The sequence below is a fragment of the Emys orbicularis genome, chromosome 3 (assembly GCF_028017835.1).
Source record: "Emys orbicularis isolate rEmyOrb1 chromosome 3, rEmyOrb1.hap1, whole genome shotgun sequence".
Taxonomy (NCBI): domain Eukaryota; kingdom Metazoa; phylum Chordata; order Testudines; family Emydidae; genus Emys; species Emys orbicularis.
In genome coordinates this window covers 92,525,853-92,657,018 of record NC_088685.1, presented here as the reverse complement: position 1 = coordinate 92,657,018, position 131,166 = coordinate 92,525,853, and the positions used below count along the sequence as shown (strand labels likewise).

At 42.7% G+C, this 131,166-nt stretch overlaps 2 protein-coding genes across 3 annotated transcripts; one reads left to right on the top strand and one right to left on the bottom strand.

Annotated features, from left to right (window-relative positions):
- Nucleotides 1–11,442: 11,442 nt before the first annotated feature.
- On the top strand, nucleotides 11,443–102,453 carry ROS1 (ROS proto-oncogene 1, receptor tyrosine kinase). Its single transcript, XM_065401421.1, has 44 exons — nucleotides 11,443–11,475; nucleotides 12,987–13,037; nucleotides 15,406–15,465; nucleotides 16,202–16,228; nucleotides 20,335–20,395; nucleotides 22,439–22,587; nucleotides 23,549–23,687; nucleotides 28,892–29,093; nucleotides 29,877–29,953; nucleotides 34,320–34,442; nucleotides 36,138–36,322; nucleotides 37,538–37,635; nucleotides 38,493–39,004; nucleotides 39,691–39,903; nucleotides 40,594–40,704; nucleotides 41,739–41,920; nucleotides 42,833–43,024; nucleotides 47,604–47,704; nucleotides 50,957–51,171; nucleotides 51,502–51,665; nucleotides 52,138–52,300; nucleotides 53,571–53,833; nucleotides 54,663–54,726; nucleotides 55,741–55,943; nucleotides 56,710–56,921; nucleotides 57,484–57,773; nucleotides 58,805–58,981; nucleotides 60,462–60,679; nucleotides 61,766–61,910; nucleotides 65,152–65,384; nucleotides 68,341–68,517; nucleotides 69,492–69,666; nucleotides 70,183–70,300; nucleotides 74,532–74,719; nucleotides 75,588–75,680; nucleotides 76,250–76,385; nucleotides 76,925–77,087; nucleotides 78,026–78,090; nucleotides 87,850–87,979; nucleotides 89,076–89,173; nucleotides 89,302–89,505; nucleotides 90,477–90,611; nucleotides 93,665–93,828; nucleotides 102,302–102,453. The coding sequence occupies exons 1-44, from the start codon at nucleotides 11,443–11,445 to the stop codon at nucleotides 102,451–102,453; spliced, it is 6,861 nt and encodes a 2,286-aa protein (XP_065257493.1).
- A 14,694-nt stretch (nucleotides 102,454–117,147) lies between these two features.
- VGLL2 (vestigial like family member 2) lies at nucleotides 117,148–126,284 on the bottom strand. Of its 2 annotated transcripts, XM_065402084.1 has the most exons (4): nucleotides 126,168–126,284; nucleotides 123,087–123,393; nucleotides 119,019–119,519; nucleotides 117,148–117,188 (listed from the first exon to the last, which is right to left on the bottom strand). In XM_065402084.1, exons 1-4 carry the CDS (start codon nucleotides 126,282–126,284, stop codon nucleotides 117,148–117,150), a joined length of 966 nt encoding a protein of 321 aa, XP_065258156.1. The 2 variants fall into 2 exon arrangements, with proteins under 2 accessions (XP_065258156.1, XP_065258158.1); XM_065402086.1 differs by lacking the exon at nucleotides 119,019–119,519 and having other exon boundaries at nucleotides 126,168–126,248.
- Nucleotides 126,285–131,166: the final 4,882 nt, after the last annotated feature.

Here is a 131,166-nt window from a genome sequence, read left to right as displayed (position 1 = left end):
ATAATTAAACAAGTGGTTAAAAAATATTACAGTTATTTTGAAAACCTCTCCTCTTTATAGAAACACACATAAAAAAATTGAATGGTGAATTGGTAGGATTTTTTAAATTTGTTTTCTCCCTTAAAAAGAAAACCTGATTTCACTGATCACAGTTTACCAACCTTTCCTCTGTCTCCAGTGGTACCTTGTAGGATAGCAACCCTAGATTTTTCAGATTTGAATTTTTCAGCTAGCTAATCTATACTTGCTACTCTGTCCTGCTCCTGCAACTAGTGATAATATACTGCTGATATATTTATGGACCTACATTAGCGCTTAACTGTTCCTTCAGTTTTCCATTCCAGATTAGCCTTCAGTTTTCATACCATTGTTAATCTTCCCAGCCTGAATTTCCCCAGTCTGTACATTGTTGTACATCATTTAATGAGAGATTTCTCCAGTCATCATTATTCCAGATCAGTGGAAGCAAATCCCTGTCTCCTGACTGCTTAACTAAGTATCTCACACATGACTGTCTTTCCAATCTGATCCAGTTTAACAGTCTGGTTTTCTCTTACTACCTCCCTAATCTGGGGAGATGGATATAAATCTTGAGCCAAAGTCCATGGGGTTTCTCTTGCATGCTCTTTTCCCTATTTGTGCAAAGTGTTCTTGAACCAGTCAGTTGTCATTGCCAAGCAAACAGCTTAGAGGTAGCACTGAAAAATAAAAGGCAGGCCCAGGGAAGCAAGTTTCAAGGCCCTCATGGTTCTTGTTCACTTTCTTCACTTGAGAAATTCACAAGGCTAATGAGAGATCGTTGCTGGAGGGTAAATGTGAATAACCTCTGATCTTTAGGAAACAGTGACAAGCTTTCAAGTCCAGTGATTCTTTGCATCGCTTTACATTTTCAAGGCTATCTGCACAAGAAAAAGGCCTAGGAACTTCTCGGTAAAAATGGAGATTCTCTTTTTCATTTCTAAGCCCTATAAATTGGGCTGGCTGGGCTGCGGCTGTTGGATTGGTAGCCCCCTGAAAGACAGGCTCTGAAGATTTTGTCCTTGCTTCAAGGAGTTGACAATCTAATCAGAAACAGACAATGCAGTTCAGGCACAGGGTTCAGGTTCAGTTTTACTGTGGTACAGCTTTTCAAGGAGATTCTCCCCCCCCCCCCCCCCCTAAAATTGGGATTTGAATGAAGTGAGGTTGTTGTGCTCCAGAGACAGGATGGATGGCTTGTAGTGAAAACATTTGACCAGAACAGAGTAGATGTGAGTTCTTCTACTGACTCTGCCACAGAGTTCATGTGAGACTTGGGTCAAATCTCTTAGGCCCTGTTCCAGCTAGGCATATGCTTAACTCTAAGCATGTGAGAATTCCCACTGATTTAAGTGAGATTAGGCATGTGCTTAAAGTTAAGCATATGCTTAAATACTTTGCTGGATCAGGTCTCAATCTCTCTGTGTCTCAAACCCCTCATCTGTAAAATGGGGACCATGCTTCCCTACCTCATAGGGGTGTTGTGAGGATAAATTGACATTTGTGAGTAAATACATGAAACAGGTAAAGTGTGAAAGTTGTGTGCAAACTGAGAATTTTAATAGACTCTGCTGTTCTCAGCCAGTTGAAGTGTTCTGTCCCCTCTGCATTGCATTATAAAGGTCAAGTTTTATTAATAGACTTCAACAGGGTTGGGATTCACAGTTCTGGGCTAATAGGTAGCCGTATCAAACAGATCAAAAACCGAATTATCTGTATATAGAATTTCACCATTTGTGAACTCTAGTCAAGAGACAGTTTCCTCTCTTGAATTCTAGTCTCTAAAACCCATAAATAATTTCCTATCTGCAGGCATTTCTTGGTATTTAGATGATAAATCCAAAGGCACCTGTGCTAAGGTGAATATTGTTATTTGTTTGGCACACGTATTACACTACATTAGCTCAAACAACAAGAAAGAAAGTATCTACATTTGTGTTTTCTCTCCAGCCTGATTTGTGGTGTGTCACAGTGCCACCTGGTGGAAAACAAAATATGACCTTTAGTAAGGATTTCTCTTTCCAGAGAAAAGTTGGCAGTGTAACAAAAGCCTTTATTATTATTATTATTATTATTTTATTATATTTGTATTGCAATAGTGTATAGAAGCCCCAGTCAGGGGTCAGGGCCTATTGTGCTAAGCATTGTGCATGCGTGTGTGAGCATACACACACACAATGTTTCTTTATTGATATTTACATAGATAATTACAGTACATTTTAAAAGAAACCTTCAAATATATGTCACTGCTTGAAATCATGTACAGAGTTTTATTTCTTCAAAACGCAACGGGCCAAATTGATCCCTTGAGTTACACCAGAGGTGAAATTTGCTCTATGTGTACAACTCAGTGTATACACCATGCATTGTTTTGTGTTTGTACAGCTCCTAACATAATGGGGCACATGTCTGTGACTGGGACTCCTAGGTGCTACCACAATACAAATAATAAATAATAATTCATTAGTATATAAGAATCACCCCAGATAAACAATAAATAACTATATTATGTTCTTAATTTTTTTCTCCTGAACTTAGGCACTGGTGGGTACCTATACACCAACTCCTGAGGGCAGGGGCATGTGCAGGAATTTAAATTTGGCTGCTTTTGGAGGGGCATGTTCTGTGCCCCTGCCACGGCCCTGGAGGAGCTTGCTCTCCCCGCTGCAGCCCTGGGGCCGGAGAAGTTCTGTGCTCCTGACAATGATTGGGGGTGGGGGGCGTGCCCCTGCTTGCCCGCCTTTGTGCACGGCCCTGACTGAGGGGCATACAAGCTCCTTACGCTGATGAAAGGGAGCTCAGCACTAGGGTCAGCTCTAGTTTTTTGCCACCCCAAGCTCCGAGAGCGCAACTGCTCAAGCAAAAAAACCCGGGGGGAAAAAGGGTGACCGGAATGCTGCCCAAGCAAAAAAAAAAAAAAAGGCCAGAATGTTGCCCCTGGAATTGTGCCACCCTAAGCCACATGCTTGCTTTGCTGGTGCCTAGAGCCGGTCCTGCTCAGTGCTGTGGTATATTGAAAACTGTATTAAAATTATAATCTATCACTTTAGATGTTCCATTTCCCGCCCCCCCCCCCCCCCCCCCCGGTCCTGCTTGCAGGCTAGGGAGCTCTGCAGGGAAGTGTGTGATGTGGGCCTAACAGCAGCAGTCAGTCTGCAAAGAGCAGCTTAGAGTAAGGTGGGTGGGGGAGCTTTCTTTCTTTTAGGAAGCAGCCAGCTTTGTGTGTGTCTATTTTTGTGTTCTTGTGTATTTGGCTTCTAAAGTCTAAGCAGTAAAGCAGGGTTGTGTTGCCAGCTTCCAGAAAGAGTATTTTATGCTTTGTATCTAATTTCTTGGTGTGTGTATACTGTGAAGATAACAGGCACTAACTTGACCAATGCTGAGGACTTTGAAGCTGGCATATTCCAGAACAGCTCCAGGGTCAGGCTCTGAGGAGCTGCTGAAGGGAATGAGTGAGCTTTGTTCCACAAAGGGCTTCACTTGGCATATTCATAATCTCTTTTGAAATTAAATAACATGGCCCTGATTTCTGTCTGGGCTTCATCAGCCTTCTCTGATATTGTGGAACACAAAGTTACAAGTGCAATTGTACCAATTTAGGTGCTCAACTAACAGATTGTACCTCATTATCTACGAGTTAATTAGATGTCTACACAGATGACATTGCAGGGATAATTAATTGCATCTGCAGTTTTACACCACACGGTTACTGGAGGCCATTTTAGAAAATTGAGCTTCCTACAATTTAATATCTATTGATCTCCTTAAAATTTTTTAAAATAAGCTATTTAGGAAAGGTACTGCGTCTTTGGGCTTGTCCACTTGCAGGCTTACATCAGGAACAAGGTCAGCTCCCAGACTACTGCACCAGGCAGCACAGTATGGGGAGGAGGTGACCAGCCCTCTGTGGAGAAAGGAGTGGTTCAGGACTATTTAGAAAAGCTAGATGAGCACAAGTCCATGGGGCCGGATGCTCTGCATCTAAGGGTACTAAAGGAGTTGGCGGATGTGATTGCAGAGCCATTGGCTATTATCTTTGAAAACTCATGGCGATCGGGGGAAGTCCCGGATGACTGGAAAAAGGCTAATGTAGTGCCCATCTTTAAAAAAGGGAAGAAGGAGGATCCGGGGAACTACAGGCCAGTCAGCCTCACCTCAGTCCCTGGAAAAATCATGGAGCAGGTCCTCAAGGAATCAATTCTGAAGCACTTAGAGGAGAGGAAAGTGATCAGGAACAGTCAGCATGGACTCACCAAGGGCAAGTCATTCCTGTTATCCTAATTGCCTTCTATGACGAGATAACTGGCTCTGTGGATGAGGGGAAAGCAGTGGATGTGTTATTCCTTGACTTTAGCAAAGCTTCAGATACGGTCTCCCACAGTATTCTTGCCAGCAAGTTAAAGAAGTATGGGCTGGATGAATGGACTATAAGGTGGATAGAAAGCTGGCTAGATCATCGGGCTCAATGGGTAGTGATCAATGGCTCCATGTCTAGTTGGCAGCCATTATCAAACGGAGTGCCCCAAGGGTCGGTCTTGGGGACGGTTTTGTTCAATATCTTCATTAATGATTTGGAGGATAGCTTAGATTGCACCCTCAGCAAGTTTGTAGATGACACTAAACTGGGAGAAGTGGTAGATACACTGGAGGGTAGGGATAGGATACAGAGGGACCTAGACAAATTAGAGGATTGGGCCAAAAGAAATCTGATGAGGTTCAACAAGGACAAGTGCAGAGTCCTGCACTTAGGACGGAAGAATCCCATGCACTGCTACAGACTAGGGACCGAGTGGCTAGGCAGCAGTTCTGCAGAAAAGGACCTAGGGGTTACAGTGGATGAGAAGATGGATATGAGTCAACAGTGTGCTCTTGTTGCCAAGAAGGCTAACGGCATTTTGGGCTGTATAAGTAGGGGCATTGTCAGCAAATTGAGGGACGTGTTCATTCCCCTCTATTTGGCATTGGTGAGGCCTCATCTGGAGTACTGTGTCCAGTTTTGGGCCGCACACTACAAGAAGGATGTGGAAAAATTGGAAAGAGTCCAGCACAGGGCAACAAAAATGATTAGGGGGCTGGAGCACATGACTTATGAGGAGAGGCTGAGGGAACTGGGATTCTTTAGTCTGCAGAAGAGAGGAATGAGGGGGGATTTGATAGCTGCTTTCAACTACCTGAAAGGGGGTTCCGAAGAGGATGGATCTAGACTGCTCTCAGTGGTACCAGATGACAGAACAAGGAGTAATGGTCTCAAGTTGCAGTGGGGGAGGTTTAGGTTGGATATTAGGAAAAACTTTTTCACTAGAAGGGTGGTGAAGCACTGGAATGGGTTACCTAGGGAGGTGGTGGAATCTCCTTCCTTAGAGGTTTTTAAGGTCAGGCTTGACAAAGCCCTGGCTGGGATGATTTAATTGGGGATTGGTCCTCCTTTGAGCAGGGGATTGGACTAGATGACCTCCTGAGGTCCGTTTCAACCCTGATATTCTATGATTTTATGAGTTTAATGAAACTGGTTTAGCTAAATCAGTGTAAACCCCTGTGTGGATACTCCTATATTTGTCTGATTGGCTTATTTCAGTTTAGTTTAAATATTTTCTTAATAAATTTAAGTTAGACCAAAATAAGGCACTCTTAAATGGAAATAAGTGTCCATTCAACATTTTACAGCAGTACAAAATCACAGCTTAAGTTAAACTGGTGCAACTCCACATGTAGGCAAGCCCTTTGTATGTGTTTGTAAAGTACCTAGCAAAATGTAGGTTAGGGCTTCCTGGTGCTACCAAATATAGATATTTTAAAAATAGTGGTAATTATAACATCAATAATTTTAAAAGTTAATGGGATCAATAGACAACCTATTGTCATTTCACACTCACTCCTGCCCCGTCCCTTTCCCAAGGCCACGCCCCTGCCCAGCCCCTTCTCTGAGGCCCCGCCCCCACTCACTCCATCCACCCTCCCTCCGTTGCTCACTCTACCCACCCTCACTCACTTTCACCGGGCTGGGGCAGGAGGTTGCGGTGCAGGAGGGGGGTGAGAGCTTCGACTGGGGGTGCGGGCTGGGGGTGAGGGGTTTGGGGTGAGGGAGAGGGCTCCGGGCTGGGGCAGGGAGTCGGAGTGTGGAGGAGTTTGGGCTCTGGGCTGGGCAGGGGATTGGGGTGCAGGGGTAGGGGTTGCGGACTCCATCTGGGGGTGCAGGCTCTGGGGTGGGGCCAGGGTTGAGGTGTTTGGGGTAAAGGAGGAGGGAGCTCCGGGCTGGGGTATGGGGTTGGAGTGCGGGGGGGTGGGTGAGGGCTGTGGCTGGGGGTATGGACTCTGGGGTGGGTCCGGGGATGAGGGGTTTGGGGTGCTGGGTCCCAGCGGTGCTTACTGTGGCTCCCAGGAAGTGGCCGCCAGGTCCCTGCAGCCTCTAAACACATGGGTGGCCAGGGAGACTCTGTGTGCTATCCTTGCAGTTCCCATTGGTCACGGTTCCCGGCCAGTGGGAGCTGCGGCGCCGGCCCCCAGGGTGGGGGCAGCACGTGGCGCCTCCCTGGTCACCCATGCTCTAGGGGCTGCAGGGATCTGGCACCCCTTCCAGGAGCTGTGCGGAGCCAGAGCAGGAAGGGAGCCTGCCTTAGGCCCAGGCCCCTGCTGCACCACTGACTGGACTTTCAACGGCCGGGTCGGCAGCCGCCGTGGTCCTTTTCAACCGGGCATTCAAGTTGAAAACCAGACGCCTGGCAACCCTTATGTGTAGGGCCCTACCAAATTCACAGTCCATTTTGGTCAATTTCACGGTCGTAGGATTTTAAAAATTGTACATTTCATGATTTCAGAAATTTAAATCTGAAATTTCATGGTATTGTAATTGTAGGAAGTCCCAAAAAGGAGTTGCGGAGGGTCGCAAGGTTATTGTGGGGGGTTGCAGTACTGCTACCCTTACTTCTCTGCTGCTGCTGGTGGTGGTGCTGCCTTCAGAGCTGGGCAGATGGAGACTTGATACCAGTCAGCTCTGTGTTTTTGGGGAACCAGGGCACAGTGTCTGGCCTGTCTGGCTCATGAGGGACACCCTGTCCCCCGGTCTCTGCTTGAACCAAGACTGATCAGAGAAAAGGCTTGCAGAGAGCAGTGAAGGGCATTGGGAGACACACCTAGACCCCTCCTGACAAGGGTGACAAGATTAAGACATCTCCATTTGCATACAGAATGGAGAGCAGAGACAACTTCCCTAGCCTCATCTGCATGAAAGATGGGACAGGGATTAGCATACAGAATGAAGAACAGAGAACCACGCTGAACTCTGGGACCAGAAAAAGCAGGGAAGCACTGCATCATGGGAATCTCTGCTCCAGATTTATTAATGAACATATGGCTGCCCACACCCAGCTCAGCAGTTATCAGACCAATTCTAGTAATGAATCCTTGATTGATATCCAAAATACTGAAGCAGCCTAGTTGCATTGTGAGCTCCCTGGAAGAAAACACCACCCATAGCCAAGAGTGATCAGCTCCTATTGTCTAGCCTAAAGAAAACCCTCGAGTCATCAGTTTACCCATAAACAAATCTAGTGTTCTCCCTTGAACCGTTGTTGTTTCTCTACAAAAACCCCTACCTATGTTCAAGTAAGTGTTCTGATGCATAGACCCAAGCTCTGCATCAGTTCCACTGGGACTCCATCTTCTCCTGACTGATCGTGCTGGGGGCTCTGCCTGTATCTTACCCTCAGGACCTTGAGCTACCACCATCACCTGGGAACCCCGACCAGTTCAAGCCTCATGGAGTGGGTGAGATCCCCCTCTTTCTCTCTCTCTCTTTTCTTTTCTACCTTAGGTATTAACCTTTAATAATGTATGTTATGTTGGTTTAGCCCTCCTTGTGTAGTTATCACTATTATTCAATAAATAACTTGTATGGTTGCTTCTCTCTCTCTTGCTGAACTTTACTCTTTTGTGTTTTTAGCTTCCCCCATTTACTCTACAGCAACGCTTCTTTTACCTAAGCTAAAGATCCCTGCAGCGCCCAAAATACTGTGGGGTTTGCTAATCAAGTAGGTTACTACCAGTACAACTGTGATGTGAGAGTGGGGTAGGGACATGCTGAATCTGGGACGCATAAGGGTGGCAGCTTGAAAGTGCTGCTCAATCCAGCCCATTGAGTCCAGGGGCATATAAGGGGTCAGCTTGAAAGTGCTAATCGACCCGGTCTGCTCAGACTTGGTGTGTGTGTGTGTGTGCGTTCATCCGGTTCTGGGGCTGGAGGAACCCAGCCCTAGAGAACCTAGGTCCTGCAGGATAGCTCCATTGGGAGGGGACTTGCATAAGGGAGGAGTAGAGCTCCATATGAAAACACATGTGACACAAGCAGTACATTGATAGAGTTACAGAACCCCCACCCCCAGAAGAGTAACCCAAATAAATGAGCATACCCCAAAGTAATGGGCAAAACTGTTAACAGAGCAGCGGCTGCTGGCTGGGAGCCCAGCTCTGAAGACAGCGCTGCAGCAGGAGCACAGAAGTAAGGATAGCATGGTATGGTATTGTCACCCTTACTTCTACGCTGCTGCTGGTGGGGCGCTGCCTTCAGAGCTGAGTGCCTGGCCAACAGCCCCGCTCTCCGGCCACCCAGCTCTGAAGGCAGTGCAGAAATAAGGGTGTCAATACTGTGACCCCCCCCTAAAATAACCTTCTGACCCTCCCACTACCCTCTTTTGGGTCAGGACCCCCAGTTTGAGAAACACTTGTCTTCCCCCATGAAATCTGTATAGTGTAGGGTAAAAGCTAGGGTGACCAGATCACCCAAGTCAAATATCGGGACGCGGGGGGGGGAGGGGCGTGGTGAGGGGGAGGCGTGGCGGGCGGGGGGCGGGGCAAAAAACAAAAAAACAAAACAAAAAACAAAACACCCTTCCTCCACAAGCTCTGGAGGGAGGCCCGGGAGACGCAGGGGAAGCGCGGGGCCAGGGTGGGTGAGAATCCGGCCTGGCCCCAAGCAGGTAGGACTCAGTCGGGCGGTAGGGAGAGTACGGGGGTGGCCTGCGGGGCCAGGCGGCGGCTGTTCTCCCCCCCTGGGCAGCGGGACTCAGGAGCAGCCGCTGCTGCAGCTCCCACTGCCGCGGGGGGAGGAAGCGGTCGATGGCCAAGCTCGGCGGCTGCGGCTCTGGCGCCCGGGCCCGAACCCACCGAGCCCGGGCCTGCTGCGGGGACCCAGCAGCGCGCACACTGTGCCCAGCCCCTGGCCAGTCGCGTCTGGGCTGCTGCCCAGCTGGTGCTATCCCGCGGCGGCCCCAGAGTGGGGGCAGCAGGCCCCAGCCCCCCCGTCCCGCTCGGGTCCTGCAGGGGAACCAACGGGCCTGGGCTGCTGGGTCCCCGCAGCAGGCCCGGGCTTGGGGGGTTCGGGCCCGGGCGCCAGAGCCGCAGCCACAGCCGCCGAGCTTGGCCATCGGCCGCTTCCTCCCCCCGCGGCAGTGGGAGCTGCAGCAGCGGCTGCTCCTGAGTCCTGCTGCCCAGGGGGGAGAACAGCTGCCGCCTGGCCCCGCGGGCTGCCCCCCTACTCTCCCTACCGCCCGACTGAGTCCTGCCTGCACTGGGGCCAGGCCGGACTCTCACTCACCCTGGCACCGCGCTCCCCCTGCGTCTCTGGGGCCTCCCTCCAGAGCTTGTGGAGGAAGGAGGAATGGTGAGCCTGGGGAAGAGGCGGGGATTCGGGGAGGGAGCCAATGGGGAGAGGAGGGGGCGGAGTCGGGGCGGGGGGGGGGGGGCGAGCACTTCCGGGCTCCGGAGCATTTCCTTGTTTGTCCAGTGTCCTGACCACACATCGGGACAGTCCCGATAAAATCGGGACGTCTGGTCACCCTAGTAAAAGCACACAAAAGACCAGATTTCAGGGGGAGAGACCAGATTTCACGATTTCTGATGCGTTTTTCATGGCCTTGAATTTGGTAGGGCCCTACTTATGTGGCCTTATGTACCATATTTGGAAACAGTTATTAAAAACAGTCTCAGCTAAAATGGTTGTGCAGGCCAGTGTGGACTATTTGTTAAAGATGTTTTAAGAAAGTTATTCTCCACCACACCAATCAGCACAGCTGTGTTACCTGAAGCCATTTTTAAAAACAGTGATTAAAAATTGTTTCACCATAAGAGAAAATACAAACAGGGCTCCTCTCTCTCTCTCTTACTCTCTTCCTCATTCACCATAATATTGGGATAAGATCACTCCACTTAGTTTTCTTTTCACTTCAATGATAAGGAACCATGTGACCTTTCATCGGTCGGCACCTTTGTCTGAGCGGTTTAATAAGAAACTATTAAATAGATGTTGCGCAATTTCAAGACAAGTGATCCAGGAAGCCCCAAAGTCATAGAATGGATGGATTATAAACAAGGATTTTACTAACACTTAGAAAACTTCCGCATTTCAATGTTCTATCTGGCATCTAGAATCCACGGAATCTATGAGGCTGAAACAAGAAAAGTAGCAGACTGCCAGATGAAATTGTTGTTCAAGCTATGAGGAACATTAACGTGTGGAAGCCTAAGCTAGTCAGTCTTCTTTCTGTTTACTGCATATGGATTTCTACAGTATATTGTACTTTCTTGATTAATTGTCAGAATTTATGTACAGGCGGCCTGGTAAGTTTTGGAAAACATTATACTTACCTCTTAGATATATGATTGTTGCTACCACAATTAGCATTTTCTAATGCAAACCACTTTATTTGAAATTGTATGTAAAGAACCTATGTGGGCAAAACTGGGGGCTGAAATGATGTTTTTAAAATTGAGTTTGCAGTGGAAAAATGGATATCATACTTTTTAAAGGGGAAACCCAGTTAATCATACTCCATCTGAATTTTATTTCCCCTCTGTTACAATGATTCATCAGATTATTGTAACTGAAAGAGACTACAGGAAAAAAACAAACAACAAAAACTATTTTTTTCAGTTTCTTTTTTTTATAGACTGTCTAATCTACAGCGTTTGCTGTAAAATAAGCTAGTCAATATACCCTTCTATTTGTATGGGACTTTCACACAGCAACATGGAAAAATAAAACATTTTAAAAATAGGAAAGTGTAACTATAAAATTACAACAATTGGCAGGGGACTTAAGTGCAGATGTGGTATATAAAACTGTCTAGCTTTCCGTTGCTGGTATCCCTTTAAGTAGAAGAGTGGGTTGTTATATCTTTAATCTTATGTTTTCGTAGTGTTCCTTTGGGTAGTGAAGTGGAATTTATTTGTTTTCCTTTTGCTGATGCATAAAGATGATAAGCCCAAACTCTAACTGAAACCTGATCAATAATTATGCTTCAAATTTCATTTTTATTCGGCTGAGTATGTCGACTGATCTTATCTAGAAGACCATGTACATGTGCTCTGTAGAAATGACTTTGTGCGTCTTCTGGCTAATTAGCTCTGTCAGCTCTGAAAAATATACTGATTATGGACATGAAATGTACAGGATGGATGTACCAGGTACACAATCTTATTAAAATGGCCAGTCTTTAAAACCTGTTTCTGATGCATAAAAGAGCCCTGGCAGCAGTGAAAGGGTTACTCATCTTTCCTGCTATGAGCTTAGGCGGTAATAATATTCCTAACAAGGATTCTTTGATTAATTTTTAAATAAATTCTGAATGAGAAATGCTCTGTCCCTCTTCATAGCACTCTTCTTTAAAAGCCAAACATGTGGCATCCATATTCCATATGCCACTTAAAAATATTGTGATGGGGACTGAAATGAGAAAAAGCTGGTCTCAAGGTCAGTACAGTTCAAAGCTTCCATTTCCCCATCCAAAGGGTACCTGTGTGATCACACCTGCTGTGGGACTGTTTTGCATCAGACAGGGGTTCTTAACCATTGCCACACTATATGCCTCTTATCCTGCAAATGCTCGTGCATGTTCAACTTCTCTCTATGAGAATAGTCCCATGCTTACAGTTCAGCACATGCCGTAAGCGTTTGTAGGATCAAGTCCTATGACCCCACATTCAGCTACTCAAAGCTGGATAAATGCATCCCAGAATCATTTGCACTTCTGAAGAGGTGCCTGGTCTTGCACAATTCAAACTAGGTGCTCTGGGAATAGGACCCGTAGTTCTGAGGCACTTTTGGTACCAGAAGAGAATCAGTTGTCATGTGGTTAGGTATAGCCATTTCGGAAGGAGGCCAGAGGAAAATTTAAAGAAACAAAATCTGTAACATGCATTTTGGAGGTCAGACCCAGTTGGACTTGTGCCATTTGCGTTCCAGGTTTGTTTATGAAGCATTTATTATTGTCTCAGTAAATCAGAATAAATTGGAGACGGCTCAGAGAAGAGTCACAAGAACGATTTAAAGGATTGGAAAACATGCCTTGTAGGAGCTCAATCAATGTAGCTTAGCAAAGAGAAGGTTAATCACAGTCTATAAATACCTACATAGGGAATAGGAATTTGATAATGGGATCTTCAGTTTAGCAGACAATGGTATAGCAAGACCCAATAGCTGGAAGTTGAAGCTAGACAAATTCAAACTGGAAATAAGGCATAAAATGTTAACAGTGAAAGTAGTTAACCAGTGGAACAATTTACAGAGTGTCATGGTGGATTCTCCATCACTAGCAATTTTTAAGTCAAGATTGGATGTTCTTTTAAAAGATAGTAGTTCAAAAGGAATTATTTTGGGGAAGCTCAGTGGCCTACAGGAAGTCAGACTGGGTGATCACAGTATTCCCTTCTGGCCTTAGAATCTATGAATCAGGAGACAAAGGGCCAAATTCCTCCTTGAGATAACTTAATTGACTCCAGCTGACTTCACCAACTTCCATATCCTAATGATACTCTTCGATTACTCTCAAGCAAGTAAGAAGCAATTGTCATTTCAGCAATAATTTTAAAAGTTTCATGTGAGGTGGAAAAAAATTGAAGGAAGGAAGGAAAATGCTAGTAGAGGAAGTACTGGATATCTAAACTCACTTATAAATATATATTTTTTTCGTTTACAGGAAGGAGAGCTTGGCATTAATGCTTGCAATGTTAGTGACATCAGTGTAGCTGTGAGTAATGGTTTGCATTGTTACTTATGTTATTGCTGTATAGGGTACAGTGGTCATATTATCTGGTTATAGCTTTGCCAGCATGGTGGATCATATTAAGACTTGACATAAGTAGGTGCAACTCCATTGATTGCAGAGGAGTTACATCTAATTACTGCAGGCCTGAATTTGGCCCATATTCTTAAAAAGACAGGTTTTTTTTTTTTTAAAGTGAATTTGCCATAGTGGAGCATAGGTCTCTATTCAGGCTCCTATTTCAATTCAGAGTCTACACAATTCAGAATGAAGAAATATTTGAGATAATTTGGGTCCCCATCAGAATCAGTGCTCCCATGAGTAGGGTGACCATATTTCCTAAAGTACAAAGGGGATGGCCCGGGGCTTGCCCGAGCTGCCCTCCCCCCCACACCAGCATGGCTAGACAGAGCTGCTGCCACTTGGGGCTCCAGCTGACCCCCCGCCCCCCCCCCAAGCTCCATGCCGCCCAGGGCTGGGGCTGAGTGCCTGAGCCCTGTGCTGAGGATGGCTGGGACTGACACCCCGCCCCCCCCGAGCTCCGTGCTGTCCGTGGCTGGGATTGGGGTTGAGTGCCCAAGCTCCATGCTTCCGGACACTGGGCCTGGGCCTGGGGCTGACCCTCTGAGCCCTGCTGCCTGGCACCTTGCGTTGCCAACCCCCCCCATGTTCCTCTGCGCCCCACTTCGGGTCGCACCCGACTTTTTTTGTAAACTGAGCATTTGTTCGTTTGCGCTTGCGAATTGATCAGTTCGCAGGAGCAAACAGGACAAATGCCCATTTTTGTCAAAGAAATCAAGACAGCTGGCACCGAACTTAAAAAGGGAACTGTCCCGGACAAAATGGGACATATGGTCACCCTACCCATGAGAGGCACATAATTTTTACTATTGCATTCTGGGTAGTCTAGTAAATTTAAAATAACACACCCATTTTATTTTCTCATAAATTTGACAGGGAGGAAACTGAAAATACTGTTTTTTAAGATGTTGTGTTAGACTTCTATAGAGCTATAAATGTTTGGGTTTATGCTAGAGATCTCTATAGGTTAACACAAACTTTTGATGGGGTGATTTTTGGAATGAGCAGCAGCCTTCAGGAGAGGTTCCCTTAGAAATCTTGGATCTCTAACACAGTTCATCCTGATAGCCACAGGCCCCTTGAAGGCTCGTTCCCACTTATTTGTTGAATGCATGGAGGATTCAATCATCAATGTTATCCACAATCTTTAGTCAATTACAGTCTCTCTGCAAATGGCCTCAGGTGTGTGTGGAGGGTGGCGGGGGTCATGTGAGCGTGAAAAGCTAGATTGTCACAATGTTTACTTGGCCATGCAGTGCTGCCCCCTTACTCACCTATGTGTCTTTGCTCAGATCGAGAGTTGCCAATTATCATGATTTTCTTATGCTTTGTGATATTTGGTGTTTTTCATAAAGCCCCAGCTCTTGGAGTCAGGTGATTGTGAGAGAATTTCAACTTTTTTTTTTTTTTTTTAAAGGAAGTTTGTAGACCTCCTGGAAGCAGAGAAAAGATTGAAATGTAATTAACACAATTTCAAAACCAGAAGATAAATAAAAAATCCAACATTTATTATTATTTTTTAAAATATCATGAATTTAAGCCAATTTCATGATTTTTGGAAGGTCCATTTTGAAAGTTTCAGCCTGTTTATGGCAAATTTGTTCCTTCTCTCAATCAGCGAGTCAGGAGTAGACTTGAAAGGACTGCTTGCTCCACCCTGGCCAGATCAAGGAAAGAGCTTTATGATGGGGGTGAATTAATTAATTTACTTCCTTCCTGGAGCAAGAGAGGAACTGGAGCTCCCTGGGCCAAAATTCATTCTTTGCTTTGTTCCTGGAGCTTTGCAGCAGGCACCATCCCTCTCTCAGGGCACAGTGTAAAGCTGCAGTCTAGACCAAAATAATGGAGTTGCACACCAGCCATTACAGTACCCTCAATCACGATGGCTGTGTCAAGGTCCTGTCTAGAAGTGGTTGTGTGGATCACTCACACAAACTTCTATGTTTATTCATTATATTAATTTTCAGGGGAAACTTTCAGGAGTTTTATCTGTCTATCTAGGCCCCATTACCATAGTGTATAAGTATCTCAAAATATTTAATGTATTTATCTTCATGAGGAAGAGAAGTGCTGTTACCCCATTTTACACATGGGGAACTGAGGCATAGAAAGTTTACATGTTTGCCCAAGATAATATCAGAAGTCTGTGGTAGAGCAAGAAATTGACCCTAGGTTTCCCAGATTAGCATCCTAACCACTGGACCATCCTTCCTCCTTGTTTGTCTGACTGCAACTCTTTTAAAGTACTAACTATTCACTGTCTTTCTTGCAGTGCACACAGGGATGTCGATTTTGGAATGCAACAGTACAAAAAAGTTGCCCACTGCAATGTGTAAGTACTGTATTAGTCAAAGTTCCACTTCCTATGCTTTGATTTTGTCTGATAAATTATCCAAAAGTATTCTACCAAACCAGTCTTTTTATAATAAAAAATGTAATAGCCATAATTCGTTTTCCAGTAAGTTGATATGTTTCTTATTGGAATATGTAACATCATATTATTAGTTCAGAAGTCTTCGAAATAGAGTACATTAACCTGGGAATCACTAGTTCTTGGCATGGGGGTACCTTCACAATACAAACCTGCATTATGTCTGTCACAGTGTGGTGGGAACAGAGAACACTAACATTCGATGAAAATTAAACTCCCCTTCTGGGTTTTCAGTCAGTTAAATTGTCAGTGTTCAACACCTTTCTGCACCAGGCCCTGTTAGACCCCCATCTTTAGAATACATGTTATCACCATGTTTCCTGTTGTTAACCAATAGTATCTGGACAAGAACTAGCACAGGTTCTGGGACAGTTGCCAGGGAAAAGTTTGAGAGGAACTAGGTTCCTTTTCTTGAGAAATCTGGAGCTCAGTCAGACTTGACGTAATTCAAATGCTGGCCTTCCAGTTTTGAATTTGGATTTCTTCTTTTCAGCCGTTTGTCACTGAAAAGCATTTGCTATGTACTCTGTGTGTGTAAGAAATGTCTGATGAGTTAATACTACCTTATTTGCAATATTGGACTATTGAAAGACTATATTCCTGCTAAGCATGTCTCTTTTTGTTTGCTTCTCTACAGAATCAGACCTACATCAGAGCATGTGAGGTAAGTTAAATGCCAATAAGACCAGTATAAACACCCTAAAATGATAACTTCAGTTCACACAGCAGAATGAAACACAACTTAGATACCCAAAATTTTAAATCCAGGTGTCTGGTTGTGTTGTGCAAACCCTGTGGCATTACATCACTGTATTCTTGTTAAAAACATAAGATACACAGTGTACATTGGCCTAGAAATGAAGCTTGAATGTAGATGTGTATAGATGAGGTTTTCAAACAGGGGCATAGATTTTCTTTATTTTTAAGCCTGTGAAGGAGAAAAGATGGTCTGGTGGCTAAAGACTGGACTGGGGCTGAGTTCTGTTCTTGGCTATGCCACAGACTTGCTGTGTGATTTTGGGTAACATGTTAATCTCTGTGGGCCTCAGTGTCCCTTCTGTAAAATGGGTAATAGCTCTTTTCCTCACGGGGCCATTATGAGGCCACTTCATTGATGTATGTGAGTTGCTCAGATACTGTCGTGATGAGTGCCATAGAAAATGCCTATAAACAAACAATGCAATTTTCTTACAGCTGTTGAATAGTACCTTTTCCCAAGAGTAGTCCCATTAAAGTTAGTGGGAACACCATTGGAATAAGGTGCTACTCAACATGAATAAGGGTGTCAGAATCTGGCACTTAAAGGGGGAACTTCCACCAACAAGGATTTCTTGGTTTCAAGGGGAATAGATGGCAAATTTGCCTTTAAAAATCTCCAGGGAAAAGTTTATTATTATTTTCCTCAGCAAGAACCAAAACAAAATCAGGTTTAGGGCTGTAGCAATTAATTGTCAGTAGGAAAAGGAAGAAGGAAAACATGAAATAAAGGAAAAAGACAGGAAATATGTCTGTTGAATGGAGCACTTTATAGTTTCTTCAAAGCAGTACAAACCAGTTGATGCGCATATGTTTAAAGAGAAGGTGAGCCCATAACCTAAACATTCTTGACTGTCAATGATTAAGACATTAAATAGACCTGCAGCTGACAGTTTGTAAAGCTGTTGTAACATATTGTGACCGTATTTGCTATGCTGAATACGGGACACCTGGTAAAATTACTCGTATTCAAGCAAGTTCAACGGCAATCAATCAGAATTATGTAGTACAAACATTCAAATTAACATCAGGTTGACTGAGCCCCTGTTAAAAAGAAATACTGCGTAGTTGGATTCTTTTTATTTACCTTCTTATCTTTAAGGCTTTAGGGTTCACACAGGAAGGGGTGACACCCTTCCCACTCCCATACACCTCCCTCAAATGGTTGGTGGTGGTGGTGACCGACCTATCCGACTCTCCCTGCCCCGGCGCTCTCCGCCCTCCATGCCTGGCTGGGCCCCTGGGATGGACCCACCTCTCCTGGTACCAGCTGCCACGTCTTCCCGAGGCAACATGTGCAGGGGGGACGCAGGGTCACATGCTCCCCTCCCCAGATTTCTGCCAGGTTTACACCAGAATGTGGCCAGCAGCAGCCTTTTGGCACTGTGCGGGAGGGAAGGGACGGGAGCTGCTTCCAGCTACAAGGGGGGAGGGGATGACCTGGCCCATGTCTTTGCAGAGCTCATCTCTTCTTGCCCCCGCCCCCACCTCCCATGTGGCTGGAAGCAGCTTGTCCCTTCCTGCCTGCACAGTGTCGAAAGGCAGCTAATACCTCCAGGCTGCTACTGGCCATCTACATAACTGAGCTGCCTCTGGCTACAGCGCAGGCTGGAAGGGGTTGAGGCCTAAGGATGCATAGTGCACTAGGGCCCAGGGAACCTGACTGCAGGGGCTTCATGGAAACCGTCCAGAGAGGTGACTCAGTAGGGGAGGGTACCTAGGGGATGGAGCAGCCATGTGCTTCCTGGGGGCAGGACCCAGGTTGGGGGTGGTGAAGAGGGTGCTAAGCCCCTTCCCCAGGGGCTGCTGTGGAGCCTGCAGGTTCAGTGTGGGAACAGGCTGGAAATTGCTTCCCCCCCCCACCACCACTCCAGAGCTTAGCTGAGTGGCAGAGAGGCTTCCCTGTACCAGTGCTGTGCAGGGCTTTGGCACATGCAGGGCTTGGCTCCTCCTGGCCAGCGCCCCGGGCCAGAGGATCTTGGGCTTTCCCAGGACGCCGGCCCAGCCAGAGGCAGTGGGGGAAGGAAGGAGCCTGCCAGCCAGGCTATTGGTGAGCTGAGCATTCTGACCAGGGGCTGGTTCTCTGCACAGCGCTGGGAGTGGGATGCGCCCTGCTGGGGGGAATATGGAGGAGCAGCAGGGCTGGGGGGGTGGTGAAGGGGCAAAGAAGGGAGAGGACAGCAAGAGAGGGAGCACGTAAAGGGCCGGTGGGTAGGCAGCAGAGGTGACTCGTAACTGGTTGCTGCCTGCCCACACTCACCAGCTACCGCAGCTCGCAGCGCACAGCCAGCACTGGCCGCAAATGGGATGGGTGGCGGAGCCCTGCTGGCCGAGAGCTGGCACGCAGCGGGGGCAGATTAGCAGGCGTAGTGGCCAGTACTGATGGTGGGCGGGTGGCTGGCGAGCCGGGATCCGGCCAGCAGCAGGACCCACCACTACTGATGGGGGGAGACAGAAAATATGGGACAATTTGCCCATTTTTAAGAAAAAGTCTGGACACCTACAGGAGGGCTTAAATATGGGACTGTCCCTTTAAAAATGGGACATCTGGCCACCCAATTCAACGCTGTCCTAGTGCCACACAGAAGCATGACTGCTGGTATTTGTACTATTTGCCTTTCCTTGACCAAGATATTTCTCTTGGAAACGTTGCATCTTGCTAATAATATTAAAACACAAAGAGCCACTTCTTTAATGCCGGAACTTGGAAAATAAATCTTTACTTTGTGCTAGGGCAATTTTCTCTTATCAGTTTCCGTGAGCTGCAGGAAATGTGTACAGTAGAATCATTGACAGTTACCAAGACAAAAAATGCCACCTAATATAACATGTCACCTTAATGACTCAAAAGTTAATTATTACTTGATAGTTGTTTGCTGTATGAACAGAGATTATAAAGCTGGGGTATTTTATCTTCTTCAGCTTTTGTAAGCCAGACAATCTTGCAATGTAAATGAGCCTAAATAAAATACAGCAGAGCAAATGCATTCTCAGGGTGGGGGAGCTTTGTCAGGACTGGCATAAAAAAAAGGATAGTAGCTCCTTTAAGGGTTCTCCTCCTTTGGGAATTGGGAGGGGGAGGGGAGAAGGCATCACCTGAATTGATGGGCAGGCCGGTGGGGCTCAGGTAAGCCAATGGGGGAGTGTATATAAATCCTGCACACCTGGGTAGTGTATATAAATCCTGCCCCTCCAGCCTGAGCCCCCTTTAATTCCTGACTAGAAGCCAGAAAAGCAAGCTGGAGTCATTGCTTATTTAGTTATTGACTTTCAGTGAGACTCAGGCTCCTATGTGCTTAAGTCACTTTTAAAAGTAGGCTTAGGATTGTCAGTCATTTGGAAAATTTTCCCTCTGCGTCTCAGTTCAGTGGAGCTGTAAAGTAGAGCTAGTGAGGCTTCCTTTGTCTATCTTCTCTATTTGGATGGTAAGCTCTTTGGGGCAGGGACTCTCTTCTTACTATGTATATGTTCAGTGTGGGCTGCATTGGGGCTCTGGGGGTGGTTAAGACCTATAGACACAACTATAACACAGATAAAAAATAATAACAAGAAGTTAGATGGTAGATGTGTTTTTTTAAAAAAAACGTCCAATACAGCTTATTGGCCAAGAGCAGGGAGCATTTGTGGGAAATAGGTGGAGCAAGAAGGGCTGGGCTCAATGCTCAGGGCTTCTCATCAATAGTAAGTTCAATGAGCCATATTCTGCTTCCCTTCCTCAGGTATCCTTATTGAAGTCTTAAATGTGTAAAGTGAGCAGGAATTGTCCCCAGATTTGTGAGTTGCAGCAAATGGGCTATATAGGGAATATAGAGCCTGACCCAATGCCCATTGAAGTCAATGGAAAGACTGCCATTGATGCCAGTAGATTTTTTGAATGAGCCTAAGGTGCCAATGTTTTTAGAATGAATATAACTACTTTTGTGGTATTCATGTGTACTAGAAATGTGTCTGGATGCTTCTAAGAAGACATCCCATTGAAACAAAACCAACTGGCAAGTTCTATGTCTTATACAGAGAGTTTCCTGTAAGTTTGGCTGCAGCTGTGCAGAGGAGGCTTATGGTGCTGAAGTACAAGGTAGGGACGGACATAGTGCTGTGCCATAACCCAGGGTTTGCTGAACTCATTTCTAGGAGTATCCTTTTGCATTTGTTATCTGATTTTCTTTGAACAGGGCCAGGAATGTCTTGTTCCTTTTCTGATTCTTATTGTAACTTAAAAGTAAAGAGATGGCTGCTGTATTACAAAAAGTAGGCTTTTTCTTCCAGGAACTTGGGAATTTTTGAATATAAATGCAGAAGTTTATGGTGGGATTTTCAAATGCACTCAGCTATGGCCCAACTCTGCTTCTGTTTAAGTCAATGGTAAAAACTCCTTTTGATTTCCATGGGAGCAGTTAGGCCAATGCTTAGTGCATTTGAACCCCACCCTGAGCGATCTACCAGGGGTGCTGGAACAATTTGTATAGTGGGGGTGCTGAGAGCCACTGAACCAAACTGAAAACCCCTGTATATGTTGGAAACCACTTCAAGCTGGGGGTGCGGCAGCAGCCTCAGCACCTTTAGTTCCAGCACCTATGGATCTACCCTATCTGACTGAAAAAATGTAGGGATTTCCATTCAGCAAAGCTTTATAATAAATGCTTTGCTGAGCTCCGTATCATAATAAAAAAATATATATTGAGGCATTAGCATGCTGCCCGTTGCTTTGGGAACTTGGTGCCTCACATTCAGTTTCAAAACAAGTGTGTATATATATATACACACTAAATATTGGTGATACCAGGGGAAGAAGATTTATATAAAGTTGCACAGCAAACCCATGCTTTGCCTGAATGGAAATATATTAAAAGGCATGACTGAACAGGTACACGTTACTTTGTGCCCTAATACGATCAAACCCTGTATCTGACAAGACGGCAGAGAGCAAGTTCCACAACTGGTTGCATTCTTCTGAAAAGTTTTGCTGTTAGCCCTAGAAAGGTAAATCAGAGGGACTAAAAGCGTGAATGCCCCACCTCAGATCTTCCCAGCTGTGATAGGCCATAGGGAGGGAGCCATATTGCGATGGTTCTAAGTTACAGTATAACTCAGGCATACCACAAATGTGCATTGTCAAAAGCAGCCTTGATTTTGTTATGGACTAGGGACTTCACTTAAACCAAACCAAACCAAACCAATTAAGAAAGTATTTCCAATTTTGTCACAGATAGTAATTTCATCATGGTTGCAAAATTCTAAGTAGAATGGAACCAACATTTTAAATGGAAGATGTCCTATTCTTTATTCCATGTCTAATTTCTGTAGTGTCTGTTATCTGCAAGTTCATCATTTGACAGGTCATCCAATCATGACCTTCCACATGATCGTTTAAATATTGGTCCCCAATCCAGCAAAGCACTAAACATATGTTTAACTTGCGTAGTTCAGTAGAACACTTCACTGGGACTATGCATGTGCTTAAAATTAAACACATGCTTTAGTGCTTTGCTGGTTTGGGGACCAGTATTTTAAAGCATGTGTTTAACTTTGAGCACCCGAGTAATCCCATTGAAGCATGTACGTGACTGCACATGTGCTTAACCTTAAGCTCATGCGTTAGTGTTTTGATGGAAGGAGTTTCCCTTCAAAGTTTTACCAATCACTGAGTGGAGAAGGACGTGAGGACAGTAAAGAAATGGACAGATCTCCCAAAGCTTCCATTTAAGGGATATAGTTTAACATAATAGGCCAGATTCACCACTAACACAGATGGGTTTATCTCCATTGACTTCAGCTGCACCCACTTACACCAGTGATGAGTTTGGCCAATTAATATTAATGTATCAATTGTCTTATAATATTACTATGGTTCATTCTGTAACTGTTTTCCTGATATGCATGTTTTCCATGTTTTTATCAGCTTCACAACTGCTGAATGTGCCAGGCCCCTGGGGCAAGATGCACCTTACTTTTACCCAATGTACTAGGTGTGTCACCACCAAAGTGTATTCCAGCGTAACATCAATCCTTTAGAGAATGCTGCTGCATTCTCCTACTGCCCAGAAACTGCCACAGAATACCCCAGGGAGAGGATTAATGATTTAAGCCTTGTTTGTGTTTTATTGGTTTCCACACTCAGATTATTTGAACACACCTACAGCACCATTTGCATCTAACATTGGAAGCCACAATGTGACATTGAGATGGAAGTTGGCTAATATCTCTGGGGTGACATATATTATTCAGTGGAAGTACAATCAGCTCCCTGGAGACTGGAGGTATGCTGAGGTAAGGGAGGACAAAATAGTTCCCACTTACTTTTTAAATTCATCTTTTAATAAAACAACCTAGTCTAATTTACAATCCAGTCTTGATTCAATTGGAAAGGTGTTCTTCACTTCCTCTCCTCACCTATCCTCTATTATTCTTGTACTCTATAAAACAGTTGCCACATTTCACATTAGAAGTGGCTACAGTTGAGTGGTGAATGACGTGATTCTTGTGTATAATTTGTTAAGATTGTAAAGCATTTGGGGATTCTTTGTGTATTTTTGTTATGTTGGTGGTGGATTGTTGGGGATGTTTTTTGTTTATTTTTGTTCTTGGATTTATTTGGGTAAAATGACTAGTTAAGTTTAAGTATATTTTGTTAGGTACCCAGAAGCCTGTGGGTGAGTGATAACAATTTAAAATTTACTGATGTTAATATATTTAATATTATACTGTTTTAGCTATTTATTTGCTTAAAATTAGAATATTCTTTAAATTAATTAATTAATTCAGGCTGGAAATTAGAAGGTTTCTAACTATCAGAGAAGTGAGGTTCTGGAGCAATAGGCATAGTGGGGGCAAACAACCTAACTAGTTTTAAGATGGAGCTAGATAAATTTAGGAGCAGGATTATATGTTGGGTTGCTTGCGGCAGCAGGGGATTTGATCTGACCCAGGAGATCTCTTCCAGGCCTATGTCTTATCTTCCTAATATTCTGTTCCATCCATCCAATATTTGATGAGATTTGGCAGTGGGTTTTAAAGCAAGTATTAAAGGAGGAATCAGTACATAATGTTTAAGGAAAATGAATTATCTAGAACTTGTTCTGCTTTATACGGGATTCTTGGAATTAGGTCTGTAACATCCTAATACATACATATTGTTTTATGTTGTCATATCAGGCTAGACTGAGATCCTACATGGTAACTCCAGATAGAGGAACAGTGATAATGATTATATGTATGTGTTTTGATCTAGGTAGTGTCTGAGTATTCGTACACAGTGAGTAACCTTCAAGCCTTCACAGAATATGTGTTTCGAGTAGTTTGGATCATCACATCTCAGATGCAGCTCTATTCTCCGTCTAGTCCCAGTTACCGGACTCATGCATTTGGAGGTAATTACACTGTTGGTCACAGCTTCAAGGGCAGTGCTAAAAAGTTGACTTTCATAAGAACAGCCATACTGTATCCAGTTTCTGACAATGGCCAGTGCCAGATGCTTCAGAGGGAATGAACAGAACAAGGTAATTTTGAGTGATCCATCTCCTGTTATCCAATCCCAGCTTCTGGCAGTGGGAGGTTTAGGGACACTCAAAGTATGGGGCTGTGTCCCTGACCATCTTGGCTATTGGCTGTTGATGGACCTATCCTTCATGAACTTATCTAACTCTTATCCAAGTCATACTTTTGGCCCCACAACATCCCATGTGGATGAGTTGTGTGAAGAAGTACTTCCTTTTGTTTGTTTTAAATCTGCTGCCTATTAATTTTCAATAGCAGAAGAAAACGTAGAAATGGCTGACATGTTAAATGCCTTTTTTGTTTCAGTTTTCACTAGAAAGGTTAGCAGTGATTGGACGATAAACATCAATGTAAATAGTGTGGGATCTGAGGCTAAAATAGGGGAAGAACAAGTTAAGACTTACTTAGACAAATTAGATGTCTTTAAGTTGGCAAAATACATCCTAAAACACTTAAGGAACTGGGTGAGAACCCATGGAGGATGGAAGAGATCCCAGAGGCCTGGAAAAGGGCAAATATACTACCTATCTATAAAAAGGGGAATAAGGACAACCCAGGGATTTATAGATCAGTCATCTTAACTTGGGTACCCAGAAAGAAAATGGAGCAAATAACCAATCAATTTGTAAGTACCTAGAAGATAATAAGGTGATAAATAACAGTCAACATGTATTTGTCAAGAACAAATCATACCAAACCAACCTGATATCCTTCTTTGATAGGGTAACAAGTCTTGTGGGTGGGGGAAGCAGTAGATGTGATAAATTTTGATTTTAGAAAGGCTTTTGATACTGTCTCACATGACCTTCTCATAAGCAAACTAGGGAAATACAGCCTAGACGAACCTACTGTGAGGTGGTAAACCACTGGTTGGAAAACTATACTCAGAGAATAGTTATCAAAGGTTCGCGGTCAAGCTGGAAGGGCATATCAAGTGGGGTCCCACAGAGATCTGTCCCATAGGTTCTTGAAATAAGGGTGCTGCTGCACCCTCTGGCTTGAAGTGATTTCCATCATATGGAGGGTTTACAGTTTGGTTCAATGGCTCTCAGTACCCCCACTATACAAAATGTTCCAGTACCCCTGATCTGTCCCGGGTCCAGTTATATTCAATATCTTCATAAATGATTTGGATAATGTCACAGAGAGTACGCTTATAAAATTTGCCGATGATACCATGCTGGGAGGGGTTGCAGGCGCTTTGGAGGACAGTATAGAATTAAAAATGATCTGGACAAACTGCAGAAATGGTCTGAAATAAAGAGGATGAAATTCAATAAGGGCAAATGCAAAGTATTCCACTTAGGAAGGGATAATCAACTGCACAAATACAAAATGGGAAAAGACTTCCTAGGAAGGAGTACTGCAGAAAAGGATCTGGGGGTCATAGTGGATCACAAACAAAATATGAGTCACCAATATAATACTCTTGCCAAAAAAAAAAAAAAAAGCAAACATAAATCTGGGATATATTAACAAGAGTGTTGTAAGCAAGTCATGTAAATTAATTCTTCCGGTTGACTCAGAACTGTTAAGCCTCAACTGGAGTACTGTGTCCAGTTCTGGGCACCACATTTCAGGAAAGATGTGGACAAATTGGAGAAAGCTCAAAGGAGAGCAACAAAAATGATTAATGGTCTAGAAAACATGATCTATGAGGAAAAATTGAAAGGATTGGGTTTCTTTAGTTTGGAGAAGAGAAGACTGAGGGGGGACATGGTAACAGTCTTCAAGTATGTAAAATATTGTTATAAAGAAGAGAGCAATAAATTGTTCTCCTTATCCACTGAGGACAGGACAAGAAGCAATGGGCTTTAAATTGCAGCAAGAGAGATTTAGGGTAGACATTAGGAAAAACTTCCTAACTATAGGGTGTTTAAGCACTGGAACAAATTACTTAGGGAGGTCGTGGAATCTCCATCATAGGAGTTTTTAAGAAGAAGTTAGGCAAATACTTGTCTGGGATTGTCTAGATTATATTTAGTTCTACCTCAGTGCAGGGGACTGGACTACATGACCTATCGAGGTCCCTTCCAGTTCTATGTTTCATGGGTGACCCCCAGTTCTTGTATTATGTGAAGGGATAAATTACATTTCCATATTCACTTTCTCCACACCATTCATAATTTTGCAGACCCCTTAATCATCTCTGGTTTAAGATAAAGAGTCTCAGTCTTTTTAATCTTTCCTCATATGGATGCTGTTCCATATCCCTAATCAGTTTCTTTGCCCTTCTCTGAACCTCTGCACCAATATTAACATATCTTTTTTGAGACAGAGTGACCAGACCTGCATGCAATATTCAAGGGGTGGGCGTACCATGGATTGATATAGTGGCATTATGATGTTTTCTGTCTTATCTATCCCTTTCAGAAGCATATGTTCATTATATGTTGTAAAATTGCAGACTGCTAGGTAATATTACTACAGACTCTTTAGCTTAATCTGAAAGAGTTTGGGCTGAATTTTCAGTTATGATTCCTACTTAGTCTCCACAAAAAGGCATATGGAAGTGTTTGCTTCTTCAAAATTATGAGGGCAGATTGGATCGTTGGGTGCTCAGTTACCTGATCTGTGTTCATGCAGCTTTTTGAATGCAAATGCTTTGATGATTATTTTTGTAGACACAACTGATGGCTGAAACTTTTGGCCTTGATGGGCTAGTTTGCATTTCTAAAGTTTGTTCAAGTTAAAATGTATTTAACTGCAGCAATAGAATGGAAAAAGCACGATAATTTATATTTCTCTGCAGTAGTGAGACAAAGATGACTCATAATCCATTTGTTTGACTCAAAGTGTCACTAATGACCCTCTGAATGGGTTTCCATTTTAAACATTTATTTTCAGGTGTTTACAAAGTTTTAAAATTACAACAATAAGGTTGAAAGAAAAAGAGGAAAAGCTACGTGAGTAGGAATGGGCTAAACCTATCTGAAAAAATGCAAATCTCTCCATCACACATGTAGCTTTAATCACGTATGCTTACAACATTCCTTTTTAAATGAAAGGGCTGTGGGCAGAAGAGGGAGTAGATATTGTATGTATATTTTCTAACCTTTAAGAAGGTTAACCTTTTTTAACCTTTGATCCATTTGTATGCCAGTGTAGAGAGTCACATGCTGCTAGTGTGTCTCACCATTTTTGCTGTGCTGTCTCTAGTTTATTTTCCCCTTTATGGTCTGTTAGGTGTAGATGTTAACAACTGCCTCATGGGGTGAATGCATTGCGCATTCAGAACTATCATATCTCTTACATAATTATATTTCCACTTGTTTGCATGGTGAGCTTCTGTGGCTTGTGACCATTGCAGTGTGAAAGTCATGTCTTTGTTCTCAAATGTAATTTTTCAGCCCATCTCTAAATGACTTTTTTGGGCTTTTGCATTGACAGTGATAGCATTTTTAGCACATCTTCTTGCCCTTGTAGGGATACATAGGGAAAATGCCAAGTCTCTTTTACCTCTGAATATTATCATGTATATCCAAGGTATATATAGCAAGAAAAAAATCAGTACAAAATATATTGTACCCACCACCAAACAAAATCCACAGTGACTTTTAGGTGAGGTTCAGCGCACCAGGGCAGGAAGAAACTATCAACTTAGTAACATTCTTGCTATGCAAAGAAGCAATTTTAGTTTAAGCAAATTTCACAATATTTGCCTGCAATTTGGCTTTAAGTAACCATTTGACTCAATGGCTACTTTATCAGTTTGTTATAAAACGGAGATAAGAAATGACGCACTAACTGGAGCATTCAGATAGAACCAGCTTCAGGATATGAGCTCTCCTTCAATTGGTGATGTAGAACCTGCTTCACATAGATAGGAAATATGCTTATATATATGAATAAGACATAGTGAAGGTACACCTTGTTACTTTTTCAACTCACATCTAATTGCATGTTAAATCTCATCCTGTGGTAACACTGGAAGTCACCGGAGGTTTAAAGTTCCCTGTATTTGCAGAAGTCTTCTTCCTAGCATATGCACAACATGTTTCACGTGGCACATGACCAGGATTCATCACAAAAATTTGGTCCACTGGTTGGATTATTAGCTTCCCTGGCTTGGGCTGGGTACCAACAGGGAGTGTGACATGAATGCTGATCTATGCTCCCCTTTGCAGAAACTGATATTGGTGTTCAGTAGGGGAAAGGAGAAATAGTACTTGTTTTAGGCTTTAGGCTTCAAAGCTCATTGAAATCAATGTGAGTCTTTCCATTCTATTCTCTGGGTTTTGGATAAGGGCAGACCCTTAAGCAACTATAACTAAAGTGTTAGTGCAAACTCTTTGTTTGAGGCATAAAAAGAATCTTTGTTCAAGTTCCTTTTTGTTGCATTCACTTGTATTGCGCTGGTTGTGAACCTGTTATGTAAATCACTAGGTTATATTTAAATTAGACGTGGCTGACCCTCAAAAGATTCAGATGTTTAAGTGGCTAAGTTTCTAAAAGTTTAGATATTAATAGTAATAATGAATTTAGATGTATATAGCGCCTCTCATGCTGAAGGAAATGGGTAAATGCTTTCAGAACTAAAGGCAGCACTTTAGAAAATTAGCCTAAGGTGTAGGCTACATTTTGGAGGTAGGACGACAACCAAATGGGTGCACAGCACTTTGTACAATGGAGTGGGAGGGGAATTTTGTCTAAGGACATACATGTTCTTACAAAAAGTATCACAGGATCTATAGTAACTAGTCACAGCAGATAGCCCCTTAGTTTTTAAGGTCCCCTCTGAAGCCCCCACACATAAAATTATGTGGTTCTAATTTGTCTACCTCATAACGATGGAAGGATGGGCTGACTTTTGGGATTTTGACCCATGGCTTCAGGTGATGTGGTGACAAAACAATAAAGTCTCACGCAAAATTTTCCTTCTTTGGCTTATGATAAACACTGTGACCCAGGAGTGCATGGTATGGCCAAGAGGAATGTGGGATTGATAAACCTATTCATATGTTTTTCCAATTAAACAGAGATGATTTTTCACCCCCCCCTCATCTTCTCCCAGCCATCCCCCAAAAATCACATCTGAAAAACCAAGTCTACAGCCAGTGATTTCTGTCTTTTGCAGTTCCTGTTACAGCTCCTATCATTAAAGATATTCAAAGTTCGGGGTCCGACACCGTGGAAATTAGTTGGTCTCCACCACTTTTCCCCAGTGGATTGATTGTTGGATATAATTTACTGTTAACCAGTGAAAAGCAGGAACTGCGCACAGCATCCAGAGGTCAAAGTTTCCAGTTCTACTCCACCTTTCCAAACACCACTTACAGGTACAAAAGAAAAGGTGATCAGCTGGACAGAGTGTGCCCTTAGTGTCATAAAGCAGGCAGTAGAGTTCCTACAATCCAGAAATCTGTGTGTGTATGTGCGGTGAAGGTGGTTCTGACTGGCAGAACAGAGTGCACATTAACACTGCTTTTGCAGAATCAGTGGGCAAAATTCTCTTCTCAGTTGTGCTGTTGTGAAAATTGGCGTATCTCAATTTAAATCGATGGAGTTGTTTTAGATTTCCTCATGTATAATTGAGATCAGAATTTAGGCAAAAGCAAATCACTTTGGGGAGTGGGGTGACAATCTGATGCAGTGCCAGAATGTGGAATTTTGAATTCAGTAACCTTTATATTTTTATTTTTTCCCCTCGTGGTGCACATTTCTGTTGTGTTCAGAGAATTATAGGGGAGCCCTCTTCTAACTGATTTAGTTAAACTGAAGGGAAATTTACAAACGCTAAACTCCAAATGGCCACGTTCTGCTCTCAAAGGTGACTATAGATCTTCCCTTGAGATGAAACTGAGTTGCCCACATAACTCTGAGGGCAGCATGTAGCTATGTAATTTATTAGATTGTGTTACCTTATCTTGCAAAGCTAGTGAGTTCAACTCCTCATCTGATTATATTTTTATTAGAATTTGTCCCTGAATGACTTTGTTTAAACAGTTTTTTCCACTGAAGGAGAAACATGATAAGCACGTGAGACTCAATTGTTCTACTTCAGAAGGCATTTTTTCAAGCATTTATAACGTTCCGTAAAATCTCTCTTTGATTTACTATAGGTTTACCATCGTAGCAGTAAATGAGGTTGGTGGCGGGCCACCCGCAGAAGCTAATATCACTACTCCAGAACCCACAGGTACACACGCAACATATTCCTTATAGTTTCCTGGTAACTGGTAACTCATTCTGATTCACCTCGATTATGGGATGTACAGCAGACTAGAATGATAGTTAGACTGTATGCTTTTTGGGGAAGCGACTGTCTTCTACTCTGAGTTTGTACAGCACCTATACAATGGAGCTCTGTTTTTTTTGGTCTCTAGGCACTACCGTAATAAACGTAGTAACAACAACAGGTTGGTTGTTGGTCACAAAAACTCAGGCTGGTACAAGTGACAAAAAGGTGAACCAGTATCAAATGGGTGTGAATGAGACACCCAAGTCAAATATGACGACAATTACTGAAAATCTTATTCGTCATATAAAAAAGTTCTACCAATCCCAAAGGATCGGACACATTACCTCCCAGGTTAATGAATATTCCAGATCTTACCAAAATACATGTTTACAGCTAATTCTTATTAACTAAACTAACATTTATTAAAAAAGAGAGAGAGAGTACAATTCTTGAGGTTCAGATTCATAGCAGAGATGGTGAGCTTTGTAGTTGCAAAGAGTTCTTTCAGAATTAGTTCATAGGTTATAGTGCAATATTTATATTCAGAGTGGTCCAGTCAGAATTGGGATCTCAGCCCTATAGCTTGAGCTTCCCCTGCATGAAGCATCAAGCAGATTGAGATGACAAAATCAGGCCCCAAGCGTCTTATATACAGTTTCAGGCCTCTTGTGACAGTACTTAGGTGAACAATAGGCACTCATGGGGACTTTGAAGTGGACCCATTTCCTAAGCATCACCAGTAATTATCTACACGGATTAACATATGGCAATTGCCAGTTTCCCATCATTCTCAGGTGATTTGCTATACATTTCAAAGAGAGATGAATACTGTACAGCGATATCCTATGTTTACAGTTCATTTAAATGTTAAGGTCTCCTTTTGATCTCTGAATTAACAGAATACAACATAAACAGGGACTGTTTGATTACATTGTTAATCTCTATCATTATATATGTTAACCTCTATCATTATATATGTAAAAACACAAAACTACAAATATTATCTACCAATATGTCTTTAAGGGTTGAATTTATCCTGCAGGATACTTAACCGTTTCTGGCCAAGTGTCACAAACAAATTTCATATTAGACTTTCAAGTCAAAAATTCCAGAATGATCTCATGCAAAACAACATCAGATCATATCCTTTTTTTTGCTATTTCTCTTCTTTTGTTCTTTTTTTCCACTAATGGCATTTCATTAAACAAAAAACAATACATTATAGCCACCTATCTATATGAGTCTCTTAAGATATTTTACAAATATTAATTTATTCCCAGGGAGAAATATATTAAGATAGAGTTATGGATGGGAATAAAAGCAATGTTACCAAACTGAAAAAACTAAATGCTAGAAACTCAGGAAATTCTCCATGAAGGTTACAACAGTAGCCTTAACTCTGTTCCTAAATCCTCACCCACCTTCCACCTTCTGTGGGTTGGAGACACTGAAGCTATGTCTACATTAGTGCTTTTTAAACTCATGTTAGTTGATTGCCAATTGACTCAAGTTGTCTAACACACTGGTACATGCTGGACTGGACACTCAACTAATATTTGTTCCAGGGTTAACTGAGCCCTGATCACAAATATATGTGTGTCCTGAAACCAGCATTTGTGGAGTCTCCAGATTTGGATGCACCAATGGTTTGGTTAACTTAAGTAAGTGACAACCAATTAATTTTAATTAAAAAAATCTCTAGTGTAAACAAACCCTCAGTAGCTGCCACATCGGACTTTAGTTTGCCCATTTGCATATCTGAATTCTAACAATATGTATATGATTTGTATGATGATATAACTTGGACCTCCTCGAGCCTATGTCCAATACAGAATGGTTTTTGTTACATAAAGGAAGATCTGAGTACTTAGGAATTGAGCCCCATACGTTAAAAAGATTGTGTCTGGCCATTGTGCAGGTATATGGGTATGGGGCAGAAGTATAGGGGTTTAGCTACCACAAAGATTGCCTTACCCTTCAACACTACCTGAGAGAACTGTGTTCCTTGGGGAGGATGTAGCTGACTAGGTCCAGGTTCCAAATATCAGGCCGTGGGAAGAGAGCATTCTTAGAGCTGGGATACTGGTTATGGAGCTCTTTGCCAGAAGGAATCAGACTGAGTCCAAGCCTGATTGCGTTCAGATCAAAATTCAAAACATGCCGTTTGATACAGCCCACAGAACTGATACTCTTTAAAAATATTATAACAATAATTCTGAAACATGCAAGCAAACCAAACTACAAACCCTGCAATCACAAAGCCATTCTCCTCTGCTCTGGAAGACTGGAGAGAGAAAAACCTTCCATTTTGGACTTTGGGCAATTTTGTGTAGTGCTTACATATAACAGTGATAGTTGTTATATAAACCTCACAGAGAAGGAAATTGCTTCCTCCCTGCTCCCTACACAGAAGTCAGGTGAAATTGCTGTCTCTACGCTTCCCCTTCTCTAATCACTAGGCAACATTTCCTGTACTGGAAGACAGAATTTGCCTGTACATGAAGGCATTGGGCCTGATTTCCCACTGTATTACCCTAGTTTTGAAATGAATGAAATTATACCTGTGTAAAACTAGGGTAACACAGTGGCAAATCAGACCCAAGATCTTTGTTCCTTATTTCACCCACTGCTTCTGATCTAGCTGAAGATCATAGTTCTCATCACAATATTTTCCCCAGCAAGAACCTCATTTCCCTTTCTCTCCCAACTTCCTGTCTCACTCTCGGGGGTTGCTAGGTAAGGTGAGCTCATTTAAATAACACGTGTTATATCACAGATAAATCCAAAGTTGTACATCTAGTAATAAAGAATGTAGGTCATTTTTATAAGATATGGGACTGTATCCTGGAAATCTGTTACTCTGAAAAGGACTTGGGGGCCATGGTAGATAACCAGTTGAACATAAGCTTCCACTGCAGGGTCCAGTCCCCCCTGCTCCATGACTCTTTAATTATTTATCCACAGTAACAGCTTCAACAGGAGAGACTGATGGAAACCCATATCAAAATATCTCATAGCCCAGTGGTTAGGGTTGGTTACAGATCCCTGTTCAAAGCCCTGTTCCTCCTCAGGCAGAGGGGGGACTTGAACAGGGGTCTCCCAGATCCCAGGTGAGTACCCTAACCACTGGGCTAAAAGTTATGAGGTGGGTTCTCCCCCTCCTGGCTGTTTTGTGTGAACTCTCCTGAAGGGCCCAATCCAGTAGGTGTGCTCAGAGGGCGTCTTCTGGATTGGGCCTTGCATACGATTTATGTGGCTGAACGCTTTTTGTCCCCTGGTTTGTGAATCACTCTGGAGCTTAGGTGGGAGATAAGTGCCCAGACTCCTAGAGGAAGGCACTCAGGGGCCAAGATGTAGGTACTGAGGGAACTTTTTACTGCAAAAACTTAAGTGCCAAGTGAGTTGAGGCACCTAGAGGGTTCAGCAGGACCTTTGTACATCGCAGTGGTCCTGAGACTGGGACTTGGGTTCCTAAAATAGGGACTGACAACTAACATCTTTTGTGCATCTAGGCTTACGTCCCTCAGGTGTCATTGGAAATCAGTAGACCCTCAGTGGTTTTTGCTAATGGCTAAGAAATCCATTGCAGATTACTGAATTTTGCAAGTTAGTGAGTATGCGAACAGACCAAACTATATGGATAATACATCACCACAAAATGTACTTTTTCCATTTATTTAACAGGTTTAGTTTTAAGAGAGGCAAGTTGGGGGAGGTAATGTCTGTTATTGGACCAGCTTCTGTTGGTGGAAAGGACAAGCTTTTGAGCTTTCCAAAGTTCTTTCTCAGGTCTGGAGAAGGTGACCAGAATGTACACACTGAATACAAGCTGAGATAGATAGTTAAGTATAAGGGGTTCACACATGGTGTACGAGACCACTTAAAATGAAGTGGGCAGTTAAGGGTTAGCAGGCAATTTTTCCAGACTCGAGGAAAAGCTTTGTGAAGCTCGAAAGCTTGTTCCTTCCACCAACAGAGGTTGATCCAATAAAAGATATTACCTCACTACCTAGTCTCTTTCATATCCTGGGACCCACACAGCTACAACAGCACGGGGTTAGTTTTAGTCAGTGATGATAAGCTGCGTAGCAAGAAAGTATATATTTTGCAAAAGTTGTCTAGCCTTAGTAGTTTTGCATATCATTACAGCACTCAGGAATTATGTTTTTGCTGGATGTGGTGGTGGACAGCCTTGTGTCTGTGGATGTGTGTGGGCATGCAAATAGTATATTGTGGATTAACAATATGCAAGTTAGGAAAATTGCCCTCTGATTTTCATTTCTGTTTTCCAGCTTAATTTTAAAATTGTCTTTTTAATTGTCAGTTAAGGAAAAAGTGAAATGGCTCTTTCTAGCCAGAAACCAATCTCTAAGAAAGAGATCCATGGAATCTTTCTTGGAAGTCGCACAATGTCTTCAGAATGATGTCATACACCACAGTATTACAGGTTAGTTCTTTCTCTTTCTCTCTCCACCATAGATACTGATACAGCTCCCACTACTGCATTATTCAAGTGCCTACCAAACACCAGTGTGAGGTAGGAAGGTTGTCTGAGACACAGTACAGAGTTATCAAAAGAGCCTCTCAAAAGTGACTTGGGCACTTAGGAGCATAAGTCTCACTGCAAGGCAGTAGAACTAAATCCAAACTCACTTGAGTGCTTTTGAAAATGTTATCTTTGGGAGATTAAGTGGTTTTCCCAAGGTCACCCAAGAGATCTTTGGTGGAACCTTGAACTGAAGTAAGATCTCTTGAATCCCAATCTCATGCCTTATAATTACAAGACCTTCACTCCTCCATGCAGCTGCACTCTCCTCATGTGGGTGATCTCAAACTCTTTTACCCAGCCATCTGAAATGATTTTAGATACCAGTCATATGGTATTGAAGGAGTTCAAGGGGCACCAGGAATCTGTCGAATGAAATTGTGGAAAGAGAGGCAAAAAAGAAATCTGGTGGGTGAGATTTAGGGCAATGTGGAGGGAGGTTTGCTATGGGTGGCAAGCTTGTTAGGCAGTTGAGGGGCTCAGTGAAGAAGGAGGAACCAGGAGAGAGAGAAATCTCACAATGGTCAGGTGTAGGTACGGCTCAACAGCTGAAGATGTTGTGCCTTTGCAAATGAAATCTCTGAAGTTTCTGATGTTCACTGGGCCATAACCAGAAAGGAAGACAGTAGAGGGGAGTGTGCTCTCAGGGATGTTGACATACTGGGCCAGTTTCACTCCTGGTTTATTCTGGTTTCTGGCAGAATAATATCCTTTAGGGGTGTGTATAGATAGAGGGAGAGAAAAATGGCCGCAATCAACCTTGACCTGGTGGAATACATGAGGGGGCCAGCACCCCCCAGAAATGGTCAGCGCTGCAGGGAAAAGGATGTGGCCGGAAGACCTGGAGAATGTGCTGATTCAGCCCCTCCTGCCTCAGCAGTATATGGCTATGTCGTCACTGCAGGTTAACCAAGAGTTAAGCAATCATGGGTTAGTCCGTGCATGGTAGCGTAACGGTTTAGAGCGCAGCCACATTGTCTATAGCTGCACGCAGCTGAAACACCCTGTGTGCACTGGTGCTTTTTCTGGGCATGAGACATTAGATAGGTATCTGGGCGCATATCCTAACAAGGGTGCCTACAGGGCTCCTTAGGATGCTATACCCAGCAGAAATGAAAGCTGCCTCAGGCTACAGTAATCTCCCATCACATGCTGGTGGTGCAGAGACTGGTAGTTCTCTGATGGGGGATGAGCCCCCACCTTGGAGCAGAGTGAATTGTGCTTTGTGTGGTGAGATGCAAATTGCGTCTCTGGGCACCAGGTAGGGTGAATTGGTGTCGATCGATCTGTCTACCTACTAATTTGTCTTTCTAGCTAATCTGTTCATTGGTTTTCTGCAGTGCCCACTGTAGTATCAGTTCTAAGGGCCGTTGTGTACAATCGTGCCACTTTCAAGGATTGTGGGAAATATTGTATAGTATGGGAATAAATACTAGAATTGGGGGAGAGAAATGTTAATATTTTTTCGGGTCATGTAAGGTTTCAGATTGAGAGCTGCCCACCGCATTCTATGACATAATTTTTTAAAAGTAATGAAAAATCAAAATGTGTTTTTCATATTAACCTTGTGTGTGTGTGTTGTCTTGCTGTTTCTAGGGATTTCTGTGAATATTTACCAGCAGGTTGTCTATTTCTCAGAGGGAAATTCTATCTGGGTGAAAGGAGCTGCCAGCATGTCTGATGTGTCTGACTTAAAGCTCTTTTATGCTGGCCCAGGGAAAATTACATCAATCTCAGCAGACTGGCTTTACCAGCGGATGTACTTTGTCATGAATGAGAAGGTTGGGCTCTGGAGCTTAATTATTTTCTTAATACTTATGAACTACTAATGTGTGCCCTATTTTACATATGGCAATAAAGAGCTCAGGGATTATGGTAGGGATGTATGGCGTACTGTTGACTATTATAATGTTTTTATTTTTAATGTAATAAATTTTTTTGTCAAAGAAATAGGACAAAATAGTAATACCTGCCTCACTGTGGTCTACAGGCGTCTCAGGTCACATTAAAAGTAAACTGACATCCTAGAATTCCAGCTTCTTAGCTAATTTTTATCGTGAAAGAAAGTCATGTCATTTCTGACACTGACTCCACCTGTGGCTTAGGCCTTCGGTGGCAAGTCATTTAATCTTTAGATCTCAGTTCCTCATCTGTACAGTGCTTTCTTACTGTACCTTGCAGGGGTGTTGTGAGAATTAGTACGTTAATGATTAGAATGCAGTTTGAAAGTGATAAGAGATATTTAAGTACTCAGTATTTTCTTGTGATAATGAAGGTGATGCAGGGTCACAGCTGTTTTTTCCTGAGAGAAAAAAATAGATGGCAACCCTGCGTTTAATTCTTCACTCTTGAAACTTTAATGACTTTAGAAGTGAGGTCCTGGTCTGGCTCCTTTGCTCCTCTCATGCATATGAGACAAAGGGGGAGAAAGCTGCTATAAACAGGGATTCCTTGTGCCAGTGCCTTGCCACTCCATTCGCCACTTATTGCCCAGGGTGCTTATCGGTACAGGATGAGATGTGGCCACAGATGTCTGCACTCGTGTAGCCTTAGGTGAAAACAATGGCTGTAGGAGTCCATTGCAGCTAATGTAAGTTAAAAAGGGTATGAGGCCAAACTGGTCCCAGGCTGCTCGCAGGATCAGCACAAAGGTAGTTGTAAACCACCACCTCCCCTGCCCTGTCAGATTCTGCTCAAAGCATAGCTTGACTGGATCCCAAAATCTGGCCCTTCGTTTTCCTCCAGCTTGAAGACCGTGAGGTAAGTGGATAGTGAATGGACAATTCCTTCATGGTAAGCATTAACGGAAGGCTTGGCACAGTGAGCAAGCCTTGTAATTGAATGACTGGAAATGTAGGTGCTTAGAAGTGCTTGGAAGTGCCTTAGGTTATTGTCTGTCTCTGTTCTCCCCTGTAGGATGCTCAGGTCATGTTGCTGCTCATCAGTAAACATGCTACTGATACATAAGAGCCTTTCTCTTTATTCTGATTCTCTAGGTATGTGTCTGTAATTTAGAGAACTGCACAGTAGCTGAAGATATCACTTCTCCTTCCATTACCTCCCCTAAGAAAATTGTAGCTGATCCATATAATGGGTAAGATTTTTCTCCTTTGATGACTTGGTGTCAGATGGGCTGTTGATCTTTTCGGCAATCGTCTTCACTTGGTTAGCTATCTAGTCGCTAACCTCTTCAGAAACTGCCCCCTACCCCCCGGTTGTACAGACTGCCAAGCTTGCTCCTCTGTTATTCTTCAGCTTGCTCACTCCTCAACACGTTTGATTTGTTTCAGTCAGGGTATGAAGTCTTTCCAATGTGTGAAGTGTTTGGAGGCATTGTATTTTTTTTTTAAAAAGACATTGAATTTGTTCATCAAAACAATTATTTGAATTTTAAATGTCTGTGTCTAACATTGGATCTATTATTTGAGTGCTCTTTTCATTATTTTTATCATTATTATTTGATAACTGTTATCACCTAGGAGCTCTAGTTGTGGATCAGGACCTCATTGTGCTAGGCACTGTACAAATACAACAAAAGACAGTCCTGCTCCAATGGGCTTATAATCTAAGTATAAGACAAGAGACAACAGATGGTTACCAACAGAGGAGGGTAAGAGCACAAGGAAACAAGAAGGCAATATTGATCAGCATGATAGGCTCAGCACACCAACTTGACTGTTGTCAAGTTTTGTTAAGTTTTTCTTATATAAATCATGGGCCAAACCCTCAGCAAGTGTAAATCAATGTAGTTTTATTTTACATTGGCTGAGAATTGGGCTCCCTGTATTTAATTTTCATAGGATATAAATAAATATGAACCAAAATAATTTCCCTATATTTTTTTAGAAGGACAGGTGTGTCTCTGAGCCAATAGACCACTAAAATATCAGTGACTCATCTACACTGTGTTGTATGGTGTAACTACTGTGGGCTGTTTTGTTCCATTGTTAGGTATGTCTTTTATCTGCTGGAGGATGGAATTTATAGGGCAAGCCTCCCAGTCTATCCTGGTCAGGTCCCTGAAGCTTTGCCAATTGTGAGAATCGACGCTCTGCAAGACTTTGTGATAAACTTCCTGTCCAAAAGACTAATTTACTTCAACAAAACTGATCAGTCCTTTGTGTCTGGTTTTCTGGATGGCTCAGAATTTAACATCCTGCGACCTCAAGTTTCATTTAGAGACATAGAGAGCTTTGTTTATGAGAACAATACTTTCGTTGTCACAGACGGCAGGGCAGTTTTCCGTGAGGAGTTGTCTCCAACTGGGATCAAAGCCTTTAATGAATTTTTGGTGGATTGCGATTTTACCCAGGCCGATTATTTTGGATACAACAACTTGCTTTCTTATGGTGCGGCAACACAGCCTTATCCTTTGCCAACTCATCCTCAGCTTGTCACAGTGCTGTTTGGATCAGACCAAGCTGTGGTCTGCTGGAGACCACCTCAACCTACTATTGGAACCAGTAAGTTCTATTGTTCCATCCTAAAGGTCCAGTCCATGTTCCAGTGTACTTAATGGAAAGATCTTCCTGATTTTCCTTTCCCTGACACTGGTGTAAATCAGAAGTGACTCTACTGTAATCTGTGGAGTTACATCAATATGAAACAGGTGTGAGAGAAAAACCGGGCCCAATAATTTACGATAAAGCTGCCAAAATTTTAAGCAAAGATTTACTGATAAAATAAAGAATACACCTGGACAAATTAATGGAGGCTTAATTGTGTAAGTCACTCAGTCTTTCTGTCTTGCAGAGTTTAAAAAAGGCTGCATCTTAAATCATGGGGTGTAATGACCGCAGTGTTGACTACTGCTATCACAGTACTGTCACACATCTACCGTAAGTCACACATGGTGGCTGCTGGCTGGCAAAGTCTACTATCAGCTCTACCACACACGCAAGTGTGTTTGAACCATGGTGCTAGAAGCACAGCTGGTGCTGTGGAGACTACCTGCCACTCCTGGTTAGGTTGTTGGGAAGGGCATGATGTACTACCATGGCGCCAGGGACTAAAGCAGTACTAGTTTTTAATTTTCTCCCTGGCTGATATCTCTGATATTGGTAGCTTTGAAATGGATCTCTAAAACTGCAGTTTTCCTGGCCTCTATTGAAGTTTCTTGTCCAATAATGTGATTGTCTGCACCGTTCAGGTCCTTCCGCCTGGCAGAACTGGACTTACATTGTGAAGGTATCAGCCCAACATGGTGCTGATGAAGATCGGATTGTCTCCGATATCAGTGACACTAGGTTTACAATGAAAGGGCTGACTTACTCCACAGAATATCAGGTGTCAGTGAGAGCTCTATCTCCTGCTGGGGAAGGACCCTGGACAGAGTCTTTTAGGGGCACCACTTTAAAAGAAGGTAAGAACTACTTCACTGAGCAGTAAGGAGAAACTTGTCCTGTGCATACTCTCCACCTGTCGAGGCCTAGACCTGAAGAACACCAGGGGTTCAATCCTCTGCTGTGCCTACTCTTCATATAGTGACACGAGCAGCTGGGACCTCTTTTAAAGTGCTTGGGGAACAGTGAAAAGGGTGGCATTTGAAGACCACCAGTGGCAGGTGGCTGAGCATGGGTGCACCATCGGAAACAGTTGAGTATGCCCGTCACCATGTAATGAATGGGAGTGGGTGGCTTACTGGGGAAATGCAAAAGGCCCTCTGCAAGCATGTGTACAATGGCTCTAACCTGTACACTGTTGAAATATTTATTTAAACGTAGCTTACGTAGAATAATACATGTGGAGAGGAAAGGAGGGGCTCATGGTTAAGTCACTGGAGTGAGGCTCGGGAGGTCTGGGATCAGTTCCTGGCTCCACCACAGATTTTGGGCTTTGGGCAAGGCACTTAATCTCTCTGTGCCTCCATTCCCCATCTAAAAATGGGTGTCACATACTTCTTTTTTCTGAGCCTTTGTCTCTCTTGCGTATTGAGATTTACTGTTCCTAGGGGCAGAGCCTAGTTCTTACTATGTTTTTGTACAGTGTGCCTCTGATACTGGTTGCTGGAACAGGAAAATTGCATAGTTACAACTTGATCATTGTTTCTCAGTTGAAGAAGAACCTTATATCTTGGCTGTGGGGGACGACGGACTTTGGAAGCAGCCGTTGGATAGTTTTGGGCCGGGAGTATTCTTCTCTCCTAATATAAGAAATGTCTCAGGTAAATACTGTCCAGGCTGAGTGTTCCTGTAGTGGACCTGTCTGCATTGATCAGAGCTCCCCACAGTGGATGAAAGGAACTGAAAGATGAGAACTTTCATCACATCTGACTAGACTTTGAATGTGCAGTGAAACAGTTTGAACTGAACTGAGTCTTGAGGCAGAAGCTCCTTGCACTCCCTGGGCTAGAATCATCACTGGTGAAATGCCGTGAACGTGAGTTACACTAGGGATGAATTAAGTTCCCTGGGTGTCTCTCTACAGCTATGTAACCCCCAGTGTTACAAAGTAATGCAGTGCTATTGTAATCAGTAGGGCTACACTCATGAAAATGAGGTCAGTGTAGTAAGGTGATTGCTGTACATAAGATAGATCATGATGACGATCTCCCTATCAATTGAGTTTTAGAGCTGAGCTGTATCAATCCTTGTACATTGTTCCTGCATTTGTAGCAGGTTTGACCTGTTTCAGTCTTAAGGTATACACAACGCCGTAAGTGTAGACAGAGTACAGACACTGCACGACCCCTAGCATGGGTATAAATAGCAGTGTAGACAGTGAGGCACTGCTTGAGTGAGTAAAGACACACCTGAACCCCACGGTATATACCTTACACAGCTCTCTACATGCCCAAGCACTGCTTTCCCCATCTACACTGCTATTTTCAACAGTGTACTGTCCTGCTACCTACCCGCTGCCAAAGATTTTCCACACCATAATGGAAGGCTCTGGCAGCAGAGAAAGGCTCTGGCAGGGGGAGACAGTGGGGAAAAGGCTCTGGTAGCTCTCTGCCACCAGACTTTTCCTCACTGCCTCCCCCTGCCAGAGCCTTTCACTGCCACATCTAGCTACACCACCACACTGTGGATGCATCCTGCCTTTTATGGTGGCATATAGCTACATGTATCTTGCATGCTGCCGCTAATGTAGACAAGGTCTTGGTTGGTTGGATATTTTTAATTGTTCTTGAAAAAATTGTAGTTTTATTGATATATTTGACAAATAGCTGCTAGTATCCTTCTTTCTTGCTTCAAGACATGGACTGGTATAATGACACTCTCTACTGGAGCAACTCAACGGGGGAAGTTCATATGTGGTCACTGACTAGAAGAGCTGGTGCCATTGAGAAGTTTCATATATCTGACATCAGAAAAGCAAGGATAGTGGCCTTTGATTGGTTGGGTCAGTATTTGTACTGGGCTGGCAAAGCAAATACGGTATGTAAGAGTGTTACACTGAGGATGAACTAAAGTAATGAATAACAAAGGTGTTTATTACCTCCTATAACTTGAGCTGCTGTTGACCCTTTACTTTTATAGTAGATCGACTTGTAGCAATTACACCTTTCTTTCCATTGAGATATTTCCTTTTCCAGTTATGAAAGAGCTTGAGGTGAAATGTAATTATTAATTAAAGCCAGGATACTGAACTGCAGGTGCAAAATATACAAATAAAATATACCAACAATAGTTTCATAGCCGTAGTGCTCAGCTAAAGATTGCCAACTGAATCTCAGTTCATGAAGAGATGTACATTTGTATTTATCCTTGTATTATAACCTTGTGTAGCAATTGTAGGTGTTTTGTTAAATATAGGGGTGGATTTTCAGAAGTCATCTCTGATGTAGTACTTTGATATTGTGTGCCCAAATAGCTGCAAATGCGCTCTATACACCCACAAATCAGTTGCTTAGCCATTTCAGTTGTATAAAATGGGTCTGCATTAAAAATGTAGTGCTAAGTTATGCAGTGCTATAAAATTGCACCTGTAATTACTTGAGTGCAAAGTTAGAGGCCCTTCTGAAAATGAGAACCATAGGGCTAGATTCTCCACTACCTTGCATCCTAATTTACAGCTGTGCATAGTGAGTGCAAACTGGATGTGAACTCTTATCCACTCAGAAGGCTGGTGAAACAAGGACGATAAGTGGGATTAGAAGTTTTAGTTTTTGCTTTTGTCACTTAATAGCAGATCCTAAATACTAATTTTGCATAATTCTTTATGTGATACTTTAAACACATGAGACTGAAATCAATAGCTGTGAAATAGTCATATACATGTATTCAGATGCCTGTGGCTGATAACTAATGTGTGAGGAGTTACACTGTTTTCTCCCCGCCCGCCCCCAGATCTACAGAAAATCTCTGCTGGTAGGACACACAGATGTTGTGGTGCATGTTGCATTCCTGGTGAAGGATCTTGTGGTCGATGCAATCAATGGCTATCTGTACTGGGCCACAACTTATTCAGTGGAAAGCACCAGACTGAATGGAGAGCACTACCTTATGTTACAAGAGCAGCCACGGTTTTCTGGTAAACAGGTGACTGATATTTTAAAAGGAGTGTTTTAGTGTCTAGCTGCATAGGATACAGTCAGTATTAGTGCTTGTCACATCAAATATAACAATACGGCTTTCATTTATTATTGGGTGTAACTTGTACTTACACCGTAATGGTTAATTCATACAATTATTACTTTATTGAGTAATCATCATGGAGGTACAAGTTTGAATAACTGTATTTAACAATATTTGTTTTAATTGAGTTTTAAATTTCAGTGACTGCCATTAGAAAATGACCATTTACCTACTGCTATCACATAGAATGTGTGCTATTTTGCATTTTGACAGAGCGGTGGTATCTCAAAATAGCCTTGTACAGCAGCAACTGTTGGCAACTATTGACATTTTAATAATGACCACTGTAGATCCTGAAGATCCTCAGCTAGTGTAAATCACCTTGGCTCCATTGAAATCCTGGCCTTGAGTGTTTAAAATGAGATTTAGAGCAAAATATTGTATTACCAGTTTCCTGCTAGTCATTTTGCCATCTCTACCCACATTGTATCCACTGTTTGGCTTTTGTGTCACAGCCAGTAACTAGACTATCACTCACATGAATTTTACCTGTTTGTAAGCAAGAAGATGGACAATGTGTTCTTCAGAGTTTCCCTTTTGTTCCCAAAATAGAATTACTCTAGTGGTCGGTTTTGACTCTTGCAAACAAATTAGTCTTCCCATAGCAAGTTGTTACCTAAAAAGTAGATGAAGATCCCGATTCTCCATTGCTTCAAGGCAGCGTTTTACCATTTCCCCAGCTGATGTATCTGGCCATTTGAGGATTCCTTTTGCTTGAAGGGATTGTCAGTTGATACAGAACCACAGTAGCCATTTCTGTGCCATCTGAGCGCTGAGGAAAGGCATTGTGACCTTATGCCCTCGGAAAACCCTGTCTGCAGAAATGGATCCTGGGGGACACTGGCAGTCAGTGCAGCCAGAGGACTGGCCCATGCTCATTAGCCCCAAGATTAGGGGAGTGCAAATTTGGCTCAAAGCTACCTTTCCAACCCCCGTTCTCAGCTGCATTGGGCACTTTTCAGGAGCAGCCCAGGATGTGGGGCAAATCTTTAAATGCACTGTTTTTCCCTATGAAAGGGCTTTGTGAACTAACAGTCACATTTAGGTCCAGCACCATGAATATTTATCAGCACTTGGCTGAAAGCTGCCTTCTTTCATGACATGTGCTGAGTCACTCTCTTGGGAAAAAGTCCCTGTTCTCAGAGCTTGGATTAGTCATAGCTAAATTATCATTGAAGAGCTCAAGAATACCAAAAAAGGCAACCTGCTGTAGCATACATCTTAAATGTTTTCTTTAAAATGTATCCCTTCCCGATACAGCTTTTTCCTTAGGATTATACAAGATATGCTCCCATCTTACACAGATGCTGCTCATTATCAAAGATCCTTTTTGAACTCCAGATGTTTCCAAATCCACTGACTTCTTCCTGCTGCCTTCATCACAGTTCCTGGAATCCTTAAACTTTTAAAAGTATTTTTCCTCTCCCTAGAGGGTAACCACTAACCAGCTGGGTTTCTAGGATGTAAAACTTAAATACTGGGCAGAACGGGTTTGTCCTTTTAAAGGTGACTAGCAATTCAAAAGTTCAGTTAATCTTATGGGTCTTTTTTGTTACATCCACTCTGTGTGAAAGGTCTCAGCTAGAACATCGAATGGCAAATTCTAATAGTACAATAACCATATTATAATCCTAAATACTGAAGAATTAAGAAGTTTTTGCCACACAGAAAAATATTTCCATGGTGCAACGGATCAATGGTCCATCCAGTCACCTGCCTTACACCCCACCTTGGATGCTGGCCAGTGCTGACTTCTTTGCTGGAAGATGTCAACTTCCCATGCCCTGTAGTGCACCTAACTGTATCAGATTTCTCCCTGGTGATCAGCTTCTGCTCTAACGCATAAGGATTGATAATTTCTACCTTAAAAATAATCTTTTCCGTTTGTTCTGCCCTTATCATCCATTTCTTTGAATTGTTGCAATAGCTCCCCACATCCACTTCAAGCTTCTCATCCTCAATGTCAAGGCCCTTGCCACAACTCTGCAGCTGCCTGCTTAGTTGTTGTTGTCATGTCACTCTGGTCGCCATTTCTGTGCCTTGGGTGTTACCACAATGCAAACAATATAACAGCTAATAATAATTATTATTGTCCCCTAGCTATTGTAACTGCAGATGGTAAATTTAGTTCTATGAATAACTAATTATTTGCTGAAATTTACTAAGCTTTTTTAAAAACAAAATTAATAGACTATTAAATAGGTCATTGCAAGATCTTCAACAATCCATAACTATTCACCTTTTGAGCTTTAAACTTGAGTCTTGGAGTACATCTCTGATTTGGTATTTCACTGTGCAGGGGTGAGATGGCTAACTATTTTATCCAAAACTTAGAGTTAGGTAGCACTTTATAACCCAGACCCACAGGTGGTGTATATTGGCATAGCTCCGTTGACTTCTGACTTACACCGGCTGTGAGGATCTGGCCCAGTATGTTCAAAACGCCATATAAACATTGATTAGTTAATCTTTACAATATGCTTGTGAGGTCAGTAAATTATAAAGGAGCAGCAAAGCATGCTGCATGCAGTATGTGCCAGAACCCTGCTGAGTATTGCCTCATGACATATGGTAAATCAAGGGTTATTTCAAGAGGCTAAATTTATGTTGCATCTTATGATATAGGGTTACATTGCAGGATAACAACTATACATCATGTTCAGAGATTAATGTCTGTCACACCATGGAAAAAATCTGTCTATTTTTGTAGCACATGAAAGGGGAGGTGTTAAATTACTGCATGACCCCTGAATATGAATAATATACATTTTTCTTTGCTTTAATGTAAGTATTAATGAGGGAGATGGACAAGCCTGAATTGGTGGAAGAAGGTAGTTGTGGTAAAGAGAAGGGGAGGGGAAAAGAGGAGCCCAAAATGGCTAAGGAACATAGATGTGGGACTGGGGCGCTCATGGAAGAGCATTCATGTCCCGCCATACAATTTCCATACCCAGATGTGGCCCTCAGGCCCTCAGGCCAAAAAGTTTGCCCACCCCTATCCTATAGGTTGGCTGAAGGGGTTCTTCCAGTAGCTCACTTGTAGGAGACAGGAAGACAAAATTTGATGTAGAACATGTCAGTGAGAGCAGGTAAGAGGAATAATGTATATACTCCTAATCTGACTACACACTCTCTCACACCAAAAATAGTTTTTACAAAGGAAATCTACAAGAGCAATAATTCAAATTTTGATTTTCTGACATGCAATATCAACAGGAATGTGATGGGAATTGCATAAGAGTATGCAATATGACATTTCTTTTTCTTTTCCTAATGCCAACATCTTTTGTATTTGATTAGTGAAGAGTAAAAGAATGGATGCTCCATTCACATCCATAATTAAATCTTAACTTTAAAAAATGACATAGACCTATTGCTTGACAAGAGAGTAGAGGCTGGGAAATGTCGAGGCAAAATTTCAGAGTGGTGTCAACCTTATCTCTAATTTTGCACTTGCAATTTTGTGTATGCAACAACTTGCAGGCACAATTAGCTGAAGGTTCACATGATAGAATTCAGCTACCTAATTTGTGGATGCAAATCTTATTTTCACTCACAAACCAGGTTAATACATTCTTATTTCTATCGTTTGTGCACACAGTATTGTACATGCTGTTGACTGCAGGTATGAAATTATGTGATTTGTTTGGAACATTTGGTCTAATTTAAAAAAAAACCAACAACTTATGTTTGTGCAGTGTAGGTGAGAGTAGGGATAAGGGGCAAGAAGAGTCCTCTAATGTTTTCTTCAGATTACTACTAAATACAAATGATGGCATGCTGCTCTAACTGAAATTTAGCTATTTTGAATGTAAAACTTAATTAATTTTTTTCAACTAATTAGCATATCATTTTCCATAAATAGTAAGCTCAGACTCTGTACAAGATGCCCTTCTTTTGATTGCCCAGAAGTGATATAGCTTATGTAAAATCAAATTGTAAAAACACAATTGGAGACTGTGAAATATTACTCTAAAGAGTGACACTGCTTTTCAGATTGGAAACCAACAAAGTGTTTTGGACAGAGGACATTAAAATGCCAGAGGTGTTTATGCAATTTTAGGTATGGAAGGTTCACTAATTAACTGATATACTGCTACAGTAATATCTGAGCTACTCAGGTGCTACAGGGATGAGCAACATAGCAGATGCTTATAAATATAATTAAACACTTTATATAAAATCCTCAGCTGCTGTGAATTGGTGTCACTCTGCTGACATCAATAGAATTATACTGATTTACACCAGCTGAGGATCTGATCATTTGTTTATTGTTCTCCCTTTTTATATTCTGTCTAATTTAGACTGAAAAATCATTGTGATAGAGACTTGTCTTTTTTTTTTTCTGGTAAAGAGCCATTCTCTCCATGGTGCTGTATAATATAAACAACAATGATGCAACGTATCTTTCAGAATTGAAGGGATTTTTTCCATGATGTATTCATTTTGTTCACTTTACTGATTGGATTTTTCTGTCTTGTAGGTAGTTGCTCTAACCTTGGATCTCAGTGACGGCTTCCTGTACTGGCTTGTGCAAGACAGCCTGTGCCTAAATCTGTACAGAGTATCACTTTGTGGAGAGAGGTAAGGGTATCTGTGTGTCTCTCTCCTCCCCCCCCCTAAAATACATTGAACAATCAGAATTCCAGTGCATCCTTCCTTCATGTTGGACTTGTAACATTAGAAAATAAGTGGTTACAGTTTTCCATATTATCTTGAATCTGGATCATTTTTAAAACCTGACATTTCTCAAATATCAAGGGCAGCAACTAATACTCCTTGCCCTGGAATCTGCAACCCTTACTCACATGAGCAATCAGTAGTCATATGGTAGTCCCTTTGACCCCCATGAATATGAGATGGCTGCATTATTCACAAATGGCAAAGCCACAAGTGAGTTCCATAGGTCACGTCAGATGAGTGTTGGTCAGCCCTTTATATCACTTTACCATGCATTCTGCATGTGCCATGTATGCACAGGAAAACTACGTACAAAGGTTTTAAATGACGTTTTTGCATCCCTTTGTATGTAAAGCTTCTCTTGGGTACTGCAAGTCCAACTGTACAGGATTCAGAGTGAACCGCTAAAAATTACTTAAGTCCATTTCATGTGGAGTCTTCTGCTACCTCTAATCTACAAGCTAGGGGTGCGATCCCCTGGCTCGTCTACACCTACTCGTGCTAGCTTTCATTGAGGCATGGCTGAGCCGTGCCCAGTACAAACCCACCTGAAACCAGCGGACAAGTACTTGGCACGGCTCAGCTGTGCTTCTGCTGCCCCTACCAATGCTACTGCTGCCACACTGCTATTTAGACTTGTGCTAGCTCAATGACAGCTAGCACAAGTATGGGCACACGAGCAGGAGAATCACAACCCTAGCTTGTACTGTGGACATAGCCCTATATGTGATCAACTGAATTTTAAGATCGATCCCAGACTCACTGGTGGCCAGTGCACTGTGAACACCTCACAATCAAAATACATTAATTAGATTTAGTGTGAGGGGCTATACTTGCAACTCAGTTGTGAACCAGCTGCAAGGCATAAATCATCTTCTTTGGTATTTCAGAGCAAAGAGAGTAGGAGTAATCAATCTTAATGGACCAAACAGCACATATGAGCCTTTCAAATCTCTTTTGGATAGCATGTGTCAAAGCTGAAAGAGATTTCTAAGGTGGTAAAATGATGTGTTGGTAATGTATCTAATCTGTTGCCCAGAAGATAATTTGGGAGCAGAGAATACCTATAAGATTTGACATAGAAGTAGCATGATAGATCAAATCACCATACAGCTGGAAAGAAAGGTTAATAGATTTTAATAAAGAAGGGCAGATTACCCTGAAAACAATCAGCCAAATTCTACCTTGGGGTCTGATCCTGTTGCCATTGAAGCCAATGGCGTGTTTTCCATTCATTTCAGTGGGCTCCTAATGGGAGCTGGAAATCCATTGTTTCACTGGAACTGTGAGGGAAGGGAGACCAATTTTCAAAATGTTCAGTTCTGCATTTAGGCTCTAAAATGAGCATAGATAGGTACTGACTGGTGCACCATCTGGTGGAACGGAGCTTCTGAGTTGGGCTCCCAAATTTGGAGACTGGGCATAGAGTTGTATTTGTCATATGGAAATAATGTGGCAGTGCATTGAAGATTTGCCAAGAAAATTATTTGTGTGGCTGCTGATTGGCTGGTTGTGGATTGCCTGTGAGTTATTTAGACATTTTAGGACTAGGTTAACTGTATTACATCAGCAAGAAAATGAAGTAGAAATTAGTGTCTAGGCTAATAAGCGCCTTTCCCAGAGGGCTGAACAAGGTCGACGAGGGACATTTACATCAAGTCTCCATTACCATTGGCCCTAACCCATGCAATGGATATGAAACTGCCTCTGTGACAGAGGAGGTTTGTACTGAGCCACTCTGCCAGGTGCACAGACAGATCTTTGCAGAAAGCTGTGGCTTGTTTGTCCTGAATGGATCACTGTATTTTTAATATTTGTTTTCTTTTGTGCCATGCCTGATATTAGAGTGGACTTCTTTCAGCTAGTGGAGACATCATCCCTTGGCTGGGCTCACTGAGTGGGCATCCGGACTGGTGCTTCTGTGTGCTCTGTTGGCAGCAGTTGTACCAAGTGAGCTACTGGAAGAACCCCTTCAGCCAGCCTATAGGATAGGGGTGGGCAAACTTTTTGGCCTGAGGGCCACATCTGGGTATGGAAATTGTATGGCGGGACATGAATGCTCATGAAATTGAGGTTTGGGGTGTGGGAGGGGGTGAGGACTCTGGGGTGGGGCCAGAAATTAGGAGTTCAGGGTGTGAGAAGCGGCTCCGGACTGGAGCAGGGGGTTGGGGTGTGTGTGTGGGGTGGGATCCAGCTGGGGGTGCGGGCTCTGGGGTGGGGCTGGAGATGAGGGGTTGGGGATGCAGGAGGGTGCTCTGGCTGGGACCGAGGGGCTCAGAGGGCAGGAGGGGGATCAGGCAGGAGGTGGCCAGGCGGTTCTGCGCGCTGCCCCATCCGCAGGCGCCACCCCTACAGCTCCCATTGGCTGCGGTTCCTGGCCAATGGGAGCTGTGGGGGCAGCACTTGGGGCAGGGGCAGTGTGTGGAGCCCCCTGGCTGCCCCTACGCATAGGAGCCAGAGCGGGGACATGCTGCTGCTTCCAGGAGCTGTGCGGAGCCACAGAGCAGGGCAAGCCCCGGACCCTGCTCCCCAGCTGGAGCTAAAGGGCCGGATTAAAATGTCTGAAGGGCTGGACGTGGCCCCCGGGCTGTAGTTTTCCCAGCCCTGCTATAGGAGCTGATCTAACCCTCTTTAAATTGGAAGTCACTGTCTGTATATCTTACAAGGCCATTGGGGAATTCCAGTGGAGTGCAGAGGCTGTGGTGCAGAAAATTAAAGGGAGAGAGCAGGACAAAAAAGGTCACCTGTGGACAATGGCACACTAATCTAGGGGCCACTGTCAATCAAAGTGGGAGAATCATTTTCAGTTATACAAAAAAACAGGGATATCTTTAATAAATTATAACATACTGCCTTCTTTTGAATAAATTATAATATTTAGCATAAATATTTACTTCATTTTAAAGGTGTCATCTTATAAGAGCTGAAGGAACAAAGTATTGTGTTTGGTGCTCCAGTGGTGCATCAGACTAAGGAATGTTCAGTGGAAGGGTGGGGCAGGAATTGAAAGAAAACCTTTTTATTTGTTCTTATTACTTGTGTAGGGGGAAGGAGAACTTGAAGGATAAAGTTTAAGGTATCAAAGTTTATTGCATAGATCCTTTTTTCCTTACAAAGCAAGTTGTAGCTTAGGTAATTCCATATTTATTTTCACAGTTGTGGTGATGCTGTAGTCACTGAATTTGCAGAATGGAGTTCTTCAGAAGTATCCCATAGTGCACTGCTGTATTACAGTGGACGGCTGTTCTGGATTAATGGCTACCAGTTCATTACGACTCAAGAAGTCAATCAGAGTGTTAGCATCCCCTTTTCGCAACCAGCAGAGTTTGCAGCTTTTACCCTTGCTCAGAGGTCACTTAAACCTCTGCCAGGTATTTGATTTTCTGATCGACAGAACTTTAAAAATGTATTCACTGTCAGATTGTAATTCTTGGTTATTAACATCTGAGTGGGAAAAGATGTGAATACAAATATCTTGTTAATACATTTATCAGAATAGAGATGGATAACTTGTAACTATATAAACCAGTAGAAGCAGAATCAAATGATACTGATGTTGCCTAAACAAACAAAATCATTTTATTATTAATAATATACTAATGGAAGTTAATGGAACTTGTGCTCATAAATCACGTAGGCAGATTTGTAAATTCCACCCATTGCTCATAATTCTTATTTTTTTCTCATTTTCTGGACCACAGGAAACTTTTCCTTTCCACCCAAAGTGATTCCAGATTCAATTCTGGAGTCTTCCTTTAGGATTGAAGGGAATTCTTCACATTTTCACATCCTTTGGAATACTTCCACAACTGTGGAATGGGGCACTGTCTTCTACTGTGTGGAGTCCAAGGTTCTACAGACCAGGGTATTCATGAGATTCCTTCCCATTATCTGGAATTATTGCTTCTAGACACTGACAGTTATAAAAATTAGACATATAGTCTGTGTTCTTTTATGCCATATTGTGCCTTTGTGTATTTCTTTTATAGATATATGGACAGATCTTCTAACTCTTCAGAAGTTTGCTTGAATGACTTTGATTTAACAACTAATCAGTGTAGACCACAATACATCTGTGACCACCTGAACCATAGTTATAAACTTCATTTGCACTTGATTTTAGCACATTTGATAAACTATTGTTACACTTGAATCAAAGGGGCAGATCCTCAAGTGGTGTAAATGGTCACAGCTCCATAAAAGTCAGTGGATCTATGACAATTCAAAACAAGTTTATTCTCATTTTGGTATGGGTGTTTTGGAAAATCAAAGTTAAAGATCAGGAATGTTTACAAAGTTTTTTCTGAGAGGAGAAAAATGTTTTGTGCTTATTTTAGTTTGTGGATAGTGAACGGTGCCTGCCTCCTCAAAATCTGACTGTCCCATCCTACAAAGTCGAAGGGTTGGAGCCCTATATGCAGTTTGATTTTACTGTGACTCCTTATACGTACTGGGGGGAGGGACCTACGACATCCATATCCCTTCGAGCCCCTGAAGAAGGTACCGGACTTTCAAATCTCACTCCTAATCTTTAATGGGTACAGTAAGGCCATTTCAGGATGTTGGGCCTTTCTTAAGAGGTGTTAAGTTACTTCCAGGGTTGAGTTGAGACGAATCACAGAGACTGCAGATACACATTCTTGAATGTCTTTGACAATCCACTGTTACATGTGCATGCACGTAGACATTTGAGCAGACAATACACGGTGATATCCACTCCCTTGCCTGTGATTTTAAAGATTGATTAACTGAAGTTTATTATGAAATGACCAGTAAAATCCTGCATATAATACTTTAGACAGTTGTTTGAGTTTTTAGAAATGGTACTCATTTTTTACTTCGTAGGTGTCTTATTTTACTCAGGTCAGGTCAAAGATGAATCAGTTAAAGGGACACTTGGCAATATAATTACTGTAGAATTAACGCATCTGAACAAAGCACAGGGAAAAACTGTTTGGTGCAATATGCCAATTTCACAGAGTTTGAAAGACTGTGGGTCAAATGCTCTGCTCTGTGTAAGGGTACGTCCAGACTACCCGCCGTATCGGCGGGTAGCGATCAATTTATCGGGGATTGATATATCGCGTCTCGTTAAGACGCGATATATCGATCCCCGAACGCACTCCCCGTCGACTCCGGAACTCCACCGGAGCGAGCGGCGGTAGCGGAGTCGAAGGGGGAGCCGCGGCCGTCGATCCCACGCCATGTGGACCCCAGGTAAATCGATCTAAAATACTTCGACTTCAGCTACGCTATTCACGTAGCTGAAGTTGCGTATCTTAGCTCGATCCCCCCCCCAGTGTAGACCAGCCCTAAGTGATGTAAATAAGGACAGCTCCACTGACATTAGCGGAGTTCTGTTGTATAGAATAGTGCCAATTGTGTGGGTTTTTGTTGATCAAGCTAAAATCAAATACACATGTGACAATGACACATAGCAGTCACAGTCATAGCTAGGGAGTTTTGGAAGTAGCTAGTGGAACTGTCTTACCATTAGAACACACACTCATGCCTTCAAATACCTATTTATTTAATGAAATATTCACATTTCTACCTTAAAATCAAATAGTTTTTAAAGGACAATTTTAGGCTGAAGAATGAATTGCACAAGTTGCTGTATTCAAGTCTGAATGTTTTTTTCCCTCTTTTTAGCAGCCTAGGTGCCTTAAACTAATCTGTAGAGCCCAGGCTCAGGGGTAAAAGCAGGGGTTATCAAACATCATATTTTAACACAAGTTCTCTGCTTTGTTTCTATGTATTTTTAATACAGTTCCTTCAGCCCCTGCAAATCCCAGAATATATGTGTCACATGATGGTACATATGGCGGCAAAGAGAGAGCTGTAGTGGAATTTAGGTGGAATAAACCTAGGAGAGACAATGGAGCATTAACAAAGTTCAGAATTTACTATCAAATAGTAAATCAAAGTGGCACCAATGAGACTTTTACAGAATGGAATATAAGCAACATTGCACCCTCTCTGATGTCCTTTTCGCTCAAGGATGTGCTTCCCAGGCTGACAGTGAGGTTTCAGGTATGGAAAATTAATCAGGTGATGATCTGGTTATTTGGTGTTATAACCATGACAAGATGGTTGTGCCTGTCAGTGTAATGTGGAGAGCAATAATGCTTTACCTCTCATAACTATTACGCAGGCTTGGAGTGGCCAAAGGAAAATTTCCCATTTTCCAAACCCCTGGTAGCAGCAGCAGGTTAAGTACAGATCCTACTGAGTTGCAGCTCTGAATCCTGGGCTGGCTGAGGGTCAAAGACCCAACAGAACTTAGTTCCACAGATCAAGGACAGCCCCCACCACTGAAGAAGCGTGAGGATTCAGATGATGTCTGGTACCAGCTGGCCTCTGATGACTCATGTTTAAATGTAGCATGGCATTGTGGTTTTCATTATGAGTTGAGAACTGAGACGCCCATAATGCATGATTTGGTAATGCATTAAATTCAAAACACAAAGGGCCAGGCGAGCTGTGCTGCATCCTAGTCCAAGGATGAAGCAGCTGGGCCTGCTGGAGAATTACAACATGAAGCAGCAGGAGAAGTGCTTCCAGACCTCTTATCTGAAATGAGAAAAGCCTGTCTCCTTTGCTTGGGGACCTAGAAGTGGTTGGTAGACACAAGATGAACTATCATTGCCCAGACCACCTTTGGAAGCCCCCCTTCAGTCCAGTCCCTGATCCAGCAAAGCACTTAAACGCATGTTTAAATTTAAACATGTGAGTTTAAACATGTGAGCAGTCAGTGGAACTACTCATGTTTTTATTGTTAAGCACGTGCTTAAGTGCTTTCTGAACTGGGGCCTTAGTGGACATTGCTACTGAATATTTCTCCTGTTCCATTTATCTCCAGGTGCAAGCCTTCACATCGGCAGGTCCAGGACCGCTATCTAATATAGCAGAAGCTAACTCATCAGGTATCAATATTCAGCTACCATCTCTTGCAATCCAAATATTAATGCATGGTGGACTCAATAGTACAGGTGTTTGGTAATGAGATATGGAGCCTTTTACTACTAGGATGATGGTTCAAATATAGCTCAGATTGGCAGTAGCCATGGATGATTTGTGCAAACAGCCACAAATTTATATTCTCTGTATGAAGACAAATGTCACATACTGAGCCCTACCCACTTCCCATGGGAACAAACTAGGACAATTATTTGAACTTTTCATTGGGCTGTTGTAAAAAATCCATAGCTGCAAACAAGACATTTAGCTAGTTTAATGGCACATGTGTAGTGTGGGGCATTAGAACCCATGACCTGCATCAAAAATCCTAAATCTCTACCCTTTGAGCGAACAGAGATTATCCATTAGCTGTTGCTAGTATCAAGGTTTACACTTTGTACGCAGTCCACTAAAGGATGACATACTCACAAACAACGAGCAGCTATGACGCTTCATCCAGTAAAAGGCAGTATAATACACCCATCAGCCAGCACATTATACTGTGTTGAAACTAATACAAATGTTACCTTGAATGGCACCTTTGTGTACTTGCAGCTCTCAGCTGTATAAGTTCCTGTGTAGATATTGTTATTCATTTAGTCCCAGTTCCCCTTCTGGTTGAAATTATGCAAGCAACAATTGTGTTAAACTCCAGAGTGGTTAGGACAGTTCTCACATTTTCGCTGGGCACTGTGAATTGGGATGCTTTTCTGAGAACTGTACTAGCTGAATCACATTCTAGGCTATCTCCTGAAGTTGTCTAGGAAATTATTGTAGAACATGGTTCTTAGGGTGTGGGGAAGGCCGTGATGCGAAACCATCCTAAAAATATGCTTACATATTTGTGGCTAGTGCAGTTTCAAACACAGTTTGTGCAGGGCCCTTGTTAATTTTTGTTTAGTACCTGACTTTAGCATGATGAATGAACATTATTGTCAGAGAGTTTGGTATCAGTTGTTCTGTTTCATTTCCCCCTCCAGATTTTTTTCCAGTTCCAGCTCTCATAACTATTTCTGCCAACAAGATGGTCTTTACTGACATAGACAGAAATCAGACCATCCAGAGTCTTTCAGCAAAAGGATATATAAAGGGTGTCTGTTACACTGCTAATGACGAGACAATGTATTATAGCCAGGAAGATTCCCTTTTTCTTCTGAATATACAGAATAATTCCAGGCTTCAGGTATTCTATTGTGTATTTCCTTGTTTGAAAGGAGCATGTAAAATATGCATATTGTTGCGGTTATTTTGGGACCCGCTATGTAATGAATTAGAGCCCAATTATAGTATAAAAACTGAAAAGAGAAGCCTGACAAACAAATCACTTTTAATGGGGAAAACAGCATTAGAAACATGGCCCATTCTGCTTTAATTATTGCCAGCTTGTATGAGATGCTTAGTGTAATTTGTAGACAACTGGGTTATTTGATTTCTAGTAATATGATAAAAATCCTCATCCGGTCTGGAAAAATCAATTTTATCTGTAGTTGTTAGAGCTGGTTGAAAAGTTTTTATGTGGAAAGTTTTCCTATAGAAAATATGGCTTTGTTGAAACTGAAAGTTTTTGCTGGAAAATGTCAAAGCTGATTGAAAAAAAAATTATTTTCCAACAAGAGATGTCCTGATGATAATTTTCATTTTGTATCAACATTTTGAAATAAAACAATTTTTCATTTCAACATAAAATGGCTATTTTATTTTATTTTATTTTATTTTATTTTTTGAGTTAAGAAAACCAAAACAACATGTTATGTTGAAATGTTGATTTGAAATGACAACTTTTGCTTCTGTCAAAAAAGTCAAAATTTCTCATTTGATGATTTTTTGGTATTTTGACTTTTTGTTATGAAAGGAAACAGAAACTATTTTCTAAATGTCCACATTTCCTGGGGGATTAAAAATTCTACTTTCTGAACTGATGTACTAACTGTTTTCTTATTTCCCTTAAGCTTTTCAAACATGGATTTCTCCGCAATGTCACAGCTATTGCAATTGACTGGATTGCAAGACACCTCTTTGTTGCCTTGAAAACATCACAGAAAGGAACTCAAATATTTATTATGGATCTTGAACTCAAGGCAAAATCCCTTAAAACGTTGAACGTACAGTCAAGTAACAAATACTTGACTATATCATCTCTCTCAACATATCCTTTCTTGAGGTATGGTATGAAATGACTGATAACTTTTGTTTTCAATTTAATTGAGATACAGCAATTTAAATAAATTAATAGTTTTTTAAAGCCAGAAGGGAACATTGTGATCATCTAGTGTGACCTCCTGCATAACACAGGCCATAGGAATTACTGGGTGAAACTCTGTCTCCCCAACTTCTGGTTGAGCTAAAGTATATCGTTTAGAAAGACATCCATTCTTGATTTAAAGACTTCAAGTGTTGGCTCTACTGACATGAAACTCCATTTATAGTGAAGCAAAATGGAAGTCGGTAGCTAAATTAAAATTTTCTGCAATCTGCACATTGTAATTCTGGCCATAGAGGACCTCTGTTTAAAGATGTTCTGTTTAAAAGCAAACAAAACAAACCCAAAAACAAATAGACAAAAAACAACAAAAAAAACCTAACACCACTCTGAGGGAATTCCATTGTATTTACCCTACAATAACTTTAATGATTCTATGGCTGTATTAATATATTAGACTGTATTTAAGGTAGGTTGCCTGGAGCAGGATTTTCTATTGTAAATGATACATTTTGTTTGATAGTCGTCTGTACTGGATGGAAGCCTTTGATTCGGGCTGCTGGATATTTTATTATGATATCGTGAATAATACCAGGCACCGCATTTTGGGACACACACCTTTAGAACATCAGACAAGAAGAAGCTACTGCAGTTGCAATGTGACAGAAACAGACCTCGGAAGAGCAATGACTATAGATATGTCTGACTCCAAGAAATCCCATATTTTCTTTATCAAAGGAAGGGATGAAATCTGGGCCTCAGATTTAGATGGATGCCACTGCTGGAGAGTTATCAATGTTCCTAGTCTTCAAGGTGAGATCTCTCTGATGCATTTTTTAATTCTCAGTCTGTTCCCTACTGTTCTGTCAAAGAATTTACTTTTCAGCAAAAATAATGCAATACTCATCATGGATTTTCTCCACAACATTAACCACTTTGAAGTGAAGACAGAAAAAAGAAGTCTACGTCTGAATATTTAGTTATGCTTGCCATTGTAACAGAGCAGGGGAAAGAACAGTGTGGGATATTTGCAGGAATTATTGTTTCCCATTAAATCATCAGTCAGATAGACAGAGTATTGCATCAACTCCTGCTGCTTGTCAGTGGACGCCACTGTATCTACCACATTGTCACATTACGTAGAGAGGGTTTAATATTGTTGACAGAATTTGTGTGCCTCCTTCCCGCAACCAAAAAGATATGCCAGAGGGTAATACCAGCCTCAGTGTCTCCCTTCTCACCATCAGGGGAATGGCTTGAATGTGGTGACGGTGTTCCATGCACAAAAAGTCTTATAGGATGACTCATACCCTGATAACTCCTATAATGGTAATCCAGGCTCAGTTTTCAGCCTGGTCCTAGACACTGTAGCCAAAGAGACTTGGCTAAAAATGTCCTATTACAAAAGGGTCTATGGGATGTGTAGTGTTCCTGCTGCACAGAGCGGTTGCTGGTTTTTAACATCTCATCTCGGAAGTGAGGGATCATCTCCTCCTTAAGAGAGGGATTCCATTCAAGGTGAATGATGAGCCACAATTTTGTGTTCTATAATTACTGGTGTTTATCATCATTGAATTACACTTCCTGTAATTAATCTTAACCATAATAATTGGATAAGAAGAGAAGGCATCAAATCTACAGTTTGTTAAAGAGGGAAATGTTTCACTTTTAGGAGACATGTCAGAAAATGTCAGAAGTCTCCTCCTAAAAAAAGCTTTCCAAAGACTCAGATGCAAGTTAAATGCTCAACTCATTTTGACTTTCAGTGGGACTGGGTATCTATCTAACTGCACTTTTGCCTTTATTTTTATTCTGAAACATAACTCTGTAATATTTTTCTACAGACATGACCATTGGTAGTTTGACTGTCGACAGACAGTTTATATACTGGAGTGTTGTAACAAAAGACTATACGACAATTTATCAAGCAAATAAAGAAAGCAAACCCCTCTTCTTTCAGGAAAGAGCACATGAACAGGTGCAAATCTTAGCCTACAGCACAGCCATGCAGCCCTACCCAGGTAGCAGGTTTTTAAAATTTTAACGTGTCTTTTTAAAATAATTTATTTGGATTGTAAATTATTCTAAAAGTGTTTATCTAAAATTTACCACCTGACTGCAGATGGATTTCAGAGGAAAATGATTTAGATACATAGGACAGTGCAATAGATTGTAATACAATGCCAGTTTTAGAAGGTAGGATGAAAGCTAAGAACTGGACGGATGTTGATTGTGTCAGAGTGCATCATAATAATATATGCTGCATACATTCCATGAGCATGGGATGTGAGTAGTGGAGAATACCTCTTTAAAAGAATTTGGAATCTGCAGGTCATACGAAAAGAGGTGATTTACAATGGAACCACAGGAAACCTGTAAGTGTGGCATCCTGAAGACAGTGTGATGACTCAAAGTAGAATTGTGAGAGTTAATTAGAGAGCATGAACACTACTAGTGAGCAGAGGGATGAAAAAAGTTAGTGTGAGAAAACATCACCGCAAATGAAAATTAGACTTTGTCCTGCAGCTCTTCTTCTGCTATGACAGGCAAATTCAGTCTGATCTAGCTATAGTGCACTCGTCACCATAGTAACTAAGGGCCAGATGTTCAAAGGTATTTAGGTGTCTGTTGGAATTATTATTTATGCAGGGTATTGCCATGACACTAATTTAACCATAAATTCCTTTATTAAATCCAAAGGCTACAATTGCTCTAAACGTGCCTAAAAAGCTAAATAATAAGTAATTTATTACATCTAAGCAGTAACAAAACATTTATAAGCATTTGATCAAGGTACTTACGAAAGGGCTGACCCAGGGTGCTTAGACCCATATTGGTTGGCTCCAGCTTGGTCAGGCAGGTATTAGCAATGAACGCTTGAAAGGGTTTACTTTTTTTATACCTTTTAACAAACAAGTGAAGTCATTGCCAGTTATTGGACTTTAGCTAAGGCCAGATGAAGGAGTTTCTTATGTAGCCAATTATTTACTGTATCTGGTACCCAGTTAATTGTGTTATTTCTATTACTTCAGCTCAAACCTTAAATAAGATAACACAGGTATTTTGAAGGCTCACTACAACTTTAACACAACAATCCTTCTTTCTCAGGATCATATTCTCTTTGGTCAAATGCTGTGGGCCTGTTGCTCATGCTAATATCCCAACTCAATTTCATACCATAGTTCACCCAAATCTAATGTGGGCCTATATTCCTACAGCGCCTAACGATGCACCTAAATACCTTTAAAAATCTGTCCTTGAGTAACTTACAAGAAAATAAACAAATCCTTCTCTTTGAAAAAAATTATTTTTACTGGCTGCAAAAAATGAACCCAAACTATTAAATTCAGACTTTTTTCTTTATCTGTTTATGAAACCAGTGAAAAGATAGTATTTGCTAGTTATACTTTCTGTTTCTAAAGGCAGTAGGATCACATCTATAATCTGGAGTGTCCCTACAGCTGTTATACTTCAGAATGTTTTCTCTCCCATCCCTTCTAGATAAAGGATGCCTGACTCTAGCTTCAAATACTGAGAAACCTACTATTCTTAATATTACAAACACCAGTTTTACAGTAAGCTTACCGCCTGTCAAAACACAACTTCTGTGCACTGGCATAACCCGCCCTACTTCAACATACCTGGTGTACTATGGAAAAGTTACTAATGATGGCAGGAGCTCAGCCCGCTGTTTGTCTGGCCTACATTGTACAGTAATGGTAAGACTATTTTGGAGCAAAAACTTGCATGGCATCATTTATGAAAAGGTGATTCCATGACACTTCTAAGTATTTGATATTCCATTATGAAACCTTGTTTCCACAGACAGACACTACTACGTATTAATTTCCCACTCCATAAAACCATGCCACCTTCTCTGTATAACTCTTCTTGCCATAAATGGTAGCTTCCCTGGCTTTCTGTAACATAATTTCACACAAGAGGACTCTCTGACATTCAACTTTCTTAACATTTCCTTGCTAAAGCTCATTTGAAGGGACCCTTCAGTTTCTACTGCTCAAAAGCAGGTTGTGGATGTAATTAATCTATTTAAATAACCATTGAGACCAGTTTGATTTGGTATCTTAGTGTCCTTTTGCTCTCTCTCTCTCTCTCTCTTTTTTTTTTTTTTGCAGTTGCTATTTCTAATCCCCCTGACAGTTGCTGAACAATATGGTTTTGTAGCTGTAATTATTGCACTTAGCTCTTGGGCCAGTGCCTGCTGAAATCATGAGAAGATTTCCATTTATTTCAGTGGAGGCTGGATAAGATCCCTAGCTCACATCTTTATAATACCATGAAAATGACAAAATATTTTCTGGGATGGAAGAAGTTCATTATCTGTGCATAAAACGATACAGTTTGATGATTCCTTGGTACTTTACATGAAAGGAGTTGCGGGTCTCAGTCACAAAAACATCATTACACTTGGCACTAATTAACTGAACTCCTTGTTGGCAATCTCAGTAGAGAGACCAAGGATTAAAATGGCACAAAACCAGACATACCCTAGTTCATTCCTAGAAGTGACCCACCAAAATCAGGATTAAAGACATTGCTCAGTTGTAGGACCATGACATGTGTTGTGCCTGATCTGTTAGAGAGGTTAACATTCTAATGTCGTCAATCTGGCATCTTTCATGATCCTTACATTTACTTTTAGGAAAAAGTACGGCAATGTTTTGATTTTTGTCCTATGTAATTAAATCATATGTTCCCATTTCATTGCCAGATGCTTGTTCGGACATACAGTGCTTTATTTTCTAAAAGTATTTATTGTCTGTGATTCTGCCTCTTAATTACAGGAACTTCAGGAAAATACAGCACTTATTGAAGGCCTACAGCCATTTTCAAGTTATGTGATACAAGCAGCTGTGAAAAACTATTATTCAGATTCTTCTGAGCAGCCACATTTGGGGAAAGAGACCATTGGCACAACTCTTTATGGAGGTGAGTTTTAGGCTCTACTCTGACTTTTGGGCCTAATTCTAGTCTCACTTAGGCAAATGTAACTCTATTGACTTCAGTTAGAGTTATTTCTGAATTACATCAATGTAAGCGAGAGCAGAATAAGGCCTTTTAGCTTTAATTATGTATCATCTGCTAGAGAGTTTGGAAGTGCCTGCTCATCATTTAATCTACTCAGACCTGTGCAAAAGGCTGGAGGTCTAACAATATAAATAGGGTTTCTGATTTTCAGTTTTAACCAATAAACAGCGATAAAACACATCGATATAACAGCAAAAAAACAAAATCGGTGTTTATCCAATAGACACCAGAAAAACACCGGAAATGGTTACGTGGATCTAAGGGCTTGTCTACATAAAGCAGTACTGTGAGCTAAGGGGATGTAATTTCCAAAGTGCATGAACGTGGTGCACATTAATTGGTCTGTGTAGACTCTGCTGGTAAGCATTAAAGATTCTTTTGCGTGCTTTAACGTAGTGCTGTTTTAAACTGTATACTACGTGAAAGCACACTACAGAACATTACAAAGGGATTTCATATTTTGTTATGTACTACTGTAATGAGTAATGCATATAATTACTCATTGTGGTATATACAAAGAGAAAGTCCTCAAAACCCCGATTTGTGGACATCTACATAAAACTAAAAAATTGCTAAAACAAAAAAACCTTGAAAAATAGGGTGACCTGATAGCAAGTGTGAAAAATTGGGACGGGGGTGTGGGGTAATCGGTCCCTATACAAGAAAAAGCCCTGAATATCAGGACTGTCCCTATAAAATTGGGACATCTGGTCACCCTATTGAAAAATGAAATTAATAACTCCTGAAAAACTGAAGCCCTAAATATAAACCTGTGAAATATGAGTCCATAGGGAGTGATTCATTAATGCTCTGGCTTGTTGACTTCCTGAGAAGGCATAAAGCAATAGCTAAACAACTGCAGTGATTCTTTTTGACTGAGGCAGCATTTCAAAATAATTTCACGTGTGTGCAATATGAAGTCTTTTTCCCCCCAGGAATCTAACTTCCACACTGCTGTCAGAATGTGTGTGTTTCCTGACTTTTTGTTCCTAGTTTTCTTCATGTGATTAAAGGTTTTATTAAAGCTTGGAATTAAATCAGCTGCTGTCAAAGCTTCTTCATGTTCCTAGCATATTTAACAACACGTCAGAACTTTGTGGATCCTCTCTGTCTTCCCATTGTTTCTATATCAAAATGAGTGAAGCTTGAATCAACTTTTACATCCCTGCAAATACAGAAGAGGGGGAGAATCAAATGAAATAGAGCTAGGAAAAATAAATGCTTTGGTCTTGCCACTGAGTGTCACTCTTACTCCACACATTTCTTAGCAGGAAATCTGTTTTCCTTATCAACACAACCCATGCAAATTTCACTTGAATAATCTATGATCTTGTAGCCAAAACATTAGTGTACTCTAGGGAAAAATACATATAAAAATTAAGTAAACCGCAGAAGTAAATGATGATGATTTACAAAGCACATCATCCTCATTCTGATGTGTATGGGACTCTACCTTGTTATAAACCTAATACTGACATTTACCTGTCTAGTTCTCCATTTATAAAATTATTTTCCTGCTGAACCAATATGGACATGCCATATATCAGTTCAAAGCTTATCTGTAAATGTCAAAAGAGGATTTGGTTTTTCAAAATGGTCATCTAGTAACCAACTGACATGGATAGGAAAGGAAGTGGAGGAGAAATCTATAAGCATGGCTGTAATAAACTTATTTTAAAATGTTATTGAATATTCACAGAAAAATACATACAACGATCACACAGCTCTAGTTACAATTCTGTGTGCATCCTTATTAATATTAAAACGCCCCTATTCTATTATTTGAAATGGCTTGGAATGGATTCCATAGTGTGAAGGTATTGTTGGGAGAAATGGAATGTAATCAAAATAAGCAATATAGAAAACTCAGTATGGAAAACTTCCTAACAGTTTGATCTATTGGATTATGAAACCATTTCTCAAGAGAAATGGTGAAAGCTTCATTGTTTGATAAACTTAAAACTGGGCAGAACAAAGCACTGAAAAATGTATTGTAGGAAACAATACTAGATGGACAAGAACTTGGTTAGCCTAACAATATTTTCCATTTCTAACTGTTGTGATTCCATGACTTATGAGCTGATATTTTATTTGTGTTTCTTTTACAAATTAGCTAATAGTTCATTTGAACAAAATGCAAGAATATGATGGTTTTCACTACAGAAAATATCAGTGCAGTGCATCTGCTCGGTTTAAAATCTCATTGTAGGATGACTGATACATTATTAAATATTTCTCCTTATATATGGATGGCTGTGCTTCTCTTGGCAGATCATGAACAGAGTATCATTTCATATGTTCTTAGGATATGTGCCAAAGGCCAACTCAAGATCATAAGAGGCAACACTCTTGTACTGCTAAGAAAAATCTGTAGTGCTTCAAAGCATCTGACTTTTTTTTTTAAGAGAGAGAGAGATTAACACGAGATGTACAGAAACTGTAACTTCTTTGATGTGGAACCTCTCAAACACAGAAATCCCTAAAACCAGGCTTTCTAGTTCTTGCTATCCTTTGCATGAAGCCTCATTCTAACTTTCTAGCTTTTAGATCAAGCAAAGCAAAATTAAATCAGCATTTGACTTCTGGGATAAATATGCACACTTTATAAAATTAAAGCTATTGAACTGTCTTTCTTCAAACTTGACTTACTCCTTATATTTCAAGAAGATCAACATAACAAGCCTACCTTTCATATTTCTACCTTCAGACATTGTTGAATTATCAGTGTGCAAAATTTCTGATTTCAGTATATGGGCATTTTTTTTCCTAATGCATGCCTAGAGTAAATGCATATCTGACATCCCAGGTAGGAGTCTAGCAAAGAGCATGAGTTCTAGGGCACCACTGCCAGGCTGGCAAAGAAGAACAGCTGTAAGTGTACCTGCTAGGACTGTGGGATAGCCAAAGACATATTAAGCACCTCAAAATATTTTTGAATCAGTGCACAGTTTTTGATGTACAAGAATGTGGATTTTATGTGTATGATTTGTAGGGGTACAGTGTAACTATTAAAAATGGATCATATGTCACATGCTTTTGTGCATATTTAAAGCCCTTTATACTGATACTTTCTTCTTGATTTCTCTGAAAATAACCTTTGTCCCCCAAATCTACAAGATTTTTGTTTTGCTCTTTGTTTCAGTACCAGAGGCAGTTAACCTCATTGAGATACTGGTTCTGTCTGATGACACCATCAATATATCTTGGAGTGAGCCTTCACAGCCAAATGGACCCATAGACTCTCTCCGCTATCAAATTACTGTCAACTTTTTACCCCCAATTCCTGCAGCTCCTTTGAGAAAAAATGAATTTCCAAATGGATCACTTGTCTGGTCTATTAACAGCCTCAATGGTGGAACAAATAACGTATTCAAGGTATAATTATAAGTGACTTTATCATATTTCCAGGCTTCTTGAGTAGACATACTTATTACCCAACAAGTGACCAAGCCTCTGTTTTGTAAAGTCAGAGCATACCTGCATTTTGTAAACATGGGTTCAGACCCCTGGCAGAGTTGTCTCAGTCCCTCAGCTTTCTGAGGAAGATAAATCAAACTTTATCCATTTCTCCTTGTGTGGGTCTTTCAGATGAGATCTTAAAAACTGAGCTCTGAGGCCTTTCTGTTTTGTGTGGACACTTAAGACCCCATGCATATGTGTAATGCTTGGCTGTGATATCTTTAGCTGGTAGTTCTCTTCTTGGCACTGTCATGCAGCAGGCTATGAGTTGATCAGATGGCTGCCAACCTTCCCCCCGTAAGGTAGAGTTTTTCAGTCCTATTGTATATGCAACAGTTTGGGTTCCAATGGGATAAATGGAGCTATATAAATGTAAAAAGTTAGTGGGTCAAATCTTGAAGTCCCACTGCAAAACTTCCATCCTGATCCATTGAGGTTAATGGGAGACTTTCTATTAACTCCGCTGGTAGTAGGATCAGGTCTTGGACTATTATTAGTATTATTGTTAGTATTATTAAAATATTTTTATTTAATGAAAAATGGAAAATTCCTAATTCTCCCAAAAAGCTGTTTGGTCCAGATCTACCAAGATATTTACCAAGAACTCCAGGCTTAGATGCCTATGTCTGGCATTTAGGCTCCACTGAGATCCAGAAAACTTCTGCCTAACGCTGTAGGTGCTAAACTCACTTGATGCCTAAATTGTCAGGGTAAAATTACGGTTGGTGCCTGAGTTCCTGCCCCTGGCATGCACTCTGCTGCCTCACACTATTACTGAAAAATTACTTCCTTTCTCATTTTTAACTGTGATGGGGTCAGGCCAGATGGCTACAGGAGAGTGATCCTATTGGGATCCAGGAAGTGGGTGGGCGGAAGCCCGCCCACTACTAAAGGACCTCCCCCCAGCCTAAGGGGAGTATCCACTCTAGGCATTTGGAAGCCTGTTTCCCGCCTAAGCCCCAGGACGATCCAGGATTGGGAGAAAGATAAGTGAAGGATAAGTGTGTGGGGCCTGATTTGGTAGGCATGCTCAGAGGTTGCCTGCAGGGCTGGGTCCCTTTCAAAATCTGGTCGGTGGTGGTACTCACTTGCAGCTTTTAGCTCCTGGACAAAGCACTCACCTGGGAGATGGGAGACCTGAGTTCAATTCCCACCTCTGCCTGAGGGGGGAAAAAAGGATTTGAACAGGGGTCTCCCACACATCTCAGGCAAGTGCTCTAACAGCTGAGCTACGAGATATCCTGATATAGCACTCCCTCAGTCTCACCTGTTGATGCTCTTCCACTGTGTGTAAGTAAAGTCATTGGAGCAGTGGGACTGGATCCTACGTCTCCCATATGGGTGCCCTAACCACCAGGCTACAGAATCATTCTCTCGCTTGCTCTCTGGCCCAATCGCTCTTTCATTATTTGATCCATTGTGGTACAGCTTCAACAGAGAGACTGAGGGAGCCCCACATCAGAATATTCCATAGCTCAATGGTTAGTGCACTGTCCTGAGAGGTGTGGGAGGCTTCTTTTCCCCTATCAGGCAGAAGAATGAATTAAACCTGGGTCTCGCCAGCCCAGGTGAGTGCTCCAATGACTGGGGTAAAATGTATAAGGTGGTCACTAGACCTCCCCATGCATTTTGTGTGGAGTGAAGCAGGTGTCTATCTCACTCTCACAAAAAATGACTTAGGTGCCTACACCGCCTGACTCCAGGAGAGGGCTCTTGGCTCTGGATCACTAAGCTGAGATTGGTGCCTCCCTGCAGTGTGGATTCAGGAGCTGGTCTCCGAGAAAAGGGCAGAGCTTTAGGACATGCCCCTCTCCACAGCATCTCCCACAGGCTCCCTGTTTATTATGCTGGCTTTTGAGGCTCTCATTCTAAGGTGCCTGTCTCTTCATACATATTAGCCTGCGCACCTAATTCAGGCTTTGTGGATCACGGTGGTGTTGCTATGATTTTTTTTTTAGTCACCTAAAAGTTAAGCGCTGGGAAGTTGAGCATCGCAATGCCTCAGTCCCTTTGTGGCTTTCCAGGTTTTTCTGTTTTATCCATAGAACTATACTTGATTATTTCACTGAAAGTTGACAGACACATATGAGTGGATTCCACCTTTCAGCAGTTTATAAATTTTTTAAAAAAAAGCATACTGCAAATAAATAGCTGGAGGAACAATACACCAATTCTGGTATTTCTTTAGTATTAGCAAGGGCAGGTTAACAAGAGTCTTAAAAATGCATGCAGTGCATTGGCTGTTTGGTGGACTTTAGGAGAAAAACTTCTCTCAAATTAGGATGTGCCCCGGAGAGAGAGGTGCAGGGAATGGTCCTTAACATCTAGTTGGTAAAAATGCCGCAATTCCTTGTGGGTCATTGAATTCCACTGAAGTGGTGACGGTATCCATGACACTGTCCAGGCAGGCTGCAGACAAAGGAAGGAGACCTATATGGACAGAATAGGTGATATTTTAATTGGTGATTTTAAACCTAGAGAGAAGGACTCGGTGGGTGTCAAAACGCTACCCAAAGGTTTGCGGAAATGCTTGTCACACAAGGAACGAATATGAGGGGAGCATTCTGTGGGAAAGATGAAACTGGGGAGCTGAGCAGAGTCTGTTGGATGGGGCTGGCGGCCAAGAGGAGTTCTGTCTCAGGGTCCCCATAGCTTTAGTGGGAAGGCCCAGAATGTTTGGATTCAGGCCGTACATAGTCTTAATCTTCCCCTGAGTATCAACTTTGTTTAAAGCAGTTAAGTAATGTTCCAAGGTACTTGAATGACTAAAGGAAGCATTCACATTGCCATAACAACAACCACCAAAACCACACCCAATGCAGTTTTCAGAGTGGCTTCTTGAGACTGTATGTTTCATTGTTTCTCCTGTTAGGTTCTTGCTTTTCATCCAGAGAAGAACTGGTTTTCTGAGAGTGCCCCTGTGTTTGCAGCAACGTTTGAGACTCCGCCTGTCCCAGTTCATATAATTGCCAGAAACGCCAGTTGTCAGTTAGAATGGAGGTCCCCTTTGCATGGCAACATAACCAGCTTCTGGTTTGAATTGCAGAAGGTAAAAAATACACTTTTCTTTTCAGGTTAAAGGCCAGATGTTGTCCAGCCTTGTAGAGGGTGGGGAGCTAGGGAAGGATGCAAGGAGTCCTACTGGGTAATTCGGACACGATAATGTCCCTGCCAGTAGTAGTACTCCACCAAGGGGCAAGGTGAAGGCAGCACTGGCCAGGAACAAGGGAGAACTGCCCCTGCAGCAGGCGTTCTCCAGGAGTTCCAAACGATTTTTGGCTGAGTCATCCAGAACCTCTCGGGGAAGGAATAGCCCCGATACACACTCTCCAGTGTGTGCTCTGGTTAGAAAGAAATAGGTGGGCTCCAATTTTTTTAAATGTTGAAATAATTTTTTAAAAAACAGTCTATGAATTTTATTTTCATCTCCTACATGGGGCAGGCCTAGAAAGCAACTGCTGGGGAAACAAATCAGTCCTGCAGCATGCGCTATGAAGTAAATGCTACAATGGTAGCAATATACATGGCAAATTCAGGTTTAACGATTGAACCACGGTAGTCAGAAAATGCCAGAAGCGCTACTAGACTGCATGAATGTCTTAATAGCGCTGATCATAATCGCGATGGCTTCACTTAGGATCAGCCTGGCAAGCAAACTCACAGCAAGCCAAAGGTACAGGCCAAACACAGGTGTGGAAGGGGAAGGCTGCTTATGGTCTCTCCTGCTCTTGCACACCTATGCAGGTGCCACCCACTCTGTTGTCCCGTGTGATTTCCAGGCCTTGTAGATCTCCGAAGAATAACATCAAATTTCTAGGTGGCCTTGGTCTGTCGGAAGAGGGTTTGTAGTTCATGCTCCCCCAGTCTCAATAGCCTCTCAATACTCGTGTTTGTGTACACACTTCTTTAAGGGCCCATACCAAGGCCACTGAAGTCAATAGAAAGACTGTTGATTGCAATGGACTTTGGATCAGGCCCTCAGAGAGTGAGACTATTGACTCAGATGATATTTTATTTTTCTAGTGGCAAACAAAAAACGGCTGGTTTTGTCCTGCAAACATCACCTGTACGGCAGGTCCCATGTATAAATGTCATCTCACGGGAGTTCGTCCTGACACCAACTACTTTGTGCGAGCAGCAGTTATTTACGTAACCGGAGCAAAAAGCACCTCACCTCCAGGAAGCTTTAAAACTAGGGGTAAGCCCTTAAAATCATGTGATCCTAGATTACTTGCACCCTCAAAATAGTGTTAAACATTTTCAGGGTGCTTTGCCACATAATATTCATCTTATAAGAATCACTGATTTCTCTCTGTGTGAACTCCCCCCCCCCCCCCCCAAAAAAGGTACAAAATAAATATCTGCCAAAAATAAAATTGGAGCACTCTTTCAAAGGTGGGAGATGGGGAAGGAGAGAGTGGAATTGAAATGAAATACTTTAATGTTATAAGAACTCGTGAATCCAGGCAGAAGTCTGAATGTGTGTGAATGAACCTTGTGAAGTTTCCCATCATGAATAAAAGTCCAAAGGTTCCTTTTCCATGAGTAGCCTTTTAGACGAGAGTCTCCAGTTCCTTCACATGACTCAACACCCAGGTGCATGTCGAAGTTTTGCTCTAGCCCTGGCTCTTGTCACTTTTTTCTCAGAATATGAAATGTGTGTATTAATATACTATGTTTTCAGAATTCTACATTTTCTCACTTTGCACAATAGCTGGAGTTCCAAGTAAACCAGGAATCCCCCAAATAGCAGAGGAGAATACAAATTCTGTACAGTGGGAAAAAGCTGAAGACAATGGAAGCAATCTTACCTACCACATTTTAGAAAGCAGGTAAGTGAATTGCAGAGCACGCTCCTGCTAGCAAATGATAGATGGTTCATTTGTGTATGGGTATTCAGCAGAATGTTTTATAGTAACTAAGTAGGAAATAGGTTCAGATTAAATACTAATGAGCTTACATTTTGGCCCATATCCCAAATTGGACTCAAGCCATTTTAGAAATTTCTAAATGTTTGATATCCTTTGTTTTGAAATTGTATTTACACGCTCCTGCACGTCTTGTTTTCAGGCAAGACAGGAAGGAAGATTATCAATATGATTTATGGCTGAAGGGGGGAATTCGGGCTTTCAGCTTATTCCTCATCTGTGCTTACTAATAGAAGAGGTAGGCTGAGGAGTTGATGAGGAGATTCAGGGACCTCACAAGCACACTGGCCTAAATTTTCCAAAGTGACTAGCAATGTTAGGTACCTTGATTTTTTGGGTACTCAACTTGACACAGTTTAAAGGGATCTGATTTTCAGAGGGCTGGTGCTCAGTTCATTATGGAAATCATCCCCCTCTGAGGTGTCTTAGGCTTCCAAAAATTGAAATGTCCCAAAACACTCAAAATCAATTTTGAAAATTTAGGCCAGAGACCCAAGGAGCTTTTAATCTTCCTTGTGGCTAAGTCTTCCTTATGTATCTGAAGGCAATATTGAAATAATAGAATCATAGAAGTATAGGACTGGAAGGGACCTCGAGAGGTCATCTAGTCCAGTCTCCTGCATTCAAGGCAGGACTAAGTGATAACTAGACATTTCCTGACAGGTGTTTGTCTAACCTGCTCTTAAAAACCTCCAATGACAGAGATTCCACAGCCTACCTAGGTAATTTGTTTCAGTGCTTAACTACCCTGACAGTTAGGAAGTTTTTCCTAATGTCCAACCTAAGCCTCCCTTGCTGCAATTTAAGCCCATTGCTTATGTACTTGAAAACTGTTATCATGTCCCCTCTCTGTTTTCTCTTCTTCAGACTAAACAAATCCAGTTTTTTCAATCTTCCCTCACAGGTCATGTTTTCTAGATCTTTAATAATTTTTGTTGCTCTCCTCTGGACTTTCTCCAGTTTGTCCACATCTTTCCTGAAATGTGGCACCCAGAACTGGACACAATACTCCAGCTGAGGTCTTATCAGTGCAGAGTGGAAGGATTACTTCTCATGTCTTGCTTGCAACACTTCTGCTAATATCCCAGAATGATGTTTGCTTTTTTTGCAACAGTCTTACACTGTTAACTTATATTTAGCTTGTGATCCACTATGCCCCCAGCTTCCTTTCCATAGTACTCCTTCCTAGGCAGTCATTTCCCATTTTGTATGTGTGCAATTGATTGTTCCTTCCTAAGTGGAATACTTTGTATTTGTCTTTATTAAATTTCATCCTGTTTACTTCAGACAGTTTCTCCAGATCATTTTGAAGTTTAATCCTATCCTCCAAAGCACTTGCAACCCCTCCCAGCTTAATATCATCTGCAAACTTTATAAGTATATTCTCTATGCCATTATCTAAATCATTGATGAAGATATTAAACAGAACCGGATCCAGGACCCCACTTGGTATGCCCTTCAAGTTTGACTGTGAACCACTAACAACTACTCTCTGGGAATGGTTTTCCAACCAATTATGCACCCGCCTTATAGTAGCTCCATCTAGATTGTATTTCTGTAGTTTGTTTATGAGAAGGTCACGTAAGACAGTGTCAAAAACCTTACTAAAGTCAAGATATACCTCATCTAATGCTCAAACCCCATCCACAAGGTTTGTTACCCTGTAAAAGAAGGCTATTAAGTTGCTTTGACATGATTTATTCTTGACAAATCCATGTTGACTGTTACTTATCACCATATTATCTCTTAGGTGTTTGCAAATTGATTGCTTGAGTATTTGCTCCATTATCTTTCCAGGTAATGAAGTTAAGCTGACTGGTCTGTAATTCCCCAGGTTGTCCTTATTCCCCTTTTTATAGATGGGCACTAAATTTGTCCTTTTCCAGTTCTCTGGAATCTGTCCCATCTTCTATTAGTTTTCGAAGATAATCGCTAATGGCTCAGATATCTCCTCAGTCAGCTCCTTGAGGATTAAGAAATGTCTTAGGAAAGGCTATCCTCTAAGTATTTCTGACTCTGATAAACTCAGACAAAACCAGAAAGTTCTGGAAATCTCATAAGAAAACTAGTTCTAATAAGATTTCCAGGCCATTTCCCAGATGCATAGATCTGTTTGGGTAAACTGGTTAATCAGATGAAGTTTTGGATGCTTTTCCAAATCAAACCTCTGAATCAATTAATGCATATTCATCACTAATTGAAGTATAGATACCTCATTATCCAGAGGAATTGTGGGGGAAATGTTAAATAGTTGTCAGACAAGGGCATTAAATGTTCCAGGTTACTGGGAACTCCTTGAATTAATCCTCTTGCAAATGGTTAGCTTTAGTGAACATGTCTATACTCATAGGCATCTACACAGCAGTAGCTAAAACTTTAAAAAGTCCTGTTCTGGGATCATATGGGGTAACTGTATAGCCTAGGATATTTTTTGTAGGAAGAGTTGTCTTTGATTCTTCCAATTCCTGATAAGAAAAGGGGGGGAATCTTGTCAGGGCATTCCAGAGTCAATGTAAGTATTAAATCTCCCGAAGATGAATACATTGAATAATATCAAAGGGGGTTCTTCTGCTGGGATATTTCTATGACATTTTGTAGATTGGGGGTTAGGGAAAGAACCAAAAAATAAAACTCAGTGCATTGTTTTTCCTAAGTTAATTTAGTGCTCATGATAGTGAAAGATTGACAGCACTGCCAGAGCTTGGCATACTTCAGCTGCATAAGCTTTCACTCAGGCATACTTTCCTGGTGTTGTAAGCTTCTACCATGAGTACACGACAATACTGAACTGGATACGATAACTGAGATACGATGAGACCTGATGATTTTGATCTGCTAAAGGCCAGATTGCACCTGACCCATGTGTGGGAGTCCAAGGTGAGGAAAGGCATGAGGAGCTTTATCTCATGTAAGGGTTATGCACAGTCACAAGCTTTGTATTCTCCATGATTCATCTTTGATTTTTCATCAGTTTTGTGACATTTACTTTTCTCATGTGGTTTTGATGTAAACCCAGGAGAAAGTCAATGGTTTCAACTGAGTTTTGCAATGTGTCCAACTAAGGTTCATTTGAACCCAGTTAGGTAAGTGTGAACCCAGCTAATCAATACCAAAGAAAATATTTGCATAATCTCCTTGAGGATAACCATTGATTTTCACAGAGCTCTGTCAGTAACATGAATAACCCAACAACGCATACATTTAGTTTCCACATGGCTTTCTGGGCTAGATGTTTTTGTTTTGTTGTTCTGCTTTCAGGGCTGCCCAGAGGCTTCAGGGGGCCTGGGACAAAGCAATTTTGGGGGCCCCTTCCATAAAAAAAAGTTGCAATACTATAGAATACTATATTCTCATGGGGGCCCCTGCGGGGCCTGGGGCCTGAGGCAAATTGCCCCACTTGCCCCCCCTCTGGGCGGCCCTGTCTGCTTTAGAGTGAGTTGTGGGGTTTGTTGGCATACAGTACAAGGCCATTTCACATGAAGTATACCTGTATCGTGTAACATGAAATGACGATTCAGACATGCCCTACAGATTTAATGTATGCTCCTTCTTCAGATGGTGTATAATCTGCTCTGAATTTTTGGTAAGCGATCCAATCAAAGCCAACTTAAAAAGGAAGCAATATACCTGGCAGCCAGCAGATACTGTGGGAAACTGGCTAGCTAAAGGATTGTGTCTTCCCTGCCAATGAGATGCTTTCTGTATTAGCTTGTGAAACCTGATACACAAGGGGCACTGAACTGCTCTAGTCCCGAGAGAGCTAAAACCTCTAACAGTACAAAGAATAAATGGAGAGTTTTGCCTAAAATCAAATAACAATGTTTTGAGATCCTGGCTATGAGTGGCATATTAAAACAGCAGAAAGGATGCCCTCACCGTGTATGTCCAAAACATGCTGGCATTTCATTTTCTATGCCAGGCTAAAGAGGTGTCATCTCCTGTGTTACTGGAACGGCATGTTAATATCACTATGTTTCTGTAGCCAAACCCACATGAATGGAATGGTACTGAGTGTAGAGCATGTGCAAGAAGTGAGTCTTCATGTAGGCCATGCTGTTGAAATGATGTATGGCAGAAGCTGTAAATAACAAAAACTAGCTAATATATCTTTGTTGTATTGCTGTGCACTTTGTAGGAAGGGCTCCTGGAACACAAGTGAAATGAAGCCTTCTTGGGAGATGGTTTACAATGGCTCTTGTACCAATATATGCACATGGAAGGCCAAGAACCTAGAAGGAACTTACCAGTTTCGAGCAGCAGCTGCAAATATGCTGGGACTGGGTGAATACAGTGGCATCAGTGACAATATAGTGTTGGTTAAAGGTATGTGCTGTATTTTTTATTTTGCTAATCAGCTAACATTGAAATGGTAGATCACCAACACAAATCATTTTTATTCAGAGTAATCCTAATGATTTATGAACAGAGACAACTATTTGTTTGAAGATGTTATAGCATCTATAGTGTAAAATGTGTAAGTGGCAATTAATAGCAGTGTTTCTGTGAAGATTCCCAGTTGGCAGTGCTAGGGCTAACTTTCTTTTCAAAGAAACACTGGGTCCAAACTCTCTCTGCACTCGTTATCACTGGGTTGGATATGTTTTTCTACACTGTCTGGAGATGCTGTCGTATATCGAATGAAGTAAGGGTGGGGTTCAAAGGAGCTCAGCGTTTGCTCAATTCTGCTCCCATTGACATCAGTGAGAGTTTTCCCATTGACTTCAGAGGGAGCAGACGTAGGCATGCACTGAGGCTTTTGAAAATCCCATCCTAACTATTTAACAGTTGAACAGCTCTGCACTCTTCTTTCATTTACAACGGTCAGAGGTTAGAGGAATGGCACCGAGTGGGAGTTCTAACAGGCTCTGTCTACACTCCATCCCTTACAATGGCGTGGCTGTGCCACTGCAGCCGCACCGTTGTAAGGGGCACAGTGTTGCCGCTCTTTGTCGCTGGGAGAGAGCTCTCCACTCCGAACAAGGGGCAGTAGCTTCATCGACAGGAGAGCGGCTCCCGCTGACAAAGCGCCGTCCAAACAAGCATTTTTCGTCATTAAAACTTTTGTTGTTCAGGGGTGTATTTTTTCACACCCCTGAGTGACAAAAGTGTAGACAAAGCCCCAGTTTTGATTAGCTCAGTAGTGCTCACCCACGTTGCATTGTCAGTGAACTACTCTTCTCTTTCTTAACAGATGCTACGCCTCGCCCAGAGGCAACCATTACCATAGCTGTTGTGACTGGAGTGATTGCCTTCATCTTAATTGTGATTGCACTGTTTGCTTTTGGTATGTGATTACAAAGTTTAATACATTTTGTGGGTTTGCCAGACCACAACAAAATGAAACAAATCAGAAATGTAAGAGAAGGACCAGCTGGTGTTTTAGAGCTAGATCTTGTGAGGTGCCAAGCAACCACTGGAGCATGTTTCCTGGCCTTAGCCCTTGCTGATTCCAACACTCAGCACAGTAGAAACTTGGATCTCTACTAGGTGGTGCTGTATAGCCCCCATGCAGAAGACCTGGGGCTAGAAGGGACCTGGGAATGCTCATATTTTGGGTCACCAGAGATTACCGGTTATGCTCATAGTGGTAAATTTCATTGTAATTATTTTAGTTCTCTGCAGGGAGAGCAGAGGGACACTGAGGGTGCAGTTGCGTTCTTGCATTGTAAACTCACACTGGTACGGTTAGTAATCATTTCGTCAGGTATGTCACTGATGTTCATATGTATAAACCCAAATGCGGGAAAGGAACTAGAAAAGGGTCTCTGATATAGGGGAGAAACAAACGTAATTATTCAGCTTACTTGTGTAAAAGGATGTCAAAGTGCAATCTCCTATGCTTTTCCCTTCCAGTCTGGTACCGAATATTGAAGTTCAGAAAGTCTGCGCAGCATGGGCAGATAGTGCTCGTCAGGGAAGATAAAGAATTAGATCAACTTAGGGGGCTGGCTGATGCTGTGGGATTGTCCAATGCTTGCTACGCTGTGAGGTATGTAACTGTGACATGTGTAAAAGCTACTTCCAGAGCAGAAAATTTAGCCGACCTTCGTGGGCCTGATTTTCACAGATGCCGAGCACCTAAAACTATGAGTGAAGTCAGTGGGAGCTGTGGGTGCTCAGCACTCAGAGAATCAGGCCCAGAGAAAGTGACTCAGTGCCCACAATTGGGGCAGATTTTGAAAAGAGTTCAGCTTCCATCTAGGCACCTAAATAAGGTCCAGCTTTTTAAAAGACCGTAGGACCCAGCTGCTCCCATTGTGGCACTGTGGAATATCAGTCCATGATTGCTCAGCATCCTCTGTGCTGTGACAGGTATAAATCTGGCTCTAGGTACACAAGAGGTGTAATTCCCTCCTCTGCAGAGGGCATGCAAAAATCCTGTGCATCACTTCAGTCTCTTGGGAACTGTGTTCGAGACAAATTGTACCAAATTTGTTTAAGGCAAAATTTCGAGAGCATTCCTCAACCACGTATTTATTTGAATGATTATTTATTTTTAAAGCTATAACAAGCCGTACTGTTTTGTAGCACTCTTCCTACTCGGGCGGAGATTGAATCTTTGCCAGCCTTTCCTCGGGACAAACTGAATTTGCATAATCTGCTGGGAAGTGGAGCCTTTGGAGAGGTGTACGAAGGGACTGCAGTAGATGTCACAGGAGCTGGAAATGGGGAATCCAAAGTGGCAGTGAAGGTAATTTCAGCTGTGTAGCCCCTTTAGCAACAGCATGGTCTAAGGTGGGCAAACATGGCTTTGTGGTTAGGCCATAGGAATGGGAGTCAAGAAACATGGGCTCTATTTCTGTCCCTGCCACTGATTCACTCATGGAATCCTTGTGGAAAGCACTAAGGGCTGAGCTCCCCTCACAGCACTTGTTAATGTCAAGTCTTGGGCCTTTCCTTATCTGAGACAGTCAATCATGTTAAACATTTTAACTTAAATCACATATATAAATATTTAAATTCTGTATCACCCTCTTCTAGTGACTTAACTAAGACTTAGTGTGCTAGCTCAAGCAAACCTAGTGTAAATCTGTCTACCCAGTCTGGGAGGCAGGTTTCCAACTGCAGTGTAGATATACCCCAGTGCCACAGGAATGTGACTTGACATAATGATCCAATCTCCCTCCTGTTTAACCGTCAGTCGAAACAAGAACTGGAGAGCAGGGAGGTGTAACAGCATGTACTTGAACACTGAACATGTAGCTTTACCTTTATCAAGAGCATGTTGCATTGCCGCAGAAAGGGAAAGCTGAAAACAAATGGGATCCATCTGAAAACATGGTTAATACCGTATTGCACAACTATAGGCAACTCCTTTGAGCTGGAACACAATTTTCCTAAGTGTCTTTAGCCTCAGGTGTTACTCCCCTTCCCCATACCCTGCTGTCTGTTTACTAGTCTGTCCTTACACTGTGAGCTCCTCAGAGTAGGAAGAGGGCATAGATGCCTACTTCTGTTTAGAAAGTGCCTATTACATTGTAGCCACTACTGGAAATTTAGAATAGGAAAAGTGTGTGTGTTAGAAGAGGAAAGCAGCCCATTGAATTTTTTCTTATATAGATGCTAAATGGGTTATACTGGCAGTGATCAAATTGTGCTAACTACTTGTTGTGGCCTTGTGTTGCATAGACTTTGAAGAAGGGTGCAACAGACTATGAAAAGAGTGAGTTCCTGAAGGAGGCACACTTGATGAGGTAATGTTGGATCTGCCACAAAATTTCTTTCAAGAATGATCTAAATGAAGGCTCTGGCCTACAGGAGGGATTAGAGAATCACTTTCATCTGAATGGGGTTTGTGAGTATCTTTTGTGTCCCTTATTTTTGCTGAAGAATTAAAGCATCCCTGATGAATCATATCAAAATGAAGCTGCAAAATTTGTTTGCAGAGTAGATGGAGATTGAAAGTTTTTTGCACTAATTTCATGGATTGACTGGACCTTTGGACTGGGATGTTGCAGCCTCGCTGCTCCTCCCTCTGAGCCAATTAATATAATAATAACTATAGTAATAATTAATAATAATGGGATGATGTTTGACAGCCCCAGTTTATCAGGATAAGAATAGGCCCCAAAGTTTTAATTCCTTGTTGAAAGTTGGTTTTAATATATGCACATTCACCGGTAGAGGTTGCCACATATCCTTACCTATTCAGGGCGCAAATATATGATATATGTACATGCCCTCTGAGAATGAATTTACACGAAGAGGTCAGTGTTTGAGCTGGAAATCCAGGTTCTCTGGAGTCCCCAGTGAATGTGCCATGATTTGAGGTAAAGACTTCACTTAGGAGCATAAGAATATGAATAAGGCTTAATTTTCAGAGGTGTTGAGCACTTGCAATTCTCTGACTTCAAATTTGGGCACTCACAATAAGAAGCTGGTATTGAACATTTGGAATTTAATTTCCCATACTGAAAATATAACATTATTGAATTATAATAGACAGATAGCAATTGTATTGTGTGCATACTCCCTCTTTGCTTCTGTTTCCGTAAGTTTTAAAAAAAAATCAATGTCACATTTCCTTTGCTCATTCCTTACGCACTGTCTGAACCGAGCGTGGAATGAGACGGGCTCCTATGAAAATACTTGTATGTGATTATGTAATTAAAGACAATCAAAACGCAGTTTCATAAAGGAGAGGAGTTAAGGTTTTATGTGCATTTCCTGACTTTTGACTGCATCCTTTCCCTTCTTCTTTGAGTGCTGGTCCCTCTGAGTATTCAGTGTAGGTGCGCCTCTTTAGTTTGTCTTCTACTGCCCGAGGTCTGGGACAGAATCCACCTGTATTCTTTTCTTTCACTCGATGTTTTACCTGTAAATAATTGTAAATAGGTATTTCATTCTTATGTTTACATAGTTGGTTAGCTTAAATCTAGTTTAGTTAGTTAGAGTTGGGGAGGTTCCTTCCCCCACCTTGTCTCCCCTATGCCCAGGGTTCCTGGCTTCAAATCTGCCTTGCCTGCCCCTAGATCTCCTTCTGAGTGACCCTCACAATACCAGCTTCCACTGCTTGAGGGAGTCATGCATTCTATCTAGGTGTGGGATTAGCCACTTGTCTCCCCCTGTACGAGGCAGGCTCTGGGAGTTACAGGTCTGCCAACCCTTTATAGAGCTAACCATGAGACCTAGATCGGATCCAGGGCCATCCCGTTCTCCAATTCTTCACCTGAACCGCTGAGCACTGCTCCGGTGGCACTGGCAGAACGTTCCACCAAGCCGAAAGACCAAGTGAAAGCATGACAAGGATAAGAAACACAAAAGAGCAGAGAAGTCTGTTCATAGGTCCTCAGACAGGAGAGCAGCTTCACTTCTTCTCTCAGGTTTGAGCAAGACTCTGCGCCCCATATAGTGTTCACCTAGAACTCCTGGTGAGATTGGGCATGCATCGATGATACCAGAAGCTTCTGCTGTTCCAAAACCATCCTCTGAGTCGTGCAAAGATAGTAAGCAGTGCACTCCCTCTACACTGGCAGTGTCATACTGCACGCCTAAGCCTGCACCATTGGTCCTGAAACTAAAGACTCCAGCCAGTTCTCTTCCAGCTCAACTGAGATGCGCCCTTCAAGATGTTCTGGAAACCTACCCGGATCCAGAGTCCCTGATCTTCATGTAACCAATGTTAGTACAGGACATTTGTAACCCATGCACCTCCTGAGTGTGGTGTTCTGTCACCTCTAGTGGCACCAAGACCACTTAGAGATTAATGAGTCTGCTCTACAGCCTTAGCTAAGGGCCAGTTGGCTTTTAGCTTATGCGGTAGAGGCTCATGCACTAATCTCCAGAGGCCCCAGGTTCGATCCTGCCTGCCGACAACCGGGGTCTGTGTCGGTGTTACACATTGAAACACCATCCATTCCCCAACGCCACCTCCAACAGAGCTATGATATCAAGATGCTGTCTCTGTCCCACCTCCATCCATACCACCCTCACTCAGGTGACACCAATGGTCCCACCTCTTGAATCGGAGAATTCTACTCAGAGGAGGAACAAGAGATGGTAAACCAGTTACAATAAGGCTTCCCTATAAGAGTCTAGCCCTGACAGGCTTCATGGAGACTCTCCCCTGCCCAGGACCCACATTCACCCCCAAAGGAGTACTGGTACCAACATACGGTCCACCTCCCTACCCATACGACCCTATGTGGTCACATTAGGGTGCATGGGATCCTTACCACCGGGCCCAGAATCATAATACTTCAGATACCAACCTCAACCTCCAGTGTTTAGAGAGAAAGCTCTGGCAGAATATCAAGAGACGCAGCTGGAGCAGCTGGTACAGCCAGAACACTCTATGGCTTCATCCTCATCCCCAGATGAGGTGGTATTGCCAGTCTTCCCCACTCTGCCTGACAATTACAGGCAATACCAAGAACTGCTTAGGAGGATAGCTGACACCCTTCAAATTCCATTGGAGGAAGTGCAGGACCTACAGGCAAAGCTTTTAGCATCCTCCACTCTGCATCTCCTGCCAAGATGGCCTTATACGTGAATGAAGCCACCTTGAACTTGGATAAGGCCATTTGGAAGACGTTGGCCACCTGAGATATCAAGACTTCCAGTCAGCTCACTGAAAGTGCATCTCATAGCTATCATTTCACCCGCCAATAGAGAGTTACTCAGTTTTCACTTATCCCATGACAGTCCAATTCATTAAAGGCTTTGTTAGCATTTTCCCTGTGCTATCTTGCCCTCCCAGGGATCTGAATTTAGTACTAGCAGCATTTATGAGGCTGTCCTTTGACCCCTTGGCTTCATGCTTCTTCCTGTATTTAATGAAGATGGCCTAGATCCTATGTTTGTTCTTATGGTCCTGTCGGATTTCCATCTAAATCAAATGATTCTACCTGTATTTCACCAAAGCCCCATCTGAGAGATGAAAGAAGATGACACTCGTTAGATGAAAGCCTTTCCCTGGCTTTCTACTTGGATTGGACAAAGCCATTTTGAGGAGCTGGAATGAAGGGCAAGGCCATATCGTCCCACAGATTCTTGAGGTGAATCTCTGGCTGCATCCTCCTCTGTTACCAGCTTGCAGAAATTACTTCTTCTCCATGTTGTATCAAAGGTTACTCACATAGGGCACAGGCTACCTCAGTAGTATCACTGCAAGGTGTCCCTCTTTCCAAAATCTGCAGGGCAACTACTTAGAGCTCTGTCCATACATTGACTCAGCACTATGCTCTGACTTATGCCTTGGCAGATGATGCATCCTTTGGTTCAGCAGTCCCACAGTCTGTGGTGCCAGGTACCTTCTCGCACCCTTCTCCAAAATAAACATGGTTTGGGAATCGCCCACAGTTAATACCAAACCAATGTTCCCTCTAATTTTTTCCGTCCATGTGCGGCATAAATTTTGTTATGTGTACCGAGGTATGTGCCTATGTGCGCCACCAGTAGAAACCAAAACCCTAGATAGAATATATAGTTTTAAAAAGTTACCATAGGGATAATTACTTCAGCCAGGACAGGTTAGGCATTTTAGAACTCACTACTCAAAGAATTAAATTTAAGTGTAAGAGAGAAATAAAAATGATGAAATGCGTAGACCAGTCAAAAAACTAAAATAACACACTTTGAAAGAATAAAATTACAGAGAATATCTGTGCATTGCAGGAAGTACCAAGAAGTAACAACAACAATAATACAAGTATGTTTTGGGAGCTGAGGGTGAAAGACTCTCTGTGTGTGTGTGTGTGTGTGTGTGTGTGTGTGTGTGTGTACTGTCTGCTGGGGAAGTCTCTGAGCGACGCCATGCACTGTCTCTTTAAGGCACCCTCACTGACCGTGGGAAGGCTCATTCAGACCTCAGATCACAGCAGCTCTCCTGCTCCTGATCCCTGTCCCGCCTACCCTGCTCTGCAGAGATGGGGTGCAGGGGGAGGGGGACACCCTGATATTAGTGCCTCTCCCTTCCCCCGCTCTGCACAGCCAGCAGGAAGGTCCCGGGAGCAGCTGGCCAGGGGCTCCAAGGCAGAGGGCAGGAGCAACGTGGCTGCAAAGCAGCGGGGGGAGGGGCACATGAACACATGCTGCCGCCTGCCAGATGTGCGCAGCTCTGCTAATCAAGTGTGTGGCACTTGAATCTCTCCTGGGCGGCCGCCCGACTGCGCAGCTTAGAGGGAACACAGATAGGGACCAACACTAGAAGAAGCAAGGAAGGTTACGTACCTTATAACAACTGGATTTCTTTGAGATGTGTGGTACTTGTAGGTATTCCTGACCTGCTCTCCTTCCCCTCTGATTTGGATCCTCATGTGATTCACGGTGGAGTAGGAACTGAAGGGGCAGACTGTTGGCACCACCATTTATGCCCTTGGTTTGTGGCATGAGGAGGCGTAGCATGCAGATGTGGACCAATGGAAAAAGGGGTAAACAGTGAGGTGGCAACATTTGCAGATGATACAAAACTACTCAAGATAGTTAAGTCCAAAGCAGACTGTGAAGAGTTACAAGGGATCTCACAAAACTGGGTGACTGGGCAACAAAATGGCAGATGAAATTCAGTGTTGATCAATGCAAAGTAATGCACATTGGAAAACATAATCCCAACTATACATATAAAAGATGGGCCTAAATTAGCTGTTACCACTCAAGAAAGAGATCTCAGAGTCATGGTGGATAGTTCTCTGAGAATATCCTATCAAAAAAGCTAACAGGATGTTGGGAATCATTAGGAAAGGGATTAGACAGAAAATATCATATTGACTCTCTATAAATCCATGGTACGCCCACATCTTGAATACTGTGTGCAGATGTGGTCGCCCCATCTCTAAAAAGATATATTGGAATTGGAAAAGGTACAGAAAAGGGCAACAAAAATGATTAGGGGTAAGGAACAGCTTCCATATGAGGAGAGATTAATAAGACTGGGACTTTTCAGCTTGGAAAAGAGATGACTAAGGGGGATATGATAGAGGTTTATAAAATCATGACTGGTGGGGAGAAAGTAAATAAGGAAGTGTTAGTTACTCCTTCTCATAACACAGGAACTAGGGGTCAGCAAATGAAATTAATAGGCATCAGGTTTAAAACAAATAAAAGGAAGTGTTTCTTCATACAACACACAGTCAACCTGTGGAACTCTTTGCCAGAGGAGATTGTGTTTTTGAAGGGGTTCAAAAAAGAACTAGACAAATTCATGGAGGATAGGTCCATCAATGGCTATTAGCCAAGATGGGCAGGGATGGTGTCCCTAGCCTCTGTTTGCCAGAAGCTGGGAATGGGCGACAGGGGATGGATCACTTGATGATTGCCTGTTCTGTACATTCCCTCTGAAGAACCTGGCATTGGCCACTGTCAGAAGACGGGATACTGGGCTAGATGGACCTTTGGTCTGACCCAGTATGGCTGTTCTTATGTTCTTATATAACTGACACTGCGATTGACGAATTTCTGGTCCTGGGCTCACATAGCGGATGCGCACCCCACAGCAAATACCCACAGGAAGAACACATCTCGAAGAACTCCACTTACTATAAGATAAGAAACCTTCCCTTTGCAACCTTAAGGTCCAGTTACATTGTGCTATATAACAGTGGTTCTCAAAGCCAGTCCGCCGCTTGTTCAGGGAAAGCCCCTGGCGGGCTGGGCCAGTTTGTTTATCTGCCGCATCCACAGGTTCGGCCGATCGCAGCTCCCACTGGCCGCGGTTCGCCGCTCCAGGCCAATGGGGGTGGCAGGAAGCGGCGCGGGCCGAGGGATGTGCTGGCCGCCCTTCCCGCAGCCCACATTGGTCTGGAGCGGCAAACCGCGGACAGTGGGAGCCGCAATCGGCCGAACCTGTGGATGCGGCAGGTAAACAAACCGGCCTTTCCCTGAACACGCGGTGGACCGGCTTTGAGAACCACTGCATAGAATAAATTCTCCAAGAAGTTTGACAACTCTTCACTTTCTGGAGGACTTTAGTAAGGTTTGTTACCTTAGTTTTGTACATCACTACTCTTCCTAATAAGAGTTTATCTTAAAACCAGTCTGCTTGTCAGTAAGATACTACAAACATATATTTTTGTAGGTAAGATGTATATGGTGTATATATCTGTAGACAAAATATCTTATGCATCCCTACTTGCTGCATTATTTCTTACAGATAAATAATTTAAACACAAAATTCCTGGAAATAGAGACCCCTGAAAATTAGTACAATTAAATTTACACACATGAACACACACAATGGGACTTAGAGATCGGTAGAATATGAAACAAAATTTAAAAATTCATTGCTCCCATTAACCTTCACTCAACCAGGAACTTTTTTGTGTGTTTCATTTGCTACTGAATTTTCATGTGAGGCACTTACCAAAAGGGAGATATTTTCATTACCATTTTCATCTAATGGTAGATGCTTGATATTTATCTGTTAGATCTCATAAATTATGGAAGCCGAGGACTGACTGGGCAACATAATTGCAGCTGTTTAAAAAATCCTGATGTGCTTTTTATCTAAATATAACCTTTCTGTTGCTTGTCTGTCTAAATGAATATTGCAGTGCAGACTGTAGTGCTATGCACACTGTTGTGTTTAAAGAAGGAGTATACATGGCTTCTGTTACTATTATTATGCACCAGTGATAAAATACTTGGGTTACACTCTGTTTTCAAACAACCATTTGATATTGGATATTGGTAACTGAGTCTCTTGTGTTCAAAAATATATTGCAAAATCTCGGGAGATAAAGAATGACAGGTCTGTGGAGAAACTGTTGAAGACTTGTAAGGGAAGTACCAGGTGCTCCTACTCTTACTATTGTTCTTAAGAGCCAGAGTTTATGTATGATTGAGAGGTATTTGCCAGGCGGGGGAAGGGAACTGTCAACTTAAAAATCACACTTCTCACTGAAAAGTTTTTGCCTACTATTGTTACAAGCAACACCTAAGATTCCTGGAACTGAAAGAGGTTAGAGGAGAAAAGTTTCTCAGTTTTATTTGTTTGTTTACATTTGACAGCACTTTGACTAAAGTCAATTTCAGTCTATCCCCTGTATAGTTTCCCAGATTGTTTGGAATCTTTCACGCAGCATTGGGAAACCATTTTAAATCACAAGAAATTGTGATTGTAAAAACATAGAAACGGACAGAATCTGGAACTGCTTTTAATTCCTTCTTTGAAATGTACTAGATTTTAGAGTGATAATATCTCTATAATATCCCTATTTGTTTGGATACATAAAAGTCTGTTTATGGGGTTTATGCATGCAAACAGATGCGATTGCAAGTATTCTTCATACAGTTTTAGATTTCCCTTGAAAATGTACTATAGGAAGCAATACTGCATAAGCAAGTGGTTGGGCTGGGTAACTTAATAGGTCTTTTACATCTCTAACTCTCCCGAATCTATGGTCATTTGCCCCTAAAGACTATACAATGGCAACCATCTGTCTCAAAAAACGATGGTGTAAGTGCCAAAGAAGTCCAGTTACTGTGTGTCATTCGGCAGCATCACAAGTGGCTAAAAAGTCCAATTCTTGAGTGACAGTCCTTGCCACAGATAACGCAGGTGTAAGGTACAGGGCCAGAGGATGAAACCAACTCATTACTAGCGCTTGAGAACTGCTGCACTTTGCTATTCACTCTCTTCACTTTCCTCTCTCACAACCACCCCTCATCAGCTCTTTGTGGTAAAGTGCAGGCCTCTAGAGCAGCCTGTTGCTAGCTGCTTCTTTCCCAGCTTATGGTGTCAATGTTGAAAGTTTTCAGGTCCATCTTGCAAATGTCTTTGTAACTGACCTAGGTCAGCCCAGTGGCCTCAGGGTATCTGCAAGTTCTCCATGTAGGAAATCCTTTGGACTATGTTCATCTTCCATCGGGTGCAGATGACCAAGCCAACGGAGACATCTGTGTTCGAGAAGAGTGATTAGACTTGGCAATGTTGCTTTCTCAAGTGTCAGGAACTTTGGTTTCCCACTTGATATTTAGAATACGGCAAAGACAGCAGGTGTGTGGAAGATGTTTAGCCTTCTTTCATGTCCGTGGTAGGTGATCTAGGCCTCGCCACCCAACAGCAATGTGCTCAAAATGCATGTCTGCTAGATGTGTATCTTGGTGTTCAGTGTTAGTTTCCTCTCACGTGCCCTTAGTTAGTTGGCTGAATATGCAAGAATTAAGCTTGTCATCTAGCAATAAGTTCTCCAGTACAGATGATCCTAGATAGCAGAACTTGTGCACAATATTTAGCATGGTGTTAGCTATTGAAACGTCTGGTGCAGCCAACACACCTTGTGCCATAATCAGAGTCTTCTTTAGACTGTTGGTTAGTCCAAATTCATGACAAGCTAGTGTAACCCACACACCTCCTCGGTGTGGTGTTCTGTCCCATCTAGTGGCACCGAGACCACTTTAAGAGAGAGAGTTAAATGATTCTGGTCTACAACCTTAGCTAAGAGCCAGTTGGCTTTTAGCTCATGTGGATGAGGCTCATGCACTAAGCTCCAGAGGCCACAGGTTTGATCCCTCCCGCCAATGACTGGGGTATGTTGGTGGTACAAGTGTGGGCTCGTCCGGGATTTCAACTGGGAAGTCTCTGAAGCTCGGGACATACTTCCTCAGCTAGGGGAAGTATGTAACCCACACACCTCCAGGTTGTGGTGTTCTGTCCCATCTAGTGGCACCGAGACCATTTAAAGAGAGAGAGATATAAATGATTCTGCTCTACAGCCTTAGCTAACAGCCAGTTGGCTTTTAGCTCATGCAATAGAGGCTCATGCACTAAGCTCCAAAGGCCCCAGGTTCGATCCTGCCCACTGACGACCAGGGTCTGTTGGCATTACACTAGCACAAAGCTATAGCAAAGCTGCTGATGCTCCTCTTCACTAAGATGATATGTTGCCCACTGACTGTCTCATGGAATGGATTTCTCTGGGTGAGTCATTCTACTCTAATAATAGTAATTGTAAAATGTCCTCTTTTTTTCTCATTTAATTTTATGTTGCGAAAAACACTATAAATATAATAAATCTCCAGAATATCAAGGGCAGATTGCAGTTCATATTAACTTCAACCAAGAGGAGACAATCACATGGGTATTCTTCTTCTGCACACTTCCTTTTTTCTAGGAACACTAGGGTGACTGGATAGCAAGTGTGAAAAATCGGGACAGGACATTGGAGGATAATAGGCGCCTCTATAAGACAAAGCCCTGAATATCAGGACTGTCCCTATAAAATCAGGACATCTGGTCACCCTAAAACACTCTGAAGAGTCCATGCCTAACCACCCTACCCCCATAGAATAACATAAAGCTACATTTTTGGTATATATACTTGAGCTCTCTTTAAGGTGGAGGAGATACAGAACTTTGCAAGTGTCAAAAGCCTGCAATTGATACAGACAGGATTTTAGAGATGAAACAGCTTAGTACAGTACTGGTAGCAGGAAATGGGTGCAAGTCCAGTTAACTAGTAAAGTCCATGATTTTTCTTGGATTTTTCCTCCGACATATGTTTTCTTTTCTTCAGCAAATTTGATCACCCCCACATCCTGAAGTTATTTGGAGTTTGCCTGTTGAATGAACCCCAGTACATTATCCTGGAACTGATGGAAGGAGGAGATCTACTCAGCTATTTACGAGGAGCAAGAGGGCAAAAGGTAGGCAGCAGACTCCAAAAGGTATGTTTTATTTTTAGCTGCTGGTGGCATTCCTGAAGGATCCCACCATTTTCCTCTTTTCCCCTCCGTGAAAGGCCCTGTGTCTGTCCACCCCTTTTCTCCATCTGAGGGTCTCTGGACTGGCTTCTTCATAGCAGCCCAGGAACTCAACACTGAGCTCATAACCAACTTCAGATCTCTTGTGTGGCAGTAGCTTGATCTGCCAATAGGCCTAGGACTATATTTTCAAAAAATATTTTTAGTCCTAAAATGCCCATCGAGTTTACCTAGTAAAATCATGTACCCCAAATAGGCATAAATAAGGCTGATAATATAATATTTTCTCTTTTTATGATTTGTATTGCAGAAGCATCTATAATGGGACAGGCAGTTCTCAAACATATAGGAAGACACTGTCCCTGTCTCAAAGAGTTTATATGCTAGGAGATCAACCAACTAATGAAGGGTTGGGGAGGAGGGATAAATCTTGGGTGATTCATATTTAGCATGTGGAATAATAACGTGGATTATAAAGTCACTAGCAAGGATGACTTAAAGCCAGGATTTTATGGCATTGTAGCAACAACCTAATTCACCACCATTCCTATGCCTAGTGTAGATCCAGTATACTGATCTTAGCGATTGATCCATACTACAGAAAGTTTGCTTGTCTCCGGCCTGATGAGAGTGTTTAGTGATTAGCTGTTGGACAATTAGCCTGTCCTCAATAATGCCTTAAAGGTGGGGGATAATTTCCAGGGGCCCAATTCTCCGACCACAGGGTACATATATCTCCCATTGACGTCAGTAAGTATTATGTTTACTCTGAAGTCGGCATATAGGGTTTGCTTTGCTATCTCTCACTGATATTACTTAGATAAAAGAGAAGCCCCTTGTTCTTGAATCATGAATACCCAGAGTTGTTTGTCCTGGTAATATACAGAGATTTTGCACCTACCTGCTTTTTGCACTTTTGAATATCTCTGGTAATCTCAAAAGGAGAAAAGCAATACATTTTGTCATAACAAGAGGTCCTTTTTATTCTGCCTTTGTAACGATGGAAGACATTACTAATCACTGCCTCTCTTTCTTTTAGTTCCGAGGTCCTTTGCTAAAAGTGGCCGACCTTCTGGCTCTCTGTCTGGATATTTGCAAAGGTTGTGTCTATTTAGAAAAAATGCACTTCATTCATAGGTACAGGATTAATTTCCTTGTAGTTCTTACATGTTGTTACCTACAGTTGTAAGAACAAATAAACTAAACTGAAAATGATTGCCTGGCAAAAACTATTACAATTCCATCATTGTTTGTTTGTACATTAGGGACCTGGCAGCTCGTAATTGCCTTGTGTCAGTGAAGGAATACACCAGCCTCTCCCGAATAGTGAAGATTGGGGATTTTGGACTTGCCAGAGATATCTATAAAAACGATTATTACAGGAAAAGAGGAGAAGGGCTGCTCCCTGTGAGATGGATGGCACCTGAAAGTCTTATTGATGGTGTGTTTACTAACCGATCTGATGTATGGTAAGTTCTTGGGGGTACAAAGAGGTGGGAAAAATAATAAATACTAAAGCAGGGAAAAATCAGTTTGCAGTAGCAATGGCATGTTATTAGAGTGCCATCTCTGGTCATTTTTATACGGAGGGAAATAATGTCTGCTTGATTGATGTTTTCCTAAGTTGATAAAAGGTCTCACCTTCTGACAAATACCTGCATGTATATATTTCTTTATTTAAAGCCATGGAGTCTCACTTCAGTCCAGCTGGAAGTAACTAGGATCACATGACCAAAACAAATTTATATGGATGTCCACAAAGTGTCTAGTTTGCTTTTTTGGTCAGTGAACTGACTGCTGACATCACATTCTTCCCACTCCACTTTCCATTAGACCAAATGGCACATCCTCCACAGAGGCAAACATTTTCTCCTTAGCACTATTTCCCCAAGCTCCCCACTGACCTGAAGTTTTTAGTATACTTCATTAGACCTTTGTCCTAGTCTGGATCCTAGCATCAGCATAGTTAGAATTTTCAACAGTACTTCACTGCAGCCATTTCATTTTCACTCTTTTTATTTACATAAAGGAAATACAGAGTGCTTCAAGTCCAGGCCCCAGCTTGCAGGTGCTGACTGCCTCCAAAGTGATATTAAGCAAGTGCAACTCCCATTGAATCACTAGAGGCTGCTTAAATAAATATGATACAATTGTATGTTACATGGTGTCAGTGGAGGTAGAGGGTGCTCAGTTTCTTACAGGATTGATCCCAATGTGCATGAAGGATAGGTGGCATAATAGGTTAGTTCCCCTAGTTTTTTCTAGGAGCTCTAGAGACCCGATTAAGAATGTATGAACTGGTTCATATGAACTTAAAACCCCTTAGCTCTGTTTTTTCTTATTTGGAGGTTAGAGAAAATTAGGTTAAATAACAGTAGATATAATTGTCTATTTTTGACATCCATTAAGCTCATTAAAATTCTCCCTTTGCCTTCCTCAGGGCTTTTGGAGTCTTGGTTTGGGAAACTTTAACCCTGGGTCATCAGCCGTATCCAGGTTACTCCAATCTTGATGTATTACATCATGTACAATCTGGAGGGAGGCTGGAGTTGCCAAACAATTGTCCTGATGATCTGTAAGTTAATTTTGTTTGAATAGTATCATGAACATGAATGAGACACTGAGGGCCACATGTCCACCTGCCCATCATTTTACATGGGGCCTTTTGCACATGCAGTAGCTTTCCCCTGCAGCGTTCAGTGTGTTCTCTTTTTGGCAGACAAAATAATCTGCGTTTGCATGCCCCAGCTGGCTAGCTACTCATCCAATGGCCCAGTTTGTGAGTGTAGAACTTTGGTTGTGACTGAAAATTCAGCCTTAAAATTAAATGGTGTGTATTTGTTATTGTACATGCAGGAACCAAGATATAATTTGGACATTCAGCATTGGGAACAAAATTGTAGCAAGAGATATATCTAATCAAATTCAGTGGTGATTTCAGAGAGTTCATCTTCTGACCCTTAAATTTAACCACTTGAGTGCAGAAGTTGGGTTTTCTCAGTCTGTGCATTCTGTTGCCACTAACAGAATGTGTCACATCTTAAACATAAGATGTATGGATTGATAATGGCCTATGCAGTCTTTCACTTACATGGGTCACAGGTTTGACTGCAGCCAGTTCAGTAGTCACTAGAAGTCATGATGGCTTTAAGAAATTTAGTCTCAGTCTAGTTCCTAGTGTACAGGTGCCTATGTAACCATCATGGTTAGCACCCTTGTTGGCAATTTCAGAAAACTGGCCATAGATAGAATGTGTATGAAGACCAGGCACCCCCTCACCCTAGAAGTGCTCTCTACAGAGAAAGGTTGAGGCAAAGTGGGAAGAGAGAAGTTTATTCTTCTTCTGATTGTTCTGTACTTATCTGTGGATAAAAATAGCACCTTTCCGGGCTATCTTAAGCACTAATTCAAATGCAATTTTAAAAAAAGACTGATGTGCAGAGTGGCTCAATACACCTGTCGCTTGGGGGAGATGGAGCAAATCCATTTCACCCTTTAAACTCTCTGAGGAGGATTTATATTCGAAGTTGCTATATCATCTAAGTAGTCACAGCAGGGCATTTGGCATTCATTTGGCAAAAAATTGAAGGAGAGACCAGTTGACATACAAGATCCCTGCTGGTGTAAAAGTCCCACAAACATCTGCTTTATAAAAGTGGCTTGGGAAGAATTGGTGAGCCCTGCCCTCTACGGCGGGGGTGGGGGTGGGTGGGTTAGTGAGTAGCAACATGAGTTTCATTGCTGGAGAGTATTTAACAAACACATGGCATGACATTTATTTCTAGTAGGAAGCTATTCAAGGCTCTATGTTGCCTTGATAAAGCTTAAGTAGGCCTTCAAAAGGAACAAGGAAAATCTATTTTAGCTGAAGTAACCCTCTAAGGCTTCAGTCCTGCAATTTACAATGTGCAGGTGGACCCCTGCAGAGATCCATACTTCAGGGGGACTGCACGGAGGTGTTGGGGGTCGTTCACGTGTTGTAACTTGTAGGATCAGGGCCTAAGATCAATAACCTGGTCTTTAAAAGCTAGGAGTCCGAATTAGCTCTTTGAGTCTTGTACCTTCGTTTATCTCAGTGGCCAACCACTCAGCACCTGCATGCCGATTCTGTCAGTAAAGTAAATCGCTTGTTGCTGCTTTGCTCAGTTATTAATGGAATGCCTAGATTCTTGGCATTCCTGCTTCCCTCTACATGGTTTTGAACCTGCATTGGACATCAGCAGTCATTAATTGTCTCCTCTGCACTTCAGCTCGCTCACTGTCATTTTACAAAACAAACCGTCACCGATAGGAAGAGGGTTCAAAGGCCAAACAACTTCAATTAAGAAGTGTTTAGGAATTTGTGGTAGGCTTTCACTTCAGGGACAAGTAGAACTCACATGAAGCCTTACGACATAAAAGGCCTTAAACGGGCAGGGACTGTGTGGGTAGGGAGGAGGATGTGAATGTCCTCCCCCCCCCCCCGCCCATTTGTTTATCAAAATGTTAATCCAGGAAGATAATAATCCACTTTCCCTGTAGGAGTGGAGTGGGTAAATTCTAGTAGTGAGTTGGGACAGGGACTCTGTGATCTACAAGCATTTACACTTAAGTAAATATTGACTTTATCAATACTCAAAGCCCTGATATAGCAATTGGTGGCCATCAGTTGGCATAGCTACACTGGTGTGAACCCCTAAGTGTAGACAAAGGCAAACCAAGGTTTGAACAATTGAGCTAAATCAATGCAAACCCTAAAAGGCCCTTGTCTACATGTAGGAATCTGTACCAGCACAGCTACCCCAGTAGCTGAATTATGGCTGTCCCTGAATGTACATGAGGCCATAGTTTCCGCACATAACCCCTCACTACCCATGGAAGTCCTGCTGCTGAGTTTGGTGAAGAAACATTTTTGATTATGTGTGTAACTAAGCAGTTGTACTTGTAACACTGGCCAATATTGAGAGTTCCTTCCCAGTAAAAGGCTTGATTAAATAAAAAAACAGAGATATTAACTATCTTAAGTAATTTTGTATCGTCTGCAAATTTTGCCACCTCACTGTTTACCCCCGTTTCCAGAACATTTATGAATATGTTGAACAGCACTGGTCCCAGTACAGATCTTTGGTGGGGACCCCACTATGTACCTCTCTTCATTGTGAAAACTGGTAATTTATTCCTACCCTTTGTTTCCTATCTTTTAACCAGTTACTGATCCATGAGAGGACCTTCCCTCTTATCCCATGACTCCTTACTTTTGCTTATAAGCCTTTGATGAGGGACTTTGTCAAAGGCTTTCTGAAAGTCCAAGTACACTATATCCATTGGACCACCCTTGTTCACATGCTTGTTGACACCCTTAGAAAATTCTAATAGATTAGTGAGGCGTGATTTCCCTTTACAAAAGCCGTGTTGACTCTTCCCCAGCCTATTGTGTTCATCTATGTGTTCATTAATGAAACGTTCTAGTGTAAGTCACCATAGACTCATTAAAGTCAATGGAGATATGCTAGTTTACCTCAGCTGAAGTTCTGGCCCTCAAAGTTGTTGATGGTGAGGATTTAATGATCCACTAACATAGCTTTGTTATAATGGTGGTTATAATTACATTAGAATTAATTCTTTTATTATATCATTTATTTTTTCTAGATGGGATTTAATGACAAAATGCTGGGCCCAAGAACCTCACAATAGGCCTACGTTCTGTTATATTCAGGACCAACTGCAAGAACTGAGAAACTCTCCTAAGTGCTGCACTCCCCAGCTTGAGGACAGAATGCTTTCTACTGGAGTCCTCAACCACGCCTTTGAAGGTGAGTTTGAGACAATGCCTTCAGTCCCACTTGTTTCCCCTGTTGACAAAGTACAGGATAGACTAAATTTAAAATAGACAACATTGTAGTTCAGTTTTTCCTTCTGCTGTTTTTTCATTATCATGCCTTGGTTCCATATTATTTACAACTTAGCTTTTAGCTAGTAGCTTATCACTGTCTCTATAACTGGCATTCTGTATAGGATTGTACAAAGCAGAATATGTAAATGCTCATGTAGCTGTAAAATGTTGCAGGTGTTTTAGACGTGAAAAATATTTTGTTTAAATGGGCCAAATTGCAATCTCACATTGGTACAAATTTGGGGTAACTCCATTGGCATTAAGGGAGTTACTCCAGATTTCATCTAGTGTAAATTAGATCAGGTTCTGGCCCAACAAGTTTGTCAGCCAGAAAATGCTATCTCCAGTGTCCAAGGTTATGAGCAGTGGGAGAGCAGTGTGTTCTAGTGGTCTGAGAAAAAGACAAGGATTCAGGAATTCACTGTAATACAAGCTCAGACAGACAGACACACTGACTTCTTTACCTCAAATTCCCCAGTTACACTTATCTCCCTCACAGTGGGCTTGTGTAAATTGCAGAGGAGATCACCAAAAGAAAGGGTGAGGTATTCGTATCATTGAGATCGTTACCATAGTCATAATGCATACGCACAAGGGGGACGAATTAAGGTTGCAGAGAGGAAATGGCTCATCCATTTTGGCTGAAATTTTCCACAACAATTCAGCCTGAGGCAGACACCCAGCATGGAAAATTTCAGCCTAAACAGTTGAAGTTTGGCAAAATTATGTGCAGCTGAAAAACGGTCTTATTGGGAGAAGTGCCGGGCAATCTTAATAATAGGTGGTGCTACCAGTCTTGGTTATAATATATGTTGAAATCAGTGGGAACTGTGACTTTTCAGCACCTTTGTGAAGGAAGCCACTAACATTTTAAGCCAGTTTACACTATCTTTTGGGGGGAAATCTTCCACTACTGTGCTACCAGCATTGCAGCTCCATTGGTGGGTAGCAATGGTGGAAGTACAAGTGTAAGCAGGGCACTGGTGACAGCAAGCAGCTTTACTGGGTCATGTTTGCCTGTTCTGAGTAGGGTTAGATGCCCTGATGGTAAAAATGCCAGTGCCCTGTGTACACAAGTGGGTCCTCTCTTGCTACCTGCTGGTGGAGCTGCACCAGTGTTAGTACACTGGGGGAGATCCTAGAAAATCTAGTGTGCCTTAGTTAGACCATCTATAAAATGGCGATACTAACTCTTACCTACATCCTGCGGTGTTGGGAGAATCAGTTAGGTAAGAATTCTAGAGCATTTGGAAGATGTAAACTCCAAGTAAGGCCAGGTATTATTATTATTATTAGGCCTATCACTTCACTTTCCTCGGCATGCGACTCTTTCTCTTGGAACCAAATCTCTTGGTGACAGTGAGCATTTCTTGGGTGGAGGTTTGTAACAGGAGTTTCATTACACACAAAGGCCAACGGTCATGAAACATTTTTGGAAAACTGGTCTTGGATAATTCATCATGGAACAGGCCTTTGGATGATTTGGTTTGGCCTTGGTCTTACCAGCACTAACATAAATGTGCTTCATTGAGTCACAGCTAAAATGATAGCATGTGTAAACTCAGGATTATTCTTATTAAAAATCACTTAGCTTTTGACATTCAGAGACTGAGACACTTTCCCTGCCCAAAACAATTTACAACAGAGTAATTAAGGGTGCTCATTTTAGTTTGGGAGCCTGAATTGAATTGCCACCTCTTGCTTAAATCAGCCCCACATATGGAGGCAATATTTGGGTTAATTCTATTTCAGGGGATTTACACTGCAGACAGATAACTGTTTGAACTGATCTTGGGCACAGAGATCCATGGAAAATCAGGAGACCTACCTGCACATTGCACTGACAGGAGAACTTCTCCCTGAAGTTGTAATGACGCTACATCAACCCTACAGCTGGGGCTGTGGAGGGAAGCTCATGTGGATGTACCCATACTAGATGCACAAACAAATATGTATCCAGAGGTGTCAGGAGGGCTTGTGTTGCCCATGCTGAAGCCTGGGCTGTGACATCCTCACATCTATTTTTAGTGAGCTAACTAAAGTACAGCTAGTGCAGGTCTATCTACACAACCTGCCATTCCCAGCCCTGACTGCAATGCACATATACCCTAAGGACATTGAGGACATTAGGCATGCAGGTACCACAGTGAAGGGCACAGTGTAGGATCTAAAGAGAAGCCTGCTGTTGGGGAAGGAGATAGATGAGTCCTACTTTATAAACCCTGACTCTTAGGAGAAATAAGAATGTATGTAATAGAGAAGTGTGAATGACATAAAGACCCCAGCAAATGTCTAGCCTCTTAAAATACAGCTATACAGGAGGATGATATCTAAAACAGACACATTCAGGAGACCAGGTTCTATGCCAAAGTTCCCCAATCTGCAGGGCAGGAAATTAATCAGGGGAGGGGGAGAAAGGAGAGCTCAAAGAAGAGGAACAGTGAGGAAGAGGATAGCTGTTGGGCGCCTGACCTATCTCCCAGTCCAACTGTATAGATGTCCCCACACCTGCAGAAAAAGCAGCTTGCGGCTCCTGGAAAGCTATCCACTTTACCCGCCTGCCTCCCTGGTGACCTCTACTAATGCCAGCTATCGTACACACAACCTGTCCTTTTTTACATGTCACACAGCATCCTATTGGTGACAGCAAAATATTGATGTGAGCGTGGCAGTGATGCTCCAAGAACCATGATCCAATACCATGGGTTGTTCTTCAGAGGGGAACGTGAATCTGACTTTGTAGAATATCCAACTCTAGAGCAAGCATGACAGTGTGAACATTATAAAGGTACAGAAGAGAGAACCTCTTTCTGCTCCATTACTCTGAGATTCAGCCTTTAGTCTGTAGCCTTTCACCGGTCATCCACAACCCAAGTCTTTGTGTTCTTCCCAACAACTACTGCGAGTGCACTGCACTGTGGCAGTGTAGAGAATTTAACCAATGTGAGTTTATAGCTTCCCTCCCACAGTTGTTATTTCTATGGCATTTATTACTGTAGTTTCTGAGTGCCCACAAACAATGAATTTATCCTCACAACACCCTTGTGAGACAGGGAAGCACGGTTATCCCATTGTACTGGGGAACTGAGGCACAAAGTAATTAAGTGAATTGCCCCAGGTCACGTGGATGCAAGCATGGAGATTATGCCTGCAAGTGCAATTGCAGATTTGCCAATGTCTCAGTCTGCTGGATTGGATACTTAGCAAAGCTGAGTGAGCTGATCAGCTCCCTGTCTTTTAGACCTAGCAGGACTAGTTGGTTATTTATTTATTTAGGACATTTTAACAAGTTTACAAATCCTTGCTAGAAACAAAACAATCATTACAAAAGTTGGCTTTTGCTTATAGAGACACTGTAACGGAATATTGTCAGTAGATCTATTTTCCAGGGCTTTACCATATTACAGAATGAGCATCATTACAACCCATAGGTCTTTTCTAGTGATTTTATTAAATGGAGTGAAATCTCTGTGTACACATTGAACAGACCAGGCATGTCTACCAAACGTTAATGTTCAAAAATATTGGACAGATGTGCTGGGCTTTTTTTTGCAGGTGAATGTACTTTGAGTATTGAATAGAAGGTAATCAAATATCTAAGTATCTGTCTGTCCTCTGGGCAGCACTAGTTTTGATCAGTGCTCTACTCAGTGCCCACTTCTTGCTCCAGCCGGATGTATCAGGCAAATCTCTAGTTGCTCAAAGCGCCAGTCTGAGCCTCTGCTACTCTGTCACTTATAGAAATGGTCCCTCCAGACAGATCAGGCATAAAGCACAAGGGTGGGGAAGTTTGAAGAAGGCAGCAATGCCACTGTCCATGGTATATTATTTTGGGCTATATTATTTTCTGTCTTTAGAGCTGGCAAGCCACCACCATTCTTAAATGCTGAATTCACATTTTGAAAAAAAAAAGAGTAATAAACTAACCTGCAGGGTGTATGTCATGAGTCTTTTTTCCCCCCTGAATTCTCTGTTGGTCAGAGGAATGATCAGATCTATTTAAACTTCTCTTCAGTGTTGAAATCTGGGATTAGAGAGCATAGCATCTGCTAGATGACTAGTAATGGTTTTCAACTCATGTACCTTGTTAAAACCAATCACTCTTACCTGCTATTCTGCACACTTGCCTGTGTTTAGATAAATCACTTAGAGAAGTAGAAGTTTCTCTAAAACAGGTGTGCTAATAAACTACATCACCTAAACCTTGTATCTGGCCTTCAGTGCAGGCTTCTGAAATTCCATTATCCTCTGTTCCAGTTAGTTCAGTTAGTGTCTGACCTAAAGCCAAATGAAGTCAATGGAAGGACTCCCACTGATTTCAGCAGGCTTTTATTTCGAGCCCTTTTGCTGTAGAGGTGGGTGGCTACAACGCTGCATGCAAAAACAGTACAGCACAGAATGGTCATTTCATCTCTGTTTCCTTGCCAATTACTATTTCATTTCAGAGAGAACAAATAATGGGTACTGCTCGGTTAGGGAAACAACAGTCACACCTTCCTTTAGATTTTGAAAAAATACAAAAAGTAATAATTATAATAAGTAATTATAAAGCAGGAGAAGAAATTGTCTTCTGCATTACATGTATATACAGTGTCTAGCACAATGGGGCCCTGATCCTTGCTAGGAGTTGTTAGATGATAATACATTTTAGTCTAACAAGCCAGTCTGCGTCGATCCCTGCTTTGAGTGTGGCCCACATTGCGTTTACCAAGAGTGTTTCTTGCATACAGAGATTTCTCTTGATAAACATCGCTTTGAAAAATGGACTCTAACTTTTTAAGTGTTGCTTTTATTTTTTAAACACTATGTAAATGGGTGCACAGCACAGTTGGACCTTGGCTAAGCAAAATTCTCACTTTTAGCGTCCTTAGGATGACAGAATAGCAAAGCTTAGTGAGTCATCCTAAAAACATGTGAGATGATATGCTTGATTAGATAGGAGACACAGATGCATCTCCACTGATATATAATACGGTGTGAAGTATTATAACAGATATATTTTTGTTCTGTTAATACTTGTTACTGAAATCCAGTACCTGCACCTCCAGGTAGTCCATAGGTATCAGCATAATACTTTATCTGTAGGAAATACTCCCTCATACTATCCTACATTTCTGAGACTGAGAAATCCAGAGTCCTGTAACCAAATTCTTGCCCTTAATATTTCTTGAATAAAGATATGTAACTGAATACTTGTCTGGAATATACTCAACGTTATGCTATCCCCAGAAGCATCTCTTGCTCCCCAATATATGAATAGTTTGGTGTGTATAGAGGTGGTGGGCAAGAGATGTTATCTTAAATAATTATTAAAAAGAAAACAGGAAAGTAACTTTCAATTGGGGAAACAGTGCTATTCACCATATTAAAACTGTACGATATCAGACAGGTTTGTGTTGCGTCTTTATTAGAAAATCATTAACATTTAGTGCTAGATACTTAGCTGGTGTAAACTGATGTAGCTCCACTGACTTTGCTGGAGCTGCACTGATTTGTACCAGCTCAGGATCTGGCCCCTAAAAATATTTTTAATAAAAAAAGTAACTTTTCTAGACCAGCTTTAAAAATGTTCTCTTTGCTCCATCATCACCAATCACCCCTTCCATTGATTGATTTCCTCTTATAATTTGCCATCTCTGAAAATAAAGGATATCAAAAGTTTTTTTAAATAAAACTATACTGAAAGTACACTGAAGATATTTATATAAACATTATAACAATTTGCACCTTTCCACACCAGATCTCAGAACATTTATTAACATGAACTAATTGCACAATACCCCACAAGGTAGTTAGGGAAGATGCCTAGCGATTGCTTCTCCCACCACTGGGGTGGAATGCAGAAGCTATTTAACAGCACTGAACAACACTGCATATCAATTTAGAACAGGAGGTAACTGAAGAATACTGCAGAAATTTGGCAGTGGAAAGTGCAGGGTGAATTAGGAGAGGCCCAGTGTAATTAATTCAGCTGCAGTTTGGCCAGGGCATTGCGTTTAACAACGCTTTTCTTGGGGAAAGTGCTAAGGGAGTAAGTGTCCACTGGTGAATCACCCACACCATTGCATATAGCATTCAGATGTTGCTTGGAGGTCTCCCATTTGAGTGTTTAACTGGCTCAACCAGGCTTTGCATGTGAAATCTGAAGGGATCACAAAACAAGATTTAATGGCTGCATCTACTCACATATAACCTAGCCTGGGTATAAGTCAAACATCTAATGTTAGCAATGTTGAAACTAACAAAAAAACCTGACAAGACCCAGGTATAAACCAGCCCCCACCAAAATGTCCCTCCCTCTTTGTTCCCTTGAGAACTTAGCAGTTTTCTTTTGCCTCCCCAGGCTTATCCAAACTCAGCTCAGATGCTGGTCTATGGCTTTTCTGGCCCTTAGTGCTGCTTCGGGTGCTCACAGCCTTTTCTCTAATTTCCTGACGCTTTCCTAACCAGCCATGATTTTTCCGTAATTGATCATCTGTGTATCCTCTACTGGCCTGCTGTAATGATCCAGGTTAGCTTTTCTTGCCTTGCTAAGCTGACCTATGCAAAAGGTGAGCGCTGTACTTAATAACTTGACATCTTAGCATATATTTCTCAGCTTGTATATTAGTGTATAAGGTTTAAAGTTTTCATTGGTGTCTTCACTTGGAATGTTATGCCAACAGAAGAATAAATAGAGGCAAATGGAAAGAGCATACACATTTAACCATCTGTAAAACTTCAATGTGTAAACATGGCAAAGTATCAGTTCTGTAGTGGTTTTGTAACTTGTTGCTGTCATGTCATAAAGGTAAGGTATATTTAACAGGGTTGTATTGTTTCCCTGGCTTTGTACACTATATTGAATGCTTCTGCAAAATAGTGTTGCTTCTTATTTTGTCTCCAAAGCTCAAAGATTAAAAACAAGGCAAGAAGTTAGTTGCAAGATGTCTTTTTTTTTTTTTTAATGGAAGTCACAGTGGCATGTCGGCTAAGGAGAAAATAATATTTTGTATATTCTGTGATCCTTCAGGACTGATGGGGAAAGAATTAGTAATGTATCTATATATCTGGTAAAAATATCACAGTGACTTCATGCTCACATTTCTGTAACCATCACCTCATCAGCTCCAGATACTTATACAGGAAACAAATCCGAATGCTCCTCTAGTGTTCTATACTTAGGCTGGTCACCCAGCATATGTCTGGTCCGTAAATACCTGGTTTTACTTGGAAGTCCTTATTTTAAAGTTTCCCTCTTAAGAGTTTGTTGAGAATATGCCCTCAGCGTGTAGCCAACATGCCTATTCCAGGGCAGCTTGCCCCTGAGGGTTTCCATTAGGTGCTCTATTAAGCAAAAAAACCAAAAACAAATACAAAGAAGAGCTACACTGGTGGGTGAAATCTCAATGAGGATTGGCTTACTAAATATTCCCATAATGACCCTGAACTGACAAAGAGTGTATCAAATGATTGTTCTTAGCTGTCAGTCATCACAGTACATCAGCATAGTTTGATCTGTCTCCAAACTTCCCTCCTCTCACTAGGGTTCTTAAATTAAACTTCTTTTTTCTGATAATCTTTCCAAATTGTATCATGTGGACCCGACTCACTTATGAGTTCTTCATAGTACAGAGAAGTATTAAAAAAAGCTGGTGAATCAACATAAATAATTAAATGTCCTCTGGGTAGAACAGCGCAATGCTTGTGGTTCCGAAGTGTAGATAAACTTGGATGTCACATGCTTCATTTTCATACAGATGAACCTGGGTGTCATATGCTTCATTTTCCAGTAATGAAATAAAGTAAGTAGGTATCTAATAAAAAAAGTATGTGTTACTAAGAATAAATACACAGAATAACAGCAATGATAACTCGAGCCTTTTAGTTATTCAGTTATTTTTCAGGTTTTAAAAGATATGCCCATCACTGGGCACATGTGCAAATGTAAGCAATACAAAGTTAGAATAAAAACTGTAAATTAAAGTCAGAAATGGACAAAACCTATTAGGTTATATGTCTCTGCCCCTAGAAGCATGGTAGAGAATGCATCAATCTATACTTTACTTGACCTTTAGCCAATAGGCAAGAACCTGTCTAGATGGTGGGACAGTTTTGGTTAGAAGTTGGGTCCAAGAGGTTACAAACATTCTTGCCATATGCACACAGTCTTTCCTACCAGGACAGGCAAATCACTTATTTATAACTGTATTACTGTCCTTTTCAGCATGAGTGCTGATGAATTTTTTTGATTCAGGATATAATCCAGGCATGCTGCAGCAGAGAATAAATGCAAGCTGTCACTCCTTCTGTGGTTGCTAGAGTCACTTTCTCTACCTGCTGCTTGGCTCTCTTTGCCTTCTAATATTGCATTTGAATTGGTAGTAAAACAGCAGCCTTTCTTTCAGATGCAGATGGTGATGCTCCATGTACAGATTCAGAAAGTACTCTTTCAGCTGCTTTAATGGAAACCAGGAACATCGAAGGCTTAAACTATTTGGTACTAGTCATAGAAAGCAACCAAGATCAAGAAAACAGAGATTCAAATGAGCTGGGTGAAATCTGATTCCTTCAGTCAGAGGAAAGAAGAGAAGGCACCACGTGCAGATGAAGAAATAAGCAAAGGAAAATATCCTGTACTCTGCTGTACTTTCAGCAGTCCTGAAGGTGTGAACTATGCCTCTGATAATGACGAGTGATCTGATAGATTTATTTTCAGGTTAATTACCTAGCAAGCATGTGTCTCTTGTCAAAATTAGAGATGTCATCTGAGGTTTTATTTAAAAAACTGTAACGACTAAAAATACTGGAAAATATTGCAAAGGAATTAATTATATATAACAGAATAGTAACCCAGTGGCATGGGAGTTCTTTGATCAAGATTTCCTGAATTTTAAGGCCCCTTGGGTATTTCATATGAACTAGGTTAATTGGACATGTAATCAGATGAGAAGTTATTTTAAAATGAAATTTTGGCACACATGCAATCATGCTCGAAAGAGAGCAATTATGTGCTATTTCATATATTACAGGAGTGGGCATCTGCGGCTTACGAGCAGCCACATGTGGCTCTTTTACAGTTAAAGTGTGGCTTGTGGAGCCCCCCCAGCCCCCATTCTCTGCCTACCAGTCTGGGGAAGGGGAGCTTGGGGCTTCTCCCCTGTGGCGGGGTGGTGGGACTAGGGGCTTCTGCCCAGCGGAGAGGGGGTCCTAAGGGCTTCAGCACTGTGGGAGGTGCCTTCCAGGGCTTAGGACTTCAGCAAGAGCGGGGTTGAAGCCCATAGCCCCACCACTCTGCCGCAGGGCAGAAGCCCCGAGCCCTGGCAGGTGCGCCTGGCTCTCGAACATCTAAAGTTTATTGCATGCGGCTCAGAGGGTCAGTAAGTTTGGCCACCCTGATATATTATAAAGCTGGTTCTCACTGGCTTATGGCAACAATATTGCCTGAAATTTGGCCCACATTTAGATTTGTGTAAAAACAAGCTTTTGCAAAATGTAAGAAAAATGTCATTGTTTTTATGACTTTATTTTTTTGAAATTCCAGTTGAAACAGCTGCAATCAGAGATCAGCCCACAGGCTGCGCATCTTTGGGTATAGCTTATTTTATTTCTTAATTTAAAAGAAAAGGCTTTGGAACCATTAAGTTGTGCAATAGTTTTTCTGTGGATCTATATGATTTTTGTTACCTTTGTCCTCCCTCCTCCTTTTGTTTGTCACAATTAGTGTGTCTCATTTCATGTTGGGTTGTAAGCTCTGCAGGACAGAGGCTGTCTCTTACAATGTATTTGTATATGGATAGGACCAATGGGGGAATGGGACAATGCAGGGGTACAACAGATCAGGTTAACAGACCCTGATGCAAGACCTTAGATTAGAAGATGTCAATATCCTTTTCTGTATTTGGAAATCAAACCAAACTGTTTGACAAGTTTTCCAAATGGAATATACTGACTAAAAAGCATGGGTAATCAATTGGGACCATAATTATAATTGAATGAGTTAGACAGAGTTATTAAATGGCATCTCTTGCATTATTTATCAATTAGCTGTTACAATATCCTGTTTTCATGCAAATATATTTAGTAATAAAGGACACAGGAGAGAAATAAAGAAAACATGGTATATGGGCAGAGTTGTTTTGAAACAAAGAGCCAAATCCTCAGCTAGTCTGTAACTCCATTGAAGTCTGGCCCAAAATGTTTGTTAAATGAGTAGAACAAGGTGTTAAAATTCTGGCTTTCTAAGAGATTATTACAAAATAAATACAGAAAATCTATTTTTAAAGTACCTGTCAAAGGCCCTATAAATGATTGTTAAGAGTAGATGATTACAACTAAACTTGAAAGCCTGACCTGGTGATGCTGACAAAAAACTGTAAAGCTTCTAGTCCTTTTTTTTCCAGATTATGTTCACTGGATAAGAAAAGTGTATATGTTTGCTTCCTCTTAATATGTTGGCTGATGAGCATTTTATATACATTGCTCCCATTTGGATAACCTTGAAATAATAAGTAATAGAATCTTTACATTAGGATTCTAAAGTGAAGACAGCAAGTCTGCCACCCCCAGTCCTGCCAACACACGTGTGTAACTTAACACCCAGGAATAACTCCCTTTCATTCAATAGCATTACTCAAATGCAGCAAGGGCCTGCCTGAGCCAAAGCTCATTGAAATTGATGGAAAAGATCTCCCATTGACTTCAGTGGGTTTTGCTTCAGGCCCAAAGTTATTCACAAATATGGCATTCATAGGATTTGGGGGCTTGGTTTGGAGGAGCAGGCCTTGACCCTGCCAGTGGTGCAGGACCCTGCCAATGGTACCACTGCACAGATGGGATCCTCAGGAGCACTGAGCATGGTGTGGTGTCCCTATCACTGAGGATCCCTAGTTGCCCCTGATGTGGAGAGCTATGCTCACCTGACCACCCCACAACCTGCTCTGCAGGAGTGCTCAGAGGACAGACGGGGTGTGGCAAGAGGTAGAGTCAGGACCTGGAACCGCACCCACTGCAGGCACTGTGATCCAGGAGGTAGCAGCTACTCCCCACACACCATCCAAAATCAAGCTCCCCTGTGCTTACTGGCTGCAAGTGTAGGGGCCAACCATGCAGACAGGGAACTGCAGGAACCCAGCAGTTGCACCACGAGCACCAGGGCCCCGAGCCCAGGCAGCTCTGCTGGAGAAGAAGTGTGTCTGAAGGTTGGCCATCCCATGGTGTGTCTATCTCAGCCAGATGGAGAAGTGACCCCAGACACAATCCCCCTTGCTGCACTGTTTTGAAGCCATGTGCCTCTGTGGCGTGGGCATCAGTGCACAATGGGGCCCTGTCCACTGCTGTATGGGCAGATCCTTCTGTGCGGGCTGTCTTTCGCTTCCATGCTGCTCCGCTGGCTGCTCATCCCACTCCCATGGGGGTCTACTTGCTTGGTGATACCCTAGGACCTATTTATGCAGCAGCAGGATTAATCCCCTAACAAGCCCAGGATTGGGTGACAAGAAGTTATGCTGCACGGTCTTGAGCAAGTCACTTCACTTCTCTTTCCCTCACTTCCCCCATCTGTAAAATGTAAATAATAAAACTGAACTATTTCACAGCGATGTTATGAGGTTTTATTCCTTGATTTTTATACAGGGCTTCGAACACGTGAAGTGTTACAGAAACGCAAATCAATAGGAGGCATAGGGAGTTTGTATAGTGCACATTTTCAGTAGAGTAAAGCAAAAATTCTGAGAAGAGGTGCAGAAGAATGGATTTTCTTTGAATGAAGCTGGAAAGAAAGATCTATAATCAATAATCCATGGTTCTGCGTGTCCTAGCAGATGAAAATGTCTTCTCAGTGCCGTTTTCCCTAACCGTATAGTGTGCTGCTTCAAATCTAGCTAATGTCTGTCGGGACTGAAAATCACTGCTGCTGGATGACTGGTCTGTGGCCTATGCAAATTAAATTGGTGGTTCAATCCTGTTCGTACAGCATAGCTATCCACATTACAAAGACACTATAGACCGCTTTGGTGACAATCATCAAAGGGGCAAAGAGAATAATTTATCTTCTTAGCTTTAGAGCCACACTCCTGGCTTGTTATCTGGATACGGAGGAAACTGCCACTGCCTGTGCTGTACTTGTCCCTGAACTGTACCACCTCCAGCTGTGAGAGAGTAAGATAAAAATGGAGTAGAAACCTTCACCCTAAATTTATTGGGTTTTGAGGCTAGAAGTCAAAACTTCAAAGTAAGTTTAAGTGTGTTAATGAGCTTTTAAGCAAATGATGATATTTTTGAAGGAGGAAAAAAAATCCTTCATGGCACATATGAGATGCTTGTTATCTAAGTTAGAGAGGAACTGGAATAGCCATTATGTGCATGCTGTAGTGGTACAAGAGGTTCAGTCTACAAACACAAATCACTGTTTATCTTGACCTCCTCTGTTTAAGACACTCCAGTGTGCTTGGCATAAAATGCAATATACACAGTAGAAATTACATTATGGGGAAATACTTGCTGAACATTTGTAGGTCCCACTTTCTTTGACTTTCCATATCTGGGCTGTTTTAGATACTAGACCACTTTATGGACTAAGGGCCAGATTTCTAATGGTCTGAGGCACCTAACTCCCATTCATTTCACTGGGAATTACACATTTAAATAGCTTTAAAAATCTGGCCTTAAATACCTGCATTTTTTATCCAAATCAAAATTGTCTTGAAATTAAAGGATTGCGAAAGAGTATCTGCAAGTACAAATATCCTAGGGCTTGATGCTGCAAGGTGCTGAGCACTCTGGCCTGATCCAGCAATCAGTAGGACTCCTTATGTAATTAAGGTTAAGCACCGAATCATAGAAATGTAGGGCTGGAAGGGACCTCGAGAAGTCATCAAGTCCAGTCCCTGGTGCTGTAGCAGGACCAAATAAACCTAGACCATCCCTGACAGATGTTTGTCCAACCTGTTCTTTAAAATCTCCAATGATGGGGATTCCACCACCTCTGGTGGATGTCATTCCTGACAGCATCTCCTTTTTCCATCTCCTTCTCTGGAGGCAGCTATACTGCTTCGTCATTGTTTCCAGGTGCATTTACAGGCATCCAGGAGCTTTTTCTTTTGCAATGAAGAACCTGGACATCTATGGAAACAACTCCAAAAAAAGGAGGAGAATGAATTAAGTTTTTATAGCTCAGGAATTATTAGATGCCCATGCACCCCCCCCCCCCCCACACACACACACTTGCTTTCATTACTTGCAGCTTCCAGTCCAACGTAGCTGTTCCAGACAGAAGTTAGTCTTTGAGTTAGGGCTCTGGGCCCAGATCCTTAGAGATATTTAGACACCTACTCCCATTGATTTCAATAGGAGTTAGGCAAATAAATACATTTGAGGATCTGGGCCTGATTATTAATACTCTCCATTGCCTCCTTTCTTTACATTTAACAAAACATGTAAACATTGAGAGGCAGTGTTGTTCAGGAGATTAAGTGCTGGGCTACAAATCAGTTCTAGGCCAAACTCTGACAAGGACTCACTATATGGGTTTGGGCAAGCCCCCAATCTCTCTGCTGCAGTCCTGCTATCTAGAAAGTGTGGCCGATAACATTTATGATTGCCAACGTTAAAAGTACATTGTGGTGGCTAACCAATGTCTGTAAATTGCTTTTAAAATGAAAAGTGCTATAGCAGGGATCGGCAACCTTTGGCACACAGCCGGCCAGGGTAAGCACATCCCTCAGCCCGCGCCGCTTCCTGCAGCCCCCATTGGCCTGGAGCGGCGAACCGCGGCTAGTGGGAGCTGCGATCGGCCGAACCTGCGGATGTGGCAGGTAAACAAACCGGCCCGCCAGGGTGCTTACCCTGGTGGGCTGCGTGCCAAAGGTTGCCGATCCCTGTGCTATAGTATCTGAAGATATTGTTATGAAATTATTAAACAATAAAATTTAACTAGCATAATTCCTAACTCTAAAGAAGGATACACTAATTTCAATCAGTCCAAGATAATGGATTATTCTGCACTAGCTGGCAACATAGATCTATGTTTTCTTCTATTTCCTGTGGATATTTAGGGTCAGGTGTGGGTGTGTTCTGGGACAGCACCATGTGACCAGCCAGCTCTCAGCAGACCACCAGCAAATGCTCTGTGGACTGCCACAGGCTGAAAGACCAGTTCGGGAACCAGTGATTCTCTGGGTCTTTCCATCTGTAACCACTATCAAGATTCTATAGAACATGAAATAAATGCTTTAAATGACCAGAAATACAAGGATCTTATTGGGTGACAAAGAGGTAAGACCCTATTCTGCAACTCATAACGCTGTGAGTAATCCTTACATTAGTAAGCCCCTGGATTTCAATAGGCTCACTCATATGATTAAGGTTTATCTGTGTGAGTAAGGATTGCAGGGTTGGGTCCTCAGCGATTTAAAATGAGAGCTAAGGCAAGTTAGTTATCACAAACTCTGAAGAGTGAACTTAAACAGATATAGAAAAGGACTTCTAAAGGTGATCTGCAAGTGGAAAATATAGGCGTTTGCCTTTTATTGCTTCTTTACAACGTATAAAGAAGAACTTTACATAAAAGAGTTTTGCTGTTTATTTTTTACATTAGAAATTTACATCTTGTGTACTCAGGAAAACACTATGATGACTGGTAAAATTATGACATCAGAAGAGACAAGAAACAAAGTGAGCAATTGAAAAGGGCAGAGGTTTTTTAGCTGGACTGGTTAAAACTCTTTGGTGTTGTTAGAAGTTATTTAACTACACTGACTAGTGAGCATTACAGATAAAGGATGCAGCAGTTGTACTTCCTCCTGCCTCACATATCCCGACCATCCTGCCAGGCACCAGGGTGAGAGATTGGAGAGCTGATGCTCCTTGGTGAATCCTCTCAGCCCCAGGGTCTCTTAACTAACAAATAAAATATTTGCTTTTGAGGACCACAAGATGCTTCAAAACATGGGTATTAGCACTATAGCTCCTGATTGGGAAAATGAGGCACAAAGGTTAAGAGACTTATTAAAGGTCACAGGCAAAGCCCCCTTGGTCCCTCAGATGAAATTCTAGACCCATTGTACTCAATAGGACTTTTGCCATTGACTTCAGTGAGGGCAGGATTCCACCCTCTCTCCCATTCCCTTGCTTCAACCATTTGCCACACTGATTCCTCTCTTATATTGCCACATATCCCCAGGCAGCATAGCTCTACTGAAGTCAACGGAGCAATGCCAAGTTCCACTAACTGAAATCTAGCCCATTAATTTTTAAACTACACTGTGCAGGACAGGCAAACTTCCCTCCATTCCACACAAAACTGCTCTCACCTCAGTTCTATCACACTTTAAAAGACAGTAGTTAAATAAGATAACATGTGGATGTGTTTATAATGGAACCTGTTAGCTGCTGTATATCACTTTGGAGTGTGTGTGCCGGGCGGATTTTTCAAACTATCACAGTTCTATTTACAATGACAGCTGGCATGGCTACCTGACATTGTATTTAAATGCTAATAAATAACCAGAACCCTGAGCTTCAAAGCCAAGTGATGATGCCACAATAGTGTCATTATTCCCAGTGACATGACTGATTTTACAGTGAAAAATAAGGCATTTTACAATGTGTTAACAATGGTTTTCTATTAAACTGGGGATGAGTGGTGGGGGGGGGGGGAGGGAAAGCAGATTGTTGACACACTTGTTGTTTTCTCTTACCCTTCTTATCAACAATTGGTTTGGGCCAAATTTTCAAAACACGGTGGTACATATTGTGCACATGCATACCTCACTCACATATGCAGATATTTAATGTGTGTACACTGAGTTTGATCAGGTACCCATTTAAGTCAATTGGGGTTTTGCCATTGGCTGAATGGAAAGATGGTCAAGCTCACAATGCTTAATTGGCCACAAGCCTCAGCAAAATATCTAATTTGTGCATGTGCTCATTGGCTATTTTCAAGCCTAGGTTAGGAGCCAACAATCACATGTGCAGAATGGCATATGCTTAATTCTGATAGTCTGACCCTCCACTTTTACATGCTGTTGGAGCCTAAAAATGTCCAAGGAATTTTTGACCCAGACCCTCAAGGGTATTTAGGCACCTAACTCCTGGGCACCTATCTTTAGATGCTGGGGCTTTGTTTGTATTCCATCAGGTTTAATGCTAACAGAAAGGTGAGATACGATTGTGTTCTAGCTTGTTCATACTGCCATGCTTAAGGGGGGGTTAGTTTAAAAAAATATAAGGATGAACAGATCTATAGGTGCTGATCCTGCATCAGCCTGTGCAGAATTGCGACTTGATGGCCAGTAGGTGTGCAACCAATTCCCTTGTCTATGCACACTTGGAGGCAGCTGCTGGTAATACACAAACAAAAGAGTAAAGCTACCACCTGCTCAGCAAGAGACGCTGGTCTTTCTTAGTAGCACTGCTGCCCCCACTCTTGGCCAGTGCAGAATTTGGCCTATAACTGTGAAAGATTAGTACCAGTATCAAAGATGGAGAGGAAAAGGTACATTTCAAAGTAAATATACATCGTTTTTTCAGGTTATCATCAGCCAAAGTCTGCTCTCAGTGACACTGCTATGAATTTGAAATTACTTCACCGATGTCCAGTTATTTCAGATTTATGTTGGAGTCAACGATAGCAGAATTTGGCCCTAAAATATTTAAATGATTCAATGTCTGTGTATTACTAGCCATACCATGGTTCAAAGAAAGGCTTTCCACTTCCCTTTTTGGGTTGCTCCTAATTTTTTCAAGTTTTTCAGCCTTTGGGCTGAAATGTTTCATTCTTGCGCCATCCCAGAGGTGAATTTTTGGGGTGAGGGGAGTGTAACCAAAATTCATTCAGCCCTCTTGGAGTAAATGTTAGGTTATACAATTAAAACACATCCGTTTGAGGAACTATATGGACACAACTTGAGAGGGCAACAGCAAAGTGATTGGGACAGGGATGGTGTTTTTGTTCTATGTTTGTACTGTGCCTACCACAGAGGAGCCATAGTCTATGACTAGGTCTCCTAGGCCAGTGATAGTCAGATCTCAGTGGTTCAGGAGCCAAATTAGTGATAAACATTAGCCAAAAGAGCCACAGTAGTGTGAATTCATTGTTTCATTTACTATAGCGCTATGCATATTTAAACAGTATGATGGGGAAATATTTAGTTTATATATAATTCTCACACCAAATAAGTTAATAATTTAGTGCAAGTTGATAACTTCATTGGTTAATAACATAGTAAAAGCATCCTGATTGGTTAATAACTTTGATTGGGTAATAATTAAATCACACAGTGTTTTACTATCATATGCTGCAAAGAGCTGCAGGAGATACATTAAAGAGCCACTTGCAGCTTGCGAGCCGCAGTCTGAGCATCACTGTCCTCGGTGACACGTTTTATTATAAATAATAAAAAAATAAAAAGTAGCAGCACTGGGACAGAGTGCATACTTTTGGTGACATTGTTGAAGAAGGAAGTGTGTATGCTGCTGTGTTTTTGAGGCACAAGAAAAAAAATTGCAATCGATAAAATGGCTTTGCTAAAACTGGATTTTATTTCATCAGGCTCTGACTGAAGTCAGAAATTGGTGAGCATCACACTGAGGGCTATGGAAACATGTGAGTTACAAGTACTTACGTATGTTTTAAAAACTTTAAAACTGAAGGTCTGGAAACATCAACTTCAAAGCAAAAATAATTAAACAGCCTAGGTAATAAATCCTGAAGGAAGGCAAAGGAAGACACACACGCATGCTCCCAGTACACTGTTAGCATTTTCTTATCAGAATTAGTATTCAGACACCCTCTGCCTTGACTCTCTATGCTCTCACTGAAATGGAGGTCATGGCCAGTGACAACTGGAAGCTGTTCTTGGCGTCTCTCTTGCCTTTTTAGGTTATGAGGGTCTCTGTGTGTTTAGGATAATATGATTGACGGCTCCACTCCGGCCCCAATTAGCACCCTATAATTTATTAGCTTCTGCTTTCAGATTATGCGTTAACTTCACAAATATTTCAACCACGGAAACAGCAGCTATCGAGTGTCTCTTGCCTGATCCAGCTCACTGGGGCTGCAGTTAAATACAGGGAGAGAGCTGTGCAGGTCTGTCAAGTGAGAATAATCATTTGTGTCTGTGTGTGACTGGGATGGGCACAGCTCTTTAGGGCTTCACGGGTGGAAAAAGAGAGATGTTCCACTGGATTAGGAGTCAACTCATGTTGTGGGGGGTGGGCTGCAGGGGTGGGATTCAACCGGTTGGCTCTTCTGAAGGTTTGTGTTTGTCTAACTCTCCAGTGCTTCAGTTACATGCAAACAGCAACTATGAAAACGATAATGTCACCACTACTTTCATTCCTTTACCCTAATTGCTGAACTGTATGGCAAACGTGAAAAATATCACAAAGGAAACAGGGGTAAATGATTCAGAAAACATGGCCCAGTCAGGGGACGTGGTACAAAGACCCACAAAAGAGCATCTAGCTCTCTGGATATTTATCCTGCTCTTCTCACTATAGGATCTGAGCAACTGACAAATTCTAAAAGAAACACCCAGGTTCTCAGTTGTTCAGTATGTTGAGACCATAAATGCGCTAAAGCAAAGGAAGGCACAGACATCTATGAGAGAGAGCAACGGCTCCTGTTAAGCCAGCCACTGCTGGGTATGGCAGTAGAGGACTAGACAACACAGGATTTAGGCCATTTCGATCAACACTGTGCTCAAACTCAATTGGGCCACGTGTGTGTTTGCGGCAGATACACCACTATCCCCTTCACTTTCTCCTGTAGGGTCCTGGTGTGGATATGAGATATGCAGCATGCTGCCACCGGAGAAGGTGGGGGCACTCCCAATGGCATGCTAGGCCTTTATGGATTTGCCCTGTACCTTCTAGAGTTATAACTCAGGAGCTGTATGCTTTGTGTGTGTTATTCACAGATAGACTGTGGGTCACACTGAGAGCAAGAGATGGCTACTTTTCCAGATATCTGAATTAACCCCAAATATAATATTAGAGATGGGTGCAAGCAGTTAAATCCTCCCAATTTTGGATGTGTTCTGACCTAAGAGGTTTAAGTAAAGCTTATTATTGTGCAGGAACCAAGGATACAACTTGGGTCCTGAGACTCATCGCACCGGATTCATGGCCATTGCTAGGACATACATTTCTGCCCACTCTTCTGCCCCTTCACCTTGCCCTGAAAAACAATAAACTATCTAAGAGACTGCTTCTCCAGCCAACCAACTACACCCACAAACAGCCAGTCCTTCTCCCTCTCTAGCAGCAACTGTTCCTCTGGGTGGCAGGCCACAGCCACTGGCCAGGACACCACAGCCCTCCAGAGGAGCTGGTTTGCTTCCCTACAGTGCAAAAGGATATGTTAATTAGAGACTTGCCAGAAAGATGCATGAGAGAAGCCAGTAAAGGGTCCCTGGTGTGTCCAAAAACACCCACTGCATTTCACTCCCTTCCAGACAGGGACCAATCTAGAACTTCAAAGGGAAAGTGAGATGGGACAGCAGCGTCTCCCAACCTAAGGTGGAGATGGGGCAGATAAGATTCCCCAGAGACAGGCCACACAGGCTTCCTGTGAGGGGCAAAGGGATTATTCAGAATCTACTTCACTTGCCTCCCCTCCCCTGGGGCTTATATGAATAACCAACTAGGAAACAAGGATCTTTATGCTAATACACACCCAATGTTAGGATAAATCCTTTCAACTCCAAATGCAAGGGTAGCTGTGTGTGAACATCGTTGTCTGCTTTGTTCTCAGACTCACCACAGTGGTCTACACTGGGGGGGGGAGGGATCGATCTAAGATACGCAACTTCAGCTACGAGAATAGTGTAGCTGAAGTCGACATATCTTAGATCGAATTAAAATTACTTACTTTGCGTCCTCGCGGTGCTGGATCAAAGGCTGCCGCTCCCCCGTCGACTTTGCTTCCACCTCTTGCACTGCTGGAGTTCAGCAGTCGACGGGAGAGCAATCGGGGATCGATTTATCACATCTACACTACACGCGATAAATCAATCTCCGATAGATCGATCACTACCCGCCAATCCGGCGGGTAGTGTAGACGTTGGAGACAGCTACCAGGAGCCCCTTTTAAAATTCCACCACCAAAACCAAAGCAGAGATTGGTGCAATTTTCCAGTCTTAAATGCAGTTCTCCCCCTCTCTGGATTCTGCTCAAGTATCCCTGCTGGGGACTAGTGTTAAGGATGGAGCTCGTAAAAATATTCCTGAAGAGCAATTTTTTTGCCTTTGGCATGAACCAGGTTGTGCCAAATGTCCACAATTTTCATAAGAAAAAAGAAAAGGAAAAGTCCTTATTGAAGATACTCAGCGTATTAACCCTTAAACCCTTAAAAATTACATACATTGAATCCTGTTTTTTCTCACATTATACTAAGTATAAACTATTTGCAGGAAACAGTTTAAGTGAATTTAACTTGTGTTTCCTTTCTGGAAATCTCTGTGAACAGGTTGTGGTTTTAATTCGTTTTTTGGTTATGCTCAGTTGTTCTGCAGCCAGACACTGCAAACACCCTATGGGTCGTTCACAAAATGATCGCTGTGATTATTCTCTTCATGCCACTGCACTGGACACTTGTGGGTCTGTTCACTTATTGGGTGACCTATGCTTTATTAAGCAGGAAGTGATGGTGACCATATTTACAGTTTACCTGCAAATGTTCATACTTGTTCAATGAATTTGGTGTGCAAACAGTAGTAAAACAGCTTAAAAATGGCCATGAGAGAAATTATTTCTGTAGCACCAAGGGAACCACTGTGCTAGGCACTGTATAAACACATCATAAAAAGATAGTTTCTTCTCAGATGTTACAGTCTAAGGCCCCAATCCTGCATGTGTTTAAGTTTATGCACTGCAAGTAGTCCCCTTGAGGTCAACGAACACCACACAGTGTATAAAGTTAAGCATGTCTTTTTTGCAGGATCAGGGTTTATATCAATTTAGATTATAATCTCTTTGGGGAAGTAGTTGTGGTGGATTTTTTTTACTTTATGTTTGCATAGTACCTAGCACAAAGAGGCCCCCGTTCTGATATGGGGCCCATGGGTGCCACCACTGTACAAACAATAAATAAGAACAGGAGCATTTTGAGTACAAATACTCATACCAATATTTACAGATTCTGTATTTGTGCAAACCTTATTGCAAATAAACTTTCGGTCCCCTGAATTAAAGTTCACAAATCATTGTTGTAAATGCCACTGAAGTGAATGGCTGGGTTTTACTTGCAAGAATATTCACAAATACATTTTGGCTGAATTCACCCAGCCCTGTTCAGTATGAGCCTCGGGAGGTGTGTGGGGGGAGGATAGGGAACGGGGGAGAGAATAAACATTCCCAATGAAGTGCACTTCAATCATACTAGAGCTGGTTGAAATTTTTTGAATTTTAAAAATTTCAAAAAAGCAGCATTTTTGGACAAAATCCTACCCCCTGTACCTCCCAAACTATCACTTTTTGACTAACTCTTCTTATGTGTTTTTTCCAAGAGCTGCTGCCTCTTTCCTATGTAGGATACTGCGAATATTTTGGTTTAATAAATATAAATAAATAAATTCTGCAGTCTGCCTTTCTGCAGCCTGTCTGGGTCCTGGTTTACTGTAGACTAAGAGGAAAATTCTTGTGGGTGCCCTGGGTTAAAATAATCACAGTACACCATCTTCTGCAAAGCACTAAGTGAAGATGGTCCTTAAATAAAGTGTTTCTCAAATCAATTTTCAGCCAGTGGTTATATACAGTGCTTTCCTTAATTCTTATTACTAAGATTCCCATGTTCCTTCATAAATCTAGCTACCTTATAGCCAGTGTTGAAGGGAAATCCAGAAGAAGCATGATCCAATTCTCAGTGTCCCTGATCCAGCATGAGGAAGTTTTAGTTGACACTGATGTGACTATATAAGCATTTTGAATTACAAAACTAATAGGAACTGCTGGGTTTTACAATCCCCTCTTTTCTGAGCTTTTTGAAGGGGGACATTTTGTTGCAGAATGACACCTTGCTTATTTTATATTAGTTCATCATACAAGTAGACTGTAACCTATAACATATAGTGGCTAAGCACTATTGTATCCCCTTATCTTCTGTATTTGTTACACTTCCTTTTAAAACTCACGTAAGAAAATATTTTGCACCATCAAGATTTCTGTTTAGCTTTAATACAAAGTAACTAAAATGGGTCACTTTGTCCACATTACAGGTGTTTTTTCCCCATTTCACCCTAAAGTTTCCAGTTTGTGACATCACCCTATTTGTTTAGCTTTAATCCTTCACAAACACACATGCTGGGTGAAAGGAGACATCTTTAATATAGCTTTTCTACATTTAAAAACATCCCTTATTCCCACCCTCAAAAAATTACTATTAAAGTGACAGAATGACAGCAACACACAGACAAAGAGAAATATTAGAGGCAATGGATATCAATTGTCCACAATGTGCCTTTCCTTCTGGTGTGCTCCAGTTGTTCCCCATGAAGGCTGTCAGGTTTTATTTTTTTAAGGGTTTCTTCTTTCATCATAAAACATTCCTTGTAAAAAATATATATATATATATATATATATATATATATATATAATCTCCAATGCAATTGTTGTGCCAAACTCTGAGAAGTGCCACCTTGGTTGTCAAGTTGCTGGAGTTTGAACAGTTGTCCCTGGAACAGCTGCATTTCTGTAAGCCCAGGGCAGGTGGCCCAAGCTAGCCACTTGCCACTCATAACCCCAGGCCGAAAGATCTGTCCAATTTTGTTAACAGTCCAAAAGTGTTCATGAGTTAAAATTTCCTTTCCTTTCAGTTTTCTATAATGTAAAGTACAAATCCAGTTCAAAATCACCGAGTATCTCCCCAACCTGCTTTCAAGAAATAATTCTCATTGGCATAAAAAATATTCACAACACCACCCAAAAAAACCCCAACAACTTTCCCTCCCCCTTCCTTAAGAAGGCCAGTGATTTCACATCACTGTCCACATAATTTAACTCTTTTTAAGCAGTCTGACCACAGTTCTGGGTGTGGCGTTAGTTTAAATAAAAGTGTCTTTGGCTCTCCTCTTTCAACAGAAGGAATTTTATCCTCCACAATATGTCTTAAGTATTGTATTTGAAATGCCAAGTAGTATGAAGTCCCATTGCCTTCCCCGTGTTCTTGTCCTTGAAATGCCTGGCATAGATGCTGAGCCATGGTGGGCTTGTCTGAAGAAGAGAGGAAGGGGACTCGGGGGTCTTTGAGTCAGCAGATCAGCTCAGGAGAGATCCACCACAGAAGGAATAACGGCGAGCTGAAAACCAAGATCAGAAGCTGTTACAAACCCACTTGATTTCAGCTCTGAATGTCACCAATTCTACTAGGCAGAGATCTACTGGGGGAGAGCCCAGGGGAAGAAGAGGTGAAGGACAGGTCTAAAACCAGTACAGATCCTTGCTTTTATCCTGAGGCTGCAAACCTGAGAATGGAGAGAAGGGGAAAAAAGGGGGAAAGAAGAAAAACAGGTACAAGATGTTTAAGGACAGAGAAAGCCAAACACCACTATTTCCTTGTGAGAGCGGAGAAGGGATCTAAAGTGAGGCTCCCCAGAATGAAAGGCAGTGGTGAAGCAAAGAAAAAAAACCAAACTAGGCCAGGGAAAAGTGTGGATTCCTGTTTTGTCTAAAGCTTAGAGGGATCATTCAGAATAACCATGTGCCAAGTACTGAGAAATGCTTCCCAGAGAGCGTTCCCTATTTTTGTGTGCTCACCCTGCTAGAAACCAAGGCTATATCTGTCTCACCTTTCCAGTGAAAACATAGCTGCAAAAAGCTTCCCCTATGCACCTGATCACACATAAAAGACCAACGTATCAGCTTTCCTGGGGGAGGGGAAACCGTTGCACTTTTCCGTGGGAAAAGCAATTGTGCTTCCCCTCACCCAGTGGAGGATAGCAGATGGGGGGGAAGGTGAAGTCTGGAAACACCTCACTGGGGCCTGCAGGTGGCCTTAGCAGGAGTGCAGCTTGTCTTGGGGCAAGGGAGGGCCCTTAGGCAGCAGCCTTCCCGTTATGCCCAGGCGGGGCAGTCTGGAGTCTGCTCCCAACTCAAACCTCTCCTCAGCCCTGGGGCAATGCTCGGTTTACAATGGCACCAGTGGCACCATGGAGCTGGGCCCATGCTCAGAAGGAGCCCTGGACTGCTCTGCTTGCACTGTGCCCTGAGACACTGCCAGCCCACTGGCTCCCCCCGCCTTGCTCCTCTCGGCCTGCCCGCCCGCCAGCCAAGGGCTCCTCTCCACCCTCAGCCCCACCCGCCGGCTTCTCTCTGCCCCCGGCCAGACCCCAGTGCACCCTCCAGCTCTGGGCAGTCTCTGCTTCCCACCACCTGTAGGGTCTCGCCTGTCTCCCCAGAGCTGAGCTGCCTGGGACTGGTGCAGAAGCCTGGCCAGTCTCAGCCAGCTGGGGAGGAACAGTGGTGGGGGGTTTGGCTGGGCCCCTCCAGGTAAGTGGGTCCTGAGGGAGCTCGGCTGGAGCAGGCCCTGGCCTGGCTGATCTCGCCACTCCCAAGGGGCCAGAGCGATTCCCCATCCTGGGACCAGCCCTGGTTGCACTGGCGGCTCAGCCTGGCAGACACAGTTGTCTCCCAGCAGGGCCACTGAGTGCGGCTGGGAGGCAGGGTGTGGGGGAGTGGGTCTCTTGGGGGTCTGGGGCAGTGTTGGGCTGTGAAGAGGCGGGGAAGATCTCTGTGTGTTGGGGCACTAGGGAGTGGGGGTTCTGTGTGGGGTGCTGGGCAGTTGTGGTGGGGCGCTGGGCGAGGTGGTGTTGTGCAGGGTGCTGTGCATTTGTGGCATGGTGGGGGGGGCTGCTGGCCATAGGGAATCGGGGGGGGGGGGGGAAATGCGTGGTGGGGCATGGACCTTTGTGCGCCTGGCAATTGCCGGTTTGTAAATAGTGCGCTTGCACTGGGCTGGGCAGACCATGTCATGCCCCTGGCCGGCCCCTCGCTCTGGGGACCAACACCGCCCCACCGCGCCCTGCCCCATTGCCCCCAGGGGGGACCAGGAAAGGTTAATGTGGAGCGCGGGATCAGGCCCGCCACCAGCGCATCTCGGGAGGGCGGATGGAGGAGGCCCTGCCCCTTACCTGCGTCCACATTGAGGCCCAGGCCCTGGGCCATGTCCCCCGCAGGGCTGGGGAAAGGGCCTGGCGCCGCCCAGGCCGCGCTGGCGGGCTCGCTCTTGCCCAGCTCGCACTGGGGGCTGCCGGGCGCGGGCGCCGAGGCGGGTGGCAGGCGGTGCGGGCGGACCGAGGCGGCGGGCACCAGCAGCGAGCTGTAGCGGGGGTCGAAGTGGGCGCCGTAGACCTCGTGCATGGCGGCGGGGCGGGGGTAGGCGGAGCCCTGGGCGCCCAGGTAGGGGTGCGGGTGCGGGTGGTGCCAGGGCTCCGGCCCGCCCTGGTGCAGGTGGCCGTGCAGCGCGGCCGGCGAGTAGGGGTCGGCCGCGGCGAAGGGCAGCTCGCTGTGGGCGGCGGCGGCCAAGGGGCTGCCCAGGCTGCTGCTCAGGGAGGCCGGGACGGAGGAGGGCTGGTAAGCGCTGTTCCAGAACGAAGCGGGGAAGCTGCGCTGGCTCATCGGGAAGGAGCCGTCTGGGGAGAGAAGGGGAGAGAGAGAGAGGAGCAGCGTGAGCCAGATAAACCGCCCCTTCTCTGTGCCTCCTGGCACCCCAATAGATCTGCAAACTGGGCACCCCTGAATCGACCCCACGGAGATCCCCAACACACCCCCCACAACTATCTAACAGACCCCAACAGCTCACACACCCAATAAATCACCAGAGATCAACTCCCATAGATCCCCTCCAGCTATCCATCCAACAGACCCCAACAGCTCACACACCCAATAAATCAGAGATCAGATCCCCAAATAGACCCCCTCCAGCTAACCATCCAATAGATTCCGAAACAGACCCCCTTCAGCCAACCATTCCAGTAGATCCCCAAGCAGATCCCCTCCAGCTAACATTCCAACAGATCCCCAGCTCTCACACACAATAAATCAGAGATCAATCTCCCTGTAGATCCTCAAACAGATCTTTCTCCGGCTAACCATCTACAGCACTAACCGCCTGTCAGATCCCTGCCTCCGACAGATCCAGGACTTTGTTCCCTTGTGAGTTAAAACAATTGTGGCGTCCAAGTTTTTTGTGGTTCTTGGAAAAAGCCCTAGATCTACGGGATTTCTTTCCCCCTGGTAGATGAAACAAGTCATTTCTGCTCTGCACAGAGTAATTTCCAGGGGAGGAAAATAAAGACCTTATAGAGTTTTAGCAACATGTTTATGTTTTTACTTAGCATTTACATACTCAGCATATAAAGACATCTCTCCTCCCCATGCTCTTTAGAGGCAGGCAGGTCTAGAATGAGGAGGCATTAGGAGTCAGGTCTCTTGTTCTCTGAATGACCGTGGGTAATTCCCCCACCTGTAAAGTTGGGCTAATAATGCTTGTCTGCCTCACAGGTGCGCTGCTAACATTTGTAATGTGTTTTGCAGGTCGCTTAGGTCTGTAAGATCTTCCCGGCAGGGACTCTGTATTTTATTTGCCAATCAAGCAATATGCAGGATGAAATAATATTTACCAATAGTGAAGATAACAATGTTAAGTATTATTAATATGGTATGTTGTGCATTCCTAAAGGGAATAAAATGTGCATTAAAGTAGTGTGAGCCAGAGGTAAGTTATCTCTGAATCCCTGGCAAAGATCCTTCAGCTGTATTCAGAGAGTGGGATGTAGCACACCACAGGCACCTCCAGCACAGAATATCTTTCATCCCTGCCAAATTTCAACTAGTATTTCATTTTTATAAACCACTGACAGAAATACACGGCGAGATTGGGAAACCTTGAAGCAGAATCTTGGCTAGATTTATAATACAGAGGACTCAAGTCCTTCCCCCCAGGCAAATCTCCCACTGAAGTGAACAACTCACTGGCAATTTTACCAGTATACGGTATGGGCCAGGGTGTCTAAGAATTTGTAATTGTCATCAGGGTTTCAACCTTGTTATAAACCCAACCCGGTCCAGTTTATCTTTTTGGACGCTAAAATACAGAATACCTGCTCTGAAGTAAAATATATTGTTACACAAGAAAACATTCAGAGAGGCTGGGATGGAATGCATTCCTGGGAAATGCTATAAGCTTTATTCTTCGGGGGGAAGTAAGTGGCCGCTAAAGCCTTAAATTTAAAGTTAGCTATTGGCTTAGTCATGATCGCCTTCTCTCCCACATGTTGCTGAGTATGCTGTAGAAAACAGTATCCTTCATAGTGTGATTTCTCATGAATACCCTCTCTGCATGTCTATAGTTCTTGTTTTCTTATGAACCCAAACGCACTTTAGTTAACTTTTTCATAAGCTGCACTGCGGGTTTTCCTCTTCCCCCACAGAGGACGGACGGGGAATAGAGTCACAAACTTGAAAGGTTGAACGAATATTTTGAAGTCTTGCTATCCTGGATTTAAATAAGGTATTGTTTTTATTTATTTTCCCGCAGCCCCAAAAGATATGACAATCTATTATATACCTTGAGCTAGATCTATAGATAATATATAATCTGTCTGGGGCGCTGGGACGGGAGCAGTGAGAATGTTTCTACATTTAAAAAAAACCTCCCTATCAATGTACTAAACTAAAAACCAAGGGCCAGATGGTACTACCCGTTCTGAAGCGCAATGGCATCTACTGGGACTTCTGCTTAAAGACATGGTAAAAAATAAAATATGAATGCATGGTAAAAATCAGATAAGAATAGTTCCATGTGGGGAACCTCTGTGTTTTTCCAAGTATCAGGGGGTAGCCGTGTTAGTCTGTATCTACAAAAACAACAAGGAGTCTGGTGGCACCTTAAAGACTAACAGATTTATTTGGGCATAAGCTTTCGTGGGTAAAAACCTCACTTCTTCAGGTTTTTACCCACGAAAGCTTATGCCCAAATAAATCTGTTAGTCTTTAAGATGCCACCAGACTCCTTGTTGTTTTTGTGTTTTTCCAGTTCCTACAGGTTGAATCGCATAGTAATTTCGGGGCCATTGTTTAAATTCCCTACACCAATTTCAGCAACATTGTATAGTAAGTTGCATTTCAGTGCCATGGCGGGGCGGAGGGTGGGAGGGGGGAAGTCTCGAGAGACAACATACAAGAAGCTGTTTCTTGGTAAAACAAGAAAATACATCGCTATAATTGTAACTAGACTTAAGTTTTTTTCGGAGAAGCTAACATAACGCATTTAAGAGCTGGAATTGCTAACCAGTGGATAAAATTTTCGCGACAGAATTTGTACAACTCCCACGTATAAGAGCACACATACAGATCAACGTGATTTTAACTGAACAGTCATTTCTCAGTCAGCGATAGATATTTATGAGCACCTACAATTCTGATGGAGTTCAGTAGAATTTATGGGCTCTGCCCTCTAAAAAAAATTACTTCTACTAAACCTAAAATTAATCAATTTCAATTCCCAAAGCTGGGAATATTCGTTGTATAGTTTACATTAAAAATGGTTTGCAAAACAAAACCATGGAGCCCGATCCTGTTCCCATTTAATACAGTATCAGAGGGGTAGCCGTGTTAGTCTGAAACATCTTGCATCTGAGGAAGTGAGGTTCTTACCCACGAAAGCTTATGCTCCCAATACTTCTGTTAGTCTTAAAGGTGCCACAGGACCCTCTGTTGCCATTTAATACAGGTAATTTGGGTATTTGTCTGTAAGGGAACAGAATGTCTAACGCCATTTATTTCAGTTTTATTCCCAACTGTTCAGGGAATTTTTCTTGGCAACTTCATTGCATTTTACCAGCCTCCCTCGCGCCCCGCTCCCCCTCTGCCTGGGACAGGGTTTCAACTGCAAGAGCAGAAAACTTCCCATAGGTGGGCTAGCGCTGGCTGGTCGTTGGAGGAGCCCTTGGAGGGTCGTTTTCCTTTGGCTTTTTTACAGCATCATTTTTGCGTTAGGAAAGTGCTGGGGGGAAGGGGGGGGGGAGGTTTCTCTGGAAGCCGGCGGGTGGAGGGCTCCTTTAGGGAGACCCAAATGCTGCAGGAAGCCCTGAGCCTTTTTGGAAAATCTTCTCGGTTTTGTTGGTGGTTGTTTTGTTCACGTCCCTTTTTAGCAAGGCATTATGGGAACCCCAATAGAAGGAGCCCCCAGTGCTCACCCCTCCAAGAGCTGGTGCTCCGTGACGTCTTGGCGCTGGCACTGCTGGACGAGTAGCTGCTGGGTTGGCTCAGGGCCCGGCTGAAGTGCTCATCTACCACGGAGCTGATGTCCCCTTGGAAGTAGGTAAACAAGACGCACCGGGAGTTGATATACTCGGCCTCGGGGGGGCGCTCCTTCTCGGGGCTGCAGTCTTCCTCCTTGATGCTGGCAGGGGCATGGCTGGAGAAGGAGCTGCTGCCGCTGCTGGTGCTGGCGCTGCTGGCGCTTTCGGGGGCTTCCTGCATTTTCGAGTAAAAGGCTAGTTTCTGTCAGGAAGGGGGGAAGAAAATAAACCCAGTCACGCAAGGCGATGTAACGCGGTGCAGTGCCGTTAGATCCAGCTGGCGACGAATATGGGTCCGTCACTGGCCGCTAAATCCATGCCCGCCGTGGGCCATGCGGTATGGATACAGCCTAGTACCCCCGCCAGCCACGACATATGTTCCCCATGAGTTCAGAACAAATCCCCTATTCGCCCCAAGAGCTTCCAATAGCGATACGCAAGAGGAGGGATGCCTGAAGTCCGCTAGTTACCCCCATCCCTGGATTTAGCCCCCTTGTTCCCAATCCTAGCGCTAGTGAAATGTCTGGAGAAGTAGCTGATACGTGAGGCGTGTATATACATTGCACCGAAATGCATGGCATGTATGGAGACCTATGGAGGGGGAGAGACAGGCGATGCGGGAATGAAGCCTCCTTTGCAATATAGACAGACACTGCACCAAGAAACTGCCAGGAGAAATTAACAAATGCAAAGAATCCGGGAGTGTATCTGACCCGGGGACCAGAGGGAATAACCTTAAAACAAAGCACCACACGAACCGCGGGCAAATGAAAGTTGGAGACTTTTTTGGGGTCTTGCGTTGGAAGGCAGAAGAATGAAGCGAGGTGGGAACGTGCATCGTTTCAATAAATGTAATTGGGCCAACCCAAGCCCGCCATAGAAAATCGTTTCTTATCTATTATATCTAGACAGGAAACATTAGAAATAAAAGGGCCGGCCCTGCCCTCAGTCAGATCCCTGCTGAAGTCAGTGGGCTCGCAGGAGTGTAACTGATGACAAAAATGTTCCCAAAGAGGGTCTTATAAATTATAACTGGAGAAAAAGATTGGCAGCTTCAAATACAGTTCGGGGGAAACCACGTACTTGGCAAGCAGGAGCAGAAAGAAACCCACGGTATTTCCTATAAGACTGGATTGTTTTCACTGGGTTCTTTTAAAAACTGGAATTCACTCGAAAGTGTGCTAAATGTTTTCCATTTTTTTCTAGCGTGTCTGCAGCTGCTAAGGGCAGTTTCTTTAGACATGAATGATTGGATTCGGATATTGCAGACAGAGGGGCTTTCAGCTGGGACTCGGGTACCATGGAGAACTCATGGAAGACAAGCGTTGAGGGGAGAAATTAAGGGAGGCCAAGGGAGGCTCCTTCTCGCTTCGGGCCACCTGCTCCGGGCAGGACAGGGGCCTGTTTCAGCGTCCCTGGCCAAGACACGCGACACATTTCAGCATGTCACATCTTCATGGACACCACCTTTCAACTTGGCTTCCAACGCAGCCATTGAATCTAATGAATCCCCCTAATGTTAATGCTAAGAAAATGCTAAGAAAGAGAAGGGGGAAACATCAGCTGATATTTCTATCCGGTTTTCTAAATCTCCTGCAATAAACTGCAGGTAAATTGGGACGACGTGTGTAATATTCTGCCTGAACAAAGAGGGATCAACTTAACCTTCCCTAGCCATGTGCAAGCAAAGCAGACTGAATGCATCGCCCGAACGAGGGGCCCGATTCTGTCCTCAGGACTGCACGCACAGCACCCGAGGACTCCATGGTGTCTGTCCGTGAGGGCAGAAAGGAGCCCTGGTGTTTTCTGGCCATTTTTTCGTTGATGGGGATTTCCCACTCTCCATTTTTGGAGGGAGGAAAGGAGAGAGGGAGGGAGAGAGGGGAAGAAAGAAAGAAAGAAAGAAAGAAGGTTGTTGAACAGGTGCAGTCCCCTTGTAAAGTGAGCTCGGAATCTCGGATCCTATCCGACACAATGAAATAGTCTATGGCTCTGGGTGAAAAGTTCCCCTTACAAGACGGACTTCGTTTGGAACCAAATCTCTCAGTGTTTGGCAGTGTCATTGTATTGAAATACTGGGATTACTTGACACGAATGATAATCTGGCCCGTGCAGAACTAGCCAGCAACATTTTATTCACAAGCGCTACAACGCCCACGTTTGTTTTTTTAAAGAAATTAACCCCGCAGTTTACAATTTGGATGGAATTGATTTAATGCTGCGCTAAAAGCTGAGGCCAGTTGGTGTGGAAACGAAAATTGCTTGCCTTCCCCCGACAAACTTTTTGGATATAGTTGAAACAGGAGCAAAGACACAGACTACAACCCGACGGGAAATAGTTTAGCATCACCTACGACCTAACGCCATTTGCCTCCAACAAACTAAACGAAAACCTTCCCCACTCCAAGTGTTCTCAGCTTCCTCCACAACCAGCTGTAGGAATCTGACAGTTTAATAATCAATACAGTCCCTCCCTCCTAGCTTCAGTGTGCAGAACACTCACGCCAAACATAAAAAACCACACCCGCCCCATTAGAAGCAAAACCTGTACGATAGGATGATAATATAGCTGTCGAAAGTGACATGTGGCAAAGTCTTTTTCTAATGACAGTTGCAGTGACTACGCTGAGCCGGAATGTTTACAGTTACCCCCCTGCAACTTCCAATGAGCATTTACATTTCAACACACCATACCAGCACAGCTAACAATGTAAAGACAACGAATTAGAAGGGCCGCTGATTCATTCTTTACACGAAATTTGGTGAGTTACTTTTACTCTCATCCTGCAACGTTGGCCCATGAATCTAAAACTCGGCACGGACTACAAACGGTGTTGAGACAAGCAGAGCTACACGGCGTGGGATGCTGCTCTGAGTCAGAACCATTGAGCTCCCAGGAAGCTAGTCCTGGTTTGGCATCTCCCAGAGGACACCCCTCCCTCTCTGGCTCTCTCCGCCAAGGTGCCCCACACATACCTGGTGATAAGGACTATAGGCTGCTGCAAAGTAAGGCTGGGGAGGACCATAGACTTGGTACATAACATCCAAACAGCTCATGGCTAAAGGCAGCTGCGAACTGATTTTTTGGATCATCAACTGTTGTTCTGCAAAGTGAAGTGATGCTTCATGGGTGGCTCCTGGGGGTTAGAGTCACTGGTCATTGGCGGGGCGAGTGAGGGGATGAGGTGACCCCCCCTTCCCCTCCCAGAGCTGTCGCTCTTTTCCAGCAATAAAACTCCAGCAAATGAGCTCGGGGCAAAGAGGCTCCGCGGGCTCCAGCCAGGAGGCATTTAAACCCCACGCCCCGCGTCAGGCGAGGGGAGGGGAGCCATGGACCAATGGGAAGGCGAGCTCCCGCGTGGTGACTGCGGGACTCTGGCTGGTCCTCTTGGTCTCCCTCTGGTCCTCGCTCGCTGCTGGGCTGTCCCGGGCTCTCCCCAGCCTGGGGCTGGGCTTTAAAGGGGCAGCTCAGCCCCTCAGCTCCCAGCCGCCCGAGGAATACGGGGCAGCGCAGGGACAGCTGGCATTGGAGTAGCCCCGAAGCCAGGAGGGCAGCAGCCAGCACGATCGCAGCCAGGGGGGCTCAGCCCGGGCCTGCGGCTCCCCCAGCCCAGCTGCTCGCAGGCAGCTCCTTCTCCCAGGGGGATGGGGTGGCGGGAGCGATCCCTGCAGCAGGGATCCGCCCCGGGCCTTGTGGGCAGGTCCCGCTCTCCTGGGCGCTGCTGACACTGCGGAGTGGCAGAGCCGGGGAGGAAATAAAGCTGCAAAGCGAGGCGGGGCTCAGGCTTTCGGAGCCAGTGGGGAGTTGGAAGAAATTCTGAACGCGGGGCAGCTGGAGTCCCGCAGCTCCGGGGCGCCAAGTGAGCTGCAGAGCGGAGGAGCTTTAAGGCAGGATGCTGCGCGCCGGCCGGGGTGTGTGTGTGTGGTTTTTTTTTGGGGGGGGGGAGGGGAGCGGGGGCGGGGGAATGCACTCCCCGCGGCTCCAGAGAGCAGGGGGAGGCAGGCCGGGGGAGGAAAGACACCTCCCAGTCCGGTTCCAGCCCAAGCCGACGGGGCAGGGAACTGATTTTTAGCCGTTTCCTGCTGCAATGAAAATTGTGTAAAATATGACAAAACAGTGCGTAGCCCAGATAATGGGGGAGGGAAATACCCTCCTCAAACTGCCCGATTGTGACACACAACCCCCCCAAACTACCCCGATTGTGACACCCCCAAACTACCCCCAATTGTGACACACAGCACCCCTCAAACTGCTCCTGACAGTGACACACATCCCCAGACTGTGACACAGGACACCTTCCAAACTGCCCCTAATGGTGACACAGAAACAAAATACTCCCCAAACGGCCCCAAATTATGACCCTCCCCTCCAACTGCTCCTGATTGCAACAGACGCATCTTTCTCAAATTGTCCTGAGCTCTCTCTCTCGCTCATGCACACACACACTCTCTCTCTCCCCTCAAACTAGTCCTGCTTTTGACAACCCCTCCACTTTCACCTGCTTCTGAGGAACTCTGAACCTTCTCATTGAAAAAAAAAACGACATTTTCTTATTCCTAATGGGTGCCTTTCCAGAGGTGGTAGCACTGATGGAAGCTGTGGTGTAGGCAGGCCTCCGATGTGGTGACCAGTGGTAAAAATGCCTGAATCCTGTCTAGACTATAGTGTGCACTCATGCACTGGTGCAGCTGTATCTTTGGGGAATTATGTTACTAGCATCAATGGAGCTATACTTGGGCTACAGCAATTGTGGGAGATCTTTCAGAAAAAAACTCAGAGTAGACAAGGCCTAGTTTCAGTTGTGGTTCGTATCTTTTTGCCCTAACGCAGATAACCAAGCTAGATGATCTATGTCCCGTATCAGTTTCCATTCTTCCTGCTTTGCACCCCCCCGTCTCACTTTGCAGACCTGCAATCAGAAAATAAACTGTCTTCTTAACTCCATCCTTGATTTTTCCATTCCATCGTCATTCATCAGGAACACCGAATCCTTTCCTCTCATCTGCACTCCTAGTTAGTCTTGCTGTGTGCTCTATTCTGTGATGACTATCCTGACCACCCCTTGGCTCTTATCATATGTGTGTCTCTATCTTCCCAAATATCTGTTTGTTCTTCCAGTTGTCTCTCCTCTCTCTCTTTTTTTTTTAAAGTCCCTGATTGCTTTCCCTTTACTCATATTTTGGTTTGGTCATGTAGTTTAAACCATCACTGAATCATCTGCCACATAATTTGTCCCTCCCTTTGTGGTACTGTTCCTGTAGTTTTTTCCTGGAAGTCATCCTCTGATCTTGATCCTTCTAGTTTTAAGTTTGTTTCTAACCATTTTCTTTGCAAATAATTTGGACTGAAATGTTTAATTCCACATGTTTTAACTAAAGAAATAAATATCCAATCGAAGGAAGAACAGAGTCAGACTCACACTCTTAGGATACTTAGGAATTTGGATAATTTCAATCACAAAATCAGACATTTGTTAATTGAAAGATGACTGAAACAACAACTAAAGGACTGGATCAGCAAAGAGGGGACCTTCCAATAATACTAAACAATTCCAAATTCCAGCGAAGATGATACCTATAAATTTAATATTATTTAGAGGGGAGAACAAAAAGAATAGTCCATATCCTCCGCTGGTGTAAACAAGTGTAGCTCCATTGGCTTCAAGTTGAAGACTACGTATGTTTACATTTCATAACTGTTAAACTGAAGAATGGAAGATAACTCTTGGTTACTACTCATCTGATGAGGAAATGAATCTGTGATGCAATCCCCTGAAACATCCAGTCTTCTAGAATAGTTCATATTGTGGTTTGTGAAAAGAGATGAACTTTTAGCAGCTTCTCAAGCATATGAAATCAATCAAAAAGTAGAATTCCATATCTGGGAAAATAAGAAAAGATATTATGTAGACTTACCAAACATACCGAACATTTACAAAATTATGACAACTTTGCACATATTAACTAAAAAGGATGGAAACTTTGTATTTAAAAATGTTTGGCATTTTCAAAGTGAATTTCATCACCAAACATTGATAGCTGAAAAATGTATATTTGTCAATTTCACTTCAAACGATTTTATCCAGCTCCAAGTGACAGGAACTGTTCTGACAGCCAACCCCCAGCTAAAATCACATTAAAGACATTTATATCTACATTTTTTTTACTATGATCCTTTACAGTGCATATTCAATTATGCTAATTTTACTTCTTCCCTTTGTTCTGTTAAGTACCAATATATTCCATACTTGGGAATACAATAAATACTAAAGGGCAGCATGGCTCAGTAGCCAGAGCACAGGACTGGGATTCAGAAGACTGGGAAGGATTTATTCCAGGTTAAACCATTGAATTGTTGTGTGACCTTGGGCAAGTTACTTTATCTCTCTGCTCCCTAGTTTCCCCATCAATAAAATAGCTGTAGATGTGTATGATAGGTAGCCATGGGAGCAGGAAAGAAGGACTCCGCTCTCTGCATTAAGATGTTGCGAGCATGACTATAATAGTGTTATATCTTTAACACAGATGTCCCATTCTGACACCAGCATTGCCTCTGCACTGAGCAGTAGCAAATGTGCAGGGCCTTGCATGTTGGCTTTCCAAAGAAGGAGAAATCAGTGATGCCGAGTCTGGGTATATTCTAAGTGTGACTTGGTTTATTTACATAAGTACACCAGGTCTGGAACAGCGATGGATAAACAGCATGCAAGGCAAGCCTTTCTTTCAGGAATCCCAGCCTAACACCAATGTCCATTTCCCAGAGAGCAACTCTGCCTCAAGAATTGACTGTAATAAGACAACAAACTCTCCTGCTGCTCATACAGCTTCCTCTGCATGGACTACTGCCTCTAGTCTACACAGAGATTATTGATGAAAATGTTAAATAGCATTGTGCCTACTACTGATCTCTGCAGAACCCCACTAGAAACACTTCTATTCAGTGAGGATGCCCCACTGATGATCACTTTTGGAGAGCTGTCAGTTAACTAGTTCTTTGTCCATTTCACATGTGCTTTATTGAAATAGTATAGTGTTAATTTTTTTCACTGGGCTTTCCATTTTTGCATGGTCTTTGTTTTCTAAAGTCCTAATCCATTTAAGCATGTGCTTAATTTGAAGTGTGTGAGTAGTGATATTGAAGTTAAATGGACTACTCGTGTTTAAATTCGCTTTGCTGGATTGGGGTCTAATGCATTAAACCCAATCCTAATGACATGAATAAAGATCAATATTACTATCATTCTACTCTCCCATCCCAATAAGCTTTCCATTCAGTTCTCCTGGCAGCTGTTTCTACGACTTTTTTTTTTTTTAAGGCTTTGGCAAATGTTATCATGGTGTTCCTGGGGCACTTTTTTAGATTCACTCTCTGAATATATCTGGATTCAGAAAGGACTTCAGTCTCAAGGGCTGTTAGTGTGGCACCATTCATGATCACTAAATTAATTGAAATGAAAGCTAAAATGCAGCATGGTCGAGTAGAATGCTGGGGAGGTCTCTTATTAGCTCCCTTGTCTCCTCCAGTGTTCTAAGGGTCTGGACGTGTTTTTGTTTATTTGGTTTTATTTTAGTTTCAGAAACAATGTGTGGTTAATTCAGATCTTTCTGTTAAATGCATGTGTTCTTGTTATAGGAACAATGAATCTAGTCATTAACAGTTAGCTTCATACTAATTACCCACCATATTGTTTGGTGCACATGTTTGTATATGTGACATGTCTACTCTAGTGCTACACTATTAAGCAGCTGGAATGTACGTGCTGAATTTTACTCAATGATGTATTTAAACTGAGAGATACAATCTGGAACTAAATGCAGCACCTGGTGCATGTCAATCACTTTCCTTATCCAATCCTAACAGAGCATGTCTGTTAGTGGGCCGGATGGGTCACCTGTCTCTCCTCTACTGATTGTGGCAGATGAAGAAATCATTCTGCAGTCTTGGAAGAAAAATCTAGGGTTGTCATGAGGGAAT

Excerpts from the sequence above, each read along its gene's own strand:
- ROS1 (XM_065401421.1), top strand. The coding sequence starts at position 11,443 with ATGGACATGAAATGTACAGGATGGATGTACCAG. Across the intron at positions 53,834-54,662 it reads GGCTGACAGTGAGGTTTCAG|GTGCAAGCCTTCACATCGGC; the intron begins GTATGGAAAATT and ends ATTTATCTCCAG. Across the intron at positions 56,922-57,483 it reads TCAACATATCCTTTCTTGAG|TCGTCTGTACTGGATGGAAG; the intron begins GTATGGTATGAA and ends TTTGTTTGATAG.
- VGLL2 (XM_065402084.1), bottom strand. The coding sequence starts at position 126,284 with ATGATCCAAAAAATCAGTTCGCAGCTGCCTTTAGCCATGAGCTGTTTG. Across the intron at positions 119,520-123,086 it reads GAGCACCAGCTCTTGGAGGG|ACGGCTCCTTCCCGATGAGC; the intron begins GTGAGCACTGGG and ends TTCTCTCCCCAG. Across the intron at positions 117,189-119,018 it reads GGGCCTCAATGTGGACGCAG|CTCGCCGTTATTCCTTCTGT; the intron begins GTAAGGGGCAGG and ends CTTGGTTTTCAG.